General features: G+C 51.8%; 4 protein-coding genes, 1 long non-coding RNA gene and 1 pseudogene across 19 annotated transcripts; 3 read left to right on the top strand and 3 right to left on the bottom strand.

Moving 5' to 3' along the window:
• Positions 1 to 44,229: 44,229 nt before the first annotated feature.
• NAIF1 (nuclear apoptosis inducing factor 1) lies at positions 44,230 to 50,077 on the bottom strand. Of its 3 annotated transcripts, none has more exons than XR_001485434.4 (3): positions 49,315 to 50,077; positions 44,905 to 46,896; positions 44,230 to 44,816 (listed from the first exon to the last, which is right to left on the bottom strand). XR_001485434.4 is itself a non-coding variant. In XM_045372706.3 (2 exons), exons 1-2 carry the CDS (start codon positions 49,823 to 49,825, stop codon positions 46,424 to 46,426), a joined length of 984 nt encoding a protein of 327 aa, XP_045228641.1. In that variant the 5' UTR covers positions 49,826 to 50,077; the 3' UTR covers positions 44,230 to 46,423. The 3 variants fall into 3 exon arrangements, 1 of the variants encoding a protein (XP_045228641.1); XR_284917.5 differs by having other exon boundaries at positions 46,370 to 46,896; XM_045372706.3 differs by having other exon boundaries at positions 44,230 to 46,896.
• An 859-nt stretch (positions 50,078 to 50,936) lies between these two features.
• On the top strand, positions 50,937 to 95,884 carry SLC25A25 (solute carrier family 25 member 25). Of its 12 annotated transcripts, none has more exons than XM_074016432.1 (12): positions 50,937 to 51,298; positions 85,536 to 85,646; positions 87,389 to 87,515; positions 87,601 to 87,688; positions 88,693 to 88,728; positions 88,976 to 89,087; positions 90,335 to 90,493; positions 92,324 to 92,476; positions 92,776 to 92,883; positions 92,979 to 93,146; positions 93,669 to 93,819; positions 93,900 to 95,884. In XM_074016432.1, exons 4-12 carry the CDS (start codon positions 87,624 to 87,626, stop codon positions 94,082 to 94,084), a joined length of 1,137 nt encoding a protein of 378 aa, XP_073872533.1. In that variant the 5' UTR covers positions 50,937 to 51,298; positions 85,536 to 85,646; positions 87,389 to 87,515; positions 87,601 to 87,623; the 3' UTR covers positions 94,085 to 95,884. The 12 variants fall into 12 exon arrangements, with proteins under 12 accessions (XP_073872533.1, XP_005582183.1, XP_073872537.1 ...); XM_074016435.1 differs by lacking the exons at positions 50,937 to 51,298; positions 85,536 to 85,646; positions 88,693 to 88,728 and adding exons at positions 76,814 to 77,448; positions 77,930 to 78,090; positions 79,996 to 80,220; XM_074016434.1 differs by lacking the exons at positions 50,937 to 51,298; positions 85,536 to 85,646 and adding exons at positions 77,915 to 78,090; positions 79,996 to 80,220.
• An 8,274-nt stretch (positions 95,885 to 104,158) lies between these two features.
• Positions 104,159 to 106,508, top strand: LOC123569028 (uncharacterized). Its single transcript, XR_010581425.2, has 2 exons — positions 104,159 to 104,343; positions 106,299 to 106,508. It is a non-coding gene; the product is annotated as an uncharacterized lncRNA (long non-coding RNA).
• Positions 106,509 to 107,454: 946 nt separating this feature from the next.
• On the bottom strand, positions 107,455 to 115,011 carry PTGES2 (prostaglandin E synthase 2). The gene is made up of 7 exons (XM_045372707.2): positions 114,724 to 115,011; positions 112,249 to 112,446; positions 111,520 to 111,578; positions 110,728 to 110,877; positions 109,655 to 109,855; positions 109,084 to 109,201; positions 107,455 to 108,034 (listed from the first exon to the last, which is right to left on the bottom strand). Exons 1-7 carry the CDS (start codon positions 115,000 to 115,002, stop codon positions 107,906 to 107,908), a joined length of 1,134 nt encoding a protein of 377 aa, XP_045228642.2. The 5' UTR covers positions 115,003 to 115,011; the 3' UTR covers positions 107,455 to 107,905.
• A 4,454-nt stretch (positions 115,012 to 119,465) lies between these two features.
• On the bottom strand, positions 119,466 to 119,519 carry LOC123569260 (U7 small nuclear RNA; annotated as a pseudogene).
• A 14,896-nt stretch (positions 119,520 to 134,415) lies between these two features.
• LCN2 (lipocalin 2) lies at positions 134,416 to 138,731 on the top strand. 2 transcript variants are annotated; one of them, XM_005580788.4, is made up of 7 exons: positions 134,416 to 134,617; positions 135,207 to 135,343; positions 136,892 to 136,971; positions 137,160 to 137,279; positions 137,469 to 137,570; positions 138,378 to 138,404; positions 138,588 to 138,731. In XM_005580788.4, exons 1-6 carry the CDS (start codon positions 134,480 to 134,482, stop codon positions 138,395 to 138,397), a joined length of 597 nt encoding a protein of 198 aa, XP_005580845.4. In that variant the 5' UTR covers positions 134,416 to 134,479; the 3' UTR covers positions 138,398 to 138,404; positions 138,588 to 138,731. The 2 variants fall into 2 exon arrangements, with proteins under 2 accessions (XP_005580845.4, XP_005580846.4); XM_005580789.4 differs by having other exon boundaries at positions 138,540 to 138,731.
• Positions 138,732 to 139,074: the final 343 nt, after the last annotated feature.

Raw genomic sequence — 139,074 nt, 5'->3', positions numbered from 1 at the left:
GGTTTCTCCATGTTGGTCAGGCTGGTTTCAAACTCCCGACCTCAGGAGATCTGCCCATCTTGGCCTCCCAAAGTGCTGGGATTACAGGCGTGAGCCACTGCGCCTGGCTGGTTCTATGTTCCTGACCACTCCACCATGCGGCCACAAATTAAACACAAACAGAATGATGAGAGCAAGTGTTCAGACCACCGCACAAACCGCATATGACAGACGATGATGTTTTGCAGAAATGAGGTTGCGCCCCACCATGTTGGGTCCAGCCCACAGGCTCCCCCGGGGGTTTGGCCTGACGGCTGCTTTTCTCTTCCCAAACCACAGGGAAATTGTCAGCTATTGTCCCTCACTACATTTTTTTTTTTTTTTTAGATGGCGTCTCGCTCTGTCGCTCAGGCTGGAGTGCAATGGCGCGATCTTGGCTCACTGCAACCTCCACCTCCCAGGTTCAAGCAATTCTCCTGTCTCAGCCTCCTGAGTAGCTGGGATTACAGATGTATGCCACCACTCCCGGCTAATTTTTGTATTTTTAGTAGAGATGGGGTTGCACCATATTGGCCAGGCTGGTCTTGAACTCCTGACCTTGTGATCCACCCACCTTGGCCTCCCAAAGTGCTGGGATTACAACTGTGAGCCACCGCACCTAGCCTGTCCTTCACTTCTTACGACGGTGTTTTTTTCTATATACAGATTCTACCTCTCTCCCTGAGAAATCGGTGTTATGAGCTCCTTGTGTGTCTTTCCAGGGATCATCTTTGCAAATACTGTTTTTTTTTTTCTTTTTTTTTTTGAGACAGGGTCCCGCTAGGTCACCCAGGCTGGAGTGCTGTGGCATAATCGTAGCTCACTGCAGCCTTGACCTGCTGGACTCAAGCTGTCCTGCCACTTCAGCCTCCAGAGGAGCTGGAACTACAGGTATGCACCACCATGTATGGCAATTTTTTAATTATTTATTTATTTTGAGATGGAGTTTTGCCCTTGTTGCCCAGGCTGGAGTGCAATGGCGCGATCTCAGCTCACTGCAACCTCCGCCTCCCGGGTTCAAGCAAGCAATTCTCCTGCCTTAACCTCCCAAGTAGCTGGGATTACAGGCATGCGCCACCACACCCAGCTCATTTTGTATTTTTAGCAGAGACAGGGTTTCTCTATGTTGGTCAAGCTGATCTCAAACTCCTAACCTCAGGTGATCCACCAGCCTCGGCCTCCCAAAGTGCTGGGATTACAGGCGTGAGCCACCATGCCTGGCCAATTTTTTTTTTTTTTTTTTTTTGAGACAGAGTTTTGCTCTTGTCGCCCTGGCTGGAGTGCAGTGGCATGATCTCGGCTCACTGTAACCTCCACCTCCTGGGTTCAAGTGATTCTCATGCCTCAGCCTCCCGAGTAGCTGGGATTACAGGCATGCACCACCAAGCCCAGCTAATTTTTGTATTTTCAGTAGAGACGGGTTTCACCATGTTGGCCAGGCTGGTCTCCAACTCCTAACCTCGTGATCCCCCTGCCTCAGCCTCCCAAAGTGCTGGAATTACAGGCACAAGCTACTACGTCCGGCTAATTTTTAAATTTTTTTAAGAAACGGGGTCTTGCTATGTTACCCAGTCTGTTCTCCAACTCCTGGACTCAAGTGATCCTCCTGCCTCGGGCTCCCAAAGTTCTGGGATTACAGGTGTGAGCTACCGCACCCAACTGCAAATACAAACTTAAGTTCTGTGTTTTCTTTTCATTTCAAAACATTCTCATGCCACATCTGTGGCTCTGCCTCAGGCTCTTTTTACTTAGCAAAGGATCTGGGAGATCATCAGTAGGGAAAGCGCTTCCTCTCATTCCCCTTCACAGTTGCCGTGTGCTCCTGCACACCCCCTGCCAATGCACGTGCGGGTTGCTTCTGACCTTTGCAATTGCACCAATTAATTTTAAGTCACTGAGGCAGTCAGCCTTCAGGATGGCCTCCAAGGATCCCCAACTCTGGGTATTCATGCATTCAAGTGGTCTTCTCCCGGTGAGAGCAGGGCCTAGTGACTAGATTCTAATGCATAGAGGACAGCAAATGTCAGGCATAGCTGACAGGGCCTAGAAGCTGTGACACCCTGGGTGCAATAAATAGGCCCAGTGCCCAGATTTTAGTTTCTAAATACCACTCGCCAACAAAAACAATCAGGTCTCCTTCGAGAAATGGCTGATTCTATAGCTAAGTCAGGGAAAATACAAGGTGAGCTTGGAGCATTGTAAAGTGCCGGAAAGCAAGGACGTGCTCAGAAACGAAAGGACGTCTGGTCACAAGGGCTCACGCCTGTAATCCAGCACTTTAGGAGGTCGAGGCGGGCAGATCACTTGAGCCCAGGAGTTTGAGACTAGCCTGGGCAACATGGTGAAACCCCCTCTCTACAAAAAACTAAAAAATTAGCCAGGCGTGGTAGTGCACACCGGTAGTCCCAGATACTCGGGAGGCTGAGGTGGGAGGTTGGCTTGAGCCCAGGAGATTGAGGCTGCATTGAGCTGAGATCACACCACTGCACTCCAGCCTGGGCAACAGAGTGAGACCCTGTCTCAAAAACAAAAACAAACCTGGCTGAGCTCGGTGCCTCACGCCTGTAATCCCCGCAGTTTGGGAGGCCGAGAAGATTGGATCACTTGAGCTCAGGAGTTCGAGACAGCCTGACCAACATGGTAAAAACCCCATCTCTACTAAAATTTCAAAAAATTAGCCAGGCGTGGTGGCGCATGCCTGTAATCCCAGACTAGGGAGGCTGAAGCATGATAATCGCTTGAAGCTGGGAGGCGGAGGTTGCAGCGAGCTGAGATTGTGCCACTGTACTCCAGCCTGAGTGACAGAACAAGACTCTGTGTCAAAAAACAAACAAACAAAAAACCTAAAGGACAAGGGCTTGTCAAAGGGATCAGGAATCAATCTGAAAGCGCTCCAATGGCCAAAATGATAATAATTTAGCAATGAAATGCATAATGTAGTGTTAGATTACAGCTCAAAGTATAAAATAAGCATAGACAAGTTAATGCAGATATAAGTAAATGACAGATATAAGTAAATAAATAAATGGTAAAGAAGGGACAAATCGTCCCTACAGAAGAATTCCAATTAATTTATGATACTGTCCCCCGGAGGTAGATTTAATTTTCCACCCCTTGAGTGTGGGCTGGACTTAGTGATTTGCTTCTGAAGAACGGAGTATAGAAAAGGGAAAAATAGTAACTTAATGGGGGAAAAACCTGGCAGACACCACTTTAGTGAAGTGACAAAGGTCAATACATTAAGGCTAATACTTTAATCACGGGAATCTCATGTACCTCCTGATATAATGGACTAAGGAGGGCTCCACACACCTCTGGGCATCTTTTCCCAAGCTCATACCCGAGCTAATCATGAAAAAAATACAGACAAACACAAACTGAGGGACATTCACAAAATACTTCACTAGTTCTCCTCAAAGCTCGAGGTCATGACTTGAGAAAGACTGAGAAAATCTGGGGGAAGACAGAAACTGTCACAGACCAGAAGAAATCAAGGAGACATGACAAAATGCAATGTGATATCCTGGGTTGGAACCTGGAACAGAAAAAAGACCTTAGTGTAAAAATGAATGAAATCTGAATAAAGGCTGGAGTTTAGTTAATAGTAACGTGTCAAAGTTGGTTTCTTTTGACAAATGTTTCATGGTAAATTAAGATGATAACATTAGGGAAACTGGGTGAAGGTACGCAGGAACTGTGGTTATGGGATTTTGTTTTGTTTTGTTTTGTTTTGTTTTTGAGACGGAGTCTCGCTCTGTCGCCCAGGCTGGAGTGCAGTGGCCGGATCTCAGATCACTGCAAGCTCCGCCTCCCGGGTTTACGCCATTCTTCTGCCTCAGCCTCCCGAGTAGCTGGGACTACAGGCGCCCGCCACCTCGCCCGGCTAGTTTTTTGTATTTTTTAGTAGAGACGGGGTTTCACCGTGTTAGCCAGGATGGTCTCGATCTCCTGACCTCGTGATCTGCCCGTCTCGGCCTCCCAAAGTGCTGGGATTACAGGCTTGAGCCACCGCGCCCGGCCTTGTTTTGTTTTTTGAGACAGGGTCTTGCCCTGTCGCCCAGGCTGGAGTGCAGTGGCACGATTGCAGCTCACTGCAGCCTCAACCTCCCCAGTTCAAGCAATCCTCCCACCTCAACCTCTCAAGTAGCTAGAACTACAGGTGTGTGCTACCACACCCAGCTATTGTACATTATCTTTGCAATTTTCCTGTAAATCTAACATTATTCCAAGATAAAAAGGAGGCCAGATACAGTGGCTTATGCTTGTAATCCCAGAACCTTGAGGCCAGGAGTTTGAGACTGGCCTGGGCAACATAGCAAGACCTCACCTCTACAAAAAATACAAAAAAAATTAGCCAAGCCCGGTGCCCCAGGCCTGTAGTCCCAGGGTGAGGCAGGAGAATCACCTGAGCCCAGGCTGCAGTGAGCCATGATCACACCATTACACCAAAGCCTGGTCAGCAGAGCGAGACTCTGTCTCAAAAAAAAATTAAAAAATCTCGGCGGGGAGCGGTGGCTCAGGCCTGTAATCCCAGCACTTTGGGAGGCCAAGGCGGGAGGATCACAAGGTCCGGAGATCGAGACTATCCTGGCTAACACAGTGAAACCCCATCTCTACTAAAAATACAAAAAAATTAGCTAGGCGTGCACCTGTAGTCCCAGCTACTCCGGAGGCTGAGGCAGGAGAATGGCGTAAACCCGGGAGGCGGAGCTTGCAGTGAGCCGAGATGGCGCCACTGCACTCCAGCCTGGGTGACAAAGCGAGACTCCGTCTTAAAAATCAATCAATCAATCAATCAATCAATCAATAAAATTTAAAAATCTCAGCTGGGCGCGGTGGCTCACGCCTGTAATCCCAGCACTTTGGGAGGCTGAGGCAGGCGAATCACAAGGTCAGGAGATCGACACCATCCTGGCTAACACAGTGAAACCCTATCTCTACTAAAAATACAAAAAATGAGCCAGGCGTGCGCCTGTAGTCCCAGCTACTTGGGAGGCTGAGGCAGGAGAATGGCGTGAACCCGGGAGGCAGAGCTTGCAGTGAGCGGAGATAGCGCCACAGCACTCCAGCCTGGGCAACAGAGTGAGACTCTGTCTCAAAAAAATAAATAAACAAAATAAAATTTTAAAATCTCATCTGGGCATGGTGGCACACGCCTGTAGTCCCAGCTATTCAGGAGGCTGAGACAGGAGGATCCCTTGTGCCCAGGAGTTTGAGGTTACAGTGAGCCTTGATACTTTGGGCAACAGAGTAAGACCCTGTCTCAATTTTTTTTTTTTTTTTGAGACAGAGTTTCACTCTTGTTGCCCAGGCTGGAGTGCAATGGCGTCTTGGCTCACTGCAACTTCTGCCTTCCAGGTTCTAGCTATTCTCCTGCCTCAGCTTCCTGAGTAGCTGGGAATACAGGTGTGTAGGCCATGTCTGGCTAATGTTTTGTATTTTTAGTCGAGACGGGGTTTCACGATGTTGACCAGGCTGGTCTCAAACTCCTGACCTCAGGTGATTCGCCTGCCTCAGCCTCCCAAAGTGCTGGGACTACAGGCATGAACAACCGTGTCCAGCTCAATTTATTTTTTTTTAGAAAAAGGGTAATTCAGGAAAAAAAAAAAGGGACAGCACATAGCTTTTTTTTTTTTTTTTTTTTTTTTTTTTTTGAGACAGAGCCTTGCCCTGTCACCCAGTCTGGAGTGCAGTGGCACAATCTTGGCTCACTAAAACCTCCACCTCCCAGGTTCAAGTGGTTCTCCTATCTCAGCCTCCCAAGTAGTTGGGACTACCGGCACCCACCACCACGCATGGCTAATTTTTGTATTTTATTTATTTATTTATTTTGAGAGGCGTCTCGCTCTGTTGCCCAGGCTGGAGTGCAGTGGCACGATCTTGGCTCACTGCACCCTCTGCCTCCCAAGTTCAAGTGATTCTTCTGTCTCAGCCTCCCAAGTAGCTGGGATTACAGGTGCCCACCACCATGCCTGGCTAATTTTTTTTTTTTTTTTGAGACGGAGTCTCGCTCGTCACTCAGGCTGGAGTGCTGTGGTTTGATCTTGGCTCACTGCAAGCTCCACCTCCCAGGTTCAGGTTCACGCCATTCTCCTGCTTCAGCCTCTTGAGTAGCTGGGATCACAGGCATGCGCCGCCATGCCCAGCTAATTTTTGTATTTTTAGTAGAGATGGGGTTTCACCTTGTTGGCCAGGATGGTCTCGATCTCTTGACCTCATGATCCACCCACCTCAGCCTCTGAATGTGCTGGAATTACAGGCGTGAGCCGCTGCGCCCAGCGATTTTTGTACTTTTAGTAGAGATGGGGTTTCACTATATGTTGGCCAGGCTGGTCTCAAACTCCTGACCTCAGGTGATCCATCCGCCTTGGTCTCCCAAAGTGCTGGGATTATAGGCATGAGCCACCACACTCAGTCGGGATGTCACTTCTGAGAGTAGGTTACAAAACCGTGGCTTCCCTCCTGCTTGTCCTCTCTGGCTTGCTGGCTGTGACAAAGCCTCCCACCACCGTATGAGCTGCCCTATGGAGACACCCACATGGCAAGGAACTGAGGGATGCCTTGGCCAACAGCTGTCGAGGAGCTAAGCCCCTCAGCCCAACAGGCCACGAGGAACAAGATCCTGCCTGCATTCAGGTGAGTGAGCTTGTAAGCAAATCCTCCTCTATCTGAGCCTTGAGATGGGCCCCAGCCTCTGCTGACACCTTGATTGAGATTTTGTGCAAGACCTTGAGCCAAAGGACCAAGCTAAGGTGCACCTGGATTCCTGACCCACAGAAACTGGGAGACAAGTTTGTTGTTGTTGTTTTTTGAGACAGAGTTTCACTCCTGTTGCCCAGGCTGGAGTGCAGTGGTGCAACCTCGGATCACTGCAATCTCCACCTCCCGGGTTCAAGCGATTCTTCTGCCTCAGCCTCCCAAGTAGCTGGGATTACAGGCACCCGCCACCACACCCGGCTAATTTTTGTATTTTTAGTAGAGATGGGGTTTCATCACATTCCCTCAGCCTCACGAGTACCACCACCACCACACCTGGCTAGTTTTTATATTTTTAGTACAGATGGGGTTTCACCATGTTGGCCAAGCTGGTCTTGAACTCCTGACCTCAGGTGATCCACCCGCCTCAGCCTCCCAAAGTGCTAAGATTACAGGCATGAGACACTGCGCCTGGCCAAAAGTTTGTTGTTTTAAACTGCTAAGTTGGGGGTGGGTGGGTGGATGATATGCAGGCAGCCATAGCTAACTAATACAGTTTCCCTCTCTTTTCAGTTATTTTCTCTTTGACCTGGGGCCCTTGACATACCCCTATTTGGCTCAGATAGAAGCAGAAATGCTAACACAGGCCGGGCTCTAGGTTGTTGGCCTCCACAAGGTACAGTATGAGACTGGTAATTTTATGAGATTATTAAAATAAAAATTCAAAACTTGAAAACTCTCAGAAAAGAACCCAAAAGCCACAATTTAAAGATCCCTACTTCCCTGCTTAAATCCTCCAGTAGCTTTGAATTGTTCCAGTAAAATCCAAAACCCTTCCTGTGGCTGGCATGGCCCCCAGGGTGTCCCCCACCCACTCTCCCGCCTTCCTTTCTGTTTCTCCTCCCCCTGGTCTCTAGACCCCTGTTCCCACCTGCCCATGCCTGCCTCAGGGCATTTGCACATGCCATGTTAAGTACTCCAAGTAGCTGGGACTACAGGCACACACCACCACGCCCGGCTAATTTTTTATAGAGATGGGGTCTCACTATGTTGCCCAGGCTGATCTCAAACTCCTGGGCTCAAGTGATCTGTCCTCCTTGGCCTCCCAAAGTGTGGGCCTCCCAAGTGTTGGGAGGTATGAACCACCGTGCTTAGCCTCTGTCTCTATGTGAAAACAAAACAAAACAAAACAAAAAAACCACTGGCTTTGAAGTCAGGCAGATCTGCTTGCATTCTCTTCCCACCCTTACCAGCTAGGAGCTGGGAGACCTTGGGTGAGTGACGTCGCCTCTCTGACTTCCAGGTTCTCCATTTGGAGCCTCCTCGGAGAGTTGCTGGGAGGCTCCTGCATGCTCCTGCAGGGCAGGTCCTTAGCACACCACTCAGTGTGCACGCAGGGAACAGCAGCGATCACGCTTCTCGACCTTGGTGAGTCCGGTGCTGCCGGTTTGCAGACTCATGCGGATACACATGACAGTCTACAAACAATTCCTGGGGCTCTGTGACCTGGAGTCCATCCTCAAACAGCCACACCCCAGATGACGGGCCCTACCCAGGACAGAAAAAGGCAAGAGAGACACTGGGTCAGAAGGCTGTGTTTCTGACTGGCCAACTGCCCTGGGCAGGCTGGGCCACCATGCGGGGAGCTTTAACTTCTAGAATGTGCCACATCAGCACTTACTTCCTCCGGGTGGCTGGCAGCCTCTGGGGGCAGCTTCTGCGACAGGAGAGCGGCAGTGAAAGCCGGCATAGGCCAGGGGCGGTGGCTCACGTAACCCCAGCACTTTGGGAGGCAGAGGCGGGTGGATCACCTGAGGTCAGGAGTTCGAGACCAGCCTAGCCAATATGGTGAAACCCCCATCTCTACTAAAAATACAACATCAGCCGGGCATGGTGGTGCATGATTGTGATCCTAGCTACTCCAGAGGCTGAGGCAAGAGAATCGATTCAACCCAGGAGGCAGAAGTTGCAGTGAGCCGAGACTGCACCATTGCACTCCAGCATAGGCAACAAGACCAAAATTCCGTTTCAAAAAGAAAAAAAAGAAAGTGGGCATGAAGTCAACCTAGGGGCCAAGGCGTAGGTGGTCCTGCAGCCAGTGAGTAGGGGCCATGTCCAGAGGGGAGCAGGTCTGGCCAATGGAATGTGAAAAAACTGGGCACCAATTCTAGACTTATAAAGACCTATAAAGAACTCCCACTTCCTCCTCTACTCTCTGGCCTGCCCCATCTGCCAGCTGGATGTCTGTGCCCAGGGCTGCCAAGGAGGCCACATGTGAAGCCAGCAGAGGCTCCATCAGCCAGGATCCCTGCTCCATGTCCCAAAGCCCCTTCCCACCTACCCCTTCTTGCGCTGCTGATTGTACTTTACAAGAACAAAGAAATAAACTTCTAATCTGTTAAGTACTGAGATTTCAAAGGTTATCGGTGAATGAAGCCAGTTTATTACATTTTTCTATCAAAATAGCCTCAGGCAAGTCTTTTATTTTTTATTTTTATTTTTATTTATTTATTTTTTTTGAGACAGAGTCTCGCTCTGTTACCCAGGCTGGAGTGCAGTGGCTCGATCTCAGCTCACTGCAAGCTCCGCCTCCCGGGTTCCCGCCATTCTCCTGCCTCAGCCTCCCGAGTAGCTGGGACTACAGGCGCCCGCCACCTCGCCCGGCTAGTTTTTTGTATTTCTTAATAGAGACGGGGTTTCACTGTGTTAGCCAGGATGGTCTCGATCTCCTGACCTCGTGATTTGCCCGTCTCGGCCTCCCAAAGTGCTGGGATTACAGGCTTGAGCCACCACGCCTGGCCGCAAGTCTTTTAAAAGTTATGTTTTTCCACCAATTTACCAAATGCAGACATCTAAAACATGCAAACATCACAGAATGAATGAAGGTCCCTGTCATCCCTCCTCGCACTGCAACAAGTGATAACCACTACTGATAGTTTGGGTATAGTCTTCCAGAGTTTTTTTGCTACATATGCACATCATGTTTTGGTTTTTGTTTGTTTGTTTGTCTTTGAGACAGAGTCTCGCTCTGCCACCCAGGCTGGAGTGCAGTGTCACGATCTCGGCTCACTGCAACCTCCACCTCCCAGGTCAAGTGATTTTCTTGCTTCAGCTTCCCGAGTAGCTGGGACTACAGGCGGGCGCCACCACACCCGGCTAATTTTTGTATTTTTTGGTAGAGATAGGGTTCCACCATGTTGGCCAGGCTGGTCTTGAACTCCTGACCTCAGCTGATCCACCCACCTGGGCCTCCCAAAGTGCTGGGATTACAGGCGTGAACCATCACACCTGGCACGTCACGTTTTTATACAAAAGCGTCATACCGTATATATTGTTCTGAAAGATGTCCTTTCCTTTAGCAGCATACCTTGGATATCTCCACGTTTGGACGCCTGAATCTACCTCATTATTTTTAACTTTGGGGTCTGGCATTCCATAGCATGTGTAAACTAAAATGTACTTTTTTTTTTTTTTGAGATGGCATCTCGCTGTGTCACCCAAGCTGGAATACAGTGGCGTGATCTCGGTTCACTGCAACCTCTGCCTCCTGGGTTCAAGTGATTCTCCTGCCTCAGCCTCCTGAGTAGCTGGAACTACGGACGCATGCCACAGATAATTTTTGTATTTTTAGTAGAGACGAGGTTTCACCATGTTGGCCAGGATGGTCTCGATCTCTTGACCTCATGATCCACCCACTGAGGCCTCCCAAAGTGCTGGGAGCCATGAGCCACCGCACCCGGCCACTAAAATGTATTTAATGGAGCCCTCAATTACTTATTTTCTGCTGCATAACGAATTACCTCAAAACCTAACAGCTTAGGACAGCAAATATTTATGATCTTAAAGATTCCAGGAGTCAGGAATTTGGGGGCGGTCTGGCTCAGGGTCTCTCCCAGGCTGTGGGCTAGGGCTGCAGTCTCCTAAAGGGGCTGGGATTTGCTTCCAGGCTCACCCCGTGATTGTTACAGGCCTCAGTTCCTTGCTATCTGAGTGTCCCCGTGATGTGACAGTGGCTTCCCACAGAGTGAGCACTGAGAGAGCCCCAGATAAAAGTGCAGTCTTTATGGCTGGCGTGGTGGCTCACACCTGCAGTCCCAGCACTTGGGGAGGCCAAGGCAGGTGGATCACCTGAGGTTAGGAGTTCGAGACCAGCCTGGCCAACATGGTGAAACCCTGTCTCTGCTAAAAATACAAAAATTAGCTGAGTGTGGCGGCGGGAGCCTGTAATCCCAGCCACTCAGGAGGCTGAGGCAAGAGAATTGCTTGAGCTCAGGAGGTGGAGGTTGCAGTGAGCCAAGATCATATCACTGCACTCCAGCCTGGGCAACAGAGTAAGAATCTGTCTCAAAAAAAAAAAAGAAAAAAAAAAAAAAAAAAAAGAAAGAAAGAAAGAAAAGAAAAGAAGAAAAAAGAAAAGAAAAGAAAAGAAAGTGCAGTCTTTTATAACCACATCACAGAAGTGAAAGCAGAGCGGCAGAGCACCCTGCCATTGGTCACTCAGACCAGCTCTGGCACAATGAGGGAGGGGCTTCCTGAGCCCTTGAATCCCAGAAGTCCAGGATCAGCAGGGCCTTTTTTAAAAAAAAAAAAAAAAAAAAAAAAAGAAAGAAAGAAAAGAAAAGAAAGAAAAAAAAAAAAAAAGAAAAGAAAGTTTTGGCCGGACCCGGTGGCTCAAGCCTGTAATCCCAGCACTTTGGGAGGCCGAGACAGGTGGATCACGAGGTCAGGAGATCGAGACCATCCTGGCTAACACGGTGAAACCCCATCTCTACTAAGAAATACAAAAAACTAGCCGGGCGAGGTGGCGGGCGCCTGTAGTCCCAGCTACTCGGGAGGCTGAGGCCGGAGAATGGCGTAAACCCGGGAGGCGGAGCTTGCAGTGAGCTGAGATCCGGCCACCGCACTCCAGCCTGGGCGACAGAGCGAGACTCCGTCTCAAAAAAAAAAAAAAAAGGAAGTTTTGTGGGTTTTTTTTTTTCCACAGAGATGGGGTCTCCCTATGTTGCCCAGGCTGGTCTCAAACTCCAGGGCTCAAGCAATCCTCCCACCTCACTTCCCAAAGTGCTGGGATTACAGGTGTGAACCACCGTGCACAGGCTTTTTTTCTTTCTTAGAAACAGGGTCTCCCTCTGTAGTCCAGGTTACAGTGGAGTGGAGTGATTATAGCCTCCTGCAGCCTCAAATTCCTGGGCTCAAGCGATCCTCCAGCCTCAGCCTCCCAAGTAGAGAGGACCACAGGTGCATGCTACCACGCCTGCACCTTTCCATTCTAAACCCAGCTGCAGGGAACATCCTTGCTGGCTTCCCTTTGCTTACCTATGGAAGGTGGGAGGGGGTGTTCCCTATGGCAGTTTACAAGCATCAGCTCACGGAATTCTCATCATACTCTGGTGAAACGGATTCAGATGTGCATTTGGCAGAGGAAGGGGTTGGATTCTGTGATTGCGGGGCCCTTCGAGGATTCACAGGGCCCCCGGGAACAGAGCCTTCTTGGTCTAGATGGGCTTTTTCAGTAGGAGGAGAGGGTCAAGGAAGCTGAGAAGTGGAGATGAACTGTAGTAATGCTAGCCTCACACCTGGACCTTCTTCATTAAATGAAAGGTGAGGCAGGGCCACCACCCCCATCACACAGAGGAGGAAACTGAGGTTCAGAAAGGGGCGGAGACTTATCTCAGGCTGCACAGCTGAACAGTGACAGAACCAGGAATCACAGCCAAGTCCCTGACCTCCAGTGCCTTCTCCTGGGTTCTCACCACGCACTGGGCCAGGCACAGAACACATATCAGCTCGCCAGTCCCCACAGAAGCCACAGCCTTATTCTTCCTCCCATTTGTTTGTTTGTTTGTTGTTGTTGTTGTTGTTGTTGTTAAGACAGCGTTTCACTGTCACCCAGGCTGGAGTGCAGTGGCATGATCACAGCTCACTGCAGCCTCGACCTCCAAGGCTCAAGCGATCCTCCCACCTCAGCCTCCTGAGTAGCTGGGACTACAGGCTACACACACAGCTAATTTTTGTATGCTTTGTAGAGATGGGGGGTCTCGCCACGTTGCCCAGGCTGGTCTCAAACTTCTGGGCTCAAGCGATCCTCCCTCCTCAGCCTCCCAAAATGCTGGGATTACAGGCATGAGCCACCGTGCCCAGCCTTTTCCTCCCATTTGATAGCAGGAGAAACTGAGGCTCGGAGACACTAGGTGTGGAACACCACAGGCGCCACACATGCTGAGCACCGTAGCCATGTGCAGGCAGGAGCTGCTGGGGCCCCTGTATCTGGGGCAGATGAGAGAGGAAGGAAAGAGAAGGCAGGGCTTTGCATGAGAGGTTAGCTCATGATGCCTCATTATCGCAAATTCTTATCTTTGAGGCAGAACAGGAAACAGGATGTGGGTTCCCCTTTAAGGGGCTGGCGCCTCACATTGACATGTACCATTGGACACATGTAAGCATCATGGGACAGGTAGTGTCGGTAAGGGGTTGGCACTCAGGCTTTGGAGTCAACAGGCTCCTGGCTGTGTGACTGCAGATTCGTGGCTTGACCTCTCGGGGCTTCTGAATAGCACGGGTTGTTAGGCCTGGTGGAACAGTGCTCAATAAACAGTGACAAGGTACTGAGCACTCCAACAAGTTTTGGAGGCAGGGGCAATTATTTGGCAAAAGAGGCAAAGCCTGTGGAGTGGCCTGGCCAGCTTTACCCCGTCCCTGCTGCCACATCCATCTGCAGTCCTCTGCCTGAGCCCAGCCCTGCCAAGCAAACACACCATCAAGTAGAAGGGAGGTTGCTATGACAGCACAGCTTCTGGACAGACCCTGGCCTCCCACACAATATCCCTCCACTCTGCTGGCCCCAGGCTTTTCCTGTGGAGGCTTCGGAGGTTGCTCCAGCCTGAGGCCAGCCTGGCCCAGATGCTGGCCCAGATGCTGACCCAGATGCTGGCCCAGATGCTGACCCAGACACAGCTGTGTTACATGACCCGGGTTTGCTGAGTACCTACCAGGTTCACATGAGTAGGACAGGCAAGGGCCACCCTGTCCTTCCCTCCTCCCAGGGCTCGACCTGGGCCCCGTAAGTGTCACTTGCCTTTAGGAGCTACGGTACAGCTCTCAGGAATGTCCTGAGTGGCAGGAAGAAAGGGAGAGCCCAGGTTCAAGAGAAGGACACTGGATTGGGTATTAAAGGCCCATGTCTTGGCCTAACTCGGCCTTAGTATCTCTGTGGTTGTGAGCAAACACCCATTTCTCTTTGGGCCTTAGAACTGAGGATTTCTTTCAAACTAGTCAAAACAGAAGCCGTGCACTCAGGAGGCAGGCAGCCCCTTGTTTTGGACGACTGTCTATCACTTACTGGCTGGGTGGCTTAAAGAAAGTTACTCAACATCTCTGAGCCATTTCCTCATCTCAAACTTTTGAACAACAATCCAAGGTTATTTAGAATACTAAATGAAGGCCAGGCGTGGTGGCTCACACCTGCAATCCCAGCACTTTAGGAGGCCAAGGTAGGAGGATCATTTAGGGCCAGGAGTTCAAGACCAGCCGGGGCAACATAGCAAGACCTCATCTCTGCAAAAACTTTTTAAAAATTAAGTCAACAGGCCAGGTGCAGTGGCTCAAGCCTGTAATCCCAGCACTTTGGGAGGCCGAGACGGGCAGATCACGAGGTCAGGAGATCGAGACCATCCTGGCTAACCCAATGAAACACTGTCTCTACTAAAAAATACAAAAAACTAGCCGGGCGAGGTGGCGGGCGCCTGTAGTCCCAGCTACTCGGGAGGCTGAGGCAAGAGAATGGCGTAAACTCGGGAGGCGGAGCTTGCAGTGAGCTGAGATCCGACCACTGCACTCCAGCCTGGGCGACAGAGCAAGACTCCGTCTCAAAAAAAAATAAATAAATAAAATAAAATAAAAATTAAGTCAACAAATAAATAATAGAATACTAAATGGGAACATTTGCAGTGCTTAGAAGACTTACAGTAGGAGCTCAATACATAGCAGCTGTTGCAATTAGCTCATTTTTTTCTTTAAAATAATTTCCACTTTATCAAAATAATACCATACATCAGTGAATCTAAGGCATCACCGATAGTAAGATGCACCGTGACTCACATGCTGTCCAGAGAAAACACTGCCAATTATAGTGGTCAGGTACAGCACTGATTATGGAAAGATTTATCTTGATTTTAAAGATGTTAAAATGGGCCGGGCATGATGACTCATGCCTGTAATCCCAGCACTTTGGGAGGCCAACGAGGGCAGATCACCTGAGGTCAGGGGTTTGAGAACAGCCTGACCAACATGGCGAAACCCTGTCTCTACTAAAAATACAAAACTTATTAAAAAGTCAGGAAACAACAGGTGCTGGAGAGGATGTGGAGAAACAGGAACACTTTTACACTGTTGGTGGGACTGTAAACTAGTTCAACCATTGTGGAAGACAGTGTGGCGATTCTTCAAAGATCTAGAACTAGAAATACGATTTGACCCAGCCATCCCACCCATCCCATTACTGGGTATATACCCAAAGGATTATATATCATGCTGCTATAAAGACACATGCACTTGTATGTTTATTGTGGCACTCTTCACAATAGCAAAGACTTGGAACTAACCCAAATGTCCATCAGTGACAGGCTGGATTAAGAAAATGTGGCACATATACACCATGGAATACTATGCAGCCATAAAAAAGGATGAATTCGTGTCCTGTGTAGGGACATAGATGCAGCTGGAAACCATCATTCTCAGCAAACTATCGCAAGAACAGAAAACCAAACACCGCATGTTCTCACTCATAGGTGGGAATTGAACAATGAGAACACTTGGACACAGGAAGGGGAACATCACACACAGGGGCCTGTTGTGGGGTAGGGGGAGGGGGGAGGGATAGCATTAGGAGATTTACCTAATGTAAATGATGAGTAAATGGGTGCAGCACACCAACATGGCACATGAATACATATGTAACAAACCTGCACGTTGTGCACATGTACCCTAGAACATAAAGTATATTAAAAAAAAAATACAAAACTTAGCTGGGCATGGTGGCAGTTGCCTGTAATCCCAGCTACTTGGGGGGCTGAGGCAGGAGAATCGCTTGAACCCAGGAGATGGAGGTTGCACTCCAGCCTGGGCAACAGAGCGAGACTCCATCTCAAAAATAAATAAATAAGTACATAAGTAAAGAAGTAAAGAAAGACGTTAAAATGTGAATACTTTGGCATCTTAGAATTGGTAAAATAGCATACGTGCAGGGAAAGCAAAATAAACTTACCCTAAAGGCAGATAACATGCACTGGTTTCCTGTCTGCTCCCCAGTCTCCCCACGCCGCCTCCCTAGAAGCAACCACTTTGGCTGTGTGGGCAGTTTCTTTCCAGCACGTACACATTTTATATTTCTAAATAATAAGCATATGCTGCTATCTTTGAGCAGATTTGTTTCAGCCCTGTCACCTATCTACCCTCCACTATCTACCAACCACCCAGTACAACGAAAGAGGATTCGTCCACTGTGGAAGCCATGTGGCCTTTTAGAGCTAAATCATTAGTCACGTCTCAGATTTGTCCACTTCTCTATGTATTTTATTTGGTCCCTTCTTCTCCTTTTTTTTTTTTTTTAGATGGCATCTTGCTCTGTCACCCAGGCTGTAGTGCAGTGGTGCGATCTCAGCTCACTGCAAGCTCTGCCTCCCGGGTTCATGTGATTCTCCTGCCTCAGCCTCCTGAGTAGCTGGGACTAAAGGCACGCACCACTGCGCCCAGCTAATTTTTGTATTTTTAGTAGAGACGGGGCTTCACGATGTTGGCCAGGCTGATCTTGAACTTCTGAACTCGTGATCCACCCGCCTCGGCCTCCCAAAGTGCTGGGATTACGGACGTGAGCCACCGCGCCTAGCCCCTTTTTTTCTCCTTTTAGAGACAAAGTCTTGCTCTGTTTCCCAGGCTGGAATGCAGCGATGGGATGACAGCTCACTGCAGCCTCAACCTTCCAGGCTCAAGCAATCGTCCTACCTCAGCCACCTGAGTAGCTGGGACTACAGGCTCGTTCCACTGTGACCAGTAAATTTTTTTTAAAAATATATTTTGGGGCTGGGCGTAGTGGCTTACGCTTGCAATCCCAGCACTTTGGCAGGCCGAGACGGGCAGATCACCTGAGGTCAGGAATTCAAGACCAGCCTGATCAACATGGAGAAACCCCATCCCTACTAAAAATACAAAAACTAGCCAGGCACGGTAGTGCATGCCTGTAATTTCAGCTACTCGAGAGGCTGAGGTAGGAGAATAGCTTGAACCCAGGAGGTGGAGGTTGCGGTGAGCCGAGATTGTGCTATTGCACTCTAACCTGGGCTACAAGAGTGAAACTCCATATCAAAAAAAAAAAAAATACATATATATATTTGTAGAGACAGGGTCTCACCATGTTGTCCAGGCTGATATCAGACTCCTGGGCTCAAGCGAACCTCCTGCCTCAGCTTCCTGAAGTGCTAGGATTACAGGCATGAGACACCCTGCCCAGCCTTATGGAGAAGAGTGAGTTTTAAAACTGAGGTATCACTCTTCGGTATTCATATAAACTTGTTTGTTTGTTTGTTTGTCTGTTTGTTTCTGAGCCAGAGTCTCACTTTGTTGCCAGGCTGGAGTGCAGGATTACATTCTTGAGCCACCTTGCCTAGCCAAGTTTTTTAGGTAACTATTTTTCATAACTAAGCATTGCATTTATTTCCTTTCTTACTCTATTTTTTCTGAAGTTAATAATTCCTTTTTATTACAGCTTTATTGATATATGATCAGTAAGCTGCACATATTTAATATGTACAGTTTGGGCCAGGCACAGTGGCTCAAGCCTGTAATTCTAGCTCTTTGGGAGGCCAAGGCTGGTGGATCACCTGAGGTCAGGAATTTGAGACCAGCCTGGCCAACATGGTGAAACCCCGTCTCTACCGGGAAACCCTGTCTCTACTAAAAATACAAAAAAAAAAAAAAAAAAAAATTAGCCAGGCGTGGTTGTGCATGCCTGTAATCTCAGCTGAGGCAGGAGAATTGCTTGAACCCACGAGGTAGAGGTTGCAGTGAGCCGAGATCACTCCAGCCTGGGTTACAGAGCAATACTCCGTCTCAAAAAATAAATAAATAAACAAATAATAAAATGTACAGTTTGATAAGTTTTGACAAATGTGACCACCTGGGAATCCAGCACCACCATGAAGATGGTGAACATCTCCACAGCATCACTAATTCCTCGTGCCCATTGTTAATCCTTTCCTTCCCGCCCTCCTTGACCACCGACCTCATCCGGCGACTGCTGGTCTACTTGTCGGTATAGATGAGTTTGCATTTTCTGAAATTTTGCATAAATGTAATCATGCGGTATGTACTCTGACTCCTTTTCCCTCAGCATCATTATTTCGAGATTCATCTATTACATGTGTGTATCCATAGCTTGCTCCTTTTTATTACTGAGTAGTGTTCTATTACGGTGCCCATTGTGGGAGGGACACACCACAGTTTATTGAACCACTCACCTGTGGCTGGGTATTGAGGTTGTTTATACCTTTTATGAGTAAAGCTCCCATGAACGTTACTGAATAAGGCCTCAGATAGGCATATGTTTTCTTTCCTTTTGGGTGAATACCTAAGAACAGATTTGTGGGTTTACCCTTTTTTTGTTGTTTTTTGTTTTGTTTTGTTTTTGAGACGGAGTCTTGCTCTGTTGCCCAGGCTGGAGTGCAGTGGCGCTATCTCGGCTCACTGCAAGTTCTGCCTCCCGTGTTCACGTCATTCTCCTGCCTCAGCCTCCCGAGTAGCTGGGACTACAGGCACCCACCACCACGCCTGGCTAATTTTTTGTATTTTCAGTAGAGACGGGGTTTCACCGTGTTAGCCAGGATGGTCTTGATCTCCTGACCTCATGATCCACCTGCCTCGGCCTCCCAAAGTGCTGGGATTACAGGCGTGAGCCACCGCACCCAGTCTTTTTTTTTTTTTTTTTTTTTTTTTTTGAGACCGAGTCTCACTCTGTTACCTAGGCTGGAGTGCAGTGGCACGATCTCACTTCACTGCAACAGCCTCCCGGGTTCAAGTGATTCTCCTGCCTCAGCCTCCCAAGCCCAAGTAGCTAGGACTACAGGCCTGAGCCACCATGCCTGGTTAATTTTTGTGTTTTTAATAGAGATGGGGTTTCACCATGTTGGTCTCGAACTCCTGACCTCGGGTGATCCGCCCACCTTAGCCTCCCAAAGTGCTGGGATTACAGGCGTGAGTCACCGCACTCAGCCATGGCTTTACCTTTTTGTGAACTGCAAATGGCTCATACCTGTAATCTCAGCACTTTGGGAGGCCGAGGCAAGTGAATCTCTTGAGCCCAGGAGTTTGAGGTTAACCTGGGCAATATGGCAAGACTCTGTCTCTACAACAAAAAAATACAAAAATTAGCCAGGCGTGGCGGCGTATGCATGTAGCCCCAGCTACTCAGGAGGGTGAGGTGGGAGGATCACTTGAGCCCAGGAGGTTGAGGCTGCAGTAAGCTGTGATTGTGCCACTATACTCCAGCCTGGGCAACAGAGTGAGACCCTATCTGAAAAAAACAAACAAACAAACAAGCAAACAGACAAAACTGCAAAATTGTCCTCCAAAGTGGTTTCTATGGTCTGGATATTTGTCGCCTCCAAGTCTCATGTTGATATTTAATCTCCGATGTTGGAAGTGAGACCTGATGGGAAGTGTTCGGATCATGGGGGCTGATCCCTCATGAATGGCTTGGTGCAGGTTTGTTTGTTTGTTTGAGATGAAGTCTTGCTCTATCACCCAGGCTGGAGTGCAATGGCACGATCTCAGCTCACTGCAACCTCCGCCTCCCGGGTTCAAGGGATTCTCCTGCTTCAGCCTCCCGAGTAGCTGGGACTACAGGCACATACCACCACGCTTGGCTAATTTTTTTGTATTTTTAGTAGAGATGGGGTTTCACTGTGTTAGCCAGGATGGTGTTGATCTCCTGACCTCGTGATCTGCGCCTGTCTGCCTCCCAAAGTGCTGGGATTTATAGGCGTGAGCCACCGCGCCCGGCCTGCTTGGTGCAGTTCTTGCAGGAGTGAGTTCTTACTCTTAGCTTCCCTGGAGAACTGGTTGCTGAAAAGAGCCTGGCACCTCCTCCTCTCTCCTGCTTCCTCCTCTCACCATGTGGCAGGATCCCCTCGCCTCCTGCCATGAGTGGAAGCACCCTGAGGCCCTCACCAGATGCAGATGCCAGCACCATGTTTCCTGTACAGCCTGTAGAACTGTGAGCCAAGTAAACTTCCTTTCTTCATAAATTACCCAGCCCCAGGTATTCCCTTCTAGCAACACTAAAGAAACTAAACCAGTGGTTTCCATTTGACATTCCCGGCAACAGATGGGACTTGTAGAGGCTCCACACCCTCACCAACCCTTAAGATCATAAGTCTTCTTAATTTTAGCCCTTCTAGTGGGTGTGTACTAGCAGCTCGTCATGGATTTATTTATTTATTTATGTAGAGACGAAGTCTTGCTCTGTCGCCCAGGCTGGAGTGCGGTGGCGCAATCTTGGCTCACTGCAACTTCTGCTCCCGGGTTCAAACAATTCTCCTACTTCAGCCTCCCAAGCAGCTGGGATTACAGGCGTGCGCCACCACACCTGGCTACATTTTTTTTGTATTTTTAGTAGAGATGGGGTTTCACCATGTTGGCCAGACTGGTCTCGAACTCCTGACCTCAAATAATCTGCCCCCCTTGGCCTCCCAAGTACTAGCATTACAGGCGTGAGCCACCGTGCTCGGCCTAGTCATGGTTTTATTTATTTATTTATTTTTAATTAATTAATTAATTTTTTTTTGGAGACCAAGTCTCACTTCGTTGCCCAGGCTGGAGTGCAGTGATATGATCTCAGCTCACTGCAACCTCCGCCTCCTGGGTTCACGCGATTCTCCTGCCTCAGCCTCCCAAGTAGCTGGTACTACAGGTACCTGCCACAATGCCTGGCTAATTTTTTAAAGTTTATTTTATTTTTATTTTTAGTAGAGACAGGGTTTCACCACATCGACCAGGCTGGTTTCAAACTCCTGACCTCAAGAGATCTGCCCGCCTCAGCCTTCCAAAGTGCTAGGATTACAGGCGTGAGCCACTGCGCCCAGCTGTGGCCAAGATTTTTTAAAGTCAGGCTATGTGTGGTAGCGCATGCCTGTAATCCCAGCATTTTGGAAGGCGGAGGTGGGAGGATCACTTGAGCCCAGGAGTTTGAGACCAGCTTAAGCAACAAAGCAAGACCCTATCACTACAAACAAGCAAACAAAAACTAGCCAGGTGTGGTGGCGCCCCTGTAGTCCTAGTTACTCTGGAGGCTGAGGCAGGAGAATTGCCCAGGAGGTCGAGGCTGTGGTGAGCTGTCATCACGCCACTGCACTCCACCCTGGGTGACCTTGTTTCAGAATAAATAAATAAATAAATAAATAAATAAATAAAATAAAATGGGTAAAATATTTGAACAGCTCCTTCACAAAAGAAGATATATGAATAGCCAATAAGCACATAAAAAGATGTTCAATGGCTGGGCGTGGTGGCTCATGCCTGTAATCCCAGCACTTTGGGATCAGGCAGATCACCTAAGGTCAGGAGTTCGAGACCAGCCTGGCCAATATGGTAAAACCTCGTCTCTACTAAAAATACAAAAATTAGCTAGGTGTGGTGGTGCAAGCCTGTAATCCAGCTACTCGGGGGCTGAGGCAGGAGAATCGCTTGAATCTGGGAGGTGAAAGTTGCAGTGAGCCGAGATCATGCTACTGCACTCCAGCCTGGGTGACATAGCAAGACTCTCTCCAAAAAAAAAAAAAAAAGAAAAAGATGTTCAACATTATTAGTCATAAGGGGAGTACACATTAAGACCACAATGAGGCCAGACGTGGTGTCTCACACCTATAATACCAGCACTTTTGGGAGGCTGAGGTGAGCAGATTACTTGAGCCCAGGAGTTGGAGACCAGCCTGAGTAACACTGTAAAACTACCAAAATACAAAAATTAGCCAGGCCTGGAGGTGTGCACCTTTAGCCCCAGCTACTCGAGGCTGAGGGGGGAGGGTCACCTGAGCCTAGGGAGGTTGAGGCTGCAGTGAGCCATGATTGTGCCACTGCACTCCAGCCTGGGCAACAGAGTGAGACTCTGTCTCAAAAATAAAAAAATAAATAAATAGGCCGGGCGTGGTGCCTCACGCCTGTAAACCTAGCACTTTGGGAGGCTGTGGTGGGAGAATCACCTGAGGTCAGGAGTTCAAGACCAGCCTGGCCAACATGGTGAAACCCCATCTCTACTAAAAATACAAAAATTAGCGAGGTGTGGTGGCTCATGCCAGGAGGCAGAGGTTGAACCCAGGAGGCAGAGGTTGCAGTAAGCCAAGATTGTGCCACTGGACTCCAGCTTGGGTGACAGAGTGAGAAAAAATAAAATTAAATTAAAAAATCTTGGCCAGGCATGGTGGCTCATGCCTGTAATCCCAGCACTTTGGGAGGCTGAGGCAGGAGGATTATTTGAGGTCAGAAGTTTGAGACCAGCCTGGCCAACACTGTGAAACCCCGTCTCTACTGAAAATACAAAAATTAGCCAGGCATGGTGGCAGGTGCCTGTAATCTCAGCTACTTGGGAGGCTGAAGCAGGAGAATCGCTGGAACCCAGAAAGTTGTGGTGAGCTGAGATCGTGCCACTGCACTCCAGCCTGGGTGATAAATAAATAAATAAATAAATAAAAATATTTTTCATGGTTTTAGTAGGAAGATATATTAGGCATGTATGATTACCCCCTCATCTTAACAAGGAATTTCTCTCAGCTCATTTTCTTCAGGGGAGAATTCTCTCCCACCCTGCCTTGCACCTGCTTCTGACCCAAGGACGTGGCAGAAGGAGCTAGGAGTTCCAGCTTTCACCCCTGGCTCCAACCTCTCAGTTGTATAGCCTTTGGAAAGTCACTTAATCCTTTTGGGCCTCAGTTTCCCCATCTAGGGAGTAAGGGAATGTCATGATCTCAGGTGAGGTGGCACAGTCTGATAGGGAGAGGTCTGTCCCAGGGCTCCTGGCTGCCTCTTGGGCAGGGCAGGTCTAGGCTGTCTGGCCCCCTCAGAGCCTTGACTGTCAGGGCCCAGGCTGAGCAGGCTCCCATGATCCCACTGCGTGGCAGGGAGATTAAGGCCAAGAAAGGGAGGGAGCCAGAATCGCACAGCTTGCCCAGGCAGAATGGGCCCCTGCCTTCTGTTCCTGAACTTTCTCCCTGCACCAGAGCCATCTCCGGGCTAGACAGGCTGGTAGAACCAGCCACGTCCTCTCCCTGGGGTGGAGGAAAAGCCTTCTCCCCCCAGGGCCAGAACCTTCCAGCCATCTCCCTCCAGCCTCACCGTTCCCACCCAGAGCCTGAAACTCAGGGCTGTCTGTGCCCAGGGCTGTGCCTGACTTTGGTTATCTAGCACCACCTACAGGATATACTGAGAACAACATGCCACATGGCTTCAAGCCCCAGATTCCAGAAACTGCTGGCTGGGAAGACGCCCATTCATGGATCACACCTGGTATGCCGGGGCCAGAGCTCTGCGCCCTGCATGAGCCTCTGCACTGATCTGCACCACAGCCGTTTAAGGCAGGAACTACATCATAGTATTGAATCAATATAACACCCTTTCATAACGGATACAAATGCAGTTGTTAGATGAAAGGTGTAACTTCTGTTGTTCACAGCAGAGTAGAGTGACTGCAGATAACAACAATGTATTGTATATTTCAAAATAGCTAGAAGAGAGGACTTAAATTGTTCCCAACACATAGAAATGATAAATACTCAAGGTGATGGATACCGCAAATACCCTGACCTGATCATTACATACACTACACTTAAAACAAAAGATCACACATACCTTATAAATATGTAAAATATTATGTCTCAATTTAAAAAACCTTTTAAGGCTGGGCACGGTGGCTCACGCCTGTAATCCCAGCACTTGGGGAGGCCAAAGTGGGCGGATCACGAGATCAGGAGATCGAGACCATCCTGGCTAACACAGTGAAACCCCGTCTCTACTAAAAATACAAAAAATTAGCCAGGCATGGTGGCAGGCGCCTGTAGTCCCAGCTATTCAGGAGGCTGAGGCAGGAGAATGGCGTGAACCCAGGAGGTGGAGCTTGCAGTGAGCTGAGATCGCAACTGCACTCTAGCCTGGGCGACAGAACCAGACTCCGTCTCAGAAAAAAAAAACAAAACTTTATTTTATACTTATCAAAGGCCCTCTTTTAAACTTACTTAAACAGGTAAGGCACTTAAACACACAGGTATTTAAACTTACTTAAACAGGTTTTTATCACCTACTATACATTGTGAATACATAAAAAGGAAATTGCTGGATGAGATGGCTCCTGTCAGTAATCGAAGGTACTTGAGAAGCTGAGGTGGGAGAACCACTTGAGCCCAGGAGTTTGAGACCAGCCCAAGCAACATGGCAAAACCTTGTCTCTAAAAAAATACAAAAATTAGCTGGGCATGGTAGCATGTGCCTGTAGTACTATCTACTTGGGAGGCTGAGATGGGAGGATCACCTGAGCCCGGGGAGGTAGAGGCTGCAGTGGGCCGTCATGGTGCCGCTGCACTCCAGCCTAAGTGACAGAGTGAGACCTTGTCTCAAAAAGAAAAAAAAATTAGTAGCTATATTATTACTTTTCAAGATGGCGTCTCGCTCTGTTGCCCAAACTGGAGTGCAGTGGCGTGATCACGGCTCACTGCAACCTCCACCTCCCAGGTTCAAGTGATTCTCATACTCCAGCCTCCTGAGTAGCTGGGATTACAGGCATATGCTACCACACTCAGCTAATTTTTAGTAGAGATGGGGTTTTGCCATGTTGGCCAGGCTGGTCTTAAACTCCTAACCTCAGGTGATCCACCCACCTCGGCCTTTGAAAGTCCTGGGATTACAGGCGTGAGCCACCGTGCCCAGCCTAAAAAAAAAATTTAAAAAAAAAAAAAAAAAGTTAAGTAAATAAATAAAAAGGAATTTTCAATCAAGTTCAATCAAGGTAATTTAGCAAAGGTGTTCCTAACACTCCACATGCAGAGTCTGACTTTCCCGGGTCAATTTTTCATTCAGAGCTGTTGAGTCTGTGCTTTTCCAGACAATCTTGTCCCCAGTGTCATCAAGAGCTCAGGAAACGCAGCCTTTCTTCAGAGCACACCACTGCTGTCCCCGGTGTCCTTTCAAGCTGCATGCGTCGATGCACACGTGCAAGCATTGAGGCAGATGGCATAGATGCCACCCAGTCACAACAATCACAAAATATGTCTTGATTTCAGAAATGGTAACATGGGAAGTGGGGGAAGCACATCTGAGAGTGAATGAAAGATGTCGTCAGCGGTACCTTCTTCAAAAGTACTAGGGCACTATTTTGTTATAATGTTAGGTGTGTGAGGCCTCAAGAAACAGAATCCCTCTAACCTTTTCCTGCCTTCCTTTCACCTGCCTTAAGCCAGGACTCTTTTTTAGACAGGATTTTACTCTGTCACCCGGGCTGGAGTGCAGTGGTGCAATCAAGGCTCACTGCAGCCTCCACCTCCGGGGCTCAAGTGATCCTCCCACTTCAGCCTCCTGAGGAGCTGGGACTACAGGTACACTCCGCCATGCCCGGCTAATTTGTTGTTTTTTGTAGAGATGAGGTCTCACTAAGTTGCCCAGGCTGGTCTTGAACTCCCGGAGGCAAATGATCCTCCTGCCTTGGCCTCCCAAAGTGTTGGGATTTCAGGCATGAACCACTTTGCCCCTTCTGATCTTGGATTTTAAGACCACCTCACACCCTGGGGGAAGGAATGACAGCATCCTGAAGCTTCCATAAAAACCCGAGAGAACTAGGTTGTAAGAGCTTCCGCGTAACTGACCACGCTGAGGTTCCCGGAGGGCGGCTGCCAGGGGAAAGCATGGAAGCTCTACGCTCCTTCCCCCATATCTCACCCTGTGCGTCTCTTCATCCATATCCTTTGCAATATCCTTTATAATAAACCACTAAACACATTCCCCTGAGTTCCGTGAGCCACTCCCACAAAGTAATCGAACCCAAAGAGGGAGTCGTGGGAACCCCAACTTGAAGCCTGTCAGTCAGAAGTTCCAGAGGCCTGAACTTGCTGCTGGTGTCTGAAGTGGGGGTGGTGGGTAGTCTTGGGGACTGATCCTCCAACCTGTGGGATCTGATGCTATCTCCAGGTAGACAGTGTGTGAATTGGATTGGAGGACACAGACCTAGTGTCTGATGCTTGGTGCATGGGGAAACTCCCCCAGACATTTGGTCACAGAAGTCTTCTATGTTGATGACTGTTGTGGTGGTTTGAGAGAGTTTTTCCTGAAACAGGCACCTATTCTATGCCAATCCTGTGCAAGGGGTAAGAGACACAGCCCCAAACAAGACCGCCTCAGCCCTGTTCTCAGGGATCTCAGGGAGCCACAGGGGAGAAGACATCAAACAATCTTGCAGATAAAATTGTTTAATGAGGCCGGCTGGGGTGGCCCACACCTGTAATCCCAGCACTTTAGGAGGCCAAAGCAGGCAGATCACCAGAGGTCAAGAATTCGAGTCCAGCCTGGCCAACATAGTGAAACCCCATCTCTACTAAAAATACAAAAAATTAGCCGGGCGTGGTGGCGGGCACCTGTAATCCCAGCTACTCGGGAGGCTGACGCAGGAAAATCACTTGAACCTGGGAGGTGGACGCTGCAGTGAGCCGAGATCCCGCCACTGCACTCCACCCTGGGCACGACAGAGTGAGACTCTGTCTCAAATAATAATAATAATAATAATAGTTTAATGATCGCAGTTGTGCTATGAAAGGGGTCAGCCATAGGAGTGATTGTGTCTGGAGTCACAGAGGGTTGCCCTGAGGAAGTTGCATCTGAGCTGTGATGAATGAATAGGAGCTCTCCAGTGAGAGTCAGAGAAACAGGGAAGGCAGAGGCAAGAGTATTCACGACAGCGCTGGGACTGGAGGAGGAGTTTAGGGCCCCCTGCATTGAAAGGCAGTGCGGCCAGTGTGGCTGGGGTCTGATGGATGAGGGCAATGTGGCACGAACTGGAACCAGAGAGGTAGGAAGGAACAGAGATCACACACAGCCTTTTCCGAAAGTGCAGTGAGGAGCCACTGCGGGGCTTTAAGTTGAGAAAGAAACTGAGTCACAGAGAGCGATGGAGCTGGCTGGGTGCAGTGGCTCATGCCTGTAATCCCAGCACTTTGGGAGGCTGAGCTGGGTGGATCACTGAGGTCAAGAGTTCGAGACTAGCCTGACCAACATGGTGAAAACTCTGTCTCTACTAAAAATACAAAAAGTAGCCGGGTGTGGTGGAGCGCGCCTGTAATCCCAGCTATTCAGGAGGCTGAGGCAGGAGAATCGCTTGAACCCAGTAGGTGAAGGTTGCAGTGAGCCAAGATCTCACCATTGCACTCCAGCCTGGGCAACAAGAGTGAAACTCCATCTCAAAAAAAAAAAAAAAAAAAAAAAAAAAGTGTCCAGGCGCTGTGGCTCACGCCTGTAATCCCAGCACTTTGTGGAGCTGAGGCGGGTGGATCATCTGAGGTCAGGAGTTCAAGACCATCCTGGCCAACATGGTGAAGCCCCGTCTCTATTAAAAATACAAAAATTAGCGGGGCATGGTGGTGGGTGCCTGTAATCCCAGCTAGTCGGGAGGCTGAGGCAGGAGAATTGCTTGAACCCAGGAGACAGAGGTTGCAGTGAGCTGAGATTGAGCCATTACACTCCAGCCTGGGAGACAGGGCAATAATTCATCAGAAGAGAAGAGAGGAGGGGAGGGGAGGGGAAGGGAAGGGAAGGGAGGGGAAGGGGAGGGGAGGGGAAGGGGAGGGGAGGGGGGGAGGGGAGAGGAGGGGAGAAGGGAAGGGAAGGGAAGGGAAGGGAAGGGAAGGGAAGGGAAGGGAAGGGAAGGGAAGGGAAAGGAAGGAGCTAGAATCAGGCCTCGGGTCTGGCTAGTTCTAGCACCTGTGCTTTCAATCCCCCTGGAGGGGCCAGAGGGAACTGAGTCTCTGATCTACCTCCTTCACTGCCCAGCTAGGGAAACTGGTGCCTAGGAAGGGAAGGTGGATTGCCCTAAATGGCACAACAGGGCAGGATGTAATCTAGAACCCAGGTCTCCAGGCTCCCAGATCCCCTCTCACACCAGTCCTCAGCAGAGCTGGCCAGACCTTGGCCAAAGCCCCAGCTCCCTGAGTCCCAGGGAAATTATTGGTGCTTGAAGAGCAAAGGGTTGTCCCTTCTTAGGGTCCAGGAAGCTGTGTCAGCCCTGTCCCCAGTTCCCAGTTTGCACTGGTGGTAGCTGGTTAGAACCTGAATCCCAGAGCCCTCTCATGGCCAGACCAGGGCCACAGTGCATCTGGACTCTGGACGCAATAGAGTGAGACCTGCACACACCTTCCTCCACCCACTCTGCTGGGGACGGATCGAATTCCAACCCCAATGACCTCCCAGACCCTCTGAGCCTTCCACCCATGCTTGACGGCAAAAGGGCCCTGAGCCTCCCAGGAACAGAGCACCAAGATCCCAAGGACGGCCAGCCAAGTACGTCTGCAGCACCCCCCTCAGCACAACCCCCAGGACTGAAGATCCTGGACAGACAACCTACTGTTCTTGCTTATTTTTTCAGGAAAATTTTCTGGAACTGAACTGAACGTACTGAGTCAAAGAACCTTGCGTCTAAAGATTTTTTGAGACGCCATCAGCAAATTGTCCTCCTGGGATTTTTATACCAATTTACACCCCTTCTAACAGAGTCTGAGGAATGCTGCCCCCACCCTTTATCACCACTAATGCCTCTGGACCCTCTTTTTTGTCTTTGCTAGTCCAATAGGCCACCCCCTCGCTGTTGTTTTAATTTGCACTGTTTGTCATTGAAGAGAGATTCTCAGACTCCACTGTCTGTGGAGCTTGCTAGAAAAATGGAAAGGCAGCCGGGTGCGGTGGCTCACACCTGTAATCCCAGGTAATCCCTGGGAGGCCGAGGCAGGTGATCGATCACCTGAGGTCAGGAGTTTGAGACCAGCCTGACCAACATGGTGAAACCCTGTCCCTACTAAAAATTAGCCAGGCATGGTGATGGACACCTGTAATCCCAACTACTCGGGAGTCTATGGCAGGAGAATTGCTTCAACCTTGGAGGCAGTGGTTGCAGTGAGCCAAGATCATGCCACTGCACTCCAGCCTGGCCAATAGAGTGAGACTCTGTCTCAGAAAAAAAAAAAAAAAAGAAAGAAAGAGAGAAAGAAAGAAAGAAAGAAAGAAAGAAAGAAAGAAAGAAAGAAAGAAAGAAAGAAAGAAAGAAAGAAAGCAGGCAAACAGACTGGGAGAAAATATTTGTGAAAAATATATCTGACAGAGAACTTGTAACCAGATATAAAAATAATTCTTTTATTTTAACCCAATAGTAATTAACCAACCAAATATGAAGAATTCTTAACACTTAGTAAGAAGAAGACAATTCAAATAGAGTAGACACTTCATCAAAGAAAATACACAGATAGCTTAGCTGGGCATGGCAGTGGACACCTATAATCCCAGCTACTCGGGAGGCATGAGGGGAGAATCTCTTGAGCCCAGGAGTTCAAGGCTGCGGTGACCTATGATGGCACCACTGCACTCCAGCCTGGGCAACAATGCTAAGACGCTGTCTCTAAAAGAAAAGAAATAGGCTGGGCATGGTGGCTCACACCTGTAATCCCAGCACTTTGGGAGGCTGAGGCGGGTGAATGGCTTGAGCCCAGGAGCTCAAGACCAGCCTGGGCAACATGGCAAAATGCTGCCTCTACAAAAAAATACAAAAAGTAGCCAGGGGTGGTGGTGCACACCTGTGGTCCCAGCTACTCAGAGGCTGAGAGGTGAGACGTCAGTTTGAGCCCAGGAGGTCAAGGCTGCATTAAACTGTGATCATGTCACTGCACCCCAGCCTGGGTAACAGAGCAAGACTCTATCTCAAACAAAGCAAAACAAGCAAAGGCCGGACGCGGTGGCTCACGCCTGTAATCCCAGCACTTTGGGAGGCCAAGACGGGCGGATCACGAGGTCAGGAGATAAAGACCATCCTGGCTAACATGGTGAAACCCCATCTCTACTAAAAATACAAAAAAAATTAGCCGGGAATAGTGGCCAGCGCCTGTAGTCCCAGCTACTCGGGAGGCTGAGGCAGGAGAATGGCGTGAACCCAGGAGGCGGAGCTTGCAGTGAGCCGAGATCATGCCACTGCACTCCAGCCTGGGCGACTGAGTGAGACTGTCACAAAAAAAAAAAAAAAAAAAAAATTTAGGCTAAGTGAAAAAAACCAGACAGAGAAAGAGCACAGCCTGCACGATGTCATTTATGTAAAATTCTGGAAAATGCAGTTAATCTACAGTGACAGAAAGCAGACCAGTGACTGCTTGGAGTGGAGGCAGGAGGGCGTGGAGAGGGAATGGGAATGGGAAAGGGGGGATGATTGTATACAGGGGCCACCAAGAAACTTGGCAGTGATGGAGCTTTTTATAACAATTCTCAATTTTTTTTTTTTTTTTTTTTTTTGAGACGATGTCTTGCTCTGTTGCCCAGGCTGGAGTGCAGTGGCATGATATTGGCTCACTGCAGCCTCTGCCTCCTGGGTTCAAGGTTCAAGTGATTCTCCTGCTTCAGCCTCCCAAGTAGCTGGGATTACAAGCATCCACCACCACTGTTGCAGGAAACAGAGGACTGGAGAGACCAATGTGGTTGAATATAGGAGGATGGTTATTAAGGTGCACACGGGCTCAGTGGATTCACATCCAAAAAGCTGAGCATTGAACAAAAACAGATTTTAGCTTATATAGGCTAGCATCTAAGAGCAAAACAAAGGCAGTGAATTTTACAAAGACAAGTCACGTAATCCATAGCATAACTGCTGACCTGGGGCTAACCTGTGGCTTTGCATAGCCAGTGGCCTAGCAGCTACATCGAAAGAACAACAGGAACTTTGCAAATCTTACTAAATACAACCATTAGCAAACATGGTCATAACTAATAGTTCAGTACATGAGAGACAGTAAAAGAATTTGTTTTTCTTCTTTTAACCTTGCTCGGGGGGTGTCTGGAGCTGATTTCTACAGGCTAGGTCACCACGACCTGTCTAGAGCCTTGCTTGCAGCAGTGAAAAGCTTGTGTTTTTCACTTAATCCTTACTTTCCTTGGACTGAATAAATGCAGCATTTATTTTTCCTTAAATTTCTGCCTCAGCACACTTGGTTAATTTTTGTATTTTTCATAGAGACAGGGACTCACCATGCTGACCAGGCTGATCTTGAACCCCTGACCTCAGGCGATCCACCCACCTCAGCTTAACAAAGTTCTGGGATTACAGGCATGAGCCAGCGCACCCAGCCAATTCTCATGGTCTTAATTATGGTGATGGTTTCACAGACAGAACAGATTCCATGTGTAGGGCCTGGGAATCTGCATTTTAATGAATTTCCAGGAATTAGGCTGGGTGCAGTGGCTCACGCCTATAATCCCAGCACTTTGGGAGGCCAAGGCAGGCAGATCACCTGAGGTCAGGAGTTCCAGACCAGCCTAACCAAAATGGTGAAGCTCCATCTCTACTAAAAATACAAAAATTAGCTGGGCGTGGTGGCAGGCACCTGTAATCCCAGTTACTCAGGAGGCTGAGGCAGGAGAATCACTTGAACAGGAGAGGCAGAGGCTGCAGTGAGCTGAAATGGCGCCATTGCACTCCAGCCTGGGGAACAACAGTGAAACTCTGTCTCAAAAAAAAAGGGGGGTTTCCAGGAATTTCAGTGCACATCAAAGTTTGCGAAACATTGTTGTAGCAGAATCCTTCTGTCCCCTGGACCCCATGTCACTGAGACCTCTCCTGCTGGAAGGTGTGGATTCAGTGGGGGCTCTTCTGTGAGGACCAGCTACATGTCGGAGGAGGGTGTCCTGAATCACAGCACTGTCATTTTGCAGATAAGGAAACTGAGACCTTGAAATAAACTACATCTTAGGTAAGGATCTCTTGGTTATAAGTAATAGAAATCATCTGAGTTGGCCAGGCACGGTGGCTCACACCTATAATCCCAGCACTTTCGGAATCCGAGGTGGGTGGATCACCTGAGGTCGGGAGTTCGAGACCAACATGACCAACATGGAGAAACCCCATCTTTACTAAAACTACAAAATTAGTCACTTATGGTGGCACATGCCTGTAATCCCAGCTACCCAGGAGGCTGAGGCAGGAGAATCGCTTGAACCTGGGAGGTGGAGGTTGCGGTGAGCCAAGATCACACCATTTCACTCCTCCAGCCTGGGCAACAAGAGCGAAACTCCATCTTAAAAAAGAAAAAAAAAGAAAAGAAAAGAAAAGAAAAAGAAATCATCTGAGTTGGCCAGGTGTGGTGGCTCATGCCTGTAATCTCAGCACTTTGGGAGGCTGAGGCAGGTGGATCACCTAAGGTCAGGAGTTTGAGACCAGCCTGACCAACATAGTGAAACCCCGTCTGTACTAAATACAAAAAAGTAGCTGGGTGTGGTGATGCATGCCTGTAGTTCCAGCTACTTGGGGCGCTGAGGCAGAAGAATCACTTGAACCCAGGAAGCAGAGGTTGCAGTGAGCTGAGATTGCACCATTATACTCCAGCCTGGGCAACAAGAGCAAAACTCTGCCTCAAAAAAAAAAAAAAAAAAAAAAAAAAAAAAGTGGGTATAAATATGACTGCAACACGGCCCCGAGCTGCTCCTCCCTGCCTATGGGGCTGCACGTCTGCAGGAGCAGTCACAGAGCTGTGACACCACCAGAGCTGTAGGGCTGCTTCTTCCATAAAGCTATTTTCCTCTACCTCCAGCTTGCCCTTGTATTCTTTCCTGAGTGAAGCCAAGAACCTTCACAGGCTAAGCCCCACTTTGGGGCTTATATACCCTGCATCAAAACCCCAGCTGCCCCAGCACTCTGGATGGCTGAGGCTTGAGGCCGGAAGTTTGAGACCAGCCTGGCCAACATGGCAAAATCCCAATACAAAAATTAGCCAGGTATGGCGGCGTGCACCTGTAATTCCAGCTACTTGGGTGGCTGAGGCACAAGGATTGCTTGAACCCGGGAGGCGGAGGTTGCAGTGAGCCAAGATTGCACCACTGTACTCCAGCCTGGGTGACAGAGTAACACTCTGTTTCCAAAAAAAAAAAAAAAAAAAATCCAGCTGAAATCTTTCTGTCGTCTGCTTAGATTTCCCCTGGGTAACACCCCCATCCCCAAGAGCCTCAGGTTTTCATCCTTCCACCTTGAAAACTTCAATGGAAAGAGCAAAAGTCTAGGGCAGAGTCTCATTGGTCTGGGTAGATCATGTGCTCATACCTGAACCAATCACTATGGGCAGAGGATGTGTAACCCTTGTGGGCCAGCTCTGGGTCATATCCTCACCATAGGAGCCAGAAATGGGATCCTGTCTCCAAACTGCATGGACTATGTCAACCTTAAATATTGAGATTTAGCAAATATGATTAAGTAGAGAATTTATCTGAGTTTGCAGCTTGAGGATAGCCACCTGGGCGACACCAAATCCAAACAAATGGGGTCAGCATTTGAAAGTGGAGAAGTTGGTTGGGGGCGGTGGCTCACACCTGTAATCCCAGCACTTTGGGAGGCAGAGGCGGGTGGATCACCTCCGGTCAGGAGTTCGAGACCAGCCTAACCAACATGGCGAAACCTCGTTTCTACTAAAAATACAAAAATTAGCCAGGCATGGTGGCAGTCACTTGTAATCCCAGCTACTCAGGAGGCCGAGGCAGGAGAATTGCTTGAACCCGGGAGGCAGAAGTTGCAGTGAGCCGAGATTGCACAGTTGCACTCCAACCTGGGCGACAAGAGCAAAACTCCGTCTCAAAGAAAAAGAAAAAGAAAGTGGAGAAGTTGGCCGGGTACGGTGTCTCACGCCTGTAATCCCAGAACTTTGGGAGGCTGAGGTGAGCAGATCACTTGAGGTAAGAAGCTCGAGACCAGTCTGGCCAACATGGTGAAACCCCGTCTCTACTAAAAATACAAAAATCATCCGGCATAGTAGTGCATCCCTGTAATCCCAGCTACTCCGGAGGGTGAGGCACGAGAATTGGTTGAACCTGGTAAGTGGAGGTTGCTTGAAGCCAAGATCACGCCACTGCACTCTACCCCGGGTGACATAGTGAGTGAGGCTCCATGAAAAAAAAAAAAAAGAAAAGAGAAAAGACAGTGGAGAAGTTAAGCGTTCACTTACATAGGCAGAGGCAGAAATTTTAGCAGGATTACATTTTCCACAGAAGACCCATGCATACACCCCAGTGATCTGATTGGTTACAGATTGTTACATTCCAAAGAAGTTTCGTTTATTACTCCCTGAGGAGGGGCAATGATCTGAGGGGTTCTTATCTCTGGTGCCACTTAGTCCTAACTATTTACAGGAAAAAAGGCAGAAGTGACAGCTGTATATCACATGACTCAGGCTGCATAGCCACATTTCTCTCCAGGCTCAGAATGATTTAAAGTTCAAATGGCCTTGAGTTAGTTTACATTTGGATTGTTTCATTTTACAACTAAGAGTGGAGGAAAGATGTTCCCCAAAACAAGACCAAGTGCCACAGCTGGGATGAGGCCTGAGTACTGAGCAGGCATTAAAACAGCCAGAAAAGATCAGGAAGGGCCGGGTGTGGTGGCTCAAGCCTGTAATCCCAGCACTTTGGGAGGCCGAGGCGGGTGGATCACTTGAGGTCAGGAATTCAAAACCAGCCTGGCCAAATAGTGAAACCCTGTCTCTACTAAAAATATACAAAATTAGTGGGGTATAGTGGTGCATGCCTGTAATCCCAGCTACTTGAGAGGCTGAGGGAGGAGAATTGCTTGAACCTGGGAGGCGCACGTTGCAGTGAGCCAAGATTGCACCTCTGCACTCCAGCCTGGGTGACAGAATGAGAGTAAACAAAAAAACCAACCAAACAAACAAACAAAACACAGTCAGAAAATATCAGGAAGGGCTGGGCATGGTGGCTCACACCTGTAATCCCAGCACTTTGGGAGGCCGAGGAGGGTGGATCATGAGGTCAGGAGTTCGAGACCAGCCTGGCCAACATGGTAAAAACCTGTCTCTACTAAAAATACAAAAATTAGCTGGGCATGGTGGCATGTTCCTGTAGTCCCCGCTACTCAGGAGGCTAAGGCAGGAGAATCAATTAAACCTGGGAGGCAGAGGCTTCAGTGAGCCGAGATCACGCCACTGCACTCCAGTCTGGGCGACAGGGCAATACTCTGTCTCAAAAAAAAAAAAAGGCTGGGCACAGTGGCTCATGCATGTAATCCCAGCATTTTGAGAGGCCGAGGTGGGTGGATCGTTTGAGGTCAGGAATTCGAGACAAGCCTGGCCAACATGGTGAAACCCCATCTCTACTAAAAATACAAAAATTATCCAGGCGTGATGTTGCATGCCTGTAATCCCAGCTGTTTGGGAGGCTAAGCCAGGAGAATCGCTTGAACCCGGGAAGTGAAGGCTGCAGTGAGCCAAGATCATGCCATTGCATTCCAGCCTGGGTGATGGAGTGAGACTCTGTCTTATAGGAGGCTTACAAATACTTAGTCGTCAATATGTGTAAACCGGGAAATTCCAGTTAAAACCTGGAATTCTGGCTTCTTTTGTAAAAAGAAAACAGGCAGGGCTGGGCACGGTGGCTCACACCTGTAATCCCAGCACTTTGGGAGGCCGAGGCGGGCGGATCACAAGGTCAGGAGATGGAGACCATCCTGGTTAATATGGTGAAACCTTCTCTCTACTAAAAAGACAAAAATTAGCCGAGCGTGGTGGCGGGCGCCTGTAGTCCCAGCTACTAGGGAGGCTGAGGCAGGAGAATGGCGTGAACCCGGGAGGCAGAGCTTGCAGTGAGCCCAGATTGCGCCACTGCACTCTAGCCTGGGCCACAGAGTGAGACTCCATCTAAAAAAAAAAAAGAAAGAAGAAACAGGCAGGACGGGCCCACATTCCTGATCCTCAAGATCACCTGAAGCCAGGCTCAACCTCCACTGGCCTCCTGCAGGAGCAAGCTTGGGACCCTTGTCTGAGCCCAGGGATTTTTGCCTGAGTGGCTGTAGGCTGCAGGCAGTTGAGTTTATGCTGCTGGGATTGGCGGAATCCTTGGAGAGCTGTGCAGTTAGTGATGGGTCCCCAGGTGGGGCCCTTCCTGCTGTCTTCAGGCCAGGCCCTGTGCAGGGCTCTGGGGCTCCTCCTCACCCGTGTGCAGCTCCTCACACCATTTATGGCCTTCACTGATTCACTGAGTCTTCTCATCAGCCCTCGGAGGCCACACAGGTGGGGAATTGGCAGCACTATGGAGGTGCGAGGGAGGTGGGACTTCCCCAAGGTCACAGCACCAAGATGGGGCCGGGCTACTCTGCGTGGGGCTCCCGATCCACCTGTCCCAGGTCCAGGGACAGGATCAGCTTCGGAAGGCTGATTCATGCTCACGCTGTCATGGGAGGTTGACTCACAAAGGCAGCTGTGCAGCCAGGAACACCTGGGGCGGACCCCCAGCTCTGCCACTTACAAAACCTGTGGCATCAGGTGAGTTTTGGCTCTTTAGTCTCTTCCTGTCTCAAATGTGGAAAATGCAAGACAGCTTACAGGAAGACTGTTGGCATTCAATGCAACTGACATCACAATAAAAGGTATATTAAATTCTCCGCTCGGGGACTGCGCTATGCACTCGAAAAGTGGGAATAAAATAGATGTTGTCTTTGTAGGACAGCTGGCAAAACTGGTGTGATCTTGCCCCCCCCCCCACCCTCCACGGAACATTGGGCGATGTCTGAATGTATTCTGATTGTCACAACTGGAGGGGCCGGGCGTGGTGGCTTGTTCCTGTAATCCCAGCATTTTGGGAGGCAAAGGTGGGTGGATCACCTGAGGTCAAGAGTTCAAGACCACCCTGGCCAACTTGGTGAAACCCTGTCTCAACTAAAAATACAAAAATTAGCTGGCCGCGGTGGCACGTGCCTGTAGTCCCAGCTACTTGGGAGGCTGCAGGAGAATCACTTGAACCCGGGAGGCAAAGGTTGCAGTGAGCTGAGATCATGCCATTGCACTCCAGCCTGGGCACAGAGTGAGACTCAATCTCAAAAAATAAATAAATAAATAAAAAATCCCGGAGCAGGAACTGGTTACTCCTGGCATCACGTGTATAGAGACCAGGAATGCTGCTAGCCATCCTACAGCGAACAGGACAGCCCCCACAATAAGAAGCGTATCCAGCCGGGCGCAGTGGCTCATGCCTGTAATCCCAGCACTTTGGGAGGCTGAGGCGGGCGGATCACCTGAGGTCGGGAGTTCGAGACCAGTCTGACCAACATGAAGAAATCCCATCTCTATTAAAAATACAAAATTAGCTGGGTGTGGTGGCGCATGCCTGTAAACCCAGCTACTGTGGAGGCTGAGGCAAGAGAATCGCTTGAACCCGGGAGGCGGAGGTTGTGGCGAGCCGAGATCATGCCATTACACTCCAGCCTGGGCAACAAAAGCGAAACTCTATCTAAAAAAAAAAAAAAAAAAAAAGTGGCCGGGCGCAGTGGCTCACGCCTGTAATCCCAGCACTTTGGGAGGCTGAGGCGGGTGGATCATGAGATCAGGAGATGGAGACCATCCTGGCTAACATGGTGAAACCCTGTCTCTACTAAAAATACAAAAAAAAAAAAAATTAGCCTGGCGTGGTGGCGGGTGCCTGTAGTCCCAGCTACACGGGAGACTGAGGCAGGAGAATGGCATGAACCCGGGAGTTGGAGCTTGCAGTGAGCCGAGATCAAGCCACTACACTCTAGCCTGGGTGACAGAGCGAGACTCCATCTCAAAAAAAAAAAAAAAAAAGTATATCCAGCCCGAAATGTTAATCGCGTTGGGATTGAGAAACCCTCCTATAGCAGGACACAGACATTTAAACCATACGATTACATGTGTGTGCATAAACACGTGAGAGGAAACACAGGCCGGGTGTGACCCAACGAAGTTCCCTATAGAAAGTGATGAGATCCATGCTGGATGTGAGGGGTGAATAGGAGTTACGAAAGTAACGAGGGAGAAAGTTGTTCTAAGTAACAGCAAAGGCAAAAGTTTGGAAGCTAGAAAAAGAGCCTGGGCCAGGCGCAGTGGCTCATACCTGTAATCCCAGTAGTTCGGGAGGTCGACGCAGGCAGATCGCTTGAGGTCAGGAGTTTGAGACCAGCCTGGAACGTGGCAAACCCCATCTCTACTAAAAATACAAAAAATTAGATGGATGTGGTGGTGTGCGCCTGTAGTCCCAGCTACTCAGGAGGCTGAGGCAGGAAAATCACCGATTCCAGGGAGGCAGAAGTTGCAGTGAGCCGAGATTATCATACTACACTCAAGCCTGGGCAACAGAGCAAGACCCTGTTTCCAAAAAAAAAAAAAAGGAAAGGAGCCATATATATATATATATATATATATATATATTTTTTTTTTTTTTTTTTTTTTTTTGAGATGGAGTCTCACTCTGTCGCTCAGGCTGGAATGCAGTGGCACGATCTTGAAGAGGCCAATATTTTTAAGGAAGTAAACTTTCTCGATGTGACTGGAATGCAGAGTATAAGGAGGGAAGTGGCGACAAGTCACGTTAAGGAGCTGATAGTTTATCCAGGGAGTTAAGAGACGTAATTGAAGGATGGAACAGGGCGTAGCATGGGTAGATTTGCTTCCGAAGACCTCAGAAGGGCCTGGAAGACCTCGGCAGGGCCTGGAGGCAGGAGGCCAGTAAGGAGGCTGCTGTGGGTATCACGGGTGAGAGAGAACGTGGGAAAATACTACTAAAAATACAAAAGCCGGGCGCGGTGGCTCACGCCTGTAATCCCAGCGCTTTGGGAGGCCGAGGTGGGCGGATCACAAGGTCAGGAGATCGAGACCACGGTGAAACCCCGTCTCTACTAAAAATACAAAAAATTAGCCGGGCGCGGTTGTGGGCTACTCGGGAGGCTGAGGCAGGAGAATGGCGTGAACCCGGGAGGCGGAGCTTGCAGTGAGCCGAGATCGCACCACTGCACTCCAGCCTGGGCGACAGAGCGAGACTCCGTCTCAAAAAAAAAACAAAAAAAAACAAAGATTAGCCAGACATGGTGGCAAGCGCCTGTAATTCCAGCTATTCAGGAGGCTGAGGCAGGAGAATCTCTTGAACCTGGAAGGCAAAAGTTGCAGTGAGCCAAGATCGCGCCACTGCACTCTAGCCTGGGCAACAGAGTGAGACTTTGTCTAAAAAACTAAATAGGCCGGGTGTGGTGGCTCATGCCTGTAATCCCAACACTTTGGGAGGCCGAGGTGGGCGGATCACCTGAGGTTGGGAGTTCTAGATCAGCCTGACCAACATAGAGAAACCCTGTCTCTACTAAAAATACAAAATTAGCTGGGCGTGGTGGCGCATGCCTGTAATCCCAGCTACTCGGGAGGCTGAGGCAGGAGAATCGCTTGAAGAAATCGCTGAGGCGGAGATTGCAGTGAGCCGAGACCGCACCAATGCACTCCAGCCTGGGAGACAGAGTGAGACTCTCTCTAAAAAGAAAGAGAGAGAGGGGGAGAGAGAGGAAAGGAAGGGAAGGGAAGGGGAGGAGAGGGGAGAAGGGGATGGGAGGAGAGAAGACGAGGGGAGGAGGGGAAGGGGAGAAGAGGAGGGGAAGGGGAAGGGGAGGGAAGGGAGGAGAAGGGAGGAGGGGAGGGGAGAGCTGAGAGAAGGGAAGGGGCAACTCCACATAGGATGAGAGAGAGAGGACCTCCAGGGGACTGTGGGCGGGGGCAGCAGGGAGAGCTAGCCTGGACCGGTGGGAGCTGGTAAAAGGCCTTTTGAGGAAACAACGTCCAAGCAGAGCCCTGAAGGCCACCCAGGAGCTGGGCAGGGGAAGAGGTGGGGCAGGGAATCAGCACGTTCTGGCACAGCCGCTAGGGCTCTGCCGCAGGACAGACCATTTTGAGAACCACATCTCCCTTTGTAAACCTCCATACTGAAGTTAGTTCATCATCTCTAACCAAAAGGCCTGGGTTTGTCCCCGCCAGTTCCTCCCAGCAGGCACTCCTTCGCACCCTCCGAGAACCTCGACCGATTTGTCTAGAATTTCTGCAAGGGTCAGGAAGGCACTTCAGGGAGATTTCCAAGCAAGGCATGTGAGTGAGCCGTCTTAGGGGTAGAGTCCCAGCCCCAGTGGGGCAGGTCCAGCTGCCACTGAGAAATGGACAAGCTGTTCCCTCTGGGATCTGATCAAATTGCAAAATCATGAGCAAATAAATGATCATTGTTTTCAGCCACTAAGTTTCAAGTTGGTTTGTTACACAGCAAAGACAACTGAAGCAAGCAGCTCCTGGCGTTGAGCATCTGCTGTGTGTCCTGCACTGTGTTCCGTGTTCTGTGAGCAACAGCTTGTTAACTTCACTCGTCCTTCTTATCAGAGGAGGACTTTTAGAGAAATTAAATAATCCCATCCTAGAGCACAGTCAGGAAGTTAGAGACAGGAGGACTCAGAAGTCCCAACACTTACTTGTGAGGAACGAGGTTCCTGGCCACAAGCCTACATGCGATCTCTCAGGCCCAGCCAGAAGCAATGACAAAGGCTGAGCCTGGCAGGCCTTAGTGGGGTGGCAGGAAGAGGCAGCTGCCTCTTTTCTTTCTTTATTTTTTCTTTTTTTTGGAGACGGAGTCTCGCTCTCCGTCAGGAGTGCACTCGGGCTGGAGTGCAGTGGTGCGATCTCAGCTCACTGCAACCTCTGCCTCCTGGTCTAAAGCGATTCTCCTGCCTCAGCCTCCTGAGTAGCTGGGATTATAGGCCCCTACCACCACTCCCAGCTAAGTTTTGTATTTTTAGTAGAAATGGGGTTTTACCATGTTGGCCAGGCTGGTCTCGAACTCCTGACCTCAAGTGATCCACTTTCCTTGGTCTCCCAAATTGCTGGGATTGCAGGTGTGAGCCACTGTGCCTGGCCTAATTTTTGTATTTCCCTCTTTTTTTATTTTTATTTTTTTTTCTGGGTAGAGACAGGTTTTTGCCATGTTGCCTAGGCTGGTCTCGAACTCCTGGGCTCAAGAGATCCTCCTGATTCGGCCTCCCAAAGTGCTGAGATTACACAAGCACAAACAGTGCAAGGAATCTTGAACACACTTTACTATCAGTAATTTTCCACTCCAGCCCTTCTCCCTCTTGTCCCACTCTGACCCGCACCAAGTCCATAAAACAGCAGGAGTCTTTTTTTTCCTGAGGATTCCCTCGGCAGTGAGAAGACACCCCCATGTGTAATACATCTCACCCTTACCTGGCGCTGTCCTGTGGGGGAAAAAAATGGAACATAAGGGGAGTGGCGTTTTCTCCTCTTGCTTACGCCATCATAGTAAGCAATTACAGGCTTCACTGTTACTTTCACTGTAGCCCATTGTCTTCATGGACTAAGGTAAGGGGACAGCTCGCAGTCTCTGACTCACGCACCCGCCTCTTTCAGAGAAATTGCACTCACAGCCTCCCGGCAGTGGCCTCTTCCCTGTACTGGCCTTGGTTCCCACGTCCCCAGTCAGCCTTAAGTCCTTCCCACTCTGCTTTCTGTGCCCCTGCCACCTTCTAGTTCCAGGGTCATATCCTTTGTAATCCCATTCAAACCGCAAAGCTCCCATTGTGACATCAAGACTCGATAGTGACCACTTCGGATTATCGGTCACTGTAATGATGATGACAGCAGCTGTATTTGTTGAGCACGAGCTATTCCCAACACTGCCTTGTGGATCTGTTGGGCAAACATTATTGAAGAAAGAACTGGCCGGATGCCATGGCTCGTACCGTAATCCCCGCACTTTAAGAGGCCGAGGCGGGAGGATGACTTGAGCCCAGGAATTCGGGACTACCCTGGCTGACATGGCAAAACACAGTCTCGACAAAAAAATACAAAAATTAGCTGGGCATGTGATGTGTTCCTGTGGTCCCAGCTACTAGGGAGACTGAGGTGGAAAGATCTCTCGAGCCCAGGAGGTCGAGGCTACAGTGAGCCATGATTGTGCCACTGCACTCCAGCCTAGGCGACAGAGCGAGAACTTGTCTCAAGACAAACAAAAAAAGAAAGTACTCTCACCTAAAATACAGTTTACAAAGCATGCCTTTCCAAAAGGCTATCAAAAGGGTTTAAAATATTAAAGTTTCGGGAGGCTGAGGCAGAAGAATCGCTTGAACCAGGGAATCAGAGGTTGCAGTGAGCCGAGATTGCGCCACAGCACTCCAGTCTGGCGACAGAGCATGACTCTGTCTAAAAAAAAAAAAAAGAAAGAATACTAACACAAGCTGCCTCTAGGTCTCATTTGAGCTAAACACTCCTCCAGGTCAGGTCAGGCTCAAATCATCTCTAGGTAACCTCAAATCTACTGGCAGCAAGGTCACAGTAGTTAAGAACAGTAGCTAACAGCATGGGCTACACCGGGTAATCAGGTAGCTGTGGGACACTTCAGGCAAATTGTTAAACCTCTCTGATTCTCAGTGTCCTCACCTGCAAACAGAACAGTGTTAGTGCCGACTTCCTGGGGCTGTTGCAAGGAGTCAATGAGATAATGCTTATAAGGCCTCAATAGACTAGGGGTTCAATAATTGTTGGGTTTTATTGTTATAAAATACTGGTGAGAGTGGTAGCTATGCCCAGGAATACTGAGATCCCTCCAGAAAGAAGACCAGTCTTATTTAAAGGAGTATCCTGGTTGGCAGGACTTCCCAACTGCTCAGCAGAAAATCCAGAGAAGCAGTCATCCTTGGTGCAGGATCCGGATTCCAGCTGAGTTTAAGTCCTCCAGTCTCTGAGCCAAGGTTCTTAACCAGCCTGGAGTAGTGGCTCAGAACTGTAATCCCAACACTTTGGGAGGCAGAGGCAGAAGGATCGCTTGAGCCCAGGAGTTGTAGGCCAGCTTGGGCAACATGGTGAAACCCCTTCTCTAAAAAAAAAAAAAAAAAAAAGAAAAGAAAATTAGCTGAGTATGGTGGCACATGCTTGTAGTCCCAGCTACTCGAGAGGTAGAGGTGGAAGGATCAATTCAGCCAAGGAGGTCAAGGCTGCAGTGAGCTGTGATCCTGCCACTGCACTCCAGCCTAGGTGACAGAGTGAGACCATGTTTTTGTTTTTTGAGACAGAGTTTTGCTCTTGTTGCCCAGGCTGGAGTGTAGTGGTGCGATCTCGGCCTCCCAGGTTCAAGCAATTCTCCTGCCTCAGCCTCCCCAGTAGCTGGGATTACAGGCATGTGGCACCATGCCCAGCTAATTTTTGCATTTTTAGTACAGACAGGGTTTCTCCATGTTGGTCCGGCTGGTCTCGAACTCCTGACTTCAGGTGATCCACTCACCTAAGCCTCCCAAAGTGCTGGGATTACAGGCATGAGCCACCGCCAAATGGCCAAGACCCTGTCTTTTTTTTTTTTTTTTTTTGAGATGGAGTTTCTTGTTGCCCAGGCTGGAGTGCAATGGCGTGATCTCAGTTCACTGCAACCTTAGTCTCCCGGGTTCAAGCGATTCTCCTGCCTTAGCCTCCCAAGTAGCTGGGATTACAGGTGCCCGCCACCACACCCAGCTAATTTTTAGTATTTTTAGTACAGATGGGGTTTCACCATGTTGGCCATGCTGGTCTCGAACTCCTGACCTCGTGATCTGCCTGCCTTGGCCTCCCAAAATGCTGGGATTATAAGCATGAGCCACCACGCCCGGCCAGATCCTGTGTTAAAAAAAAAAAAAAAGAAAAAAAAAATGTCTTAACCTTCAGAAAGTATCAGGATTACTGAGGGCTTGTTTACAATGCATAGTCTTAGAGACCTCCCTCCAGGTTTTGAGTAAGACCTGGGATTGGGTACACTTAACAAATGCCTCAGGTAATTCTTTTTTTTTCTTTTTTCTTTTTTTTTTTTTGAGATTGAGTCTTGCTCTGTCACCCAGGCTGGAGTGCAATGGCATGATCTCAGCTCACTGCAACCTCTGTCTCCCAGGTTCAAGCGATTCTCCTCCTGCAGCCTCCTGAGTAGCTGGGATTACAGGTGTGTGCCACCACACCCAGCTCATTTTTGTATTTTTAAGAGAGATAGGGTTTCACCATGTTGGTCAGGCTGGCCTCAAACTCCTGACCTCGTGATCTGCCCACCTCAGCCTCCCAAAGTGCTGGGATTACAGGCATGAGCCACGGTGTCTGCCTCAGGTAATTCTTCAAAGTCCCAAACACTGCCTTAAACCAGGAATAGACTGACTTCTACTGTAAATGGGCCAGAGAGTAAACACCTTTGGCTTTGTGGGCCAGATGTCTCTGTAACTACTCAACTCTTGCTTTGGTGGTGGGGAAAAAAAAAAAAAAAAAAAAAGGCCATAGGTTCATAAATGAATGGGTGTGGCTGTGTTCCAATAAAATTTTATTTATAAAAATAGGTGGTAAGCCTGATTCAGTGTGTGGGCCATCGTCTGCCAGTCCCTGTTCTCTTCTATATATAACCAATAAAGACACAGAGATGTATGTATAAAAAAGTGATATGTCTTTAATTTAAAATTATGACCTGGAAATAACTAGTCAGTTTAAGTGATCCAGACTTCCTCTTCATACCCAAATGGAACAGACACAATATTGGCTCAGATTTCCAACCCCAGAACAAAACCAAACCGAATCCTTGGGAAGTCCCTGCAGTGACCTTGCTGGGGCCATCAGACTGCACAGAGTGGAGGCGTCCAAGCTCCTGGGCTGCTGTTCTCCAGCCACACTGAGAAGAGCTTTCCCTCTTCCAGCAACTCCCTCGCTGGGTCCGATATCCCCCTTCACCTCCCTTTTAGCTGGCACTGCACGAATGCCTCCACAGAGAGGCTGACACTACAGCAGTCACTTCCAAACTGTCTTCGGTGCATCTTCAGGGCCACCTTCCTGTGGTCACAATAGAGGAGCTGAGCATTCTAAACGTTCCTGCCCAGGAGGGCGGCGTCTTCACTTTTTAGCTGAGGTCTGGAGCCCTGAGTTGTAACCATTGGTCACGTGTGGCTGAGGCACCGGCAGCAAATCGGCAAACTTGGGAAACGATCTGGGGAGATGTAAGGGCCTTGGTAATTGATGGTAAGTCTGAAAATGAAACAGACAAATGGCATCTGGGTAAAATCCTTACAGACATGTCAGAAGAGAAAGTGTAAAATGGAACAGGGAACAGCACCTCCTTCAGCACTCCAAGGCTCTGCCTGCTCTTCCCTGAGCACAGAATCCAAAGGGTCCCATTTCTGGTGTGTGTGTGTGTTTTGTTTTTTTTTTTTTTTTTGAGATGGAGTCTCGCTCTGTCGCCAGGCTGGAGTGCAGTGGCGCGATCCAGGCTCACTGCAACCTCCGCCTCCTGGGTTCAAGCGATTCTCCTGCCTCAGCCTCCTGAGTAGCTGGGATTACAGGTGCACACCACCACGCCCAGCTAATTTTTGTATTTTTCGTAGAGACGGGGTTTCACCATGTTGGCCAGGATGGTCTCGATCTCTTGACCTCGTGATCCACCCGCCTCGGCCTCCCAAAGTGCTGGGATTACAGGCTTGAGCCACCGCGCCCGGCCAGGGTCCCACTTCTTAGGTTGGCTTCGCCTCTTCCTCCTCCTACATTCAGGGTCAAGAATGGCTTTGGATTCGCTCAGCCACTCAGAGAGAGTCTCAAGAGAACAGGAGGCACTGAGGGCTGTGGCAGGGGAAGAGTCCAGCGTGTGATGCTCAGCAGGGCTTTTTTTGCTGAATTTTGGAAATGTGGAGTCAGCAGAGGAGGAAGGGTGTGGCCACAGGGCGGCCCTCCTGGAGGCCTTCCTAGGAGGGGTTCACACACAGAACAAATACAACTGGCTAGAAGCAAGCCTCCGCGCAAAGCCAACAGGTCACTCAGACCCACTGCAGTGGGGCAGCAAGCTTCCACACTAGTTGGCTTTCTCGAAAATTTACAGCATCCAAAGCTTGACCTGAGTCAAAAGCTCTAGGGGCAAACCACCAAAGGACTACCCAGAGATGCTGTGGAAATCCAGAGAGTGACCAAACCGTCCTCATCACACACAGTATTCCTGAGCCAGACTGGCTGCACACTGCATGCATTACGGAGGCGTCCCAGCGCAGTACTTAACAAGGGCCTGTGCTGTGCCTGGGGTGGGGTCAGGGGAGAGCACAACAGTCATTGGAGTCCCCTGAGAACTGAGGCACAGTGAGAAGGAGAAAAGGGTGGGGTTTCCTCCTTAGGCAAAGTCACACTGCCTCCCAAGGGAGGAAGATATTATTGCTCAACTGCCAGCACCAGTGACATGACCCTACTTGAAAGGATGGCACCTGGGGTAGGGCAGCTCAGGAGAGACCCAGGCTGGGCGACAGCCCCCAGTGACAGCCCGCTGTGTTGTTCCTTACAGTTGTCCAAGACCAAGGCTGGGTCATGTCACAAGCCTGGGGTCGTGACAACACGTGTCCCATCACATGCACCTGTGACCCCCAGCTAACCAATCTTCTGGGTCTTAGCAAGGCAGCTCAAGTAGGGGGAGTAAGAGTTTGGGTCCCGGGAGCCCAACAAATTCCTCTTCTCAAAAACAGTGCAACCCCTAAGCGTTTATTAAAGAGGGAGCTGTGCACATGGCCGGCCTAAGGCCAAGGCCAATCACAGGACCCACTTACAAGACCATGGAGTTTTCATCCCATCATGGCAGAAGGCTGGCCTGACCCCTGCCCTCACTGGATGATGCTGTCTGGCTGCCCATTCTGGGCCACCTGCCCAGGGTCAGAGGTGGGGGCCGGGTTAGCTGTGTTGCTCTGCAGGTAGCGGCGGAAATCTTTGATCATGGGCCGGAGGACCTGGATGAGGACGCTCAGGGCAGCCTGTGTGCCCTCCATGGCCTGGGCCTGGCGCTCCTGGGCACAGGCCTGCACTTCCTGGGAGCGGCGGATCATCTGCAGTAGGTCGTTTTGCTGCTCCAGGTGCTGTGCGATCTCCTTCACATGCAGGTTGGTGACCCGCTGCTCCTGTATCAGCTTGGCGGAGTTGAGAGCAATGCGGCTCTTGAGCGCTTGCGGCTTGACCGATGTGTCTGCATGCTGGGCCATCATGTCCACAGGGGCCTCCGGTGGCAGCGGCGGGGGCGCCTCAGCCGTGCAGTACTCCACCACGCCCTCCTCCAGCGTGTGATAGGTAGTCTCTGTGGGGACTGCGGGGTAGAAAGAACAGAGGCCAAGGGAGGTCACTTTCTGGAAGGAATCCAGCTGGCTGTATAGGGTGGGGAAGAGGCCATAAAGTCCTGTCCTGGAGGGACATAAAGGGAAATCCAGGCCATCCCTGGCTGCATAGCTATTCAGGTATAAATCTAGAATCTAAGGGGTTCAGAATCTTAATCTACTTGGTAATCAAAGGGCCAGCCCTGGATCTGGCAAAAGCAAAGATGTTGACCCTAATACTAGCAAAACTTTTAGAGCAACTACCACATGTCAGGCACTTTGTACTCATTAGCTCAACAAATCCTCAAAATGACACCAAGAGGTCGGTGCTGTCATCTTCATCTTCCAGAAATGAGAAAACAGACCAATAAATGTAGAATGACTTGCTAAGGTCACAGAGCTTATTCAGCAGAGCCAAGAGGCAAACCCAGGTCTCCCTAACAGCAGAGCCCAATGTGCTCCTGACCTCCACGCTGGGCTGCTCCTGGCTAAGAAAGGCACCCCCTGCCGGGCACGGTGGCTCACACCTGTAATCCCAGCACTTTGGGAGGCCGAGGTGGGTGGATCACCTGAGGTTAGGAGTTCGAGACCAGCCTGACCAACATGGAGAAACCCCGTCTCTATTAAAAATACAAAATTAGCCAGGCGTGGTGGCGCGTGCCTGTAATCCCAGCTACTTGGGAGGCTGAGGCAGGAGAATCGCTTTAACCTGGGAGACGGAGGTTGCAGTGAGCCGAGATCGTGCCATTGCACTCCAGCCTGGGCAACAAGAGCGAGACTCCGTTTCACAAAAAAAAAAAAAAAAAGAAAGGCACCCCAGAGGCTGGGTCACATGCTCTCTGTGGTACCAGTGAAGCAGGCATCTTGGGTGGGACTCTACACATGCTCTTTGCAGCCACATTAGTCCTACCTCCTTTGATGCTTTCTGGTTTTTTTGTTTTGTTTTTCTGAGTCAGCGTTTTGCTCTTTGCCCTGTCGCCCAGGTTGGAGTTCAGTGGCACGATCTTGGCTCACTGCAACCTCCGCCTCCCGGGTTCAAGAGATTCTCGTGCCTCAGCCTCCCGAGTAGCTGGGACTACAGGCGCCCGCCTCCAAGCCTGGGTAATTTTTGTATTTTTAGTAGAGACGGGGTTTCACCATATTGGCCAGGCTGGTCTCGAACTCCTGACCTCAAGTGATCCGCCCGCCTCCCAAAGTGCTGGGATTATAGGAGTGAGCCACTGTGCCCGGTCCTTTGATGCTTTGACTTGACTTCCTAGGCCCCTGTGGTCAAGCAGAAAAGGAGGTGGGAATGGGGCAGCGGTAGCTTAAGTGCCCAGTCAATGTCTCCCTGTCTCTCATCATCTGGGTCAATGGGATACTTAAACGTTTACCCTTCCTGTTCCAGAGCAGCATCTGACTTGGACCCGTGTTTGTCCCCCTTACCCTACCCCTGTGTATTCTTGAGAAATACGCATTGCAAGGGGATGGCACTCACACATCCGCCCAACTTCCCCAACCCCCACTGAGAACCACTGAATGATCCAGCTCACAGCCATCACAAGCGAGCAGAGGTAACAGTCACGGGTACAAATCCTTCTTTGAACTAAAAAATCCAACCAAAGTTAGCTCTGTTGTCATTCCTAGCTGAGAACCTTGGAAAGGACCCTAGCTGGGCTGTTTGGGCCTCCACACATGTGGGAGAGGTCAAGCTCCTCCATCCTTCAATGCCAATGTCAGCTATGTGTCCCCACACCACCAAGAAGCCCCCTTTCTCTTCCGGGGCCTTAGATTTTCCCAACTGATGGTGAAGCTATTCCTATATGTGTCATCTCTGTCCTACTAGAATATAACTGGCCTGTATTTTAGACAACTTGGTAATCCCAGTGCCCAGCACAGGGTTTGGTACAGAATAAGTGCTAATGTTTGATGAATGAATGAATGAATGGAGTAGATTAACACCAGGAACCAGGAGGCTCCCAAGCAGCACCTGATCAAAGATCCCCCGCACTGAAAACAGAATCCAGATGTTGTCTCACTTGGGCAGTATTATTCCCATCAATTTTTTTAACAAATATGGCCTGGCTGTCTACTACAAGCTGAGCCCTGTGAAAATCCTCTGGGGATACAGACACGGTCTCTTGTCTTCAAGGACCACCCAGTTCGGCAAGTGGAGGTAAGTCATGGACAAACATGGTGGCAATGCTCAGTGGTGAGCTATCCAGCACATCAGAAGTCCAGCCCACGTGCTGAGGAAGTCCCAAAGAGAGCAAGATCACTTTTGTCTGGGGTGCTGCTCTTGGAAGGCCTCATGGTCTTCCAAGACCCCCATCTGACCTCTGACCCTTGGCAGCCAACCTTCCCCAGGCCACCCCAGAGCTTGCTGACCCTTCCCACTTATGCACGCCGCCTGGGCAGGAGAGGTCACTCACTCTGTGTCAGGGTGACCGTGGCTGCGGCTGCGGTGGCCGAGGGTCCGAGGGCCACAGGGTGGATCTCTGTGGTGCTGGGCAGGCTGATGATGGTGGCCTCGCCCAGCAGGTTGCAGATACGTTGTTGCATGGGGGTCAGCAGCACTGGGGCTACAGCTGGGCCACCGCCGCCACTGCCACCGCCTGTCCCAGGTCCCCCAGCTCCGTCCTCCTCAGTGGACCCCGGCGCCTCACCACCCTCCACGGCGGCCCGGACCTGGGCAACCTTGCGACGGACCTCAGTCTTGAGGTCAGACCACTTCTTCTTGACCTCAGGCAGCTCCCTGCGGCAGGTGGCCACAGCGTTGACCCTTCTCAGGATGCCGTGCCAGGCCGCGCTCTTGGCGGCCAGGGGGACCCCGGCGTTGAAGTGGTTCACCAGCAGGTGCTTCTTCAGCTCCAGCTCCTCCACGATGATCTCCACCTCCCGCTCCGAGAAGTTCATCTTCCTCTTCTTGGCTGGGACGGCCATGGCCTCTCCCCTCCCCTCTTTTTAAAGAAATTATAATCCCCTCAAGCGCCCCAATTCTCCTTCTCTTCTCCCTCAGCCTCGCCCCTCACCCACCCCCTACAGGGGATAGGCCAGGCTTGCTCGAGGCCAAGCACTAGGCCTTTGGTAACCCCCCTCGCTACGCAAAGTGCGTAGGGCCCAGCCCCAACCGGCCCGGCCGCTGCCAGCCAGCGGCGTAATGGCTTCCTGAATCTGCCTCTTCCGCCGAGGTGTGCGGAGATCCGCCCACTTCCCCTCTTCCCGCCTCCCAGCGCTTCTCCGGGAGAACCCGCCTTCCCGGTTGGTAGAGGCTCAAATATCACGTCGATCACTGGTTCTTTCGGTCTGTCGCTCAGCTACAGAGCACGCCCACTTACTGTAATTCGCCTGATCATTGGTTTAAAATTGTGTCTGTCGCCCAGAGCGCCCCGCCCACCTAACCTTTATTCACTTCCATTGGAAAATCATTCTGTCGTTCAATTATCAGTATTAAGACGATTAAGCCGTTAAATTCAGCTATTTTATTGATGGTTTAGGGAGTTAGATTACCAAAACCCTGCTTCCTGAGATACTTCGTGCTTTTGGCCGTGAGCCATGAGTCAATTTTAAATTCCTCCCACCGGCACAAACTCTGCCCCGCAACTGCAGTTCGTAAATGCTCTCACACAAATCCTATTTCCCACCGGAGGCTACGATCTCTGCGTACACGACCGCTCCTCCCATCCTTAAGATCCTGCAGTCTAAACAGAGTTAGTTCATCAATGGAAACTGGACACGGGGCCTTCCGCCTGCCAATCACAAGATTCCTGCCTATCGCTGCGTGATTTTCTCTCTCTTGGCCCCCGGCTCAGCCAATCCCCGCCTCCCTCAGTTTGAATCGGCCCCAGGCGGAACAGGGTGACCCAGCCCACCCCATTGATCCGGGTAGTCCGGGGCGGTGTGGGCTGCCCTTAGGCAGGCTGCGCCCCTCCGGGCTCTCCATCCGAGCCTGTGATTGGCCTTCGGTGCGCCAGGGGCGTGGCCGGTGAGGCGGGGCGCGAAGGGGCGGGGCTCCCGGAAGCCGCCCCTCCCGCCAGCTTGCCGGCGTCTCAGAGCCCGCGCTCGCAGCTCCAGAGCGCCTGGCGTGCCTTCCGCACGGTCCACGCCGGCCGGCCGCCCCAGCCCCCGCCAGCGCCCGGAGCCCCTGCCTCGCACCCGATGGTGAGCAGTGTGTTGTGCCGCTGTGTGGCCTCCCCGCCGCCGGACGCCGCCGCCGCCGCCTCTTCGTCTGCCTCGTCGCCGGCGTCCGTGGGGGACCCCTGCGGCGGCGCTATCTGCGGGGACCCGGACCACCGGCTGCGCCTGTGGAGACTCTTTCAGACGCTTGACGTCAACCGGGACGGCGGCCTGTGTGTCAACGACCTGGCGGTGGGGTTGCGGCGCCTGGGACTGCACCGCACGGAGGGCGAGCTCCGGGTAGGCTGCGCGCATCCTCAGCACCGGCGGGGAGGGAGCCCCTCGAGGGCCGGGTGACAGGTCTGGGCCGCTGGTGACAGGTCTCGGGGGACGGCCCCTTGGGCTGAGCGGGATCCCTACTGTCCAGAGGAAGGATGCACCCTGACTCACTGAGGGACACCCCACTTACGCCCTGATGGGAGTGGGGCTCTTTCCTGACTTCTTTGGGTGCTTGAGCCGGGTTCTTCGTGGACACAGGTGGGCACCCTCTGGGCTTTCTGATGGGTGAAAAGCCCTTTCTTGCCCGGGCTTTCCCCAGAGTAGAAGGCTCAGGAGTGTGCCTTTGTCACTTCCTGACCTCGAGGCCAAGCTGGACGCTCCCTTCCCCCATGGATGGGTTCATCCATCGGTCCCCAGCAGCACCCCCTCCTTTCCCTCTCGTTTCCATGCCAGCCGTGGGCCCTGATCTGGTTCCTCTCAGGAGCATGTGGGAGTTGAAAAAAAAATTGGTATTGGGGTTTCAGGCTGATCCGTGTGGACGTGGGTGGTGAAGACTGACAGTTCTCATGATTTAGGCTCATCCCCATTGCCCTGTTTATCCAGAAAATAGGATCGTGATCCCTGCGGGTTGGAGTGTGGATGAAGTGAAAGAATCTGGAGGAATTTTTTTTCTGAAAGTCAAAGCGAGATTGTTACTGTTGTGGGCTCTTGGCCGAGGTGTGGGAATAGGGGCGCAGAGAAATGGTCATCCCTGGGCCTGCCAGGAAGAGAAGTGCTGGCCTTTCTGTATGAGAACTTCAGAGCAGGGGCTGTTTCTTTCCCTTCTGTCTCTTCCCCTTCAGTCTGACTTGGCAGATGTAGCTGCCATTTTCCCAAGTATTTCATTTACTGTGGCTTAGCCTGATTTACAACCTGGAATAGGACTCCTGAGTACTTTACCTAAGAACTTGTTTCTCTGCTGAGTTAGTTTGGTCTATTTGTACACACGACAATTAGAGAATCTCACAGCCAAGTATGAAGAGAATCTGGTAAACCGCCAATGAATTAAATCAATTTGTTGGGTGGGTGTACATAGGTGTTGTTAACTCATGTACAAGATTATTGGATCAGCATCCAAGGTGTTGAGCCGTAACTATTAGGATCAGCCTAGGAGGACCAAGAGTAACACTACGCAACATAGAATCGTTGAGTTAAGTCCAAGAGATTTAGAGACAAGGTTTTTTTTGTTGTTTGTTTTGAGACAGAGTCTGGTTCTGTCTCCCAGGCTGGAGTGCAGTGGTGCGATCTCAGCTCACTGCAGCCTCCGCCTCCCGGGTGCAAGAGATTCTCCTGTCTCATCCTCCCCAGTAACTGGGATTACAGGCACATGCCACCATACACAGCTAATTTTTGTATTTTTAGTAGAGACGGGCTTTCACCATGTTGGCCAGGTTGGTCTCGGGCTCCTAACCTCAGGTGATCCACCTGCCTCGGCCTCCCAGAGTGTTGGGATTACAGGCGTGAGCCACTGCACCCGGCTAGAGACTAGTTTAAAAAAAAAAAATGTTTCCAGTTTTACACAAAATAGTGTTGTGAACTAGAGATTTTCCTGTATGTATCTGATGAATACTCACTTGAAAAGATAGAATGGCTGGCTGGGCACAGGGGCTCACGCCTGTAATCCCAGCACTTCCTGGGAGGCCGAGCTGGGTGGATCACCTGAGGTTGGGAGTTTGAGACCAGCCTGACCAACATGGATAAACCCCGTCTCTACTAAAAATACAAAATTACCTGGGCGTGGTGGCGCATGCCTGTAATCCCAGCTACTCGGGAGGCTGAGGCAGGAGAATCGCTTGAACCCAGGAGGCAGAGGTTGCGCCATTGCACTCCAGCCTGGGCAACGAGAGTGAAACTCCATCTCAAAAAAAAAAAAAAAAAAAAAAAGAAAGAAAGAAAAGGAAAGAAAATATAGGAAAGCTAAACCCAGAGGGTTTCTGTGTCAAACCTACCCACTTGGCATTGCTGCCAGGCACATTGAGAACATCTGGCTGTGGGAGAATGTTAAATGTTTACACCATGCTTTGTGCCTCAACTAGAATCACAGCGTTCTCGAGATTCGAGGCACATCTGATATTGATCCTAATCTGTTTTTTTAGTGGTGAATTTCTCGGGGCAAATAAGGAGAAAGTGATCATTTTTCTTTCTGGTTTTGAAATAAAACTTTTGTTAACCAGAGAGCCTAGCCCCTTGGGGTCACTTTGGCTCTAAAATCTTTGACTCTGTGACAGATCTAAGTTCTCTGATATGGAGCATTTCTTCTTTATTCTTTTGGTGTGTGGGTTTAGTATAGAGTGTATTTCATTTATTTGTCTATTATTATTATTATTATTATTACTTTTCTGTGATGGAGTTTCACTTTTGTTGCCCAAGCGGGAGTGCAATGACACGGTCTCGGTCTCAGCTCACTGCAGCCTTCTCCTCGGGGGTTCAAGTGATTCTCCTGCCTCAGCCGCCTTCGGACTACAGGCACGCTGGGACTACAGGCGCGCGCCACCACACCCGGCTCATTTTTTTTTGTATTTTTAGTCGAAACGGGGTTTAACCATGTTGGCCAGGCTGGTCTCAAACTCCTGACATCAGATGATCCACCCACCTCGGCCTCCCAAAGTGCTGGGATTATAGGCATGAGCCACCGCACCTGGTCTATTTATCTATTTTTTTTTTTTTTTGAGTTGGAGTCTCGCTCTGTCACCCAGGCTGGAGTACAGTGGTGTGATCTCACTGAAACCTCTGCCTCCTGGGTTCAAGCAATTCTCCTGCCTCAGCTTCCTGAGTAGCTGGGATTACAGGCACCTGCCACCATCCCTGGCTAATTTTTGTATTATTAGTAGAGCAGGAATTTCACCATGTTGGCCAGGCTGGTCTCGAACTCCTGACCTCAAGTAATCTACCCACCTCAGCCTCCCAAAGTTCAGGGATTACAGGCGTGAGCAACTGCACTGGGCAGTATAGACTGTATTTCTACAACTTTTTTAGCTTTTGAACAAATTCAGTTGTTATACAGCTTTGAGATCAGAAATAATTTATTAGGTCATTACCTGTAAAGGAGCACATGTTAGTCCTGTGGGGAATGTTTGAAGTATTGGAGAGAAGATCTGCCTTTTTGTAAATAACTGGGCAACAGGAAGACACCCTGCCTCTTGTGCTCCCGTACCACTTCCTGTTGAATTAGTATTAACTGCCTACAGAAAAAGCATTAGTATTAACTGCCTACAGAAAAAGCAGTGCTGTGGCTTTGCAGAGCTAGCTGGAGCCGAAAGAGAACTCTGGGGCCCTTTGGGTCAAAATGGGTCATCTGCCGCGGGAATAGATGTTGAAGAACACATCAGACTTTGGAAGATGCTTCCTATGGCCCATATGAAACCAGTGTGAGATGCTTGGGTTTGCAAAGGAATCAGCTGTGAGTGCTTATCAGAGGGTAATGGGTAAATCCAGGCCATGTGACTTCACAAAGCCTCTTAGCTTATAACAGTCTGGGTCAAGTTTTCTTTAAAAGTAAACCAGCAAGTTTTGCCGTCTGCCTTTGTTTGAAAAGAGATGGGACAGTCATAAAAAATTGCTTAAAATGGAAGTGGGCAGAGAAACCGATGGCAGCCAGCCAGGGAAATTTTCTTTGTAAAGGGCATGTAAGCGAGAAGCTTGTTCTGGGACAAAAAAAGGGAAGAGTTCATTAAAGAAGAAAGCAAAAAGATGACGACAACAGTAGTGACTTGGGGAGATGAGACTCAGCCAGAGCTAATTATAGATTGCCTATTTAAGGCATTTTCATGTGACCAAATAAAATCTGGGTCTTAAAACAAATTTAAAACATAGGTTAGAGCTCAGGCAGCCAATTAGAGGAAGAAAGCAAGCTGTGTTACATGTAAACAGTTGTCTCTTCAGCTGAGGCTTTTGGGCTCTTGTAAGGGGCTGGTGTTTATTGCAGGTGAGGTTCTAGATGAGCTGCAGTTTGTTCATTTAGAGACTGGCATCCACACCATCTCGTTTGAGCCTCACAAAAACCTGTGAAGTAAGCAAGTCAGTAAAATGATTTTTACTCCATTTTACTAGGGAAGGAACAATGGTTCAAAAAGACAATGGAACAACGTCAAAGATCATTTGATTGCTAGGAAGTTGGACCAGAGAAGGAATTGGAACCATCTTCTGATTCCTGCTCCTCTCCTCGTTAACGCAGTTCTTTTCAGGAACATGAAGAGAATTCTCAAGTTCTTTTGGGGGAACTTGAGAAGGAGGAGGAGAGATCACTTAGAACCACATATTTTGCTCCCAAAGTATAGGCTTCAAGATTATCCACAGTTGACCCTGTCAAAGAACAAGAATCCGCTCCCCTGTTTTTCTCCCGGACCTGAGCAATGCACATGAGGCAATCCCTATTGACTTGAAATTATTGAATGGAGATCAGTAATGTCAAGTTGGTATTGCTTAATCAGACAGACTGTTGAACTCTATACCTTTTAAATGTTTGGCCATTTGTGGATGTTTATCAAAAGAGCCAGACTTAGATAAGATAGTCTACAGAAGAAAGCTCCTTTCCAAGAGATAGACATTATTTGCTATAATGTAATGGCCCTTTAAGAAAAGAAAAATGCTTTTCGCGGATTGGATTAAATTCATGTATTAAACTAATTGTGTTATATTGTTGCATAATCGGTCCCTGGCTCAAAGTCATAATCATCAAGTCAACTAGAATACTTTTTTTTTTTTCAAGACAGAGTCTTGCTCTGTCACCCAGGCTGGAGTGCAGTGGCGTGATCTCAGCTCAATGAGACCTCCACCTCCTGGGCTCAAGCAGTTCTCTGCCTCAGCCTCCCATGTAGCTGGGATTACAGGCATGAGCCACCATGCTTGTTCTTGAGAAGATTTTTTTTTTTTCCTTTTTGAGACGGAGTCTCGCTCTGTCGCCCAGGCTAGAGTGCAGTGGCGCAATCTCAGCTCACTGCAACCTTCACCTCCCTGGTTCAAGCAATTCCCTGCCTTAGCCTCCCAAGTAGCTGAGATTACAGGCGCATGCCACCACGCCAGGCTAATTTTTTTGTATTTTTAGTAGAAACGGAGTTTCACCATGTTGGCCAGACTGGTCTCGAACTCCTGGCCTCAGGCAATCCGCCCGCTTCAGCCTCCCAAAGTGCTGGGATTACAGGCGTGAGCCACCATGCCCAGCTGAGAAGATTTTTTTTTTTTAAATGAGTTGATATTTGGAAAGATGCAGTCCCATACCCTGATCCTAAAACCAAGTAACAAATAAGAACAGGGCCAGGTGCGGTGGCTCACATCTGTAATCCCAGCACTTTGGGAGGCTGAGGCAGGTGGATTACCTGAGGTCAGGAGTTCACGACCAGCCTGGCCAACATGGTGAAACCCTGTCTCTATTAAGAATACAAAAATTAGCCAGGCATGGTGGCACACACCTGTAATCCCAGCTATGTGGGAGGCTGAGGCAGGGAATTGCTTGAGCCCTGGAGACGGAGGTTGCAGTGAGCCGAGATCGTGCTGACACGTGCCTGGCCAACAGAGCCAGACTCTGTCTCAAAAGAAAAAAAAAAGAATATACGAAGCTGGCCACAATGGCTCATGCCTATAATCTTAGCACTTTACGAGGCTGAGGTGGACAGATGGCTTGCACCCAGGAGTTCGAGACCAGCCTGGGCAAACTTGGTGAAACCCTGTCTCTACAATAAATACAAAAATTGGCTGGTCACAGTGGCTCGTGCCTATAATCTCAACACTTTGGGAGGCTGAGGCAGGCGCATCACCTGAAGTGAGGAGTTCAAGACCAGCCTGGCCAACATGGTGAAACCCTGTCTCTACTAAAAATATAAAACTTAGCCAGGCGTGGTGGTGCATGCCTTTCTGTAGTCCCAGTTACTTGGGAGGCTGAGGGAGAATTGCTTGAACCTGGATGGCAGAGGTTGCAGTGAGCTGAGATCATGCCACTGCACTCCAGCCTTGGAGACAGAGTGAGACTTCATCTCAGAAACAACAACAACAGGGCTGGGCGCGGTGGCTCAAGCCTGTAATCCCAGCACTTTGGGAGGCCGAGGCGGGCGGATCACAAGGTCAGGAGATCGAGACCACAGTGAAACCCCGTCTCTACTAAAAATACAAAAAATTAGCCGGGCGCGGTGGCGGGCGCCTGTAGTCCCAGCTACTCAGGAGGCTGAGGCAGGAGAATGGCGGGAACCCGGGAGGCGGAGCTTGCAGTGAGCCGAGATCGCGCCACTGCACTCCAGCCTGGGCAACAGTGTGAGACTCCGTCTCAAAAAAAAAAAAAAAAAAAAAAAGAAACAACAACAACAAAAAAATTAGCTGGGCATAGTGGCCCACACCTGTAGTCTAGCTACTTGGGAGGCTGGGGCAGGAGGATCACTTGAGCCTGGGAGGCTGAGGTTGCAGTGAGCAGAGACTGTGCCACTGCACTTCAGCCTGGGTAACAGAACAAGACCCTGTCTCAAAATAGATACAAATAGAGAGTGAGAGAGCACAAGCCTGTCTGATCTGGAGCTTCAACTGGATGAATTTTTTTGATGTTCAAAGAATTATTACTGGCCAGATACAAAGGCTCACGCCTGTAATCCTAGTACTTTGGGAGGCCAAGGTGGGTGGATTGCTTGAGCTCAGGAGTTTAAGACCAGCCTGGGCAATATAGCAAGACCCCATCTCTGTTTTTTATAAAATTAAAAAAAAATTTTTTTTAAATGAGGGTTTGAGTGTGGCAACTCACGCCTGTAATCTCAGTGCTTTGGGAGACTGAGGCGGGCAGATTGCCTGAGGTCAAGAGTTCAAGACTAGCTTGGCCAACATGTTGAAAACCCGTCTCTACTAAAAATACAAAAAAACTAGCCAGGCCAACACCTGGTGGGCACCAGTAATCCCAGCTACTCAGGAGGCTGAGGCAGGAGAATCACTTGAATCCGGGAGGCGGAGGTTGCAGTGAGCCAAAATCGCGCCACTGCACTCCAGCCTGGGCGACAGTGTGAGACTGCCTCAAAAAAAAAAAAAAAAAAAGAAAAAAAAAGAATAGTTATTACTTGTTGAAGTCTCACATCCCCACAAGGGAATGATAGAAACAAATATTTCGCTGGTATTCATGCCTATTCCAGCTGACTCTTGAATTCCTGGGCTCAAGCAATCCTCTCATCTCGGCTTCCCAAAGTGCTGGGATTACAGACCTAAGCCACTGTACCCAGCCAACTTTTTATTTTACTTTATTGTGCCTGTGACACAGCCTCAGGGGTCTTGATGACATTTGCCCAGCAGCCAAGTTTTTATTATTTACGTATTATTTGAAACAGGATCTTGTTCTGTCACCCAGGCTGGCATGCAGTGGTACAATCACAGCTCACCACAACTTTGACCTCCCAGGCTCAAGCGATCCTCCCACTTAGCCTCCCAGGTAGCTGGGATTACAGGTGTGCACCACCATGCCCAGCTAATTTTTGTATTTTTTGTAGAGGCAGCATTTTCCCATGTTGCTCAGGCTGGTCTCAAACTCCTGAATGCAAGTGATCCTCTTGCCTTGGCCTCCCAAAGTGTTAAGATTACAGGCATGAGCCACCATACCCAGCCTAACTTTTTATTTTTAACCATTAATTATACTAATATGAATTTGGCAGAACCATAGAATTAAGTCTTGGAAGGGTCACGGGCCATCATGGTCACTAGCCAGCCTTCCACCCAACATGGGGATAAGCTCTCCCGGAGCATCCCTTGCATATGGTCATCTGCCCTTTCTGTTGTGGACCTAATTGGAGTCACTGAGTTCTTTGTCATGTCAGACTGAAATCTTGTATGTGCTGCTGCCCATTGCCCCATGTGTACTTTCAGGAGCAAGACAGAAAAGTGATCCAAGGGTCCTTTATCTGAAATCTGTGGTCTTATCTTCCTATAATCTCTGCTGCTGCTAAAAAGAGGTATCATCATGCACTTCTCACATGACGTACTGTCCATACCTCTTACAGTGCCCTTAGCTGAGACAACCCATGGGGTTTATAGTACAGACTTTCCTCGGAAATGTTACGCTGAGTGAAAAAAGCCAGTCACAAAGATCATGCACTGTATGTTCCATTTAGGTGAAAGTCCAGAATGGAGAAGTCTATAGAGATAGAAAATTGAGAAGTGCTTGCCTACCTGGGAGTAGGGTACTGGCGGGTAGAAAGATAGGAAGGTGATAAGGAAGAGAGATGAGGTTTCTTTTTGAGGTGATGAAAATATTCTCAAGTTGACTGGAGTGATGGTTGCACATATCTGTGAAGATACTGAGAACCACTGAATTGTATACTTTAAATGAGTGGTTCATGCCTGTAATCCCAGCACTTTGGGAGGCCGAAGTGGGCGGATCACCTGAGGTCAGGAGTTTGAGACCATCTGGCCAAGATGTAGAAACCCCATCTTGGCCGGGTGCGGTGGCTCAAGCCTGTAATCCCAGCACTTTGGGAGGCCGAGGCGGGCGGATCACAAGGTCAGGAGATCGAGACCATCCTGGCTAACACGGCGAAACCCCATCTCTACTAAAAAATACAAAAAGCTAGCCGGGCGAGGTGGTGGGCACCTGTAGTCCCAGCTACTCAGGAGGCTGAGGCAGGAGAATGGCGTAAACCCGGGAGGCGGAGCTTGTAGTCCAGCCACTGCACTCCAGCCCGGGCAACAGAGCGAGACTCCGTCTCAAAAAAAAAAAAAAAAAGAAAAGAAACCCCATCTCTACTAAAAATACAAAAATTAGCTGAGCATGGTGGCATGCATCTGTAATCCCAGCTACTCGGGAGGCTGAGGCAGGAGAATTGCTTGAATCTGGAAGGTGAAGGTTGCAATGAACCAAGACTGCGCCACTGCACTCAAGCCTGGGCAACAGAGTAAGACTCTGTCTCACAAAAAAAAAAAAAAAAAAAAAAAAAGAGGGTGATTTGTATGGTATGAGACCTGGGTTCAAATGTTCCTTCTCCTGCTTGCCAGCTGAGTGACCTTGAGCAAATGACTCACCCTCTGCCAGTCTGTTTCCTTATCAGAAACTTGTTATGAGGACCTTCTGTGTAAGGGAGGTGTGTGGGTTAAATTCGATAGAGCATAGAAAGAGCCCAGGACTGGGTCTGGCACATATTCACCAAGTGACTTCCTCATTGGTTCTTTGAAAATAAGATGCCCAGGATTGGTCAGAATCACCTATGTTTTGCACCTAGTTTGCTTAGGTGAAAAGTGAAAGGCAAGGGAGGGCAAAGCCTGGGGATATCAGCTTTAAAGGGTGTGTGGCACCCAGGGAGACATAGCCCCACCCCAGCAACCTGGAGAGGGAGAAGCTTCCATATTGTGGAGGGGGATGTCCGCTGTGGGAAACCTGGGCTCTGTGGACATCAAAATGAGCAAATAAACAATAAAAAGTTGTAGTCGCGTCACTCACTCTATCTACACAAAAAGATGTCTTTGGCCCGCGTGTTTTCCCTGGACAGAAACGGGACCTCCTCATCTTGCAAGCCTGTTGCCCTCTCTTAAGCCATGGATCGTCTTTCCTAAGTACGGAGTTGACCTTGAAGTTGTGAAAGTGGAAGCTCAAGTAGAGCTTACTTCAAAGCTTTGGAGATTATCTCACTAACCAGCATTACTTGGCAGAAGTGGGACTAAGGCTTGGAAGCCGGGTTGCTTGGAGGCCAAGCCGGTTCCAGAATCCAGGATTTTGACTCTGCCCCATTTAGTTCAACACAGTGCCTCCTTCCTTCTTTGACTGTGGACACTTGCCTTTAAAACTTGGTCACATTGGCTGGGCGCGGTGGCTCACGCCTGTAATCCCAGCACTTTGGGAGGCCGAGGCGGGTGGATCACGAGGTCAGGAGATCGAGACCATCCTGCCTAACACGGTGAAACCCCGTCTCTGCTAAAAATACAAAAAAACAAAAAAAAACAAAAAAAAAACTAGCCGGGTGTAGTGTCGGGCGCCTGTAGTCCCAGCTACTCAGGAGGCTGAGGCAGGAGAAGGGCGTGAACCCGGGGGGCGGAGCTTGCAGTGAGCCGAGATCGCGCCACTGCACTCCAGCCTGGGCGATGAGCAAGACTCCATCTCAAAAAAAAAAAAACAAACAAACAAAAAAAAAAACTTGGTCACATTTATTTTCATAGTTGATGACATTGACATACCTGTGCATAATACTGTCTCAGCATTTTAAGGCCCTGGTGGTGCACAGGAAGCTGTGACTAAAATGATAGCTACACTGTTCCTAATATGGGATATAAAAGACTCAACACCATACCTGAAAAAAGAAGCTGTTGTCTTAAAGATGCATCTTCCTTTAAAGTAAATGAATAACAAAGGTAGGCCATAAGGAGCTGCTTATCTACTTTAAGCCCTTGGCTGGCTTTTCCAGGAAGTTTGAGGAGATGAGTCATGACTCATTTTCCGCAGGGTCAATGGGGAAACTGGAGAGGTGGCTGTCCCTGTTCCTGCCGGTGCCTGAAGCTTTCAGTGTTATTCCATCAACGTCTGACTCCATACCTTTCCTCCTGTCCTCCCCTCCCTCCCGGTTGGCTGGAGTCTGATGTGACACTTCTTCCAAAACACGAAACCGCCCACATTGTGTGAGAAGACTCTCAAAAACCATTGATTGAAATGCTTCTGATGCAAAAAAAAAAAAAAAAGAAAAAACAAGTGGAGAGAGGGTAGTTTAGATCACCAAGAATAAGAACCAACTGGCTGGGCGTTGTGGCTCACGCCTGTTATCCCAGCACTTTGTAAGGCTAAGGCAGGTGGATCACTTGAGGTCAGGAGTTTGAGACCAACCTGGCCAACTGGCGAAACCTTGTTTCTACTAAAAATACAAAAAAAAAAAAAAAAAAAAATTAGCCGGGCCTGGTAGTGCATGCCTATAATCCCAGCTACTGGGGAGGCTGAGGCAGGTGAATCACTTGAACCTGGGAGGCGGAGGTTGCAGTGAGCCAGGATCATGCCACTGCACTCCAACCTGGGTGACAGAGTGATATCCCATCTCAAAAAAACCCAGGAGGTGGAGGAGGTTACAGTGAGCTGAGATCGTGCCACTGCACTTCTGCCTGGGTAACAGAGTGAGACTCCGTCTCAAAAAAAAAGAACCAACTGTCTGTTGAATCCTTATCTATAGAGTAGATTGGACACAGTGGAATGGTCCTGTTGGTTAAAACCAGCTATGGTGCACACCTTCATCAATCTTGTTGGCCTTTTTTTTTTTTTTTCCTCTTTTTTTGAGACGGAGTTTTGCTCTTTTCACCCAGGCTGGAGTGCATGGAGGCATGAAGTAGCTGGGATTACAGGCATGCACTACCACGCCCGGCTAATTTTTTTTTTTTTTTGTATTTTTAATAGAGATGAGGTTTCACCATGCTAGGCAGGCTGGTCTCGAACCCCCAACCTCAGGTGATCCACCCACCTCGGCCTCCCAAAGTGCTGGGATTACAGGTATGAGCCACTGCGCCCAGCCATTGTTGGCTTTTTCTATCCCACTTGCCCAAAACCCTGTTGTTGCTTTTGGTTAAGGCTTTTAGATTGAGTTGGAATCCATATAGTGTTAGAACTGGAGCATTTTCAAGGTTGTTCAGTTCACTCCCTACATTTTACAGGCCGAAGAAGTTAAACGATTTGTCCAGTGTCCTATAAAAGCATTGTAGGGGGGATCTTAGGGAGAAAGACAAGGTTCCTCAGCACCCCTTAGTGATGCATTTATGGACACAGTTAACTTTTTTCCTTTTTTCATTCATGACTTGGGTGTATTTTTTGTTTGCCAGAGTCTCTTCCTCTCTAACCTATAGAAGAAGGAAAAATAGGATCTAAGGGTAGATAGTTCTATAGCTAAAGAATTCCTAGCCAGGCGCAGTGGCTCACGCCTATAACCCCAGCACTTTGGGAGGCTGAGGTGGGTGGATCACAAGGTCAGGAGTTCAAGACCAGCTTGACCAACATGGCGAAACCCACCTGACCAACATGGTGAAACCCCATCTCTACTAAAAATACAAAAATTCGCCGGGAGTGGTGATGCACACCTGTAATCCCAGCTACTTGGGAGGCTGAGGCAGGAGAATCGCTTGAACCCAGGAGGCGGAGGTTGCAGTGAGCCAAGATCGTGCCACTGCACTCCATCCTGGGTGACAGAGCAAAACTCCGTCTCAAAAAAAAAAAAAAAAAAGAATTCCTTTTAATAACTGGTTTAAACCAAGCCAGCTCTCCTAAACAATTCTCAAAAAAAAAAAAAAAAAAAAAATTGTTTAGGAGAGCTGGCTTGGTTTAAACCAGTTATTAGCCAGCATTCTCCCAGCTGCCCTCCCACCCTGAACAACTGTGCTGCATGTAAGGCAGCCCAGGGAGGGTTTCACCCCCATGACCTCTCTTCTGCCTGCGGTCCTTGTGCAAAGTAGAGCAAGCAGCTGGTGAGAGTTAAGTTTGTGTTGATTCAGACCATCTCAGTGTGAGCGTGCAATCCTGAGATCAGTTTCCAGAAACTAAAAACATTTTGTGTTGCTTTAGTAATAAATGTGTTGGTTTGCTTTTTCACGCGGGAGAATGAAAGGAGAGGATAAGGACAGGGTGGATACAACAAGTAGGCTCACATGGACGAATTGCGTGGCTCCCTCTGGCCCGTGCTGGGTTGCTTCAACATTTTTTGAACATTTTAGGTGATTGGGTTGTCGCATGCTGGCCTCCATACCTTATTCACCCCCTGCTCCTTATGCTTGGTGCACATGTCTAATCTAAAGAAGAATCATGCTCTTATAAGAGCAGAAAAAGAAGAGAAATTAGGCCGGGCACGGTGGCTCATGTCTGTACTCCTAGCACTTTTGGAGGCTGAGGTTGGATGACTTCTTGAGGCCAGGAGTTCGAGACCAGCCTGGGCAACATAGGGAGACCCAATCGCTACAAAAAATTTTTAAAAATTAACCAGGCATGCCTGTGGTCCCAGCTACTTGGGAGGTTGAGGTAGTGAGGCTGCAGTGGCCATGATCACACCTGCACTCCAGCCTGGGTGACAGAGCCAGACCCTGTCTCAAAATGGAATAAAATAAAGTAGAAATGCCATGTTTCCACGCAGAGTCTTGCTTCTGCAGAACTTGACTTGTTACATCTTAAAATCCTACATTTAGGCCGGGCGCGGTGGCTCAAGCCTGTAATCCCAGCACTTTGGGAGGCCGAGACGGGCGGATCACGAGGTCAGGAGATCAAGACCATCCTGGCTAACACAGTGAAACCCCGTCTCTACTAAAAAATACAAAAAACTAGCCGGGCGAGGTGGCGGGCGCCTGTAGTCCCAGCTACTCGGGAGGCTGAGGCAGGAGAATGGCGTAAACCCGGGAGGCGGAGCTTGCAGTGAGCCGAGATCCCGCCACTGCACTCCAGCCTGGGTGACAGCCAGACTCCGTCTCAAAAAAAAAAAAAAAAAAATCCTACATTTAGAGTTGTGTAAATTTTGTATGCCTCTCACTTTCTTGTAGAGAAAAGAAAAAGACATCTTTAATAGGCATTCACCTTGAACTTAGAACCTTGAGGGGGACTGGCTTTTCACCAGGAGTAAACAGAAGCCATCCACAAGCAGGGTTTTTGTGCCAGACTTCTCTTCTCCTTCCACAGCTACAGGAGTTTTCTATAGGGAGTTTTTGTCAGAGCTAGATTTTCCAGTTCTATTTCCTGAAATGGAAATAGATCACAGATTTCCTTTTTTCATTATTGCAATTCTGTCATCTGCCATACCTTAGTTTCATTGGTGCCAAATGAGGTGAGTTGTGGCTCTTCATTGTCCAATTGTTGCTGAGTCACACCAGGTGGGTGTTTAAGAGTCCTGCCTTACAGCCTGAAACTCCAGCCGCCCAGTGCAGGCAGCATCTAGGAGCTGAGTGTTTCCGTTGGCTGATTGGTTCATTCCAGCAGAGACTGACATTCACCTGCTACAGTCCTGCCTCTGGAATAGACTGGCACTACCATGTATCAGTATATAAAAGAGAGTCTTCAAACTCTTGCCTCCTGTACCACCCAAAAATAATTTTGAAAACAGCATATCCCCTTGCACATTTTGTACATCTGCTTTATTATTTTTATTTTATTTTATTTTAAGACAGAGTCTCGGCCGGGCGCGGTGGCTCACGCCTGTAATCCCAGCACTCTGGGAGGCCGAGACGGGCGGATCACGAGGTCAGGAGATCGAGACCATCCTGGCTAACACGGTGAAACCCCGTCTCTACTAAAAAGAAGTACAAAAAACTAGCCGGGCGCGGTGGCAGGCGCCTGTAGTCCCAGCTACTCGGGAGGCTGAGGCGGGAGAATGGCGTAAACCCGGGAGGCGGAGCTTGCAGTGAGCGGAGATCCGGCCACTGTACTCCAGCCTGGGCGACAGAGCGAGACTCCGTCTCAAAAAAAAAAAAAAAAAAAAAAAGACAGAGTCTCGCCCAGGCTAGAGTGCAGTGGCGCAATCTTGGCTCACTGCAACTTCTGCTTCCCGGATTCAAGCGATTCTCCTGCCTCAACCTCCCAAGTAGCTAGGATCGCCACTCCCAGCTAATTTTTATATTTTTAGTAGAGACGTGGTTTCACCATGTTGGCCAAGCTGGTCTCCAGTTCCTGACCTCAGGTGATCCATCCATCTTGGCCTCCAAAGTGCTGGGATTACAGGTGTGAGACACCGCACCCAGCCTGTACATCTGCTTTGAATGTTTTTGTTTGAGGCCGGGTGCAGTGGCTTACGCCTGTAATCCCAGCACTTTGGGAGACTGAGGTGGGCAGATCACAAGGTCAGGAGTTCAAGACCAGCCTGGCCAACATGGTGAAAGTCCATCTCTACTAAAAAATACAAAAGTTAGCTGGGCATGGTGGCAGGCACCTGTAGTCCCAGCTACTCAGGAGGCTGAGGCAGAAGAATCGCTTGAACCCAGGAGGTGGAGGTTGCAATGAGCTGAGATCGTGCCATTGCACTCCAGCCTGGGCAACAGAGTGAGACTCCGTCTCAAAAAAAAAAAAAGTTTTTGTTTGTTGGTCTTGGTTTGGGTTCTGGTTTTGGTCAAAATCTTAGAGCTGCAGATTTGACTCATTTAATTCATGGAAAAGGCTTTCTATATGACCATATTGGCTGTGCCAGTCCTCATCAAATCAGTCAGCCTAATCATTCTGACTTTCTGTCAAATAAAATCCCACTTCATCTGTTAACTTTCTAAAAAGTGTTAATACTCTTCCCTCTCATGGCTTCTGAGTGTTTTAATGTTTCTCTTTTTTTCTTTTTCTTCTTCTTTTTTTTTTTTTGAGGTGGAGTATTGCTCTGTTGCCCAGGCTGGAGTTCAGCGGCGCAATCTCGGCTCACTGCAAGCTCTGCCTCCCAGGTTCACGCCATTCTCCTGCCTCAGCCTCCCGAGTAGCTGGGACTACAGGCGCCGGCCACCATGCCCGGCTAATTTTTTATTTTTGTATTTTTAGTAGAGACGGGGGTTCACCATGTTAGCCAGGATGGTCTCAATCTCCTGACCTTGTGATCCGCCCGCCTCGGCCTCCCTAAGTTCTGGGATTACAGGCATGAGCCCCTGTGCCCGGCTGAGTGTTAATATTTCTAAGATGAGTACTAGGCAGTTAAGCAAGGAGGTGAGGAGACTTGGAGATTGCTGTGGAGTCGGTCAGTCGTGAGAACTCGCTTTCGCTTTCTGCATTGTTCTTCTAAGACTCCCTTGGGATTCTCCCATTGTCTTTGTGTGTGGTACTCCAGGCGCCTTTGTACTCTGGGCATTTTATCAGGGTAATTTGGAATAAGTCAAGTGCCCATGTTTCGACTCACTACTTCCCTCTAGAGGTGTATTCTATTAGAATCTGTTCTCTGAAAAGTACCGATTCTAAGCTCCACCAACCAACTGAATGGACCTCAGTGGGCTAAGGGCATTCCAGGTAAACGCGAAAAACTAATTCAGGCCATGATGGGAAGGGAGGGACATGCCTAATTATACCCTCCTCTCTGCAATTCAGGCACAAGCAACCAGCATTAACATTAAAACAGATTTTTTTTTTTTTTTTTTTTTTTTTTTGAGACAGTCTCACTCTGTCACCCAGGCTGGAGTGCAGTGGCGCCATCTTGGTTCACTGCAACCTCTACCTCCTGGGTTCAAACGAGTCTCCTGCTTCAGCCTCCCAAATAGTTGGGATTACAGGAGCCCACCTCGGCCTCCCAAAGTCCTGGGATTACAGGCGTGAGCCACCACGCCTGGCCTGACACTCCTTTTTATTGATTCCAGGTCTCTAGATAATAACCCTTTCAACCCCAGTTGCCAATCAGAAAATTTTTGAGTCCAACTATGATCTGGAAACCCCCACCTTCAAGCTGTCCCACCTTACTGGGCTGAACCAATGTACACCTTACAGGTATTGACTGATGTCTTCTTGTCACTTCTGTCTCCCTAAATGTATAAATCAAGCTATAACCCAACCACCTTGGGCTCGTATTCTCAGGACCTCCTGGGACTGTATCATGGGCCTTGGTCACTTATATCTGGCTTACAATAAACCTCTTTAAATATTTTACAGAATTCGACTCTTTTCATTGACACCATCAAGCCTCTATTGTCTAGATTCTTAGAGCAGTGGTTATTTCTGCAGGTATTAACCTCCTCTTAACCGGGTTCTATTGATGTTTGTAAGCTACTTTTACAAGAAGGTTACACTTGGCAGTCTGTCCCTGAATGTGGGTGATCCATCCTACCCAAAAAAGCTAGATGTGAAAGGAAATAAATGTACTATGTTAACCCACAAGGAAATCAAAGACACAAGAAAAATGTTTTAAAAAATATATATTGGGCCGGACACAGTGGCTCACACCTGTAATCCCAACATTTCGGAGGCCAAGGTGGGAGGATCACTTGAGGTCAGAAGTTCGAGACCATCCTGGCCAACATGGTGGAAACCCCATCTCCACTAAAAATATAAAACTTAGCTGGGTGTGGTGGCGGGCGCCTGTAATCCCAGCTACTCGGGAGACTGAGGCAGGAGAATCACTTGAAGCCAGGAGGTAGAGGTTGTAGTGAACCAAGATCACACCACTGCACTCCAGCCTGGGCAACAAGAACAAAACTCCATCTCAAAAAAAAAAAAAAAAAAAAAAAAATTGGGACAGGTGGTGAATTACATCTGTAATTCAAGGTGAGGAGGCCAAGATGGGAGGATCACTTGAGCCCAGGAGTTCAAGACCAGCCTGTGCAACATAGCAAAACCCTATCTTTACCTATATGCAATATATATATTTAAATACATATAGACAAGATATGCAGTGAACACATTTCCATCGATTCCTGTCTTAGGTGCTGGTCTAGGGAAGTTTAAGATAAATAAGACATGATTGCTAACACCTATTTTTTTTTTTCTTCTACTTGCTTTAGGTTTAATTTGTTCTTTTCTGATATCTTAAGTTGGAAGCTGAAGTCACTGATTTGAGACCTTTCTTTTCTAATATAGGTATTTCCTTCTAAGTACTGCTGTGGCTGCATCCTACAAATTTTAATATGTTGTGCTTTCTCATCATTCAAAATACTTTCTAATTTCCTTTTTGATTTCTTCTTTGACATATCACATGAATCATGTACAGTTGTGTTATTTAATTTCCAAATATTTAGGTATTTTCCAAATACTTTTTTTTTTTTTTTTTTAAAGAGATTGGAGCTTGCTATGTTGCCCAGGCTGGTCTTGAACTCCTGGCCTCAAGCAATCCTCCCACCTCAGCCTCCCTAGTAGCAGGAACTACAGGTGCGTACCTGTCATTTTTTTCCAATTTAATTGCACTGTGGTCAAAGTACATACTTTGTATGAGTTGAATCCTTTGAAAGTGATCGAGACTTGTTTTATGGGTGGAATATGTTCTGAGTGCACTTGAAAAGAATGTGTATTCTGCTGTTATTGGGTGGAGTATTTTGTAAATGTCCGTGTGTTCAAGTTGGGTGTTTTTTTGTTTGTTTGTTTTTTTAGACAAGATCTCATTCTGTTGCTCAGGCTAGAGTGTGTGGTGTGACCATATCTCACTGCAACCTTGAATTTGTGGGCTCAAACAGTCCTCCTGCCTTACCCTCCCGAGTACCTGGGACTACAGGTGTGAGCCACTATACTCGGCTAATTTTTTTTTTTTTTTTTTTTTGAGATCGAGTTTCGCTCTTGTTGCCCAGGCTGGAGTGCAATGGCATGATCTCAGCTCACCGCAACCTCTACCTCCCAGGTTCAAGCAATTCTTGAGTAGCTGGGATTACAGGCTTGCACCACCACACCTGGCTAATTTTGTATTTTCAGTAGAGACGAGGTTTCTCCATGTTGGTCAGGCTGGTCTCAAACTCCCGACCTCAGGTGATCCGCCTGCCTCAACCTCCCAAAGTCCTGGGATTACAGGTGTGAGCCACTGTGCCTGGCCACTTGGCTAATTTTGCTATATTTTCTAGAGACAGGATCTTACTTTGTTTCCCAGGCTGGTCTCAAACTTCTGACTTCAAGCAATCCTTCCGCCTCAGCCTCCCAAAGTGCTGGGATTACAGGTGAGAGCCACCATACCTGGCCTAGTTTTAGAATCTTAAACAGTATACTTTCATTTCTATCCTCCCAGCCTTTGAGCTATGCTTCTCATGCATTTTACTGTTACACATATTATATAATCCCACAGTGTATTGTTTTATTTTTGCTTTAAATAGTCACTTATCTTTTAAAGATACTTAAATAGACTGGAAATAGTAGCTCATGCCTGTAATCCCAACACTTTGGGAGGCCAAGGTGGGTGGATCACCTGAGATCAGGAGTTCAAGACCAGCCTGGCCAACATGGTGAAACCCCATCTCTACTAAAAATGCAAAAATTAGCTGGGCATGGTGGCGGGTGCCTGTAATCCCAGCTACTTGGGAGTCTGAGGCAGGAGGGCAGGATAATTGCTTGAACCCAGGAGGCGGAGGTTACAGTGAGCTGAGATTGCACCATTGCATTCTAGCCTGGGCAGCAAGAGCAAAACTCCATCTCAAAAAAAAAAGATGCTTGGCCGGGCGTGGTGGCTCATGCCTGTAATCCCAGCACTTTGGGAGGCCGAGGCGGGCGGATCACAAGGTCAGGAGATCGAGACCACGGTGAAACCCCGTCTCTACTAAAAATACAAAAAAATTAGCTGGGCGCGGTTGTGGGCGCCTGTAGTCCCAGCTACTCGGGAGGCTGAGGCAGGAGAATGGCGTGAACCCGGGAGGCGGAGCTTGCAGTGAGCCGAGATCACGCCACTGCACTCCAGCCTGGGCGACAAAGCAAGACTCCGTCTCAAAAAAAAGATGCTTAAATAATAAGAAAAAGGTCCTTCATTTATCCACAAAGTTAGCATTTCTGGCATTCATTTCTTTGTATAGACTCAGTTTTTATCGAGTATCATTTTCCTTGCACCTGAAAGACTCTCTTTAACATCTCTTGTAAATGCAAATCTGACCTGCAGGTGATAAATTCTTTTTCACCTTTTGTATGTCTGAAAAAAATCTCTTAATTTGCTTTTCTTTTAGAAGATATTTTTCTGGGAATAGAATTCTGGATTGACAATTTCTGATGGGACATCCCCAGTCATTCTTAATTGTTTTTTTTGAGACAGAGTCTCACTTTATAGCCCAGGCTGGAGGTGCAGTGGGGCGATCTCGGCTCACTGCAACCCCTGCTGCCCGAGTTCAAGCGATTCTCCTGCCTCAGCCTCCTGTGTAGCTGGGATTACAGGTGCCTGCCACTGCACCCGGCTAATTTTTGTGTTTTCAGTAGAGACGGGGTTTCACTATGTTGGCCAGGCTGGTCTTGAACTCCTGACTTTGTGATTCACCTGCCTCGGCTGCCAAAAGTGCTAGGATTACAGGCATGAGCCACTGCACCCAGCCTATTTTCTTTTTTTGTTTTGTTTTGTTTTGTTTTGTTTTTTTGAGATGGAATCTCGCTCTGTCGCCCAGGCTGGAGTGCAGTGGCCGGATCTCAGCTCACTGCAAGCTCCGCCTCCCGGGTTTACGCCATTCTCCTGCCTCAGCCTCCCGAGTAGCTGGGACTACAGGCGCCTGCCACCTCGCCCAGCTAGTTTCTTGTATTTTTTTAGTAGAGACAGGGTTTCACCTTGTTAGCCAGGATGATCTCGATCTCCTGACCTCGTGATCCGCCCGTCTCGGCCTCCCAAAGTGCTGGGATTACAGGCTTGAGCCACCGCGCCCGTCCTATTTTCTTTTTTTTAATTCATCACCTATATTTTGGGCCGGGCGTGGTGGCTCACGCCTGTAATCCCAGCACTTTGAGAAGCTGAGGTGGGTGGATCACCTGAGGTCAGGAGTTCGAGACCAGCCTGGCCAACCTGGTGAAACTCCATCTCTACTAAAAATACAAAAATTAGCCAGGTATGGTGGCTTACACCTGTAATCCCAGATCCTCAGAAGGCTGAGGCAGAAGAGTCGCTTGAACCTGAGAGACAGAGATTACAGTGAGCCGAGATCATGCCATTGCACTCCACCTAGGACGACAGAACAAAACACAGTCTCAAAAAAACAAAATAAAACAAAAAAGTCACCTGTGTTTCACTCAGGAACCCAGTCATTCTTTTTTTTTTTTTTTCTCCCAAGGCGGAGTCTCACTCTGTTGCCCAGGCTGGAGTGCAGTGGCTCAATTTCATCTCACTGCAGGCTCCACCTCCCGGGTTCACGCCATTCTCCTGCCTCAGCCTCCCAAGTAACTGGGACTACAGGTGCCCGCCACCATGCCTGGCTAATTTTTTTTTTTTTTTTTTAGTAGAGACGTGGTTTCACCATGTTAGCCAGGATAGTCTCAATCTCCTGACCTTGTGATCCACCCACCTCGGCCTCCCAAAGTTCTGGGATTACAGGAGTGAGCCACTGCACCTGGTCATTCTTTTATTTTCATTATTTTATTTTATTTTTATTTATCTTTTTATTTTTTTGAGATGGAGTCTCGCTCTGTCGCCGTCTGGAGTGTAGGGCAGTGGTGCGATCTCAGCTCACTGCAACCTCCACCTCCCAGGTTCAAGTGATTCGCCTGCCTCAGCCTCCTGAGTAGCTGGAACTACAGGCATGAGCCACCACGCCCAGCTAGTTTTTGTATTTTTAGTAGAGACAGGGTTTCACCATGTTGGCCAGGATGGTCTCGATCTCCTGACCTCTTGATCCACTCACCTCAACTTCCCAAAGTGCTGGGATTATAGGCATGAGCCACCGCGCCTGGCTGGAACCCATTCTTTTTTTTTTTTTTTTTTTTTGGAGACGGAATCTCGCTCTGTCACCCAGGCTGGAGTGCAGTGGCCGGATCTCAGCTCACTGCAAGCTCCGCCTCCCGGGTTTACACCATTCTCCTGCCTCAGCCTCCCGAGTAGCTGGGACTACAGGCGCCCGCCACCTCGCCCAGCTAGGTTTTTGTATTTTTTTAGTAGAGACGAGGTTTCACCATGTTAGCCAGGATGGTCTCGATCTCCTGACCTCGTGATCCGCCCGTCTCGGCCTCCCAAAGTGCTAGGATTACAGGCTTGAGCCACCGTGCCCAGCTAGAACCCAGTCATTCTTATCTGTACGTAATGGGTCTTGTTTTCTCTGTCTGCTTTTAAGATTTCCTCTTTATCACTGGTGTTCCGAAATTTAGTTGTGATGTGTCAGAGTTAGTTTTTTTGATGTTTCTTGTACTAAGGGTTTGTTGAGCGCCTTAGATATGTAGATCTGTGGCTTTCAATAAATGTGGAGAAAAATTTGGCCATTATTTCTTTAAATTATGTTTTCAGCCCCCTCCCCATGGACTCCAGCTATGGGTGTTAACCTGTTTGGGTCATCCCATCGCTCACCAATGCTCTGTTTTGTTTCCTCTGTGTTTTATTTTAGGAAGTTTCTATCGCTGTGTCTTCAAGTTTATTAATCTTTTCTTCTGCAGTGTCTGATCTGTTAAAATCATTTTTCATCTGAGACATTGTAGTTTGAGGTGGGGCTTTTTAATCTGCAGAGTCTCTACATGACATACTTGATCTTTCCTTTACTTTCTTGTACATAGGAAGTACAATTATGATCATTTTGAATGTCCCTGTGTCCTAAGTCTATCATTTCTGCTCAGTCTCTATTGATTTCTGTCCTCATTATGGGTCTTTTCCTGCTTCTTTGTAGTTCCTATTCATTTTTTTACTGGAGTTCACCCTCTTGGGTGCTGGTTATTAGTGTATTCCTATGAGTATTCTTGAGCTTTATCTTGGAGTAGTTTGACCCTTGCAGGGCTTGCTTTGTTGGGCGGAACAAGGACAGCATTTAGCCGAGGGCTGGCTTTGCCTCATTGTAGAGGCAAAATCCTCTGAGCGCTCTTTCTAAACCTCCCTGTATTCTGAGGTTTTCCACTCTGGCTGACGGGAACGGGACTATTCCCAGCCCTGTGATCCTTTGGGATGGTTCTTTTCCATGCTCAGGTAGGTTCCTCCCACCCATGCGCTGTGACTCCCTGGGGACCCTTGGGGGAGCTCACCCTCTGTGCAGCTCCCTCCTCTCCAGTGCTCTGTCTTGCACACTCCAGCTGCCCTGGCCTGGCCTCCCCAGCCTCCCAGCCCCATCTCTTGAACATCAGGAGGCTGCTGGGTTCCACCTGGCTTCTCCGCTCTGCACCTAGACTGGAAGCTCCAGGCAGGAAGCTGGGGCAATGGGAGGCGCTCCTGGCTTCATTTGTACACATTTCTCAGAAATCAGTGTCCTTAGCCTGTTGTCCAATGGCTGGGAAAGATTGTTTTCTATGTTTTGTCTGCACTTGTAGTTATAGGCAGGAAGGTGACTTGGTCCCATCTTGGCTGGAAGCCCTTGAACTCATAACTCAGTTCTGTGGTAGGAGGAAGTGCATTAAACTAAAAAACAGTAATCTAAATAAGGGATTTCTCTTATGCCTGTAGATAGGAGGCCAAAACATCACTATCTCTTCCATCTGGCCAGACTTTCTGTGCCTAAAAACAGGGTTCACATTCATTAAAGGATTGATTGATTTATTTTTGAGACAGGGTCTCACTCTGTCACCCAGGCTGCAGCCTCCACTTCCCAGGCTCAGGTGATTCTCCCACCTCAGCCTCCCGCATAGCTGGGACTACAGGTACGTACCACCATGCCCGGCTAATTTTTGATTTTTTTGTAGAGACAGAGTCACATTGTGTTGGCTATGATGGTCTCAAACTTTGGGCTCAAAAGACCTGCCTTGGCCTCTCAAAAGTGCTGGGATTACAGACATGAACCACTACTCCTGGCCAAAGGATTTTTATTTCCTTAGGGTTTTTGGCTGTGGACTGGCTCTTCTTTAGTATTAAAATGACCTAGTTGGATGACTCACAATCATTTTGTAGATAATAATAATAATAAAATAGCTAATAGCTCCATGTACTGTCCTAAGAGCTTTATATATTCTCTAATTTAGTCTTTAACCCATTCAATGAAGTACTAACCCCATTTTGCACATAAGGATAGTGAAGCACAGAGAGCTGAAGTAACTTAGCCAAGACTACACAGCTAATAAGTGATGGCCAGGATTGGAATTTGGGGTCTGGCTCCAGAGACTGTACGTTTAATCAACATGCAAAACTGCTTCTGGACAAGTTCTGTTTATCTAGTGAGAGGGCAACAGATACAGGCTCCTTCAGCTTTCAGAACAAGCCTTAGGACCCCATCTCAACCATCTTGCTTTCTCTCCATATCGTCTTTTTTTTTTTTTTTTTTTTTTGAGACAGGGTCTCACTCTGTCACCCAGGCTGGACTGCAGTGGCACAGTGATGGCTCACTGCAGCCTCGACCACCCACGCTCAAGTGATCCTCCCACCTCTCAGCCTCCTGAGTAGCTGGGACTACAGCATGCACCACAGTGCCTGGCTGATTTTTTTTTACTTTTTGTAGAGGCTGGTTTCTCCACATTGCCCAGGCTGGTCTCAGACTCCTGGGCTCAGGCAGCCGGCCCACCTCCATCTCCCAAAGTACTGGGATTACAGGTGTGAGACACTGCGCTCGGCCTTCTTTTTCAATAATTGTTTTATTTACGTGTGTATGTGTGTATGTCTGGGTCATACATGCTTATGGTTCAGTTTCGCAAGATTTAAGAGGATGGTGAAAACACGTCTCTCATCTGCCTTTCGTCTCTCAAAGCCCCAAGTGCCCTCCCTGCCGCACACCCTCTCTTCAATTTGATTGTCTTTCCGGAGGCCGTCTTCACAAATACAAGCTAGGAATAAATAGCAGCACACAATCCCCTCTCTTCTATACTTTGTCTTTTAACAAGTTGATTTTATGTTTTGTTTTGTTTTTTTTTTTAAATGGAATTTCACTCTTGTTGCCCAGGCTGGAATGCAATGGTGCGATCTTGGCTCACTGCAACCTCCGCCTCCTGGGTTCAAGTGATTCTCCTGCCTCAGCCTCCCAAGTAGTTGGGATTACAGGCGCCTGCTACCATGCCCGGCTAATTTTTCTATTTTTAGTAGAGACGGGGTTTCACCATGTTGGCCAGGCTGGTCTTGAACTCCTGACCTCAGATGATCTGCCTGCCTTGGCCTCCCAAAGTGTTGGGATTATAACCGTGAGCCACCACATCCAGCTTTGTGTTTGTATTTTTAAAATAATGGTTGTGGGGCCATGCACGGTGGCTCACGCCTGTAATCCCAGTACTTTGGGAGGCAAAGGTGGGTGGATCACTTGAGGTCAGGAGTTTGAGACCAACCTGGCCAACACGGTGAAACCCTGTCTCTACTAAAAATACAAACATTAGGCAGGCATGGTGGTGGGCGCCTGTAATCCCAGCTACTCGGGAGACTGAAGCAGGAGAATTCGCTTGAACCCGGGAGGTGGAGGTTGCGTTGAGCCGAGAGCCACCCACTGTACTCCAGCCTGGATGACAGAGCAAGACTCCGTCTCAATCAATCAACCAATCAATCAATCAGTAAAGGTTGTGAACACTATGAGAGGGTCACCGCAGTGAGGGATGACAGTAGCCAGTGCCTTTATCTGTTAGTAAACTAAGAAACAAATGACCAAAGATTAATTCCTTTTTATTTATGACCTTTTACACAGTTCAGTCTACAGACTTAATCTGTGCCTAGTCCTAGGGGCAGAAAGATCTGTGACTTGGTCCCTGCCCCGAGGCAGCTCATCTTCTGGAGGTAGACGCAGCAGAAGTAGCTGCTGTGATATGGCGTGGGCTCTGTTGGAGAAAACTGGATCTTGAAACAAGGAAAAATGTTTCTAGAATGCTCTTAGGACGTGCTGCCAAGGACTGTTGATGGTGTTGCACTTGATGGTGAATGCCTTCTGGAAGCAACCCGGGTGGAGGACACAGAGTTACTTTTGCTAAGGAGCCAGCTCAGAGTGGATTCTGTAAGCTGAGCCTCATCTGGAGCTTGAGTCTGCACCTCCCTGCAGAATTGCCGGGCTTCATGCAGGCAATCAGCTGCCTGTGATTGGAGGGCTGGTGCTGGTGGGGATAATGAACTTGGTAGTGTCGGCAGAGGTGATTGGCCGGGCTCTGCTGCAGTGAGAATGCAGACTGGATGCTCGGGTCCTCGGCTTGGGTGATGAGCGAGGACAGCTGAATAACTGGGAGCTCGAAGTTGCTTGCTGCCTCTGGGAGTGGTCTGCTTGGCTGTCGCGTTTTCCTTTTTTTTGTTGTTGTTTTTTAAAAAAGCCAAACGTTTGCTCACCATCACCTGCAGAAGTGAGTTTTTATTGAAGAAGCTCCAGCTGCTTTCTCCTTATTGCCGGCAGCCCGGCAAGGCTCCCTTACAGTGAGCTACTTCTCAGGCCGGGCACGACAGCAGTGCTAGCACATTTGAAAAAGCAGGAAACCGCCCCTGCATGCAGAGCTTCCAGCCTGAGAACTCCCAGGCCAGTCTTCCCAGCAGCTGTGTAGCCAGAGAGCCTTGGTATTGTGGTCACATCCCTCAAAAGTGAACAGTCACCATCGGAGGCGTTTGGAGGAGACTGTGATGTTGCAGATGCTGTGGCATTTCCTAGCTAGCTTTTTCCCCAGGGCTGGGTGCCAAGGCTCCAGAGAGGGGGACGATCATGAAGTCAGAGGCACCCCAGCCCCTGCCCGGACAGACCAGATGGCAAGCTTTTTGGGGAAACAGGACGGAAGGGCTGAGGCCACGGAAAAGAGACCCACCATTTTGCTGGTGGTTGGACCTGCAGAGCAGTTTCCTAAGGTAATGTTGGCCTCAAGAGGACCTCCTAGTTTAGGGCCTGGTCTGGGATCATTTTCCTGGGGAAAAAAACGAGTGTGGGGAGGAAGGGAGAACTCATAACGTTAGTTTGGGGTTCAGGGAGAAGTGGTAGGCAATGAGGAAGCCCACAAATTCAATCTAAAATCTTTCTGTGGCCCCTGTGAAAGCTGCATTACCCACTGCAATCACCCCAGTGTGGCTGTTGAGGGAAGGAAGGTTGTGATAGATTTGCCTTAGGATTTGTTAGTTTGGCTGAAGAAGGCCATTTGAAAGTGAGGGGCAGACTGTGAAAGTGTGCCTTAGCTTATCTGAACAGCTCAGGAAGGGCGAAGCTAAAGGGGCGAGAGTGTGCCTCGACCTTGGAACCCAGTTGCTTGGAGCTGTGGGGGTGGTCTTGGCATCCTGAAGGTCACAGTCCCCTTGCCTGGGTCCGACCCATCTCTCCTTTGGGTCTGGGAGGAAGAGTGAAGGCGTGAGACTGGGTCCGAGGAGAGGCTGGAGTCATGAGGCGCAGAGGCTGGTGCCCCTCTGGAAATGACTGCGGCCGCTGCATGTCTGCCAACTCTGGGGTCTTTCATCCCTCCTGAGCCCAGAGCCTGAGTTACCATCCTCACAAGAGCCAAGGTAAGTGGTAGTATCCCCATTTCGTAGATGAGGAAACTGAGGGGCAGAACGGTTACATTATTTGCCCAGGGTTAAACAACTAAAGAGAGGTGGAGCTGAGATTTCACCCCCAAATCCTTGTCCTGTGCTGCCTGGTTGTCTCCTTAGGAAAGCGGTTTTTAACGAGACTAATGGAGTGCTCAGTATTAGAAAGGAACTCGCCATTTGGCTCAGATTTCTCCTCCCTGCCTAAGGAGTGACCTTGTTCACCTCCTGAGCTTTGGTTATTTTGAATCTTTTTACTCAGGATAAAAATCAGAGAAGAAAAGGAGATTCTGCCCTGTTTGGCACATTGTAGATACCACAGAAATGTTAAGTTGAATTGCTGCATTTAAGAAATAAAAGTTCATTTTGCCTTTGCTACTAGAGACTTTTGATGTAATAACACTTGCAGTCGTGTGGGCACTGGGGAGAAGTCTTAGTCTTTGATGGGTTCCTTCTGAGCAAAGCAGCGGGTCTCTCAGAGTCTGTTATGCCTGTGATGTGCGTGCTTAATATGCAAAGAGAGGGTGTCACTTTTTACCTTTTGATTGTTTTAGGCAAGATTGGAATGGCTGTGGCACTAGCTTTGTGAGGAACTTTTATCTGTAGACCTGCTTGCCTTATTACTACCTCGAATGGCTGGCTGCCTTTTAAAATCACCTATTTTTGTCTTTAGCAATTAGCTGCTCTATTTTTCAGCATCATACAATACCCCCTTGCCAGCTCTCCCTCCAGGGACTGCCTCAGGGTAGGACTGTCTGTTCTGAGCAGCTTAGTTCCTGGCCTGCAGAATCAAGAGACCCACACCTTTTACTGGCTGATCCCCACGGAGAGACAGTTCAGCTGGCTGCAAATGGGGGGAGCCCCAAGTGGGATATGGAGCAGCTGGTTGGGTTTGAAGCCAGAGAGAAAGCACATCTGGAAAGGATAGACTCTCAAAGCAGATAGATCAAGAACTGGAGCAACAGGAGCATGGATGCGGCCCGCCTCCTTTTCCAGAGCAGTGCTCTGAAGGTGTTTGGGGTTTGTGATCACTGGCTAATTGGGGCTGGCCTCACCAAATCACAAAAAGGACCCCCAGAATGTTTTGGAAACGTTTTTGAAAAGTTTACTTTAGGCCAGGCGCAGTGGCTCATGCCTGTAATCCCAACACTTTGGGAGTCTGAGGTGGACAGATCACGAGGTTAGGAGTTCGAAACCAGCCTCGAGACAGTGAAACCCTGTCTCTACTCAAAATACAAAAACTAGCTGGGTGCCGGGCGCGGTGGCTCAAGCCTGTAATCCCAGCACTTTGGGAGGCCGAGACGGGCGGATCACGAGGTCAGGAGTTCGAGACCATCCTGGCTAACACGGTGAAACCCCGTCTCTACTAAAAAATACAAAAAACTAGCCGGGCGCGGTGGCGGGCGCCTGTGGTCCCAGCTACTCGGGAGGCTGAGGCAGGAGAATGGCGTGAACCCGGGAGGCGGAGCTTGCAGTGAGCTGAGATCCGGCCACTGCGCTCCAGCCTGGGCGGCAGAGCGAGACTCCGTCTCAAAAAAAAAAAAAAAAAAAAAAAAAACTAGCTGGGCGTGGTGGCGGGTGCCTGTAGTCCTAGCTACTCGGGAGGCTGAGACAGGAGAATCGCTTGAATCCAGGAGGCGGAGGTTGCAGTGAGCCAAGATTGCGCCGCTGCACTCCAGCCTGGGTGACAGAGCGAGATTCTGTTTCAAAAAAAAGAAAAAGAAAAGTTCACCTGGATTCTCGGGCTTCTCAGCATCCCAGAAGCACTACTTTGTTTTGCTCTCACTTCCCCTGTTTAAATATGTCTGCTAGTGAGTGAGGTTCCTGCAAGATTTTATTCTAGGAACTGTTCCAGTTTTTCCCTTTATCTTTGTCTTACAGTTAATCTTCAGTTGGAGAAGAAAGCCATTACTCTGGAGTGGGAGGTGCCCTCAGCGGCATGCAAGCTTTCAAATCCTGAGGGGCTGTCTTCTCGGAAGCACAGAGAATTTTGCTCATTGTGTGTGTGACTGCCAAGTGTAGGCAGGTTTCATTGGAAACCGGCTACACTAGGCTGTCATGGCAACCTGATCATCAAATGACACTGTGGCCACAGCCGCCAATGAGGTTTGAGAGCCTTAAGGGTGGGTGGGGCTTGAACGGCTGGATGCTGGCAAAGCTCCCTCACATGTTAATATTTCTGGCTAAGTCTGAGTCATTGCAGAGGAGGGAGAGGAACTTTCTGACCTAATGCTACACTCCCAGAGGCACTGTACCTGCCCTGTTCTTATTCATGGTATTCCGGCCCTTACCTGAAGCACCTCCTTTCTTCGGGCATGTAACATAGTGGTAGAACAAGGAAAACTTTTGGTGGCATTGGCAGATTTGCTGTGAGAAGATGCTCAGGAGAGGAACTGCTACTTTGTAGATTAATTGCAATCTGAATCCTAAGGGTCCTAGTGTTGCTGTCACTGTTTCCGAATACTAGTCATAGGAATGGATGTCGGAGGAGCTGAAACCGATGAGGGTCTGTGCCACACAGAATAATAAAAAGCAGTGAGGCATCACATACAATGCGCGTTGTGCCCAGATCTTGGAGTGCCAAGCAGGCCGGTGTGAAGCATCAGGGCTAAAACCCGAGGCCTGCTTTAGTTCCTCCATAATCTAGTTCTCATAGAGGCGTTCAGAAGCTGTGACACAAACACCATTTTTGGTTGTATTTAACTAGGGCTCAACTTGCTCAAGTTACACCTTTCCCACACACCTGCCGCCTTCCAGTATGAGGTATCACCTACTGTCATTCCCAGTGTCCGGCTTACCAGCATCCTTTGGGAACTGAATACTAAAATCTGTTTTGGGTGCTGTTTGAAGTGGATATTGTAACAAGAACCCTGGGTGCAAGGCCCTGCCCTGCCATTGACAGGCTTTGGGAATTGGGCAAATCAGGTCACCTCTCCCAGGCCTGTTTGCTTAACTCGGAGATTAAGGGATGATCCCAGAGCCCCTCTAGGCCCCCACAGTCTGCAATTCCAGGACTAGAGCAGTTGTCCTGGGCACTAGCACCTAGAGATTGTCTTATTTGGGTAGAATTCTCCATTTTTATATGAAAATGGAGTCCTGAGTTACCTGTGAAACTCAGTAAGATGGATGATTTTTTTTTTTTTTTTTTGAGACGGAGTCTCGCTGTGTCACCCAGGCTGGAGTGCAGTGGCCGGATCTCAGCTCACTGCAAGCTCTGCCTCCCGGGTTTTTACGCCATTCTCCTGCCTCAGCCTCCCGAGTAGCCGGGACTACAGGCGCCCGCCACCTCGCCCGGCTAGTTTTTTGTATTTTTTAGTAGAGACGGGGTTTCACCGTGTTAGCCAGGATGGTCTCGAACTCCTGACCTCGTGATCCGCCCGTCTCGGCCTCCCAAAGTGCTGGGATTACAGGCTTGAGCCACCGCGCCCGGCCTAAGATGGATGATTTAAATAAGCAAACGCCAATTAAGTTTATCCAATGAAGACATTCCATGGGACTCAGTCACAGCAGCAAATAAGTTAGAACCCTTTTAAAAATTAGCCGGGTATGCTGGTGGGCACTTGTAGTCCCAGCTACTCAGGAGGCTGAGGCAGAAGAATCGCTTGAACCCAGGAGGTGGAGGTTGTAGTGAGCCACGATCACGCCACTGCACTCCAGCCTGGGTGACAGAGCAAGACTCCATCTTAGGAAAGAAAAAAGAAGAACACAGGTTTCACTTTTATTTAGTATCATTTTCAAATCTTTTCTCAGATTTCTTTTGTTAGATACATTATAAAACCCAATGGTACAGTAATATGTGCCATAATTATTTTTAAAATATACTTTATTAGAAAATGAAATCTTCAATTGAATTTATTCGTCAAAATATTTGCTTTTTTGTATTAGAATGACTGCAGTCATCACTAAAATGAGATACTCAACAGATCTGTGTAATTTAGTTTCAGAAGCAAACAATAATTTAACAAAGGAAGACCAGCATTTTTTTTGTAATAGGGCAACATCTCATTTTATAAAATAGAATGAGCATTCCTAAAGACCAGCATTTTAAGGTTCAGCTCTTTTGTTTATAAATGTGAACCTCCTTTAAAATAAAATAATAGAGGCTAGGCGCAGTGGCTCATACTTGTAATCCTAGCACTTTGGGAGGCCGAGGCAGGCAGATCACTTGAGGCCAGGAGTTGGAGACCAGCCTGGCCAACATGGTAAAACCCAGTCTCTACTAAAAATACAAAAATTAGGCTGGGCGCAGTGGCTCAAGCCTGTGATCCCAGCACTTTGGGAGGCCGAGATGGGCAGATCACGAGGTCAGGAGATCGAGACCATCCTGGCTAACACTGTGAAACCCCGTCTCTACTAAAAAATACAAAAAACTAGCTGGGCGAGGTGGCGGGTGCTATAGTCCCAGCTACTCAGGAGGCTGAGGCAGGAGAATGGCGGGAACCCAGGAGGCGGAGCTTGCAGTGAGCTGAGATCCAGCCACTGCACTCCAGCCTAGGCGACAGAGCGAGACTCCGTCTCAAAAAAAAAATCAGCCAGGTGTGGTGGTGAGTGCCTGTAATCCCAACTACTTGAGCGGCTGAGGCACAAGAATCGCTTGAACCTGGGAGGCAGAGGTTGCAGTAAGCCAAGATCATGTCACCACACTCCATCCTGGGTGACAGAGTGAGAGTCTGTCTCAAAAATAATAATAATAATAATGATACATTATCTTGTTCATTGGAGTATAATGCCCTGACAACTCTATTTGCAGATGCTCAGAAAAATAGGCCTTCATCAAGTATGGTTATGAGTTTGTTTATTGGGGTGTTAGAGGCCCCCTGAGCTAATTCACTCATTGGAAGCTATTCATGAAGCACCTTATTTGATCAAGGCAAAAGGTTAGTTCCAGACAAGGAGGTTCAAGGGTTTGAAGCAAGAGCCTTCTACCTTCAAGGACCCTGGTGGTAGAGATAAGATACGTGTTAAAATAACCCAAGGCAGAACATTCTGGATTGGGCAGCTTAAGAGACAGCTGAGTGTCATGGATTTAGTGGCAGCTGAGCAGGAATCTGCCTGGATAATCCAGTGTGACCTCATAGGATCCGTCGCTAGGGTAGCCCAAGACCTGTTCTCACAGACTCGTTATCAGATCTTCATTAGAAGGGCCCAAATGTCATATCACTTGTCATGATCTCTGCTTCATAATGTTGTGTGTTAGTATCAACATCTTGTAATACCCTCTTTACAAGTTAACAACAAGCTTTTTAGTGCATTAAGAAGTCCTTTTACTTCTGTGATCCCCAAGTAATAACTATCCATTTTTATCCATCCCGGTAGTGGGAAGATGTAGTCTATATTAGGAAGTGGCGCACTGTAGAAGGAACAAGGGTGAGACTGAGCCTGTTCTCATCTTGGTGACGTGGTCTCTTCCTCCGCAGCACGAATCTGGGGGGAAGGAATGAGTGGAGAATTCAGGCCGACCTGCGGAGAATCGTCCTGCGCCGAAAGAGTCGTTCTCGAGCTGTGTTGCCCAGTGACCACGTGTGGCTATCCTGGGGAACTGAGTTTGTAATTTCATTTCATTTTAATGAATTTACTTTTTTGTTTGAGACACAGTTTCACTCTGTCGCCCAGGCCGGAGTGCAGTGGCACAATCCTGGCGCAGTGCAACCTCTGCCTCCTGGGTTCAGGCAATTCTCGTGCCTCAGCCTCCCCGGTAGCTGGGATTACAGGCGTGCGCCACCACGCCTGGCTATGACTTTACATTTAAAAAGCTTCTGTGTTGAACAGCAAAGTTCTGGCTGTGACTAAGACTGGGCTCCTACGTGTTCTGAGTGGACGTGGGCATTGAAGACTGTGGATCTCGTGTGAGGCCTCGGCTGACCCCAGATTGATGCTTCTGGGGGGTCCTTCGGCATGGTGTCCTCTTCCCAACCCCATTGTGTCAGCTCCTGGGCACTCTGGGGCCCCTAGGTGAAGGCTGGTGCTCACACTGCAGAATGGCCTGGAAGAGGTTTCAATGCAATGTGGGCTGTGGAGGGCTGCAGGTCCCTGGAGCAGGAGCCAGCTAGAACTGTGCCTGGAGCCGTGTGTGGCCAGGGCAGCTCCCCTGTGGGATACACAGGCCCATGGTGGGGTCCACTTTCCAGGGTGACTGGGCACCTGGCTCTCAGCCACCCCTCAGCCTCCTGTCCTCACAGCTGAACTGGGCCCGTTTTGTGTGGCAATCAGCTCTGTCTCCATCTACTGATTTTTCAGTTGGGAATGATTTACTAAAAAGAGAAAACTGTTGTGTTGTGTGACACGTGTGTTGTGTGACACGTGTGACAGGCCATAAGCTGTTTGTTCATTTGGAGGGGTTGGCAGCCAGAGCCAGAGGGTGAAGGTTCGTTTGGGCTCTGTACCTGGTACCCAGGCAGGCAGAACGCGCCACCCGGCCTCTTCTCCAAGAGTTAACTGCAGGGAGGGAGCGGTGACGTCAACCCTCATCTTTGTGCCTCTCACTTGAGCAACCCGATGCCACCTTCTCCCCCGGGCTCTGTGTTCATTGGCTGTTGGCAGGACTTGCCGTGGGAGGGTTTTTTTCTTTTTTTCAATTAAGTAAAAGGGCAGGGCTTAAGCAGCCAATGACAGCTGAGGCCGGGCTTGTCTTATGCAAGTTTCCCTGGGACCGGCAGCATTTAGGGAACTTGCTCCCAGTGGTGAGGGCAGTGGAGCACCCAGCAGGCTGCCAACATGCTCTGTCTGTGCCTGTACGTGCCGGTCATCGGGGAGGCCCAGACCGAGTTCCAGTACTTCGAGTCCAAGGGGCTCCCTGCCGAGCTGAAGTCCATCTTCAAGCTCAGCGTCTTCATCCCCTCCCAGGAGTTCTCCACCTACCGCCAGTGGAAGCAGGTCTGTGGGGTGACCATGCGGAAGGGAGAGGCGCGTTCAAGTGGTATCTGTTGAGTGAATGGCTGAGCATGCATGAACCATCCCCCACTGAGAGGAAAAAATGTCTGAAATGTAGGAGTTTTTTCCCATTGTCATGTGGCTATGGCCGGCACGTGTACGTCACAGTAGTGACTGGTTTTCACGTGACTTCCCGGGAAGGCTGGAATTCTAGCGAAGGCTGTTGTGAGAAATGGACTTTCAGAAAGGAAATTCCTTTTGCTGGAATGAGGCGGGTGTTCCTGAGAAGTACAGAGCCAGAAAGGGGTCTGGGGGGCCAGGCCATAGTGCAAGGAAGGAGAAGGCAGGGAGGCCCAGGAGTTGAGGGTGCTGGTGGGGGAGCTGCCCATCCCTGGTGTGGGGGTGAGGGAGCCTCCCACCTTCTCGACCCTTAGACATCCCTGTGGAGCAGGGCCTGTGTCCGCCCTGAAGGTGGGGAAGCCGAACTGCAGAGTCTGGAGGCCCCTTGCCTCCTCGGCTTCTCTGTTAATCAGTTTCCTTGCTACCCCCAGTGCCCACTGTGCACCGAGGGGGATTTGCAGATCCAAGGAAGGAGACAGAAGGAGACTCAGGCCCCCTGAGGCAGAAGCAAGCACTTTGAGAATGCGTTGAAGCCAGCTGCGGTGAGCACACCCTCTGCTCTGGGTGTCTGTGCGACAGCACCCACCCCAGGGAGGCATGTGGCTCACCCTGGCAGCAGTGCAGGTGGCTGGGTCCCAGAGGGCTCCATGCCTGATGTTCACCTGCTGCCTAAATGGCTTGTCCACTCTATTTCCATTCCTGTTAGAGATCTGGAGCAGTCACTGTATAGGTGATTTATGTCACTCTTGGCTGAGAGCACAGATGTCCACAGGAAGTTAAATGTAACCTCAGATAGAAGATAAAATATGTACCAGCATCTGTCCCACATTCCAGCCACACCCCTCGCATTAGCCTTTTGAGCACGCCAGGTCATGGGGTATCTGTCATGGGGTATCTGTTCAGGCCTCCCTGCCCCTGGCACCCTTGGCAGCTGAGGAATCACAAGGCACCATCAGTAATGTGTCTAAGAGAGAGGTGCGGTGGTGATCCTTTGAGGATGTGAGCTAGCCAGTGGGCCATCCAGTTCCAGACTCCAGCTGGCTGTCCGTTGATTTCTCCCAGTGAGAAAGCCGGGGGACACAGGAAGACTGTACCATCTTCCTTGGGAGAGTCTCGGTTCCAGTTTTGGGTTCTGGATTCAGGGCGTTGCTGAGTTGGGGTGACTCACTTTCATCCCCCATGTTCTGGAGGTTAGCTTTGAGGGTGGTGGCAGGATCTGCAGGGAGGCGGCTTGGGAGGACCACGGCCCGACTTGCATCCCGCCCACCACTTCCCTAGCTGTCTGGCCTTGTGTAAATGTTTAGCCTCTCGGAACTCCTGTTTCCTTCTCTGTAAAATGGGGGAAATAACATTTCCTACCTCCTAGAGCTGTTTGCGAGGGGTTAGTGGGTTGCTAAAAGTAAAGCATTTAGCACGCCCTGTGGCCCGCGCTAGGTGCTGGGGAAATGTGCGCTGTCATGGCACAGTCCCAGTTGCTGGGCATCCACAACCATTAACAACTGCTGAACAAAGCCCACCTCCTGGGAGGTAGGGGTGGAGGGATTACTTTTGGAACCTCATTGCCAAGGAACAGTCTCTCAAAGCCTTCTTGGGACACTAAAGTGCTTTTCAGTGACAGACTGACAGAGCCAGGGCGGCTCTATCACCTGGCTTCCCTGAGAGCAAGGACTGGCAGTACCATCATACACATGCCCTTGGCTCCTTATACTTCCCCGGCCTCGGGTGCTGTGGCAGAGTCTGGCTCTGCCCCCGATTTTCACCCTGCCCACCAAATTCTTCTTGGACCAATGCCAGTTTTAGGAGGGAAACAGCGAGCTGCAGAATTCCTGTCGGAAAAAACTCCATGGCCATCCCCACGTCTCACCAGGGAGCATGTGTGGTTGAAGCCTGGGTCCAGGGACCCAGGGACGGCACTGCAGCAGAGCCACACTGCTCACCCTGGCTGTGCGGCACGCCGGTCTTCAGACTGACAAAGTGCCCAGCTGTCCCTGTTGGCCTCTGTCCAGAGGGCTCTTCCTGGGCTGCTCGTTTCCTCTCTGCTTGGGAGGGAGACAAGATTGGCGCTTGCCTGGGTTCTGGCCAGCACTTGGGGCTCTAGGTGGTGGCTCTGGCATGTGAGTCAATTGCCATAGTGGCTCTGGGAGTGGAGCAGAAGCATCTTGGGTCCTTGGGGCCAGCTCTGCTCACGGATTAGTGCAGTCATTGCCTGGGGACGGGGCCCCACAAGGGACAAGGAAAGGCTGGTCCAGGAGCCAAAAGACAAAACCTTACTTTTCTTTTCTAGAAAATTGTACAAGCTGGAGATAAGGACCTTGATGGGCAGCTAGACTTTGAAGAATTTGTCCATTATCTCCAAGATCATGAGAAGAAACTGAGGCTGGTGTTTAAGAGTTTGGACAAAAAGAATGATGGTAAGTGTTGCCTTCAGAGCTGCAGCCGGTCCAGCCTTGGGCCTCCCTGTGCGCCTGGCTCTGCTCATGGCCTCTTTTCTTGTAGGACGCATCGACGCACAGGAGATCATGCAGTCCCTGCGGGACTTGGGAGTCAAGATATCTGAACAGCAGGCAGAAAAAATTCTCAAGAGGTGAGTGCTCAGCCAGCCTCTGTGTTTGGTTTAAGTGTGATGAAAGGAAGGCTCTGAGACTAACCCTGCGATGCCATTCCCTATGCTGACCCTGTTTCTCTGAACTTGGCCTTCTCGTGGTTTGAAAGGATGAATAAGTAGGCCAGGCACAGTGGCTCACGCCTGTAATCCCAGCACTTTGGGAGGCCGAGGCGGGCAGATCACGAGGTCAGGAGATCGAGATCATCCTGGCTAACACAGTGAAACCCCGTCTCTACTAAAAATACAAAAAAATTAGCAGGGCGTGGAGGCGGGCACCTGTAGTCCCAGCTACTCAGGAGGCTGAGGCAGGAGAATGGCGTGAACCCGGGAGGCGGAGCTTGCAGTGAGCCGAGATGGCGCCACTGCACTCCAGCCTGGGTGACTGATCGAGACTCTGTCTCAAAAAAAAAGAAAAAGAAAAGAAAGGATGAATAAGTAACCCCTGCGGGAGGCCAGCCCCTCCCCCAGCGTTGCAGGCCAGCTTTCATTTGAAGAATCACAGATCACCTGGAATGCTGCCCATCGGCCAGCATTTCCCATGAAGGGAAAACTAATTTGGAGGTGGTTCAAGTAGGTAAAAGGCCAGCAAAGAGCACCTGTGTGTGGTGGGGGCAGGGCAGGGGGCTCACACTGCAGCCTCCATCCCAGGTGAATTTCTTCCCCATGCTAGTAACTTGCACTTAACAATTTAGTCAGAGGCGCTGCCCCACAAGATAGCTCCCTGGTGAGGGGTGGCTGCCAGGAAATCTCACGGAACAGCCCTGGGAGTTGCCGTCTGTCCTGGCTGGACCTTCCCAAAACCCTGTGGACCGAACGCTGGCTGGTCCTCGGGGACAGCAGCCCCGGGCTCAGCTGCTGTGGGGCTCGTCTCGTGCCGTGCCGTGCCCACGTCTCTGGGTGTGTGCTTGCTTCACTAACATGGCTCCGAGCACTTATGCGTGTTGTTTCTCCTCTCTCCTCCGCATCCTTTGTCTGTCTGTCAGAATACGAACGGGCCATTTCTGGGGCCCTGTCACCTAGTAAGTATCCGTGTCGCTCGTGACTGCCTCCCTTGACTTCCATGCCTGATCAGAACGGGGTTCTTGTGGGCCATTATATTGCCATTGTTGTGCTGAGTGGGGTGTGCAACCCCCTGCTCTTTCACCTGGGGGCAGAGGCGCCTCGTGTGGTTTCTGGGCATCCGAGGTGCCTGCCCTCGGCTCGCTGGGAGGTGGGGGGACGCAGCTGGCGGATGGGCAGGTGGGCAGCCTCGCCTCTGTCTCGCAGCATGGATAAAAACGGCACGATGACTATCGACTGGAACGAGTGGAGAGACTACCACCTCCTGCACCCCGTGGAAAACATCCCCGAGATCATCCTCTACTGGAAGCATTCCACGGTGAGCCCCACACACCCGGGGCCCTCACCTGCTCCCAGGGCCTGGCCCCGAGTCACCCAGTTGTCCCCATCCCAGAGTGCAGCTAGGGCTTTCCAGCCGCCGCCTCCTCCACAGGAGATTGTCCCCTCTTCTGCCAGGTGAGGAGCACCTCTGGCCTCCCCTCCTGGAGCGGATGGTCCAGGGGGACAGGACTGCACAGCAGGACTCAGAGAGGGAGAGTAGAGCTGTCCGCATGTTCCCCCTGTTCTGGCCACTGGCCGCCTGAACAGCCCCATTGTTCACACACACGGGGGTCGTCTTCCAGGAACACCCTCCGTCCCCACGTGCTCCTGCTCATGGGCCACTTCAGACACCCTTCCCATGATGCTGCCTGTTCTGCCAAAGCTGGTATGACCCTTCCCCCTGGTGGGAGGGGGCCGAGGCAGCAGCTACTCTACAGAGAGCACCTAGGCAGAGCTGTGAGGTGTCCCCACGGGCACACACTTGCTGCCCTTTCACCGCTGCCCCCTGTGGTTTCATGTTCGGAAATGTGAGTCTGTATTGGTCTCTGGCCCTGAGCCCCTCACGCTTGGCATGGCCCTCTCTGAGTCCTGGTGTGCAGTCCTGTCCCCCTGGACAGTCCCCTCCAGGAGGAGAGGCCAGAGGGGCTCCTCACCTGCCTCTCACAGTGCCAGACCAGGGCTTATTGGGTGAAATTAAGTGGACACCTCCAGGGGTGGGAGCAGCTGTCCCAGAGCTCTGGCCTTTAGCCCTGGGATCAGAGCAGAGGTGGCTCTAATCAGCCCGGATGCCACCCGGAGAGAGGTTACGCAGGGAGCGAGCCCTCGTGTTTGCTGAGGCCTTGCATAATGTTCTGCCAGCGTGATCTGGTTACACATGAGGTTTCAGACGGCTCTTACCCCAGCTTGATCCCTTCAGTGCAGCCAGCCTGGCGATCTCACACAGGCCTGTGAGCTGTTCTTAAGGAGCTCCCTGGAAGCTTTGCAAAGGGCCGGTGAATGGTTTTGTACCTGGCACCTTCCGGCTGTGTTCAGCTGAGGTTCTCTCCAGGCCCCCAGCTGGGGTGAGAACTCTGCTACCTTCAGAGTGAAGGGGAAGGCCCCAGTCCACTTCCCACCCAGGATCGTTGGCCTTCTCCCTGTCCTGTGGTCCCTGGCCTGGAGCCATGCTGGAGGGTAGAAGGCGACAGGTGCCAGCAGCCTTGCCCCGAGGGTCCTGAGTCAGGCTTATGCCATCTTTCCTCACAGATCTTTGATGTGGGTGAGAATCTGACGGTCCCCGATGAGTTCACAGTGGAGGAGAGGCAGACGGGGATGTGGTGGAGACACCTGGTGGCAGGAGGTGGGGCAGGGGCCGTATCCAGAACCTGCACGGCCCCCCTGGACAGGCTCAAGGTGCTCATGCAGGTATGTAGGGAAAAGGCCCCAGAGCCCTGGAGGGGCCAGTTTCCACTTGGGGGATGCTGCTTGGCTAGTTTTCCCTTTCTCTGGCTGGTGCCTGCTTTGGGCCCAGACTTTTCTAACCCCAATAAATTAGACTGGAATTATTGCTCAGACAGGGGGTACCAAAATGTCACTCTAGGTGACATTTTGTGCAGAGCGGATCTAATTTTATCTGAGGCATCACATTACAGGGGCATAATGTGGACAGGTGAAGCTACCGAGACTGGGGTGAGGCAGGAACCAATTTCTGTAAGCACGTCTTGTGTACGTTACCCCACAGTGGGGTCAGCAGAGCCTCACCTGACCTAGATGCCAGTGGGAAGCCACACCATTACCTTGGCCAGGTACGCAAATCCATGTCCACACAGCAGAGATAAGCTGGGCTGATGTCAAGGCAGAATTGTGAAACGCACACGACAACACTGGTGGACTTTGATGTCTGCATGGTGACTGGCCACCACCTATCCCCTTGCTCGTACCTAGTACTTCTTGTGCCAGGAGCCCAGCTTGGACAAGCTGCCTCCTTTCCTTCCCCCGCCTGCCTTGCTGGGCCTCCCTGTGTCGCACGGAGACAAAGGAAGCAGGTGGTTCAGGGCAGAGTGCCTTGGGCTTGGACTCTGCCCAGGGCACCACCACAGCGGCCTCCCTTCCTCTTGTGGCCTTGAGCAAACCCCTTTCCCTCGCAGGACTTCCCCTCCTCTGTGAAAACAGGGGCTTGAACAACTGCCTCATCGTTTTGTTTTTTTAGCAGAATTGTCAGGAATGTTGTAGAGATTGAAAGCAGGCCTTGGGTGAAATCAAATGCCTGGGATGTGCCTTTAAACCAGCATGGGTGGGGCAGCAGGAGAGAGGTTGGCTGTGGTTTGATCATTGTTTTAATATGTTTTAAGGTTTTTTTATAATGAAAAATTCGATTTAAAAAAATTATTATTATTGTTATTTTTTTTTTGAGACAGTCTTTCTCGGTTGCCCAGGCTAGAGTGCAGTAGTGTGATCTCGGCTCACTGCAGCCTCCCCCACTGGGTTCAAGCAATTCTACCACCTCAGCCTCCCTAGTATCTGGGATTACACCCACACGCTACCACCCCTGGCTAATTTTTGTATTTTTAGTAGAGATGAGATTTCTCCATGTTGGCCAGGCTGGTCTGGAACTCCTCACATCATGTGATCCACCCACCTCAGCCTCCCAAAGTTCTGGGATTACAGGTGTAAGCCACCAAGCCCAACCTTTTTTTTTTTTTTTCCCCCTCTAAGATAGAGTCTCACTCTGTCACCCAGGCTGGAGTACAGGGACACGATCTCGGCTCACTGCAACCTCCACCTCCTGGGTTCAAGCAGTTCTCCGTGCCTTAGCCTCCCAAGTAGCTGGGATTACAGGTGCCTGCCACCACGCCTGGCTAACTTTTGTATTTTTAGTAGAGACGGGCTTTCACCATGTTGGCCAGACTGGTCTCGAACTCCTGACCTCAAATGATCCACCTGCTTTGGCCTCCCAAAGAGCTGGGATTACAGGCATGAGCCACCGCACCCGACCTTGATTTTTTTTTTTAAGTCATCTTTATGGAGATGTTCAGGACAAGGCTGGCAACCAATAGATACCCAGTACAATGGAGCTGAACCTCACTGAGCCGTGTTGGGTTACTTTGGTCTTGTGATTCCAAGCTCATCTTCAAAACTCACAGAAGAAAGAGCCTTCGCTTTGGCCACAGCCAGTTGGCCAGCAGAGGCTCTTGGCCGGGTGAGGCAGCCTATGGCCCCCCCGGGTCCGTCTAACTGCTTGGTCCTCCCTCCCAGGTCCATGCCTCGCGCAGCAACAACATGGGCATCATTGGCGGCTTCACTCAGATGATTCGAGAAGGAGGGGCCAGGTCACTCTGGCGGGGCAATGGCATCAATGTCCTCAAAATTGCCCCCGAATCAGCCATCAAATTCATGGCCTATGAGCAGGTGAGGACCCAGCTCCTCAGGGAGGGTCACCAGCCAGTGGCTATTCACTGTCTGGACTTGCTGGCTTTCCCTGGACTGAGCTCCCTGACACTTGGAGCCAGCCATGGTACCCCAGGGACAGCAGGGCGAGGCGGGAGGCCCGGGCTAGCCACCAGTTCCTTACATTTCTGGGCAGCATAAAATGTGCCAGGGACTCCAGGGCTCAGCTGAGACTGCCTGGCTCCAGGAGGAAGGGAGGGGCAGCAGCAGGTGCCTCAGCCTCTGGGTATATTGGGTGGTTTGTTTGCTCCTGGTTCTAGATCAAGCGCCTTGTTGGTAGTGACCAGGAGACTCTGAGGATTCACGAGAGGCTTGTGGCAGGGTCCTTGGCAGGGGCGATCGCCCAGAGCAGCATCTACCCAATGGAGGTGAGGGGCCACCTGGGTCCTGGGCCGGGCAGTGGGCACGGGACTGGGGAGAGGTGCAGGCTGTGCTCACGCTTCCCGCCGCTCCTGTTGTGCAGGTCCTGAAGACCCGGATGGCACTGCGGAAAACAGGCCAGTACTCAGGAATGCTGGACTGCGCCAGGAGGATCCTGGCCAGAGAGGGGGTGGCCGCCTTCTACAAAGGCTATGTCCCCAACATGCTGGGCATCATCCCCTATGCCGGCATCGACCTCGCAGTCTATGAGGTGAGGCCCAAGAGGGCTGAGGCCCCGGCCCAAGCCGGACAGGTTTAGAAACCCCCTCCCAGCACACCTCCGCCTGCTGTCTCTCTCCTTGACGGACGCATGCCTAGTGCAGGACACTGCATCAAAGACTGCGTCTCCTTCCGGCTCCTGTGTTTATTGCAAGCTTTCCTTCATCCTGCCCGCCTCTGGCAGCCCCTGTGACCCTGCATCCAGGCTCTGCGTCCTCAGGGGCTCAGCAGGCAGATCCCCAGAGCAGGGTGGCCCCTAGGGGCTTGCAGGCCCCAGCACACTCCAGACAGACCCCAGAAGTCAGCCCTTCTGTGTGGGGTAGGCGGTGTTCCCTCTACCTTGTCCTGGAATTCCCAGTGACAGCAGAAACAGGACAGCCAGGCTAGGAGTCCAGCCAGGCCCCGGGCCCGGCAGTTGGGTTCCAGTGGCCTGAGGACCCAGTAACAGCCCCCTGTTTCTTGCTGCCTCGCTAGCCCTTCCTGGGGCTTATCCCATGCTCCCTTCCCCTTCTAGACGCTCAAGAATGCCTGGCTGCAGCGCTATGCAGTGAACAGTGCGGACCCCGGTGTGTTTGTGCTCCTGGCCTGTGGCACCATGTCCAGTACCTGTGGCCAGCTGGCCAGCTACCCCCTGGCCCTAGTTAGGACCCGGATGCAGGCACAAGGTAAGGCTGGCCCTGGGCAGTCCCCTGGGAGTTCGGAGGGTGCGGAGAGAAGCATCTGACTGGTGGCCTCCCTCCTGCAGCCTCCATTGAAGGCGCTCCAGAGGTGACCATGAGCAGCCTCTTCAAACAGATCCTGCGGACCGAGGGGGCCTTCGGGCTGTACAGGGGGCTGGCCCCCAACTTCATGAAGGTCATCCCAGCCGTGAGCATCAGCTACGTGGTCTACGAGAACCTGAAGATCACCCTGGGCGTGCAGTCGCGGTGACGGGGGGAGGGCGGCCCCGCCGTGGACTCGCTGATCCTGGGCCGCAGCCCGGGGTATGCAGCCATCTCATTCTGTGAATGTGCCGACACTAAGCTGACTCGAGCCAAGCTGTGAAAACCCTAGATGCACCCCAGGGAGGGTGGGGAGAGCTGGCAGGCCCAGGGCTTGTCCTGCTGACCCCAGCAGACCCTCCTGCTGGTTCCAGGGAAGACCACAGGCATTCCTTAGGGTCCAGGGTCAGCGGGCTCCAGGCTCACATGTGTAGGAACAGGACATTTTCTGCAGTGCCTGCCAATAGCGAGCTTGGAGGCCGGCTTCGTTCTTCCATTTCAGCTGCTGGCCACGGCCCCTGCCCTCTGGCCTGCCGTGCATCTCCCTGTGCCCTCTGCTTCCTGCCTCTCAGCTGATGTAATAAGGTGGGAGGAGGGCTACAGCCCACATCCCACCCCCTCATCCAACCCCGTAGTCCATGGTGAAAGGTGAGGTCACGTGGCCTCCCAGGCCTGACTTCCCAACCTAAAGCATCGACGCCAACTTGGCTGTGCAAGGAAGAGGAAAGGGTCTGGCCTTGGCGCTCACTGGCATCTGAGCCCTGCTGATGGCTGGGACTCCTGGGCATGCATGGGAGTGCATGGGGCTCGGGCTGCCTGGCCTGGCTGCACAGAAGGCAAGTGCTGGGGCTTATGGTGCTCTGAGCCGGCCCAGGCCCCGTCAGGATGGGCACCACCTCAGAACCAAACTCACTGTCCCCACCGTGGCACGAGGGCAGTGGAGCGCCGTGTTTGAGGGCGAAGGGCAGAGCGTTGGCGTGTTCTGGCAAGGGAAGGAAAAGGTGTTGGAGGCCTTAATTATGCATTGTTGGGAAAAGGGTTTTGTCCAGAAAGACCAGCCAGACAAATGAGCGACTTCTGTGCTTCCAGAGGAAGGCGAGGGAGCAGGGAGCTTGGCTGACTGCTCAGAGTCTGTTCTGACGCCCTGGGGGTTCCTGTCCAACCCCAGCGGGGGCGCAGCGGGACCAGCCTCACATTCCACTCGTGTCACTGCTTGGAACCTATTTATTTTGTATTTATTTGAACAGAGTTATGTCCTAACTATTTTTATAGATTTGTTTAATTAATAGCTTGTCATTTTCAAGTTCATTTTTTATTCATATTTATGTTCATGGTTGATTGTACCTTTCCAAGCCCACCCAGTGGGGTGGGAAGAGAAGAAGAAGGGGGACCTTGGGCCGCCGCAATCACGTCTGTCCAGAGAAATTCCTTATGGGACTGAAGGCAGAAAAGCGGCCAGAAGGCAGCCCTGGGTCCTTTCCTTTGGCAGGTTGGGGAAGGGCTTTCCCTAAGCCTTAGGATTTCAGGGTTTGACTAGGGGCCTGGAGAGAGAGGGAGGAACCTCAATAACCTTGAAGGTGGAATCCAGTTATTTCCTGCACTGCGAGGGTTTCTTTATTTCACACTTTCTGAATGTCAAGGCAGTGAGGTGCCTCTCACTGTGAATCTGTGGTGGGCGGGGGCTGGAGGAGAGGGTGGGGGGCTGGCTCCCTCCCTCCCAGCCTTCTGCCGCCCTTGCTTAACAATGCTGGCCAACTGGCGACGTCACAGTTGCACTTCCATTCCACCAGAATGACCTGATGAGGAAATCTTCACTCTTCAATAGGATGCAAAGATCAATGCAAAAATTATTGTTATATATGAACATATATAGTTATAACTGGAATCGTCAAAAAGCAAATTAAGAAAGAAATGGAAGTTGGAAGTTGTCATTTAAAGCAGCCTTCTAATAAAGTTGTTTCAAAGCTGATCACAGAGCCAGTATTTTTCTGACACCCCGGACCCTGTGTGGTCCAGGGTTGTTGACATGTTAGAAAATGAGTGCAAAGTTTTCCCCTCTGGAGCCTGGGTGGCGCCCCCTTTCGGCTTCTTAGAGGCACTCCCTCTTTAGTGGGTGTTTGTTCGATTTGGGGTGCTCTGACAAAGTCACCAGTGCCCTGAGTTGCTGTAGGGTTGTTCCTCAGCCTGTCTCAGGCGGGGGGGGTGTCTGTCCCTCCGCCAGAAGTGCCATCTTCACAGAGACACCAAGGACATCGCTGGGCTTCTCTCCCCTCCCCCCAGCTGCCCCTCCCAGCCTCACCCCGCTCCTGCCTCCCCACACCCTCTCAGTAACCTCATCTCACTGAGGATTACCTTCAATATCTATATTTAGATGACCCTCCTTTTATACTTGAACCAATTCCAGCTTCATCAGTACAACTGTGAAATCCATATCCACTTAAACAGCACATCCAGTTCAGCGAGTCAGAAGCCAAACCCTTCATTTTCCTCCCAAAATCTGCTTCTCCATTTTCCTCATGCCAGCAAATGGCAACTCCGTTCTTCTATGAACTTAAGCCAAACACCTTGTAGTCAACCTGACTCTGTACTTCCCTCTGGTTCCAGGGCAGTCCAGCAAATACCGTCAGCCTCACCCACAAAATAGATCTGCTCTCTGGCCACTTCTCCCAACCTCCACCCCTGCCACCGGTCACAGGCAGTGTCATGTCTCACCTGGACGACTGCAAGACCTAAACTTCCCCCTGCTTCCCTTCACTCTCCACCCCAAGCCCGAGGGGCCCTTCAAAAACCTAAGTGGATAACCAGGCGTGGTGACAGGTGCCTATAATCCCAGCTACCCTGGAGGCTGAGGCAGGAGAATGGCTTGAACCTAGGAGGCAGAGGTTGTGGTGAGCTGAGATCACACCACTGCACTCCAGCCTGGGTGACAGAGTAAGACTCTGTCTCAAAAAAAGAAAACCTTAGTTGTTCATGTCACTCAAATCCTCCAATGAATAGAGAAGCTGGCCGGGCACGGTGGTTCACGCCTGTAATCCCAGCACTTTGGGAGACCAAGGTGGGCGCATCACCTGAGGTCGGGAGTTCAAGACCAGCCTGGCCAACGTGGCAAAACCCCATCTCTACTAAAAATACAAAAATTAGCCAGGCGTGGTGGTATTCACTTGTAATCCCAGCTACTTGGGAGTCTGAGGCAGGAGAATCGCTTGAACCTGGGAGGCAGAGGTTGTAGTGAGCCAAGATCACGCCACTGAACCTGGGTGACAGCGAGACTCCATCTCAAAAAAAAAAAAAAAAAAAAAAACGAAAAAGACAAGCCACAGGCTAGGAGAAAATGTTTGCAGTACATGTAATCTAACAGAGGATCTGTATCCAGCATGTATTAAGTGTCTTAACGCAAAAAGAAGAGGACAAGCCAGTTAACAACTGGCATTTCCTTTTTTTTTTTTTTTTTTTTTTTTTTTTGAGACGGAGTCTCGCTCTGTCGCCCAGGCTGGAGTACAGTGGCCGGATCTCAGCTCACTGCAAGCTCCGCCTCCCAGGTTCACGCCATTCTCCTGCCTCAGCCTCCCGAGTAACTGGGACTACAGGCGCCCGCCACCTCGCCCGGCTAGTTTTTTTGTATTTTTTAGTAGAGACGGGGTTTCACTGTGCTAGCCAGGATGGTCTCGATCTCCTGACCTCGTGATCCGCCCGTCTCGGCCTCCCAAAGTGCTGGGATTACAGGCGTGAGCCACCGCGCCCAGCCAACAACTGGCATTTCCAAAAGCAAGATGACTTAATGGCCAATAAACGTGAAAAAGAGCTTAACTCCATTACTTGTCAGGGACAAGCAAAACATTGAATGAGGCCCAGAGCAGTGGCTCACACCTGTAATCCCAGCACTTCAGGAGGGTGAGGCTGGAGATCACTTGAGGCCAGGTGTTCAAGACCAGACTATGCAATACAGCAAGGCCCCATCTCTACCAAAACAGTTAAAAGCATTTAATAAGATACCAGTGCGGCCGGGCGCGGTGGCTCACGCCTGTAATCCCAGCACTTTGGGAGGCCGAGACGGGCAGATCACGAGGTCAGGAGATCGAGACCATCCTGGCTAACACGGTGAAACCCCGTCTCTACTAAAAAATACAAAAAACTAGCCGGGCGAGGTGGCGGGCGCCTGTAGTCCCAGCTACTCGGGAGGCTGAGGCAGGAGAATGGCGTGAACCCGGGAGGCGGAACTTGCAGTGAGCTGAGATCCGGCCACTGCACTCCAGCCTGGGCGACAGAGCGAGACTCCGTCTCCAAAAAAAAAAAAAAAAGATACCAGTGCGTACACACTAGAAGGACTAGAACTAAAGATGTCAGCACTGTAGTTTGATGAGAATCTGGGAGCAGCTACACTCCTCAGACTCTGCTAGCACAAGGTAAAATGCCAATCATTTTGGAGAATTCAGCCTGGCCATATCTGAATTTTTTAAAAAGGGAAGCAAAAACCCTCTAGTATTTCCTTTCTCACCAGAAGACAAAAGTCCCCATGTGGCCTTCAAGCCCTGCGTCACCAGCCTACCCCCAGCCAGAGGTGGATTTGCCAGAAAGCAGTAAAGAAATTTGGGTCACCTTAGAAATAGAGAAGCGAGGCCAGGCATGGTGGCTCATGCCTGTAATCCCAGCACTTTGGGAGGCCGAGGCGGGTGGATCGCCTGAGGTCAGGAGTTCAAGACCAGCATGGCCAACATGGCAAAACCCTGTCTCTACTTTAAAAAAAAAAAAAAAAAATTAGCTGGGCGTGGTGGTGCACACCTATAATCCCAGCTACTCGAGAGGCTGAGGCAGGAGAATCATCAAAGCCGGGAGGCGGAGGTTGCAGTGAGCTGAGATCGCACCATTGCCCTCCAGCCTGGGAAACAAGAGTGGAAAAAAAAAAAAAGAAATAGAGAAGGGGCCAGGTGTCATTCTCCATCCGTCTTCTCTTTCTCCCCTGCACTTTTCAAGTCATTACACTACTTATTTTCATTGCTGGGTTTCATCTGTTCCCTCGCCCATGAACGTGAACTCCTTGAGGGTGGAGGTGTCTGTTGGCTTTGTTCACTGCTGCTCCCAGCACCTGGAGCCTGAACAGTGTTCAGTGAATGCTTAACATCCAAGTGTTTCTTGGTGTTGTCGACAGAATTATGCCCCCACCACAAGATGTCCGTGTCCTAATCCCTGGAAGCTGTGAATCCCATTACGTGGCCGGGAGAATGAAGGAGGCAGATGGAATGAAGGTTGCTAATCAGCTGACCTTCAAACAGGGAGATGGATTATCCTGGGTCACTGGGGGGCCAGTGTGATCACAAGGGTCCTCCAGTGTGGAGGAGGAGGCAGGAGAGAGAACAGAGAGATGGCATGAGAAGGACTCAGGTCTCCGCTGCTGTCTTGAAGGTGGGGGAAGGGGCCACGAACCAAGGAACGCAGGCAGCCTCTAGAAGCTGGAAAGGCACAGACTGGATCCTCCCTTTCCTCCCCTGGAACCTCCAGAAGGAACACGGCCCTGCAGACACCTTGATTTTAGCCCCATGAGGCCCATTTCAGACTCCTCTGACCTCTAGTGAGATTATAAACCTGCATTATTTAAGCCACTTCCCACCTACTGGGCCCCTGGTGGAGATAAAATCCCCTTAGTCAGGGTTTACAACCAGAGTCCTGGGCAGGGGAGGGCACGGTGGGAGCAGGGGGCACATCTCAAAGTCTGACTAGAGGCACGGTGCTCCTACAGACCCACCTGAGTCCGGCTGGCATGGTAGCTCCAGGGGAGCCCTGGGGCCGGGGTGGTGCAGGTGGCTGGCAGATCCCTCCTCGTCCTCCAGGAAGCCCAAGCTCTGTGGGGCCCCCTCAGTCACTCAGGTCTTTGGGGACACAGTCACAGGTTCCTGTCCTCCGCGAGGGGCCCAAGAGCCTGGAGCTGTGCCACCCTGGTCCAGGCAACAAGGGGTCAAGGCAAGGAAACAGCGGTGGGGCACGTGGTGGGTCAGGACAGCTGCAGAGCGGCTTCCCATAAACAGACTGGGACAGTGGGTGTCCCTGTTCCACAGCATCCAAGCTGAGTGACCTTGGGCAAGTCACGCCCCCTCTCTGAGCCTGTGTGCTTGTCCATTGGATGAGAGCAAGACGAGCCAGGCAGCGCTGTTGGAACATTGACTTGAAACCAGGCAGGAAATGGGATGCAGCCGGGCCTAACGGCTTCATCTCCCAGCTGCCCTAATTCCTCCGGCATTCAGTCAGTAATCCCGCCTTAATCCTCTCGGGCCTGGGATCTCAGGCACCTGCGAGGAAATCCAGAGCCACTTGAGCCGTGTGGTCTGGTGGGTCCTCCTCGCGGGGGCACTGCCCACGCAGGACTTTACTTAGCAATCAGCAGGTGTAGGAAGTGCCACTGCCGCCAGGTCCCCATTTCACAGACAAGGAAACTAAGGTTTAGGAGGGGAGGGGACTTGCCCAGGACCTAGGATGCAGCGGACCCCAACTGGCAGGCGGCACGTAGGGGAGTGAAGCTGGGGTGGGCTCTGCTGGGGCTGCCCACCAGGAACTGGGGGGAAGGCAGAGAGCTGCTGCCCACACCAGACCCTGCAAGCTGGAATCATGCCACAACCCACCCGCGGGACCTTCACCAAGTTAGACGTGCCCAAGGGACGGGCACTCTGCCTCACCTCAGAAGGGTAGCACCTGGTCCCTGGCTGCCTCCTTGCAGCCAGGAGGCCACAGAGAGCCTGGGAAACATGGGGCAGGCCTGCGCTTGAATCCTGGGTCCCGGCGGTGTGATCTTGGGCAAATCTTCTGCCTCTCTGAGCCTCCGTTTCCTCACTAGCAAGACAGGCACGACGCCTTCTGACAGCTCGCGGGGGAAGCGACTGTTCTCGTTCACATAAAGGGTCAATGTGAAACAGATTCAAACCAGCTCTGTTGATACGGAAGCCCTGTTCTCACCTGGGGCTCGCCCTGTGCCGCCCTAGTCCAGATTTCACCGGTCTGAGTGCGTTGGAAAGTAGGGGAAGGGTGGGAACAGGTGGGGCGGGTGTGCTGGGCCCAGCCCGCCCAGGTGCGGACCTTGCTCCCTACAGCAGCAGCAGCAGCAGCAGGCCGCATGGCCTGGGCTGGCCAGGAGGGGGCAGCAGGGAGGGCATGCTATGATAGAACCTCCATCCTGCAGATGGGTAAACTGAGGCCAGGGAGGGCCCCAGGCCTGCCCCAGTTCCCCAAAGGGCAAGATAAACCTAGGTCTCCTGTTCTCAGCTCCTCCGAACTCAGGGGCTGGCCAGGGAACAGCCGCAGGACATGGCTCTCTTGGTCATTTGCTATCACCCACCAGCACAGCCCCGTGGCCCAGGAGGAGCCGTTATCTCCCATGGCAGCTGTTGAGGCTGATGATTGGTGGAGCGGGCCCCACCCATGCTAGACAGTACGGGGCACCCTTAACTGAACTGAAGAGCCCAGCCTCCCACCCCATCTTACAGATGAGGACACTGGCACGGACTGGAAACCCTGGGACTTCCCAGATCACCACATGCCCCATCGCTGTTGCTCTTCCCTGACTACACCTGGCTTAAATCTAGGTATTGGTGTCCTGGGGCAGCTGTGACCAATAACCACACACTTGGTGACTTCAAACACCACAAATGGCTGGGAGCCGTGGCTCACTCCTGTAATCCCAGCACTTTAGGAGGCTAAGGCAGGCAGATCGCTTGAACCCAGGAGTTGGAGACCAGCTTGGGCAACATAGTAAGACCCCATCTCTACAAAAAATACAAAAGTTAGCCAGCGTGGTGGCACACACCTGTGGTCCTAGCTACTTGGGAGGCTGAGGCCGGAGGATCACTTGAGCCCATGAGTTGGAGACCAGCCTGGGCAACACAGTGAGACTCTATATCTTCAAAACATTAAAAAAAAATTCTCCAGGCATGGTGGCACATGCCCATAGTCCCAGTTATTCAGGAGGCTGAGGTGGGTGGATCACTTGAGCCTAGGAGTTCAAGGCTGTAGTGAGCCATGATCCTGCCCCTGTACTCCAGCCTGGACAACAGAGCAAGACCCTGTCTAAAAAAAAAAAAAAAAAATGAACAGACACACAAAAGCAAACCAGCACCCTCCCCATGAGCTCACTCTCCCCAGGGAGGAGGGAGCTTGCTGTTCTCAGGACTCTTTCCATTCTTACTTCCTGGAGTCCTTGACCTTGAGCTCTTGGAGCCAGTGGGGAACACAGCAGGGCGTGTGTTCTGAGAACAGACAGCAGACCCTACCAGCTTCATAAAAACACGCCCTCTGCGTATCGGAGGTTTACGGATGCCATTTCCCAGTCGGGATGGGGCTTGCCCCAGGGCACAGTGGGCAGTGGCCAGGTCCTGAACTCAGGTCTTCTGAAGCCATCAAGACCACAGGGAACCGTGAATGGTGGCTCACACCTGTAATCCTAGCACTTTGGGAGGCCACGGAGGAAGGATTGCTTGAGGCCAGGAAGTTAAGACCAACCTGGCCAACATAACAAGAACCTGTCTCTATTTTTTTTTTTTTTTTTTTGAGACGGAGTCTTGCTCTGTCACCCAGGCTGGAGTGCAGTGGCCGGATCTCAGCTCACTGCAAGCTCCGCCTCCCGGGTTTACGCCGTTCTCCTGCCTCAGCCTCCCGAGTAGCTGGGACTACAGGCGCCCGCCACCTCGCCCGGCTAGTTTTTTTGTATTTTTTAGTAGAGACGGGGTTTCACCGTGTTAGCCGGGATCGTCTCTCGATCTCCTGGCTTCGTGATCCGCCCGTCTCGGCCTCCCAAAGTGCTGGGATTACAGGCTTGAGCCACCACGCCCGGCCCTGTCTCTATTTTTTATTATTTATTTGTTTAGAGATGAAGTATCCCTCTGTCGCCCAGGCTGGAGTACAGTGGCACAATCTCGGCTCACTGCAGCCTCCATCTCCCGGATTCAAGCGATTCTCCTGCCTCAGTCTCCCGAGTAGCTGGGATTACAGGCATCCACCACCACACCTGCCTAATTTTTGTATTTTTAGTAGACACAGGGTTTCGCCATGTTGGCTAGGCTGCTCTCAAACTCCTGACCTCAAGTGATCCACCCGCCTCAGCTCCCAAAGTGCTGGGATTACAGGCGTGAACCACCACTCCTGGCCTTTATTTATTTATTTATTTATTTATTTATTTATTTATTTATTTTGAGATGGAGTCTTGCTCTGTTGCCCAGACTGGAGTGCAGTGGTACAATCTTGGCTCACTGCAACCTCCCTGGCCTCTTTTTTTTTTTTTCTTGGCCTCTATTTTTTAAACAAAGAGAGAAAAACAGACCACAGAGACCATGCTGTGACCTGAGGATGGCACTAATGGGGCATGGAATCCTGGCTTGGAGCCCATTCCTAAGAAGAGGCATTTCTTCTTTCTTCTTCTTTCTCCTTCTCCTTCTCCTTCCTTCTTCTTTTTTTTTTTTTTTTTTTTTTTTGAGAGGGTCTCACTTTGTTTCTCAGGCTGGAGTGCCGTGGGGCAGTCATACCTCACTGCAGCCTCAAACTCCTGGGCTCAGGTGACCCTCCCACCTCAGCCTCCTGAAGTGCCGGGCTTACAGGGATGAGCCACTGTCCCCATCCTCAAGAGGTATGTTTCTTCCTAGCCACTCATCTTCGGACCGTTACAGCTAAGCCCATTTTCATACAGATGGACAGAGTCGCTGGGTAATGAGGGTGCCGAGATTCATTCCTGGAATTGGCCGCGAGGTGGCAGCAGCAGGCCTTGTTTCCATCTCCTACGCGGCTTGGCGGGGCTCTGGCGCCCTCTGGTGGCTATGGGAAAACACGCCAAGAGGTGTGACGGAGAAACATTGGGGAAACTGAGGCAGAGTTGTTACCTCTAGGGAGAGAGATACTCGCGGGGAGAAGTTGGGCCTAAGTGGTGTCCCGCGGTGGCCTCAGTCTGACTGGCCATTCTCCAGCCTGTCAGGTCTGGTTAGCACAGTCCTGGACCCTTTCATCAAGGTGAGCACTCGGGGGAGGAGGATGTAGGCTCCTCCCCAACTGCAGCAGCACCGGGGAAAGAGCCCTGGTCCAGGACTCAGGCCCCTGTTCCCAGCGCGGTTTAGCTGCCAACCAGATCTCCTTTTGCAAGAGGAGAAACAGAAGGAAACTTCATTCCTGAGTGTGTGGAGCCAGGAAAAGGGGCAATGCCTGGTGGCTGGGGCCGGATCTACATCCGGGGCCTCCTAAGTAAGACCAGGACCTCGAGGGGAGGCTGAAGGGAGGAGCCACAGCCCGCAGTCACTGGGCTGAGCAGGAGGAACATTCAAAAGGTCTGGGAGCACACGGTGGGGTCCTCAGCAGTGAGATCCTCCCCTGGCCTCCATGTCATGGACAGAAGGTGGACGCCTTGTCATGAGCTGGCCACATCAGATGCTCTCTTTCGGGACTTTGGGACTGAGAAAGAGAGAGGTGAGTCAGCCTCCGTGTGCAGCTGGAAAGGTATCAGGTAACCCTGGGCAGGGTGTGAGGATGGCAGGAAAAGCCTGTGTGTGAAGGGAAGGGAAGGGAAGGGAAGGGAAGTGAGAGTGGGGAGCAGGGATGGAGGGATGCTGGGATGGAGGATGGAGGGTACAGGGATACAGGAATGGAGGGATGGAAAAATAGAGGGATGCAGGAATGGAGGGATGAAGAGGTGCAGGGATACTGCGGTGGAGGGATGCAGAGAACAGAGGCATGGAGGGATGTGCGATGGAGGAATGCAGGGATCGAGGGATGGAGGACGTAAGGGTACAGGGATGGGGGATGGAGGGGTGCAGGGATGGAGAATGGAGGGGTACAGCAAAGGAAGGGTGTGGAGATGGAGAAATGGAGGGGTGCAGGGATGGAGGGATGCAGGGATGGAAGGATGGAGGGGTTCAGGGATGGAGGGGTGTAGGGATGGAGGGGTACAGGGATGGAGGGATGCAGGGATGGAAGGATGGAGGGGTACAGGGATGGAGGGATGGAGGGATGCAGGGATGGAAGGATGGAGGGGTTCAGGGATGGAGGGGTTCAGGGATGGAGGGGTTCAGGGATGGAGGGATGCAGGGGTACAGGGATGGAGGGATGGAGGGGTTCAGGGATGGAGGGATGCAGGGGTACAGGGATGGAGGGATGGAGGGGTTCAGGGATGGAGGGGTACAGGGATGGAGGGATGGAGGGATGCAGGGATGGAAGGATGGAGGGGTACAGGGATGGAGGGATGGAGGGATGCAGGGATGGAAGGATGGAGGGGTTCAGGGATGGAGGGGTGTAGGGATGGAGGGATGCAGGGGTACAGGGATGGAGGGATGGAGGGGTTCAGGGATGGAGGGATGGAGGGGTTCAGGGATGGAGGGATGGAGGAGTGCAGGGATGGAGGGATGGAGGGGTTCAGGGATGGAGGGGTGTAGGGATGGAGGGATGCAGGGGTACAGGGATGGAGGGATGGAGGGGTTCAGGGATGGAGGGATGGAGGAGTGCAGGGATGGAGGGATGGAGGGGTTCAGGGATGGAGGGATGGAGGAGTGCAGGGATGGAAGGATGGAGGGGTTCAGGGATGGAGGGGTGTAGGGATGGAGGGATGCAGGGGTACAGGGATGGAGGGATGGAGGGGTTCAGGGATGGAGGGATGGAGGGGTTCAGGGATGGAGGGATGGAGGAGTGCAGGGATGGAGGGATGGAGGGGTTCAGGGATGGAGGGATGGAGGAGTGCAGGGATGGAGGGATGGAGGGGTTCAGGGATGGAGGGATGGAGGAGTGCAGGGATGGAGGGATGGAGGGGTTCAGGGATGGAGGGGTGTAGGGATGGAGGGATGCAGGGGTACAGGGATGGAGGGATGGAGGGGTTCAGGGATGGAGGGATGGAGGAGTGCAGGGATGGAGGGATGGAGGGGTGCAGGGATGGAGGGATGGAGGGGTTCAGGGATGGAGGGATGGAGGGGTGCAGGGATGGAGGGATGGAGGGGTGCAGGGATGGAGGGATGGAGGGGTGTAGGGATGGAGGGATGGAGGGGTGCAGGGATGGAGGGAGGGTCCTCCCTCAGTGCCCCATGGTGTTCCTGGCCTAGTTCCTGCCCTGCTGAGGGAGACACCCTGGGTCCCTGGAGCAAAGGCCCCTCAGGACTTTAGGCCTGGCCAATGACGTGGAAATGCTGTTCTGGACACAGTGGTGGCTCTGGGTGCCCTGACACCTGCTGGCCTCTCAGAGGCGGCTGCTGTGACTCCTAAGGCCACAGACGGGTACAGCCTCAGGCCTGGCCGCCTCCTCTCCCCTGCAGCCCAAGTACCTGGAGTTAACACCCACAGAGGGCACACGGTGGGGGCTGGCTGATGGACTGTGGTGCAGCCAGGCAGCAGGGCACTATGTAGCCATGAGAACAAGTCAGTGTGACATATGTTGACAGGGAGACGCCCAGGATGGGGATGAGAACAGAGCCGGTGGCAGACCAGCCCCGTGGGAAAAACCGAGGTCACCAGCCACACAGCCACCTGCTTCCAAATGTTACACTGGCTGTCTCGAGCGCTCACTTCTACCTTACTCAAATGTTCGCTTTTATGGGAAACTTGAGTTATTTTGTTTTTAAAATACTAATAAAATAAAACTTAAAAAAGTTTCCTGGCTGGGCATGGGGGCTCACGCCTGTAATCCCAACACTTCGGGGGGCTGAGGTGGGCAGTTCCCTTGAGCCCTAGAGTGCAAGGTCAGCCTGGGTAACACGGCAAAACCCAGGATCTACAAAATATAAAAAATTAGCTGGGCGTGTTGGTGCGCACCTGTGGTTCCAGCTACTTGGAGGGTGAGGTGGATCACTTGAACCTGGGAGGTCGAGGTTGCAGTGAGCTATGACTGCGCCACTGCATCCCAGCCTGGGTGACAGAGCGAGACCCTGTCTCAAAAAAAAAAGTTTCTCAAGAGGGTATGAGGACGCTGTCCAGTCCCCCCAGTCGGAAGGACCAAGTGGGTGGAGTTGGGCTCACTGGCTTCTGGAGGGCCCCTGGCAGGCCAGCCCACCTCAGTTAAGTCAGGGAACTGGGGAGCCCCATCCTGGGTGCTCTGTGCAGGAAAGGGGGTCCCACCCGCAACCCACATTCACCCTGGAAGGCAGAGTCTCTATTCCCATAAAGGCTGGCCCAGCCTGGCGCTGAAGCCCGGGGCAGCCATCTGAGAGGGCTTGGTCCTGTCTGTAGAGCAGGGGTCTGAACAGCCCGGTGCCCTGGACCGGGTGCCCCTGCTCTGTGCACTGGACCTGCTCCTATCACTGAACTCCCCCACAAGGCAGGGACAGACGAAGAAACTGAGGCTTGAAGAGGGACCCCACCGCAGAGTCCCACCGTGGGTAGGCAGGCCCCGACCTGAACGCTGGCTGCTGGGCTCCATGGCCCGGCTGTGTGCCCTGAGTGGTATCCTGGGGACCATGGCATACAAAGTCTGCGGAGCCATACCATGCCTGCCACCTGGGAAGCACCAGGCCGGTGGTTAGTTACCACCAGGGCTGGCATAGCCCAAGCCTGATGCCTCCCTTGACCGCCAGCCCCACGCAGCACTCAGTCACGCACAGCTCCACGAGATGCCTGCCGCGACAGGCGCCACAAACCTTTCCTTTATTGCAAACATGTCCCCATCCCGGGAGGCTTGGGAAGAGTGGGAACTAGGGGAACCCAGGGATGGGATTCCACCGAGAACGAACCGTCCTGCTGTCCTGTCGATGACCCCCCACCCACAGGATGTAGCCACGGGACAGCCACTGAGGCTCTGGGAGAGGGGCGGCAGAGCAGGGAGGCAGGGACACGGAGGGGTCGCCCCAGGGCAGGCGCAGGGGTGGAACTCGTCCCTAGCATCCCTGGGCCCCAGCAGGTGCCCTGTGTTAGGAGCAAGAGGGCTGGTGGGGGTGGGTAGACAAGGGGCAGAATGATGCTGCCCCCGCCAGCATCGCCAGGCACTGGCCCAGGGACCCCAGGCCCTGGCAGCTGGCGTCTTCCGCTGCCTTTCCCCTGTTCTGGGCGGGGACATTCAGTGCGCTGGGGAGGCCTCGGTGATGGCCCTCTCCACCCGCAGGTACCAGGGCTGGATATGCGTGTGCTGCATCAGGTCATCGAAGGCATCCAACCCCTCCATCACGCGCAGCACGCCATACACTGCCTGGGGCGTGAAACAGAAAGGCTGGTTTGACAGGCATCCAGACCTCCTTCACTCCCTGCCAGCTGTGTGCCCAGCTCCCATCCCCTCCCCGCTTGGAGCTCGTGACCTACTCAAGGGCCAACAGCACAGGTGAGGGTTTGAACAAAGCGTGTGGGATGGCTGCAGGTCTCGCCTGCTTCACGCCTGTACCCCCTTTTCTGGGCCACAGATCCCCACCAGCAAGTTTCCTTGGGATAAATGCCCTCCCCCCTTCTCAGGTCCTGAGACTGGGGAGAAGAGACCCCACCACCCAGTTTCAAGACCCAGGTCACCCAGGGGCAGGACAGTTTTAAAAATGAGCAGTGGGCCAGGCACGGTGGCTCACGCCTGCAGTCCCAGCACTTTGGGAGGTCGAAGTGGGTGGATCACCTGAGGTCGGAGTTCGAGACCAGACTGGGCAACATATTGAAACCCTGTCTCTACTAAAAATGCAAAAATTAGCCAGGCATGGTGGCACAGGCCTGTAATCCCAGCTACTCGGGAGGCTGAGGCAGGAGAATTGCTTGAACCTGGGAGGTGGAGGTTGCAGTGAGCTGAGATTGCACCACTGCACTCCATCCTGGGTGACAGCATAAGACTTGGTCTCAAAAACAAAAAAAAAAAGGAAAAAGGGCAGCGAAGCCAGGCCAGTGAGATGCCATCTCACTGGGTTTTGCTGGGAGAAGCCTGGAGCACCGGACCCAGCCCGCCTGGGGCCGAAGCGCACTCCAGGGAGGGCCGTGTTGACGGCGACAGGTAGAGCCCGGGCCCTGTTACCACCACCCGGGCCTCTGGATCCAGCAGGGCCTGAAGCCAGCCCGTTCCCTGAACTTGTCAGTTATGTGAACCAAGGCGGTTCCTGGTCATCGGTTTCTCTCCTGGAGCCACTTCGAGGCGAGTTTCTGTCTGTGATGGCAGAGGCAGGCTCCTCTGGCACGATGCAGGCACTGCCCGGGCTTTCCCTTACAAACCTCCCCCACTCTGAGGACAGAACCCTTGGTCCAGGCACCACCTGCCACCACCACACTCACCAAATCAGCGAGATTCGGCTTCTGGCCCCCCATGAAGGGCCGGTCCTTGCCCACAGCAGCCACCCACTTGTCGGCAGCCTCATAGAGGTCCTCGCGCACGTTGTCCTGGAGGCGGTGCCTGGGCGGGGAAGGGAAAAGCCCCTCAGGAGAGCCCCCACTCCCAGCCCAGCAGGGAAGAGGGGTCTCCTCTGGGGAGCAGGGGGGAGGCGTGGAAGCCAGGGCAACACCCCAGGTGACAGCATCACATCTGCAGATGCCTCAGGGAGCATCTGTCCCAGATGGGGAGGCTGTGGCAAGGGCAAGAGACCAGGCCAGGGAGAAAGCCACAGAGAAGGTGCCAGTCAGGCCCCAGGCTTCTGGCTTCAAGGCCGGCCCTGCTGCCCCCAGGGAGGTGAGCAGGAGCTCTGGGTCCAAGTCCCAGCTTGGCCAAGGGACCCGTAATCCATAACGCTTTCCCACCTGCCCAGGCCTCAGCCTCCCGCTGGTCTCCTGAGGGGTGTGATGGGATCACCACTGCTCGTGGCACCGGAGGCTCAGGGACAGCAGGCCCCGGATGTGCACACACACTTGCCTGCTCTTGAGTCGCTTGCTGATGAGGTACATGGCCGCTGCACCCATGTACTTGGCCACGGCTCCCTCCACGGCTCCGAACTTGCCCTCGCGGACAATGTAGTCAAAGGATGCCAGAGCCTCGGTGGGTGTGCGGTACACATTGGGGGAGATCAGGTGGACCAGCCAGTCGTCTGCCCACTGCCGCCACTTCATCTCCTCCCTGCGGGCACGGGAGGGACTTCCTAAGCCAGGACCTGGGCTGTGTTGGGAGCAGGCTGCGTTCTCTAGACCATACCCACTGCACAGGTGGGAAGCTGAAGCCTGAGCAGGAAGGTCTTTTTTTTTTTGAGACGGAGTCTGGCTCTGTCGCCCAGGCTGGAGTGCAGTGGCCGGATCTCAGCTCACTGCAAGCTCCGCCTCCCGGGTTCCCGCCATTCTCCTGCCTCAGCCTCCAGAGTAGCTGGGACTACAGGCGCCGCCACCACACCTGGCTAGTTTTTTGTATTTTTAGTAGAGATGGGGTTTCACCCTGTTAGCCAGGATGGTCTCGATCTCCTGACCTCGTGATCTGCCTGCCTCGGCCTCCCAAAGTGCTGGGATTACAGGCTTGAGCCACCGCACCTGGCTTTTTTTTTTTTTTTTTTTTTTTTTTTTGAGACAAAGTCTTGCTCTGTCGCCCAGGCTGGAGTGCAATGGCACGATCTCAGCTCACTGCATCCTCCGCCTCCTGGGTTCAAGTGATTCTCCTGCCTCAGCCTCCCTAGTAGCTGGGATTACAGGTGTGCACCTCCACACCTAGCTAATTTTTGTATTTTTAGTAGAGATGGGGTTTTGCCATGTTGGCCAGGCTGGTCTCGAACTCCTGACCTCAGGTGATCTGCCCGCCTCGGCCTCCCAACATGCTGGGATTACAGGAGTGAGCCAGCACGCGCAGCCACAGAAAGGTCTCTGCTGAAATCCGGCATGGCCCGGCCCCAGCCCCGCTGGTCTCCCACGCTGCTCCCTGCTCACGCCATCTTGCTCAGCTTGGTCCTACTCTACAGAAGACCCCTGAGGTCACCACCTTCCCCCGCCAGCCCCAGCCCCACTCACGTCCTGGCCTCCTTCCCGCTGTACACTTGCTGGGCCTCCTTCTCGTTTAGCATGAGCCAGTATTTATTGCCGAACTCGGTCACCTCCTTGCCCTGGTCATTCACAGCCTTCATGGCTGGGTAGTAGGTGATGATCTCTTCCAGGGGCTGCCTTCGGAGAGAGCCACAGTCTCACCCCAACTCCTTCCCCGTCCCGTCCCCTGTGGCCGACCCACCCAGCTGCCCTAGCCCCAGAGTGGAGCCAGGACCGATAAACAAAGGCTCTCCGCACTCCTGCAGTAAGAGGGATGTGGAGGAGATGCCAGGGCTACCTCCCCAAGAGAGAGAGCTGCGGAGAGGACAAAGTGGAGGGCTTGGAGGAAGACGGCCACGGGCTGCTCTGAAAATCTTTTTTTTTTTTGAGACGGAGTCTTGCTCTGTCACCCAGGCTGCAGTGCAGTGGCACGATCCTGGCTCACTGCAACCTCTGCCTCCCGGGTTCCAGTGATTCTCCTGCCTCAGCCTCCTGAGTAGCTGGGACTACAGGCACTCGCCACTATGCCTGGCTCATTTTTGTATTTTTAGTAGAGATGGGGTTTTGCCATGTTGGCCAGGCTGGTCTGGAACTCCTGACCTCAGGTGATCTGCCCGCCTCGGCCTCCCGAAGCGCTGAGATTACAGGTGTGAGCCACTGCGTACTCTGGAAATCTAAGCAGCAGCTCCACCTGCTCCCACAAGAGAACTCGGGCGAGGCCTCCCCGGAGGAAGAAGCCACCAAAAGCAATGGCCGCCTGGTCTCCGAGGGGCTCCTTACCCCGACACCAGGTAGGTCTTGAGGGCGCTGATGATGACAGAGGAGTCATTCAGTTGTTGCTGGAAGAGAAAACGGTGGTTTAATCAGAGATTACAACCCAGCCACTGGGAGTCCCAGGGGGCTCCTTACCACCACCACCTGAGGACATTGTTTATCCATTCCTGAGGACATGCCCAGAGTCCTCCCCACCCTGCCCTCAGGGCACCCATCCTAATGGGGAGGAAGGTGTGGGAAAGCCGTGGGGTCTAAGCCCCAGCCCACTCACCCATCTGGCCTCCCAGGTAGAGGGGCAGGGTGGGTTCTGGAAGCTACATACTAGACCCCAAGCACTGTGTCAGGCATTTCATATCTGCTGTGCCTGCAAGCCAGAATATGGCCCCTTGTTGACTCATGAAGCAAGCAAGCCCAGAGAGGATAAGTGACTTGCCCCAAGTCACACAACTAGTGAGTGGGTGAATCACACCTTAAACCCAGATCGCTCATTTCAGAATCTACGTTGTTCAGCTGTGGTGTTCTGCCTCTCTGAGACCCAAAGGTGTTTGGTTTTGGTAGGGAAGGAAAGAGCCTACATTTACTGAGCATCTACTGTATGCAGCTACTTCCCCCATAGTCCTTAGAGGCACAAAGATCCCAAGTTCCTTCCCAAGCTGCAGCGCCGGGCCAGGCGAGCGGGTGCTCCAGGACGATCCAGGATAGGAGGAAGGATGCATGGGGTTTCCTGGGGCTCACCGAGCTTTCTCCTTCCTGGGCCACCAGGATGGGCACCTTTCTGTATGAGGAGAACTTGATCTCAGCCCTGAGCACGGGGTTCACCTCCACCACCTGGTAGGGCAGGGCGTGGAAGTCGAGGAAGGCTCGGACCTTGCTGCAGAAGGGACACGTCTTGTACTGGTACAGGGTCAGCTGCAGGCGGCTGGACAGGGAGAGCTGTGGGCAGCAGATGGAAGGGGCTTCTAGACCTGGCACCCCCAGGTACAGACCCTGCTCCCAAGCAAGCATGTTTTCCAGAGGCGTCTTCTGAGACAACGCTAGAACATCGGGAAGAGGAACTAGGGATGGGAGGGAGTGGTAGGGGGAAGGGAGGCACCGGACGGCAGCCCTGGTTTAAGCCCCCGGCCGGCACGGTCCCCAGGCAGGAGTCCCACCCTTTGCTGTGAGGTTGTGTAGGAGGAATCTTCCAGTCTCTGTCCCATACTGGACAGACCTCTCTTTTCTCGCTCCAGTCCCAAGGGGACACCAGACAGCCCCAGGGTATACAGCCTGCTCCCACAGACACAGAACAACTGTTTCAACTTGGCTTTGCCCACTCCCACTCCTCTAACCCCAGGGACCTCTGGGGGCCAGAGCTGGCTACCACCCAGGCTGGTGTTTACCAGTGGGGTCTACCTCCAATCTCGTTCTTGGTTTTTTCTCTGGAGACAGAGTCTCACTCTGCCATGCAGGCTGGAGTGCAGTAGCTTGATCACAGCTCACTGCAGCCTTGAACTCCTGGGTTCATGCAATCCTCCAGCCTCAGTCTATCTCAAATCTCCGAAGGGGAGGGTGGTATCTGGGCTGTGGCCAGGAAAGCCCCCAGGGGAGTCTGCTGCACCTTCATGCCGGAAAGCCACAATCATAGACCACCTCCTTGTGTTCAGAGGGGAAGCTGGACCGTGGAGACAGGAAGGGAGACACGGGGTACTCCATGCCCCTTTCACCTACCTCTGTTCCCTCTGGTCCAGCATAAAAGCATCTGTGGGAGGGTGGTGGGGGGTCAGGCAGAGAAGAGTTGGAAGGTGTGGGGTAGGTATAAAGTGTGGCAAGGCAGCTGGGCCACCACTTGGTGGGGGGACACCTTCCTGCCTCTTTCTGTTTCAGCCTGGAATCTAAGTCATCAGTTCCATAAAAGTGCCACCACTACTACTACTAAATAAATACACAGCCTTAGGATTTGGGGGCAGTGGGGAGAGAGGATGACGAACGTTTAGAAAGTGAAAAAGGCGCCGGGCGCGGTGGCTCAAGCCTGTAATCCCAGCACTTTGGGAGGCCGAGACGGGCGGATCACGACGTCAGGAGATCGAGACCATCCTGGCTAACACGGTGAAACCCCGTCTCTACTAAAAAAATCCAAAAAAACTAGCCGGGCGTGGTGGCGGGCGCCTGTAGTCCCAGATACTCGGGAGGCTGAGGCAGGAGAATGGCGTGAACCCGGGAGGCGGAGCTTGCAGTGAGCTGAGATCCAGCCACTGCACTCCAGCCTGGGCGACAGAGCGAGGCTCTGTCTCAAAAAAAAAAAAAAAAAAAAAAAGTGAAAAAGGCTTTCCCTTTCCTGTGATCTCCCATCTCTTAGTCAAAAAAGTCTCCTTAAAACACAGTAGAGGCCGGGCTCCGTGGCTCACACCGTAATCCCAGCACTTTGGGAGCCCGAGGTGGGTGGCTCATTTGAGATCACGAATTCGAGACCAGCTTGGCCAACATGATGAGACCCCGTCTCTACTAAAAACACAAAAATTAGCCGGGCGTGGTGGCAGGTGCTTGTAATCCCAGCTACTGGGGAGGCTGAGGCAGGAGAATCGCTTGAACCCAAGAGGCGGAGGTTGCGGTGAACCGAGATAGTGCCATTGCACTCCAGCGAAGGCAACAGAGCACTCCGTCTCCAAAAAAAAAAAAAAAAAAAAAAAAGTCTTCTTAAAACATGGTAGAGGCTGGGGCGCAGTGGCTCACACCTGTAATCCCAGCACTTTCAGAGGCCAAGGTGGGCGGATCGCTTGAGACCGACCAGCCTGGGCAACATGGTGAAACCCTGTCTCTACAAAAAATACAAAAATTAGCAGGGCGCAGTGGGGTGAGCCTATAGTCCCAGCTACTCCCGAGGCTGAGGCAGGAGGATCCCTTGAACCCGGGAGGCAGAGGCTGCAGCGAGTCGCAATCGCACCACTGCACTCCAGCCTGGGCGATATTGAGAGACCCTGTCTCAAAATAAATAAATAAACAAAAAAAACACGGTAGAAGAACGATTTTATGAGAACTCGAACAATTCCAGGTAGTAGGCATCAGGAGTGCCCCTATTTTACAGAAGAGAACACTGAGGGTTCGGAGACTTCAGACCAAGTCACTCGCCCAAGGTCACAAGCAGGCAGAGGCAACTCCTGACCCCACGGGTTCCCAGCAGTCCCGAGTTCGGCGCTGATCAGCATCCCCATCCCCGGCCGGACCAGGCCTTACCTGCACGGCTGAGCGCTCCGCGTGGAGGTCCTGGGCGCGCAGGTGCCACCGCGCAGTGTGGTACAGCCCCAGGGCTCCCCCCAGGGCCAGCGCCGCTGCCCCTAGCAGCCGCGGGCTCCCCTTACGAGCGGCAGCCACGGGGCCCTGGCCGCCTGCCGCCCCCGCGAAGCCAGCACGGCTCTGCGTGGGGAGCAGCGGCTGGGGGCGGCCGCCCAGCCTCCAGGCCAAGGCGCACCCGCCAGTCCACAGCGCCCGCACCACCCGCGTAGCCGGGGCCATGTTCGCTCTGCCGGCGCCGCGGGCGGGCGCGCGAAACCAAGACGCCGAGGCGCCCGCGCTGCTTAAAGGGCCAGGACTCGGGCGCCCTGCGGGTTGCCCGGGGTGACGGCGACGCTAAGGGGACCCTCAGCGCTCTCGGGACTGGGCGTGTGCCCGGCGCCCAGGTTCGAAACACCCGCCAGAGCCGCAGAGGCACGCTCGGGAACGTTTGCAGACCGCTCTATGCTTCCGCCTCCAAAGGTCCCGGGGTGGTGACAGGCCGACTGCCGAGAGGCCACCGCCTGCTCGCCCCGCTTGACCGCCTAAGGGGCGGCGTGGTAGTCTGTAATACGTGCCTGGCCACTTCTCCTGCAAGCGCCCATTCGAAACAAATCGAGCCCTTCGAGACGACAGGGGTTGCGGCTTCCAGCTACCGAAGACCCCAGAAACGACACGGCCCAAGTTGCGCGGTGATGCTGCGGTTCTCTCTGCCCTCCCGCCTCATTGTCCGCTTCCTACTGTGACCCGAACCATAAAATTTTCCTGAGCCCGAGGGGGCCTCGAAAACCACGTGTTTCTGATTTCGCCCACGCGGAGCGGCCGGCCCGCAGACCCCGAGGTTTCCAAGGACAGGATGGCAAAGTGGGGTGCCAGGCTGCCTGGTCCCTCTGCTGGTGTTCGCCCGCGCTAGTTGACGCCCGAAGCCTCCACCGCATAGGCGTCTCCGCGGACAGCCCCGGGATGGCCCCGCCCGGGGCCCGGGAGAGGGGCGGGACTCGTGAAGTGGGCGGGGCCCTGGGCGGGACTCGCAGAGCGGGGCGGGGGGCCGGGAGCGGGGCGGGGGGCCGGGAGCGGGGCGGGGGGCCGGGAGCGGGGCGGGGGAGGAGCTCCGAGTCCCCGCCCTGCTGCTCTGCAGTGTCCCACTCTTCTCGCCCCGCTTTCGCCCCGCATCTTCTATCTTCCTCCCAGTCCTTGCGGCGACCGAGCCCGCAGTGTCAGTCCCCAGCGGGGACTTGAGTATGCCGGTGAAGACGAGAGCGGAAGGCGAGGGCCACGGCTTCGGGAAAGCGGATAACCCGAGGAGGCTGCTGGAGCGACCTTTGCTTTTCTGGGGGTGCCTTCCCGGGAAGGGGAATCGGGATGTCGGCTTAGAAGGGACTTTGGAGCCCACCTCGACCCGCCCCGAGTGAGTCTGGAGTTGTAGGTGCTGTCTGGAATGCAGGGCGAGCACCCGCGAGCGGGTCACCAGTCCCATGAGAGCTGCGGGTCCCCAGCCCCGTTTTACAGATGGGGAAACTGAGGCAGCTGCAGGGACATTCGCCCATATGGGTTTTGCTCCAGCCACTTCCATCAGCCACTTTACAGACCAGGAGTTCAAGGCCTGCTCGAGCTTAGAGTGTTTAGAAGTGGTTGAGGGTGAGCCCCCATATTCTGTGCCCTACTCTATCTCTTATCAGTGCCTTCTCCCAGCGCCACTCTCACGCTCCTGCTTGCTAGACGGAATCCAGCTTCATCCTTCTCCTGCTTACATTAGTTGCTCCTGATCTTCCACACTCTTGATTTTCCGGATTCTAACTCCATCAAAATGTACATGATGTGTTCAGGCTCAGGGAAGACCGAGGCACTTGACGGGGGCGGGACCGAGTTTGGCCTGCTAGGCTTAGCAGCAGGAGGGGCTGGCCTGGGGCGGGGAGAGCGAGGCTCTGCTAGGTCAGCATCCCCAGCCACCTGGCTTTGCTGGTGTGGCCTCGCAGCCTCACCAAATGTGAGCAGCTTACAGAGCAACCTGTTGCACGTGCTTAAGCTGCGGAGGTGACACAGGGCATGGTGGCTTATGCCTGTAATCCCAGCATTTTGGGAGGATCGCTTGAGGACAGAAGTTTGAGACCGCCCTAGGCAAGAGACCCTGCCTCTACAAAAAATAGAAAAATTAGCTGGGTGTGGTAGCAAATGTCTGTGGTCCCAGCTACTGGGAGGCTGAGGCGGGAGGACGGCTTGACTGTAGGAGTTGAAGACTGCAGTGAACCTGTGATCATAACACTGTACTCCAGCCTGGGCCACAAAGCAAGACCCTGTCTCACAAAAATAAGTCCAGGGGTGGGGTTTGGTGAGAGAACCATCAGCTTCCTTCTTACCTTCTCCAGTCTCAGTTTCCCCACCTATAAAATAGGAATAATGATTCCTATCGGGATTAAATGGAAAAATGAGTGGGGAGAGGCTGGAAACTAGTGAAGCTGGTGCCTGGGAGGGCCTACCTGGGGGCTGCTCCACCCCAGCACGAGAGGATTCATCTCTTGCCAAATATAGAAAGGAAATTCAGTGACCAACCCCTCAGCCAAAATATTTAACAAAGTTCTCTTTTTTTTTTTGAGACAGAGTCTCACTCTGTCGCCCAGGCTGGAGTGCAGCAGCGCAATCTCGGCTCACTGCAACCTCCGCCTCCCAGGTTCAAGTGATTCTCCTGTCTCAGCCTCCCGAGTAGCTGGGACTACAGGCGTGCACCACCACAGCCAACTAATTTTTGTATTTTTAGTAAAGACAGGGTTTCACCATGTTGGCCAGGCTGGTCTCAAACTCCTGACTTCAAATGACCTGCCTGCCTTGGCCTCCCAAAATGCTGGGATTGCAGGCATGAGCCACTGTGCCCAGCCCAAGTTCTTTTTCTTTTGTCTTGGCCATGACACTGCTTGGCTTGCTGTCCAGTGTTCCTTCTGCTTTACTGCCCTTGGTCCCTGCACTGCCTCTTCCTTGATTCCCTCCACCAGAGACCTCCAGTCTGTGGGCAGCACTGAGCACAGCCCTGCTGAATGCCCAGGGGAACCTCAGGGCTGAGCAGCCAGCTGTGGCAGAGCTAGATGGAGCTCTAGGCCCAAGTCTGAGCAAATCTCAGAGGCTCGTATGGGAGTGGGGGCACCGAGCCAGCCTGGACTGTGAGGCCCCTGTTCCTATCAGTCTCAGCCCCAGCCTGTCTCTGGTCAGTCCCAATCCCATCTTCTATCCCAGCCTTGCGGCGTCTCACCCCTTCCCTCTGCCCCTGCCTCCCTGTGCTTGTGGTCTCCTCCCTGACCTTGCCCTGATCCTAGTCCAGCCCTTCCTCATCTGAGGGCTGAGCAGGTGGGCACAGTCTTCTTCCCCTCCAGCCTGGTGGACGGGCAAAGTGTCCCATCCTAGGCGTGGCTGTTGCTGTGGTTTGAATGTATGTGTTCATATGTAGGAACTCAAGACTCAGCATAGTCGTATTAACAGATGAGGCTTTTAGGAGGCAATTAAGTCATGAGGGCTCTGCCCTCCTGAATGGGATTAGTGTCTTACGAAAGGGCTTAAAAGAACTAGCTAGGTCCTTTTTGCCCTTCCATCTCTCCTGCCATGTGAGGACACCTAGACAGCACCATCTGTGAGAAACAGGCCCGTACCAGACCTCGAACCCGCTGGTGACTAGATCTTGGACTTCCCATCCTCCAGAGCTGTGAGCAATAGATTTCTTTTCCTTTCATTTCCTTTTCTTTCTTTTTTTAATGTTTATTTTTATTTGAAACGAAGTCTTACTTCTTCGCCCAGGATGGAGTACAGTAGTGCAATCTCAATCTCAGCTCGCTGTAACCTCGGCCTCTGGGTACAAGCAATTCTTCTACCTCAGACTCCCCAGTAGCTGGGATTACAGGGACGCACCACCACACCTGGCTCATTTTTTTTTTTTCTTTTTCTGCGACAGAGTCTCTCTCTGTCACCCAGACTGGAGTGCAGTGGTGTGATCTCAGCTTACTGCAACATCTGCCTCCTGGGTTCAAGCAAATCTCTGCCTCAGCCTCCTGAGTAGCTGGGATTACAGGTGCCTGCCACCACGCCAGGCTGGTTTTTTTGTATTTTTAGTAGAGACAGGGTTTCGCCATCTTGGCCAGGCTGGTCTTGAACTCCTGACCTCGTGATCCACCCTCCTCGGCCTCCCAAAGCGCTGGGAATACAGGTGTGAGCCATGTGCCCGGCCATGCCTGGCTCATTTTTGTTTTTTTTTTTTTTTTTTTTTTTTGAGGCGGAGTCTTCACTCTGTCGCCCAGGCTGGAGTGCAGTGGCACCATCTCGGCTCACTGCAAGCTCCGCCTCCCGGGTTCGCGCCATTCTCCTGCCTCAGCCTCCCGAGTAGCTGGGACTACAGGCGTCCGCCACCGCGCCCGGCTAATTTTTTTGTATTTTAGTAGAGACGGGGTTTCACCGTGTTAGCCAGGATGGTCTCGATCTCCTGACCTCGTGATCCGCCCGCCTCGGCCTCCCAAAGTGCAGGGATTACAGGCGTGAGCCACCGCGCCCGGCCATTTTTGTATTTTTTGGTAGAGACAGGGTTTCACCATTTCAGCCAAGCTGGTCTCGAACTCCTGACCTCAAGTGATCCGCCCACCTTGGCCTCCCAAAGTGTTGGGATTACAGGTATGAGGCATCGTGCCCAGCCCTTTTCTTTTTTCTTTTCTTTTCTTTCTTTTCTTTCTTTTTGGGGTTAAAACTGGAAAACCTGCTGGACAAATTCTAAAAGAGCTGTAACACTTCTATTATTTTATAAATTACCCAGCCTGTGATATTTGTTATGGCAACGGGAACACACTAAGGCAACCATACTCTTCCCTGGCCAGGTGGCCAGGACCCAGGGGTCTCACACACAGGAGAGAAGGGAACCTCCATCCAGGCAGAACCCGGATCCTGCCAGCCTACAAGCCCCATTCCGGGCCATAACTTCTGTGACCTGCACTTGGTGTCTGAACCAGTGGCCAGTCTCATGGACATGTGCCCCTCTGCAGCTGTGTGACCTTAGTGTCCCTGGGTTTCCTTCAGCCTCTCTGGACACACTTCCCTATCTCCCTTGCCCTTGCCTCTTCTGCAGCCTGCCTCTTTTTTTTTTTTTTTTTGAGACGGAGTCTCGCTTTGTCGCCCAGGCTGGAGTGCAGTGGCCGGATCTCAGCTCACTGCAAGCTCCGCCTCCCGGGTTCACGCCATTCTCCTGCCTCAGCCTCCTGAGTAGCTGGGACTATAGGCGCCCGCCACCTCACCCAGCTAGTTTTTTGTATTTTTTAGTAGAGACGGGGTTTCACTGTGTTAGCCAGGATGGTCTCGATCTCCTGACCTCATGATCCGCCCGTTTTGGCCTCCCAAAGTGCTGGGATTACAGGCGTGAGCCACCGCGCCCAGCCTGCAGCCTGCCTCTTAAGAATTAGGTTCCAAGCCGGGCATCGTGGCTCACGCCTATAATCCCAGCACTTTGGGAGGCTAAAGCGGGCGAATCACCTGAGATCAGGAGTTCGAGACCAGCCTGGCCAACGTGGTGAAACCCATCTCTACTAAAAATACAAAAATTAGCTGGGCATGGTGGCACGCACCTGTAATCCCAGCTACTTGGGAGGCTGAGGCAGGAGAATCGCTTGAACCCGGGAGGCAGATGTTGCAGTGAGCCAAGATCATGCCACTGCACTCCAGCCTGGGTGACAGAGACTTTATCTCAAAAAAAAAAAAAAAAAAAAAAGGATTTTCAGGGCCAGATGCAGTGGCTCATGCCTGTAATCCTAGCACTTTGGGAGGCTGAGGTGGGAGAATTGCTTGAGCCCAGGAGGTCAAGGCTGCAGTGAGCTAAGATCATGCCACTGTACTCCAGTCTGGGCAACAGAGTGAGACTCAGTCTCTTAAAAAAAAAAAAAAAAGAAAAGAAAAGAAAAGAAAAAGCCGGGCACGGTGGCTTACGCCTGTAATCCCAGCACTTTTGGAGGCCAAGGTGGGCGAATCACCTGAGGTCGAGAGTTCGAGACCAGCCTGACCAACATGGAGAAACCCTATCTCTACTAAAAATACAAAATTAGTCAGGTGTGGTGGTGCATGCCTGTAATCTTAGCTACTCGGGAGGCTGAGACAGGTCACTTGAACCCGGGAGGCAGAGGTTGCAGTGAGCCGAGATCGCACCATTGCACTCCAGCCCAGACAACAAGAGCAAAACTCTGTCTCAAAAAAAAAAAAAAAAAAGTTAAGTCCTGTCCCCTCTGGGCATGGTACACATACCTTTGGTCACCTCTTCCCTCCCCTGGTTTCTGTCACACATGTGTCGTGAAGGTTCGAGCCTGTGGCTTTAGCTCAGCCCTATCCAGACTTCAGGGCTGGGTTTACACCTGCCTCTGGGATAACTAGCTGGCATGCCTCCCAGGGACCCCCACCGCGGAGACACAGCCACCCAACCTGCCATCTTTCTCACCTGCCCTGCCTCGGCAGCCAGTGGGGAACCCAGGAGTCCTGCCAGCCTCTGCCCACTCCACAAGTCCCCGGCCCCGCTCTACCACTTCTGCTGACCTGATAATTACCCATCTCTCACACTCGGGGTCTCTCCCTGAGTGTCCTACTGCCCCTCGTCACATCCAGAACCTACTGAAGGGATGAATTGCGAAATTACTATGCTGAGTGAAAGAAACCAGGCAATAAAGAGTATTTACTATATAGTCCCATATAGAGAGGTGATGCGGACTCATCTACGGTGACAGGAAACGGGTTACGGGCTGCAAAGAGCAGTGGAGAACTGGAGGGAAGGATTATCAAGGGAGGGAGGACTCTGGGCGGTGAGGGATATGCTCACCATCTGGATTGTGGTGGTGGTTTTGTGGGCATTTATGTATGTTACCACTTACCAAATTGCTCAAAAACCACAATGGGCCGGGCGTAGTGGCTCATGCCTGTAATCCCAGCACCTTGGGAGACCGAGGAAGGCGGATTACCTGACATCAGGAATTCGAGACCCACCTGGCCAACATGGTGAAACCCCTTCTCTACTAAAAATACAAAAATTAGCCAGGCATGGTGGCAGGCGCCTGTAATCTTAGCTACTTGGGAGGCTGAGGCACGAGAATTGCTTGAACCCAGGAGGCAGAGGTTGCAGGGAGCCGAGATCTTGCCACTGCACTCCAGCCTGGTGACAGAGTGAGATTCCATCCCCTCCACCTCCCCCCACCAAAAAAAAACACACAGTGAAAGGAGATGTCAGAAGGTCTCAGGAACTCCCAGTGACCAAAGCTGAAACAATTTGAGCAACAAAATAAGGTGGGATTGGATTATAACCCAAGGTATAAAATAAACATCCACAAGTCGGCCAGAAGACAAAATTACAAAACATTTCTTTTCTTTTCTTTTTGTTTTTTGAGACAGGGTCTCGTTCTGTCGCCCAGACTGCAGTGCAGTGGCCCAATCATGGCTCAATGCGGCCTCACCCTCTCGGGTTTAAGCAATCCTCCCACCTCAGCCTCCAAAGTAGTTGGAACTACAGATGCCCGCCACCACCCCTGGCTAATTTTTTATTTTTTGTGTGTGGAGATACAGTCTCACTGTATTACCCAGGCTGGTCTTGAACTCCTGAGCTCAAGCAGTCTTGCCTTGGCCTCCCAAAGTGCCGGGATTACATGTGGGAGCCAAAGTTAAAGATCTTTTTTTTTTTTTTTTTTTTTTTTTTTTGAGACTGAGTCTAGTTGTGTCACCCAGGCTGGAGTGCAGTGGCCGGATCTCAGCTCACTGCAAGCTCCGCCTCCTGGGTTCACACCATTCTCCTGCCTCAGCCTCCAGAGTAGCTGGGACTACAGGCGCCCGCCACCTCACCCGGCTAGTTTTTTGTATTTTTTAGTAGAGACGGGATTTCACCGTGTTAGCCAGGATGGTCTCGATCTCCTGACCTCGTGATCCGCCCGTCTCTGCCTCCCAAAGTGCTGGGATTAGAGGCTTGAGCCACTGCGCCCGGCCAGTTAAAGATCTTAATTGGATTCTACTTGCTACTCTAAAATCAGATGATATCTCATTCTATAAAATAGAATGAGTGTTCCCGTGAGCTGGGCAGAAATTTTATAGACAGAAAAGGGCTGAAGAAAGAAGGGTCAGAGAACAAAGAGCAGATTGATCATTTCAAATTACTTTCCTTGTAAAGGTTAAATAAAGCAAAAAGGACTTCCTTATCATACTGGCTAAAACTGGCTTGTGCAGGGATCTGGCTTTTATCTGATCTGTCACTCTCCTGATTTCTGGAAGGGAGGGTCAGATAAACAACTTAGTTTTGGCTGGTGACCTGGAGCTGCAGCATCAGGGACTCCATTTTGGATTGGTCTATTGGTCCTGGTGCAGGAGCTCAGTCCAAACCAATGGGCTCCTGTACGTTTTATCGAACAAGTCTGCACTTATATAGCTAAGTGATTGAATAAGTAAGTGGGGGACAAAAGACAAATCTGTGCAGAGGAATTCCAAATAATCTCGGGACCAAGTGTGGTGGCTCAGGCCACTGCACTCTAACCTGGGCGACAGAGCAAGGCTCTGTCTCAAAAAAAAAAATAAGACAAAAAATTAGCTAGGCGTGGTGGTGCATGCCTGTAGTCCCAGCTACTCTGGAGGCTGAGGCAGGAGAATCACTTGAACCTGGGAGGTGGAGGTTGCAGTGAGCCGAGATTGCAACACTGCACTCCAGCCTGGGAGACAGAGCAAAACTACATCTCAAATAAATAGATAGACTGGGCGCTGTGGCTCACGCCTGTAATCCCAACACTTTGGTAGGCTGAGGCAGGTGGATCATGAGATCAAGAGATCGAGACCATCCTGGCCAATATGATGAAACCCCGTCTCTACTAAAAATACAAAAATTGGCCTGGCGCGGTGACTCACACCTGTAATCCCAGCACTTTGGGAAGCCAAGGTGGGCAGATCACCTGAGGTCAGAAGTTCCAAACCAGCCTGGCCAACGTGGTGAAACCCCATCTCTACTAAAAATACAAAAATTAGCCGGGCGTGGAGGTGGGCGCCTGTAATCCTGGCTACTCAGGAGGCTGAGGCAGGAGAATTACTTGAACCTGGGAGGCGGAGGTTGCAGTGAGCCGAGATCACGCCACTGCTGTCCAGCCTGGGCAACAGGGCAAGACTCTGTCTCAAAAAAATTAAGGCCGGGCGCGGTGGCTCAAGCCTGTAATCCCAGCACTTTGGGAGGCCGAGACGGGCGGATCACAAGGTCAGGAGATCGAGACCATCCTGGCTAACCCGGTGAAACCCCGTCTCTACTAAAAAATACAAAAAACTAGCCGGGCGAGGTGGCGGGCGCCTGTAGTCCCAGCTACTCGGGAGGCTGAGGCAGGAGAATGGCGTGAACCCGGGAGGCGGAGCTTGCAGTGAGCTGAGATCCGGCCACTGCACTCCAGCCTGGGCGGCAGAGCGAGACTCTGTCTCAAAAAAAAAAAAAAAAACAAAAAAAAAAAAAAAAAAAACACACAAAAAAAAAAAATTAAAAAGAGAGTAAGTAAATAAAAAATCAAAGAAGAATTTCAAATAATTTCTGTAGGTACTCAGCCCTGCAAGGAGGTGGAGCAAAACTCCCTACTTCTTAGGTGTGGGCTGTGTATAGGGACGTCCTTCAAAGAGTAGAGTATGGTAAGGGGGAGAAGAGTGACTGTCTGGTGGAGAGACCTGACCAATGCCCCTCAGTCAGGTGATCAAGGCCAACATCCGTGGTGATGTCATGATGATGTCAGTACCCTTGAATAGGATGTGATGCAAGAATGGCATTTATTTTTAATTTTTTATTTTTCGAGACAGAGTCTCGCTCTGTTTCCCTCCCAGGCTGGGGTGCAGTGGCGTGATCTTGGCTCACTGCAACCTCTGCCTCCTGGTTCAAGCAATTATCTTCCCTCGGCCTCCTGAGTAGCTGGGATCACAGGCACATGCCACCATGCCTGGCTAATTTTTGTATTTTTAGTAGAGATGGGGTTGCATCATGTTGGCCAGGCTGGTCTCGAACTCCTGACCTCAGGTGATTCACCCACCTCTACCTCCCAAAGTGCTGGGATTACAGGCGTAATGCACTGCACCCAGCCTGGCAATTTATTTTTTTATTTGTATTGCCCAGGATGGAGTACAGTGGCGAGATCATGGCTCACTGCAGCCTCTACCTCTGGGGTTCAAGTGATTCTCCTGCCTCAGCCTCCCGAGTGGCTGGGACTACAGGTGCATACCACTACGTCCAGCTAATTTTTTTTTTTTTTTTTTGTAGAGATGGGATTTTGCCATGTTTCTCAGGCTGGTCTCAAACTCCTGGCTTCAAGCAATACTCCTGCCTTGGCCTCCCAAAGTGCTGGGATTGCAGATATGAGTCACGGCACTCAGCCTAGTGTTGTCTTTATGGGAAGATTTGTTAACATCTGATTCAATTTCTGTTAACGGTCAGAGGATAACTCATGTTTTTTTTCTTCTTGAATCTCTTTTGTAATTTATAATTTTCTGGGAAATTTTCCATTATAGCATTCTCTCGTTATCTTTTAATATCTCTAGAACTCTATAGTTCTGTTCATTTTTTATTTCTATGGTTGTTTATTTGTGCCTTATATCTTTTTGTCATGAGAAATTTTTCCAAATTTCTATTCAATTAGTCTTTTCTAAGAGTCAAGTTTTGTCTTTGATATTCCCATAAAATAGGAAAATCTTTCTCTCTTCTTGATTTCTTCTCCTGATTGTTTTCTTTCTTTCCTTCTTTTTTTTTTTTTTTTTTTTTTGAGACAGAGTCTCGCTCTGTCGCCCAGGCTGGAGTACAGTGGCGCGATCTCGGCTCACTGCAAGCTCCGCCTCCCGGGTTCACGCCATTGTCCTGCCTCAGCCTCCTGAGTAGCTGGGACTACAAGCGCCCGCCACCTCGCCCGGCTAATTTTTTGTATTTTTAGTACAGACAGGGTTTCACTGTGTTAGCCAGGATGGTCTCGATCTCCTGACCTTGTGATCCGCCCGCCTCAGCCTCCCAAAGTGCTGGGATTACAGGCGTGAGCCACCGCGCCTGGCCTCTTCCCTTCTTTTAAAACATATTTTATTTTATTATTATTCGAGACAGGGTCTTGCTGTGTCACCCAGGCTGCAGTGCAGTGGCATGATCTTGGCTCACAGCAACCTCTGCTTCCTGGGTTCAAGCAATTCTCTTGCCTCAGCCTCCTGGGTAGCTAGGATTACAGGTGCGCACCACGACGCCTGGCCAATTTTTGTATTTTTAGTAGAGATGGGGTTTCACCATGTTAGCCTCGCTGGTCTTGGAACTCCTGACCTAGGTGATCCGCCTGCCTTGGCCTCCCAGAGTGTTGGGATTACAGGTGTGAGCCACTGTGCCCGGCCTGAGTCTGTTTCTTACTGGATCCTGTTGTCTGGTAGACGGAGGTCTTCAAAGTTTCCAGACTCCTGTTCAGCCAGGATTGCTTTCGAATGGATCTTCCCCAAGGTTCGCTCAGGCCACAGAAAGACCAGACACCCCTGCCGGCCCTTGGGGAGTGGTAGACCTTGGGCAGCCTCCTCTCCACTGACCAGCAAGAGCAGATCCAGCCCATCCCTTGCCTTTAGACTTTTCTTGGCGGTAGTCGGACCCCAGTCCACAAGCTCCAAGGCTGGCAATCAGCTCCTCTTCTGTGGTTCTCTGAAATGGCCCCTCCTTGGGCAGGAGGCAGAGAATCGGTTCCTTCCTAGTGCCTGCTCCTAGTGAGGATAATTAGTTAGAAGGAGAGAGACTCTGGTCAGGAAGGAACCACCTTTGAGGCCTTTGCATAGGAGGCAAGGCCCTCTGGGTGGCTTGTAACACTCACAGCACATTTAGTAGGGAGGACACACTGGTGTGCACTTTGGTGCCTGTACGTACCCTGAGCTACACAGGAAGGGGATGAGGCAGGGTGGGGGGAGGCAGTAAGAGGAGGACACAGGCTGGGTGCGGTGGCTCATGCCTATAGTCCCAGCACTTTGGGAGGTGGAGGCAAGAGGATCACTTGAGGTCAGGGATTAGAGACCAGCCTGGCCAAAATGGTGCAACACCCGTCTCTTCCAAAAACACAAAAATTAGCCAGGCGTGGTGGAACGCACCTGTAATCCCAGCTACTCAGGAAGGCTGAGGCACGAGAATTGCTTGAACCTGGGCAGAAGTTGCAGTGAGCTGAGATCACGCCATTGCACTCCAGCCTGGGTGACACAGATAGACTCAGTCTCAAAAAAAAAAAAAAAAAAAAAGGAAGAGAGACACTGGGAGAAGGGCCAGGCTCCCACCCCGAGCCCCAGCACCTGCCTGGGACACAGCTGAGCCCTGAAGCTCCTCAGCCCTGGGCTGGGGGCTCTCTGAGCAGCCCAGCTGCAGCTCTCTACACAGGTGAGGCTGCCCACGACCTGGGTCCCCTCCTGAGAGGGGTCCAAGTCCCTTTGTGAAGTGGTCTGGAGTGCAGGTGGCCCAGGACAAGAGGAACCCAGGGTGTGGGGAGAAGGGGTCTGTGGGGTCAAGGGGACTATGCTGGCTGGAAAATGGCCCCCGAAAATATATCCATGTAAATGAATAATGTAAATATAACTTTATGTAGAAAAAAAATTTCAGAGGCTGGACGTGGTGGCTCATACCTGTAGTCCCAGCACTTTGGGAAGCTGAGGTGGGCGGATCACTTAAGGCCAGGAGTTCGAGACCAGCCTGGCCAACATGGTGAAAGTGCATCTCTACTAAAAATACAAAAAAAAAATTTTTTTTTGAGACGGAGTCTCGCACTCTCACCCAGGCTGGAGTGCAGTGGTGCGAGCTCAGCTTACTGCAAGCTCCACCCCCCGGGTTCACACCATTCTCCTGCCTCAGCCTCCCGAGTAGCTGGGACTACAGGCGCCCGCCACCACACCTGGCTAATTTTTTTTTTTTTTGGTATTTTTAGTAGAGATGGGGTTTCACCATGTTAGCTAGGATGGTCTCGATCTCCTGACCTCGTGATCCACCGGCCTCGGCCTCCCAAAGTGCTGGGATTACAGGCTTGAGCCACTGCGCCCAGTCAAAAAAAATACAAAAATTAGCCAAGCATGGTGGCACACACCTGTAGTCCCAGCTGCTTGGGAGGCTGAGTTGGGAGAATCGCTTGAACCGGGAAGCAGAGGTTGCAGTGAGGCAAGATCGCGCCATTGCGGCCTGGCTGACAGTGAGACAATGTCTCAAAAAAAAAAAAAAAAAAAGTATTTGCAAATGTGATTAAGGATCTTATTCTTTATTTTTATTTTTTAATTTTCATAATGGTTAATACCCTAATGCCTGTTCTTTTCTTGGTGCACATTTGTTGCAGTACCTACTGCCTGATTTTTAAGGTGAATGAATGAAATATGTTAATTACTCAAAGGCAAATGACACTTAAGCTCTTTTTTGTTGGTGGTGGTGGTGTGACCCAGATGTTTTTCCTTTCCTGAAGAGCAACAATGTTCTTATTCCTTTTCTTTTCTTTTTCTTTTTTTTTTTTTTTTTTGAGACAGGGTCTCACTGTGTCGCTCAGGCTGGAGTGCAGTGGTATGATAACAGCTCACTGCAAGTTTGTGGTAATTTGCTGTAGTAATTTGATGATTTGGGAACTTCTTGGCTTCTCTAGATTGCAGAAGATGCTAACAATAGGAAATTCACTGTTAAGAAAGCGAACTCTTGAGAAAAAGCCAAGGGTGTGGCCTGTGGATGTGGGGAAGAGGTGGCCAAGCCGGGGGGCCCCAGAGGTTTGGGAAGGAAGGGACCTGAATCAAGGGAACCCAGCAGTGTGGGAGGAGGTAGCTGAGGACAGGGGACCCAAGCGTGTCAGGAGGAGGTGGGACCCAGCGGTGTGGGGAGGTGGCCCAGGACAGGGGGACCTCGGATTGTAGGCAGAACCTGGAGAACCACGAGACACTTCAGTTGGGGCAGACCCAGGCTGAGCTCCCAGGGAGGGGCACTTGGGACTGCGGTGACCTGGGAGAGGCCAGTGCCCACCCAAGGCCTGAGAGAGTCTGGGCCCAGGGAGGGGCACCCAGACCTGTGCCCTGCAGCCTTGGGCCTGCCCATCATGGCAACGCAGAGGGCTCCCCTCCTGACAGGTGATTCTGAGTCATGGGAGTGGACAGGAAGTGGTCCTCCCTCCGGATCAAGATCTGGGCCACCAAGCTTTGTACCCAGAAACTCACACTTCCCCCCTCGACCTCTGACCTGGGCCCTCTGAGGATCGGGCTGAGAAGGACAGTGGCCAGGTGAAGGCCAAGGTCTCTGGGTGTTCTCGGGCGTCTCCTGCTACTCTGCCGCTGGCACTGCCCTCCCTGCCCCTCACCCCACTCTGCGCTGGTCCAAGTTGGCCCCTCCTTTTGAAGGTGAACATGTTCTCCCTTTGGAGCCAGACCTGGTCCTCACTGCCTGTCACAGCCTTGTTCATGTCCCCCTCCCCCAGAGGGGGAGCCCCAGCCACAGAACCCACCCCCTCAGCTGAAAAAAACACATGTTGCCAAGGAGAAGTTGGGGCCCGGTCTGCGATCTCCCTTCACCACTGGGATGAGGGGAGGGCATGAGAGGCTGCAGCCTGTTCCATCCTCAGCCCCCGCAGGGCACCAGAGGGGCCCCAGGCAGGAGGCTGTGCATTGTTCTGGAACCAGGGTGTGTTCAAGGACATTTGGTCTCACTTGACCCTTCCGGAACCTACTCCCCTGCCCCCGAGCTGGGCACGCTCCTGGCCTGTCCTGGGCTCTCGGGAGAACCAGCTTTCAGGAGAGCCAGACTGGTTCTCTCACCCAGCCACCTCCGATGGTGCCAGTGGAGGCCCAGCCAAGGACCTGGAGAGCAGGGAGGGCGCGAGCATGTGGGGTAGCACAGGGGTGGCCGCAGTGAAAACGCCCTTTTCCTGGGGTGCTGGGGGCTGCAGTCCAGGCAGCAGGGGTGCAGAGCTGAGAGGAGCATTGGTCTTGAGCAGCGCCAGGGCCATGTGGGACAGAGGCCTATGACAGGACTGCGGCCCAGCTCCACAGGAGCCTGGCATCTACCCACCACTGCCTGCCACTGCCTGTGTCCACCCTAGACCCTGCTCAGAGCCTTGACGTCCACTTCGCTGCCACCTATGATCACTGTGGGCCCTCTCGCCCGCATGGGAGTCCAGGCTGCGGAGTAAGAGGCAGAGCACCCATCTAAGCGGCATGCCTGGGCCAGGCACCTAGGGATGGAACCAGCAAGGGCCCTGGGCCCAGACCTCAGGCAGCAGGGCCTGCTTCCCTTTGTCTGGCGGACCCCAGGGGTTCACCATAGGGAGGAATCCAGTGGGTGTACTTGGGGGAGGGTTGGGAGGGGTCTTCCACAGGCAGGCAGGATCCCTGGCAGGTAGAAGGGGCAGGAGGGCCTCAAGGCCCCTTGGTGAGCCTTGGCCAAGATGGGGGTTGGAAAACTGTTTCTGGAAACAAGAGACACAGCCCAAGGCCCTGGCAGGGCAAACGCCTCACACTAAACAGCTCCTCCCATTCCTGGGTGTTTGAGAGTCGGGTGCCCAGCCTGGACCTGCGGTGACCAAGGAGGGCCGATCTGCAGACACCAAGACTTCCTGCATCTGTGACTGGGCCTCCTGGGGGCATCTTGACTGTAGACTCCTTCCAGGTGTGGTCCCTGGCTCCTAGAAGCCTACCCAGTCACCTTCCGCCCAGCCTTCAAACACATCAGAGGGTTAACCATTCATGGCCACGCTGAACACTGCTCACAAGATCCGGAAACAAGAACAGGGGGTCAGACTGGATTCCTGAGATGCAAGAACCGCCAGGAAGCGTCTTGCTGCCTTCATGCGTGGATGAGACCCGGGCCTCTCCACGGGAGGACAGGCTGCTGCAGCCTCCAGGGAGCAACCGCGCTTGGGCATGGAGAGTGGGGAGAGCTGCCTGCTAGAGACGGCAGAGGGGGTCGGGAGCGGCCGGAGTGCTTCCGGCCTCTGGCCACCGAAAACCCAGGCAGGGACCTGTCTTTAAGCTCCTGCTGTTGCTAAGCCGACCTGCACAGCAGGACTTGGGAGCCCAGCCCAGGTCCTCTCAGGAGGGGCTTGGCCCCAAAGCTTCTGCGTGGCTCGTTGAGGGCTCACTAGAGACACCTGCAGCTCCTTGAGAGAAAGCAGGACCAGTCCAGCGGCCACGGTGGAAACCACAGGAGGGGCCGAGGGGAGGCGGGTGGGTGCCTGGCATGCCATGCACGGTACCACACGTGTCATGGAGACTGTCCCAAGAGCCCCGGGGCCCAGGGACTCCCCCAAGCACTGAGCAGTGTGAACCCTTGTGTACTCTCCTTGGCCAGGGCCCAATGAATGGGGCCCAGTGAGAAGGGGGTGGGTGAGGAATGGGGCCCCAGTGTCCTGTCGACCCTGGAGCCCTTGGAGTCAGTTAAGTCTGAATGGGAGGTCTACACCACGGTCCTTACCCAACCTTCCTAGTGCTGAGTCCTGAAGCTTGTGTGGTGGGTGTGTGTAGAGCTGACCTCCCTGCTGGACTCTGAAGAGGGCCAAGGCCAGTGGGTAGGAGACAGGCCTGGAGCTGGTGCAGAGAGGAATGAGCCCTGCATGGGTTTGATCAAGAAACTCAGCCTCGCGTAGGGACACTCTGGGGCCCGGTGCTGTCCGTGCATGACCTGACAGAAGCCCAGAGTCGCTCTCTCTATGGAGGAGCGCCTGATGGGGGTGGGAGCTAGGCAGAGATCTGCATGCATGCCGAGGAGCCAGGCTTCAAGCCGCGCTGGGGGACCTCCAAGCGGGGCCATCTTCCCTTCTGCACCTGGCTCTGGTGTCTTCCCGCTGCAGACCCAGTGCCCTGCTCACCCACCACGTTCATACGCTGGAGTCCTGGGTCCTCAGAGATCCGTGACACTGCCCCATCCCCAACTTCAAATTCTCTGGGGCTCCACCCACTGGTCTCCCCTACATAAGGCAGTCACCGTAGACTAGAGGGTGCTTTTGAGAGTCAGGTCACTCTATTGTCCAGGCTGGAGTGCAGTGGCACAATGATAGCTCACTGCAGCCTGGGCCTCCAGGGCCCAAGTGATCCTCCCACTTCAACCTCCCTGAGGATGCGTGGTTTGTTTGTTTGTTTGTTTGAGACAGGGTCTCACTCTGTCGCCCAGGCTGGAGTGCAGTGGTGCGATCTTGGCTCACTGCAGCCTCCACCTCCCAGGTTCAACCCATTCTCCTGCCTCAGCCTCCCAAGTAGTCGGGGTCGGGATCATAGGCATGCATCACCCCACCTGGCTAATTTTTGTATTTTTTTTTTTTTTTTTTTTTTTTTTTTTTTTTTTTTGAGACGGAGTCTCGCTCTGTCGCCCAGGCTGGAGTGCAGTGGTGCGATCTCGGCTCACTGCAAGCTCCGCCTCCCGGGTTCACGCCATTCTCCTGCCTCAGCCTCCCCAGTAGCTGGGACTACAGGCGCCCACAACCGCGCCCGGCTAATTTTTTGTATTTTTAGTAGAGACGGGGTTTCACCGTGGTCTCGATCTCCTGACCTTGTGATCCGCCCGCCTCGGCCTCCCAAAGTGCTGGGATTACAGGCGTGAGCCACCACGCCCGGCTAATTTTTGTATTTTTAGTAGAGATGGGGTTTTGCCATGTTGGCCAGGCTGGTCCCTGAGGATACTTTTTTCCCCCCCGAGATGGAGTTTCCTTCTGTCACCCAGTCTGGAGTGCAGTGGTGCAATCTCAGCTCACTGCAACCTCCACCTCCCAGGTTCAAGCAATTCTCCAGCCTCAGCCTCCCGAGTAGCTGGGATTACAGGCATGCGCCACCATACCCAAATAATTTTTGTATTTTTAGTAGAGACGGGATTTCACCATGTTGGTCAGGCTGGTCTTGAACACCTGACCTCAGGTAATCCACCTGCCTCAGTCTCCCAAAGTGCTGGGATTACAAGTGTGAGCCACTGTGCCCAGCTGAGGATACTTTTTTTTTTTTTTTTTTTTTCCGGACAGAATCTCGCTCTGTCCCAGGCTAGAGTGCAAAGGCATGATCTCGGCTCACTGCAACCTCCGCCTCCCGGGTTCAAGCAATTCTTCTGCCTCAGCCTCCCGAGTAGCTGGGATTACAGGTGCCCGCCACCACGACCGGCTAATTTTTGGATTTTTAGTAGAGATGGGGTTTCACCATGTTGGCCAGACTGGTCTCGAACTCCTGACGTCATGATCCACCTGCCTCGGCCTCCCAAAGTGCTGGGATTACAGGCGTGAGCTACCACACCCGGCCTGGCTGAGGATACTTTTAAGGTCAAAGAGAGTAGCAGAGGTGGAGTTCCTGGGAACAGGGTCATGAGGGGAAGAGGGGGTTCGGAGGGAGGGAGTAGCCACTGGCTACCTCGAGAGAGGGAAGGCTTTGGTGCAACATCGTTCCCCTGCAGTTTTGCTCATCTTTGCTTCCTGCCCTTTCATCACCCAACCGGGCAGGCAGGACAGGGCCTGAGGGGGCAGGGATCCAGTGGGGGCCTCTCTAGACTAACCCCAGCTCAGGACTCCCAGGGCCCCTTCCCTGAGGCCCCGCTGCCCCCGAGCCCAGGTTGGGGATCCCAAGCAGCACATAGGCAGAGCCAGTGAGGTCCCCGTTAATCCTATTGAAAGCTCTAAAAGCAGCGAACTCTCAGTCCAGCCTCAGGTCAAGCATCCAGGACGGCCTCAGCCCTCGTGGCTGAGATGGGTGCGCCATCTCTGCGGACACTGTGCAGGGCGTACGATTCATCACTGCCTCCCAAGGATGCCAGCCAGGCCCCCATTGAGATAACTGCTTCCCTACTGGACAAGGCTGGGACCAGCCATCTCGGCTCCGGAACCCCTGGCCTGGGCTGCTGGGTTCAATGGACAAAGACTGTGATTAGAGTCAGAGGGATGGTCTCAGTGACCTCAAGGATAAGGCCAGATCCTTGCACTCTCAATGACCCAAAGCAACAAGTATCCAGAGCAGCAGTGTGGCGCCTTCACGCCCCCACCCATCAGCCCGACTCACCCAGGACAGGGACTGTAGCCTCAGCACTCAACCCGTGTGCCCTGTGTGGGGCCTCTTCCCACGGCACTCACAGGAGAGGCGGGGGTCTCTGGGGTCCGCTGGGGTCCCCCCCTGCAAATGGGGCAAGGAGCTGTCTCAAGGCCTCTGGAGCACACTCAGGTCCTGGCATGGGGCTCCTGGGAGGGCCATGATTCTGGGCTCCATGAGTTCAGAGCAGACGCCTTCTTTTTCCTTGTCCACTGTCAGCCACGCCACCCTTCTCTGGCCCTTAAAAGAACCAGGAAACAGCACGTGACCTGTGGGAAGGAGGCATTCATTCTTTCCTTTCTGTGGGCATGGGGAGGGGACCACAGGGCACATACCCCACCCTGGGCTCCAGCTGAGCAGGGGAGTCAGAGATGACAATTCTTCCAGCTCACAGGCCAGCAGCCCACACACAGGGCAATCAGAAGAACGGAAGGGCACAAGGAGTGCGCAGAGGGAGTCGTCGTCCCTGCCAGAGGTGCCGCACTCTGGGAATGTCCCTCACTCGCCCCATCCTTCTGTCTTGCCCAATCCTGACCAGGGGCAGAAATCTTGCCAAGTGTTTCCGCATGAGTTGCTGGCAATTGCCTCATCTTCCTGGTCTTGGCAAAGGATGGATCAGCCCACGCTAGAGCCCATAAATAGGGCCACCCAGGTGAGCCTCTCACTCGCCTCCACTCCTGCCAGGCCCAGTAGCCACCACAGCGCCTGCTTCCTCAGCCCTGAAATCATGCCCCTAGGTCTCCTGTGGCTGGGCCTAGCCCTGTTGGGGGCGCTGCATGCCCAGGCCCAGGACTCCAGCTCAGACCTGATCCCAGCCCCACCTCTGAGCAAGGTCCCTCTGCAGCAGAACTTCCAGGACAACCAGGTAAGGGGCCAAGAGGGGCGCCTGCAGGCAGGGCCCGGGGAAGAGTGGGAGCAGAGGGGAGGAGAGGTGAAGAGACTCAGGAGGAGCGTTGGGCAGGACTCCAGGTTTCCAGGACGCCAGGAGTCCGAGGTCCAGGTTTCAGCTCACTGTGCCACCAGGGTCCCTGAAGGAAACCATGCCCCTTCCCCCCATCCCCACCCCCATCCCAGCCTGAACAGACTTCTCCAGGTCCACGTCCCCTCTCCCATAACCCCCATTGTCCAAGGAAGGTGGGAACACTTTTAGTCCCCCCCACACAGATGAGGAAACTGAGGCTCAGGAAGGCCCACCAGCCATGTGCCTCCTCCTGTGAGGAGGTCACCCTCCTCCCTGCCAGACTCAGAACCGCCTCTTCCCCCAGGCCTCCCTTCTAGGCTGATGGCCTCCTGCGCCTGCCCCTTCACCAGTGCAGGTCCAGCCTGGGCCCTGCTGCCCAGCTAGAGGGGCTCGTGGTTCCAGGCTGGGCGGCTCAGAGGTGCCACAGGGACAGAGCTGGAGGGGTGGCTCCTAGGGCCACTCCTGGGCTGTGCCTATCATCAGTCCCCTGCAGTTCCAGGGGAAGTGGTATGTGGTAGGCCTGTCAGGGAATGCAGTTGGCAGAAAAGACGAAGCCCCGCTAAAGATGTATGCCACCATCTATGAGCTGAAAGAAGACAAGAGCTACAACGTCACCTCCATCCTGTTCAGGTGAGGGCTGACATCTCCTGGGGGTATGAGAGGCAGACTGATACCACAGGCAAGGGATGGCCAAAGCTGAGGGATCCTGTCGTTCACCTCACTGTTCTGCCCGGAATTCATCTGTGTTCATCCTTCCTGCGTTCCTTAGAGCAACGTTTATAGCGCAGACACACAGACAGTGGTAGCGATGGACACGCACAGTCGTTAGAAAACAAGACGGAGAGAGGAGGGGTGCCGGGAGCAGAAGGAGGGGACACCGGATCCAGCCTGGAACCCCACCCAGGGCCTTCATGGAGGGCTTCCAGGAAGGTGGTCTTAAAAGAGCCAACCTGCTTCAAAAGGAAGTGAGGGGTGTTCCCGGCAGGGGCCGGAGTCAGAAAGAGCCCCACTTCAGGAAGGAGCAAGCCATCACAGGGTCGCCCTGAGCAGAGCTGCTGAGCAGCCTGGCGGGGCAGGCAGCCACACTAGCACGTAGCACAGTCCTCAGGCCCTGCCCCGGCGGATCTGCTGCAGAGTGGCTTAGAGTTGGCTGCAGGGTGGGGAGACTTGGTGGGGTGCAGCTTGGGAGGTCAGGAGACCAGCGAAAGTGAAGCAGGGCCATCACAGGTGGGAGAGAACAGGTGCAGGGTGAAGGGGCAGGGAGCCAGGGATCAGCCGTTCCCAGTGGGTTTCTTTTTTCTTTTTCTTTTTTTTTTTTTGAGACGGAGTTTCACTCTTGTTGCCCAGGCTGGAGTGCAATGGACGGTCTCGGCTCACCACAACCTCCACCTCAAGTGATTCTCCTGCCTCAGCCTCCCTAGTAGCTGGGATTATAGGCCTGTGCTACTATGCCCGGCTAATTTTGTATTTTTAGTAGAGACAGGGTTTCTCCATGTTGGCCAGGCTGGTCTTGAACTCCCGACCTCAGGTGATCCGCCTGCCTCGGCCTCCCAAAGTGCTGGGATTACAGGCGTGAGCCACCACACCCGGCCTCCCCAGTGGGTTTCTGACTGGCAGCTGAGTGGATTGGGATTAGGGCATTTGTGGAGCAAGGAGCAGAATACAGACAGGTTGGGGAGCTCAGCCCTGGGGTGTCAGGGGATGGGAAGTGGGAGGACTCAAGGATGAGGTCAGGTTTGACCCGAGAGGTAGAGGAACGGTTGGCGTGGAGCAGACTGGAAGTACCAAGGTGGATCCCCAGGAGAGGGTATAGGAATAGAAGCAGCAAGCTGAGCGCAGGGGAGAAATGCAGGGTTGCTGTGTGTGTGGGGGGGAAAACCACCCAGGGAGGCAGCCAAAGGAAAGAAGGACATGGGGTGCTGGAGGGTCTGAGCAGGGTCCAGGGGCCCCAGGCAGCAGACCTGGACGGACAGCCTGGGATCAGCTCGGGGGGAAGGCCCAGGCCCATCTCGGCTGGGTGGGGTAGGGCCCCTCCAGATAGTTGGGGATGAGCCATCACGGGTTGGGCCGGACTGAGAGCATCAGAACCCTGCTGCTGCCCTGGCCCCACCTTGTCCGGCACAGGAGGCCCAAGCCTGGGTTGTCTCCCCTCTCACCTACCCATCTCTCCCTCCCAAGGAAAGAGAAGTGTGACTACTGGATCAGAACTTTTGTTCCAGGTTCCCAGCCTGGCGAGTTCACACTGGGCAACATTCAGAGTGAGTCCTGAGTGAGGTGGGGCACTGAGCTGGGGCTCTGGGGAGCTGGGCGGGGGCACAGACCTTCCTGCCCCTCCACACGGATGTGTTGTATGGGGAGAAGCCCGAGCTGATGGGCTGGGGAGGGAGGGGGCAGCTCCCTCCTCCCATCCAGGGCAGGGCTGACCCCTCACCATCCATGCCTGCAGATCACCCTGGATTAACGAGTTACGTCGTTCGAGTGGTGAGCACCAACTACAAACAGTATGCCATGGTGTTCTTCAAGAAGGTTTCTCAAAACAAGGAGTACTTCAAGATCACCCTCTACGGTGGGTCCTCTCCCATCCCCTCGGGGACTGGCTCCTGATCACACTTAGCTGGAGGGGAGGCCGGTCCCCACCTGCAGGAAGAGGTCATTCCATAGACCCTCCATGAGGAAGGGATCTGAGGCCTCATCCACTCATTCAACGATATTTATGTGGTGTCTACCGGCCACTCACTGGCCATCTTGGTCACAGGGAGAACCAAGGAGCTGACTTCGGAACTAAAGGAGAACTTCATCCGCTTCTCCAAATCTCTGGGCCTCCCTGAAAACCACATCGTCTTCTCTGTCCCAATTGGTAATGGCCAGTCTGGATGAGGGGACGGGGACATGGGAACTGTTCAGGCGGGATGCTTCCCTGCCAGGGAGGAGGGAGAGGAGAGACTCCGTCCTCAGCTTCAGTCACCGGAGCAGTGGACGGTCCAGGAGCTCCTTGGAAGCCACTCTGGGTCCAGGAAGACTGTGCCCCACCCCAGGGTCTATGGGACTCCCAGGGACCCGGGCCCCAAGTGCTCTTTCCTGGCAGTTTAGCCAGGGTCTGCCCAGATGAGGATTTCAGACCCAGGCTCGAGTATCCATTTCTCAGTCTCACTGGCCTGACACCTCCGGCCACCCTCCCAGGCCCCCTTGTTCTGGGCCATCTTCCCCCACCCTCCCAGGCCTCATCACCCTGGGTTTTGCTGTCCTGGCTGTCCTCCCTCCCCTGGGGACTTGCTCACCACTGACTTGGGAGCTGTCCTTGACTCCAGGGAGCCTGGCTTGGGCAGGAGGCTCCAGTCAGGCCATTCAGAGAGCCACTGGCCTCCCCCAGACTGAGAGGCTGCCTGGACTAGTAAACAGGCGGGAGACCTGGGTGCCCGAGCAGCCTGGGAGCTGGGCCTCACTCAGGGCTCTCCCTCCCCAGGCCTTTCTCCCATATCCCCTGCCCCACCATCTGCCCCTCTGTCGCCCCATCCCTGAAAGGAACCCCCACATCTTCTGCAGCTGGGCCAGGTGGGGCAGGGGCTGCCCAGGGACAGTGCAGAGGAACTGGCAGTCAGGGATCACATACACACACTCACACACACACAGAGCTGCCTGTTCTGACGGACTTTCTCCCCAACAGACCAGTGTATCGATGGCTGAGTGCACAGTGAGTGTGTCCGGGCGGCTGGGAGGGGGCTTGTGGGAGGCCAGGGTGCAGTGGGCTGGGGGTCTTGGGCCTGCCTTTGTTCTTCCCCCTGCCACCAGCACTGCTGCTGTCTTTATTCTGCTGTCCCCATCTCAGGTGCCTCCCATCTCCCCGCCCATCACCCTCATATCCACCTCTGTCCAGGGTGCCGCCAGCTGCCTCACCAGCCCGGACACCATTGAGGGAGCTGGGAGATGCTCCCCACCGTGCCACCCACCCAGCTGCTCCCCAGGCCACACCGCTGATGGAGCCCCACCTTGTCTGCTAAATAAACATATGCCCCCAGGCCTCTGAGTCCACACTCTTTGACCCCTGGGTCTTTGAGGAAGGAGAGGGGCAAGGGGCTCCCACTGGCATCACTCCCAGGGTTTGCACCCCCAGGATGGAGCCCAGCGAACCCAGCCTGGGTGTTAGGGCTGCAGAGTGAAGACACAAGCCCCCCCACCCCGTCATCACCAGCAGCTTTGTGGCTGACTTCCCTGAGTCCTTCCCACGTGGTGTAACACCGCACTCCCTCCTGTTATGACATGGAGCCTAGCCCCAGAGCAGCGGCAGTTCTCACATTCCCCTGCCTAGGAGGGTGCCCAGTCCATCGCAGACACACTGGGCCACACCCCATCAGAGTGTGGCA

The sequence above is a fragment of the Macaca fascicularis genome, chromosome 15 (genome assembly GCF_037993035.2).
Source record: "Macaca fascicularis isolate 582-1 chromosome 15, T2T-MFA8v1.1".
NCBI classification, from domain to species: domain Eukaryota; kingdom Metazoa; phylum Chordata; class Mammalia; order Primates; family Cercopithecidae; genus Macaca; species Macaca fascicularis.
The sequence above is the reverse complement of the archived record's forward strand: the minus strand, read 5'-3'. Positions and strand labels throughout refer to the sequence as shown.

Bases quoted from the DNA above. Each gene is read 5' to 3' on its own strand.
- SLC25A25 (XM_005582126.4), top strand. From the start codon at position 51,041: ATGGTGAGCAGTGTGTTGTGCCGCTGTGTGGCCTCCCCGCCGCCGGAC. The intron at 92,477-92,775 runs GTGAGGACCCAG...TCCTGGTTCTAG, and splicing joins AATTCATGGCCTATGAGCAG to ATCAAGCGCCTTGTTGGTAG. The intron at 93,147-93,668 runs GTGAGGCCCAAG...TTCCCCTTCTAG, and splicing joins TCGACCTCGCAGTCTATGAG to ACGCTCAAGAATGCCTGGCT.
- NAIF1 (XM_045372706.3), bottom strand. From the start codon at position 49,825: ATGGCCGTCCCAGCCAAGAAGAGGAAGATGAACTTCTCGGAGCGGGAG. The intron at 46,897-49,314 runs GTGAGTGACCTC...TCTACCCCGCAG, and splicing joins CACGGTCACCCTGACACAGA to TCCCCACAGAGACTACCTAT.
- LCN2 (XM_005580788.4), top strand. From the start codon at position 134,480: ATGCCCCTAGGTCTCCTGTGGCTGGGCCTAGCCCTGTTGGGGGCGCTG. The intron at 135,344-136,891 runs GTGAGGGCTGAC...CTCCCTCCCAAG, and splicing joins GTCACCTCCATCCTGTTCAG to GAAAGAGAAGTGTGACTACT. The intron at 137,571-138,377 runs GTAATGGCCAGT...TCTCCCCAACAG, and splicing joins CGTCTTCTCTGTCCCAATTG to ACCAGTGTATCGATGGCTGA.
- PTGES2 (XM_045372707.2), bottom strand. From the start codon at position 115,002: ATGGCCCCGGCTACGCGGGTGGTGCGGGCGCTGTGGACTGGCGGGTGC. The intron at 112,447-114,723 runs GTAAGGCCTGGT...TGCTGCCCACAG, and splicing joins CGGAGCGCTCAGCCGTGCAG to CTCTCCCTGTCCAGCCGCCT. The intron at 109,856-110,727 runs GTGAGTGGGGCT...CCGTGCCCGCAG, and splicing joins AGCGGGAAGGAGGCCAGGAC to GGAGGAGATGAAGTGGCGGC.